The sequence below is a fragment of the Balaenoptera borealis genome (genome assembly GCF_965194805.1).
Source record: "Balaenoptera borealis genome assembly, chromosome: X".
Classification (NCBI taxonomy): Eukaryota; Metazoa; Chordata; class Mammalia; order Artiodactyla; family Balaenopteridae; genus Balaenoptera; species Balaenoptera borealis.
This window is the reverse complement of record NC_138881.1, coordinates 87,574,010-87,718,188: the sequence shown is the minus strand read 5'-3', so window position 1 is coordinate 87,718,188 and position 144,179 is coordinate 87,574,010. Positions and strand designations below refer to the sequence as shown.

The following is a 144,179-nucleotide window of genomic DNA, read 5'->3' as shown; positions in this document are numbered from 1 at the left end:
TCACAAGAGAGATTATTAAGGGAGATTTTGAGTGTAGAAGTGAAGACATTGCCTCTTTGTAGTTCAAAGACATTGCTGGCTCACCTCAATGGTGTGAGACATCAGCCAAGCCTGCAACTGTTCCAAATTTCCCCTAGATCCTCTTTGCTTTTCTGACTTCTGGGTCTGGCATGTGTATTTAGATATATGTTTAGGGGCCCCAGATTCTGCATGACACCCATGCCACTAAGTATAGAGGCCCTAAGAACATACTCAGTCTGTTCTCAAGGGCTCCAGCTTGTGCTTATGCATTATGGCTTGTGCTTGTTCTCCCCCAGGTTACACCTAGTTTCTCTTTATGACTGTTTGCACTTTGGTCTTCAAGCTTCAGCATCAGATGTGAAGAGACAGCCTTACAGAACCTGCCTAGCTCCCACAGTTGTGTGAGGTCAAATATCCGTAGTGATGAGCTGATTGCAAGGAATACCAGCCCCAAAGAGACACAAAGTAATTTCTCCAAGTCAGCACCCACACCCTCCTCCAGTTCCATGCCCATCTTCTCCTACAAGCAGCTAGAAATGGTGCAGGCTGTCTCCACTCAGTCTAAAATAAAATTTGTTTGGTGTTATAAGAGAGTGATGAGAATATACAGGGATAGGAGTGAGTTGAGAGGAGCAGGGGAGTAAATAATGGGATCTCATAGATTTTTTAAAAATCTCTATAAATACATCCAAATTAAATTATAATATATGTAAGCAAATTTTAAACCAAAAAGATGTTCCACTATTCATACTACTATAGTCATTCCCTTTTTTATCACTCAGTACCCAGAACATCTTTCTCTCTCAGTAAAAATTAAGCTACCTTTGTGCTTTGAACATGTGTACAGTAATGTTCTGAATTCCATGGACCCTGTTCCATGACTGACATTTAGATTTACACAAGTTTTTCCCCAACACACACTGTGCCACAGTGCCCATTCCAGGGCATATGTCACAGCAAATTTGAAGGGATGTTTTTGTCACATAGATTAGGAAATGGCACTGTGCAGTCAGTGTGTCTCCACTTTGGTCCTAATGGATGCTGTCTGTCTTTCATCCACTCCAGATGCCTTCATGACAACCACTGGACTACATCAGAGCCACAAAGTTTCTTGCTCTGCCCAAGGTGAGATCTGGGAATTGAGTTGAAGAAAGTAGAGGTTAGATGGCTTGGGGATGAAACTCAGGGCTCCTGGCACTGATGATCCCCCAACTCCCTCCTTTCGCTTCCTACAAACTGTAATCAAGGTCCAAGAAGAGGCTTTCGTGAAAAGATCCACGGTCCTGAAAACAAAAACTCTAAAAGAAGCACTGGACTTGTAATCATCATTCTAATCTTTCTCTTTTCTCTAGCCTGTGACTGAAGCGAGAGGTACAGATTGTCCAGAAAGCAAAAGCTTACCTTGGAGGACTGACACTCATCCACCCAAAAGGTCAGTTGTTCTGTCTATTTGTCCTACCCAGAATTCCTACTTCTTTTCAAAATAGTGATGTTGTTTGTTCTGTAAGTGATGTTAAATGTTGTATGTTGTATATCCTGGATTACTTTTTCCAACCATGAGCCAACAGGGCCAGGACCAAAAGGTTCTACCTCACCACTCAAATCTGGGCAATCCCTAGCACTCACATTACTTCAGTGTAGCCCCAGAGAGTTGTAAATAAAACCTGATGAATGAGGGCACACATTGTTCTGGGGAGGAGACTTGGAGACAAGGAGACTAAGCCAGATGCCATATCTGGAGACTGGCAGAAGCAGGGATGTTATCTGGCTAACAGGACTTTTGCAAGGGATGCCCACTATCTCAATGGAGTAAGTGGAAGTAAGGCAATTCCCACTGTTAATTCACACACTTTTTATTGTTTGAATTATTTCTCAAAGAGCATATAGCACATATTTTTAAGATTTACAAAAATAGGAATTGTATAGTGGCCTTATTAAACTTCTCACGTACCTTTCATCAGTCTTCATCCTAAATACCTACCAATAAAATACTGTACTCCTTATCCATGTACCCAAGAAATTTTGACACAAAACAATATGAATAGAAAACATCAGTCAAAGTAACTATATGGGTAAAAATAAAAGTCAGAATTTAATTATGTTTTTGGCTTGTAACTCCTCTTTTTTTCCCTACATTATTTAAAAGACAAATACATAAAATAATCATTATAAATCTATATTAATGGGCACAAAATGTATATAGATGTAATTTGTGACAATAATAACATAAAGGGAAAGGATAAAATTGTATAGAAGCAAAATTTATGTAAAGTATTGAAACTAAGTTGGTATTAATTCAAACTAGATTGCTATAAATTGAAGTTACTAATTGTAATCCCCACAGTAACCTCTATGAAAAAAGTATATAAATTACTTAAACACAAAAGAAAGCAATGGGAGAACTGAGAACAAAATAGGTATAAGATATACAGAAAACAAATAGTGAAATGACAGACAGAAGTCCTTTCATATTAGTAATTACTAATTAGTAATTAGTAAATGTGAATGGACCAAACTTTTCAATTAAAGTACAAACATTGAAAGAATGGATAAAATAACATGATCAAACTATATGCTGTCTACAAGAGACTCATTGTAGATCCAAAAACACAAATAGTGTGAAAGTAAAATGATAGAAAAGATATTTCATGAAAATTGTTATCAAAGAAGAGCTGGGTGGCTATATTAACATTAGACAAAATCAACATTAAGTAAAAAGAAAAATTATGAGATGAAGAAATATATAATATATTGATAAAAGGGTCAATACATCAAGAAGATAACAATTATAAACATATGTACACCTAACAAAAGAGCCCCAAAATATAAAAAGGAAGAACTGATAATTGAAGGGAGAAATAGTTCTAGAATAATAGTTGGAGAATTTAATACTCCATTTCCACTAATGGATGGCACAACTATACAGAAGATCAATAAGGATAATAGAGAACTTGAACAACACTCTAAAATCCAGTAGGCCAGATAAGTATATACAGAACACTCTACCCAACAGCACCAGAATACACATTCTTCTCAAGAACATATGAAACATTCTCCAGGATAGACCATATATTAGGCCAGAAAACAAGTCTCAAAACATTTAAAAAGATTAAAATCATACAAAATATCTTCTAAAACAACAATGGATGAAACTAGAAATCAGTAACAGAGGAAAACTGGAAAATTTACAAATATGAGGACATTTTAAAAAGCACTTATAAATAACCAATGGGTCAAAGAAGAAATCACAAGGGTAATTAGAAAATATTCTAAGAATGAAAACAAAAACACAATATACCAAACTTATGGGATGCAGCTAAAGCAGTGCTGAGGGAAATGTACAGCTGTAAACATGTACATTAAAAGGAGGGGCACACTAAACCCAAAACTAGCAGAAAGAAGGAAATAATAAAGATTTATTAGAAATAAATAGTGACTAGAAATCAGTCGACAAAATCTTCAACATGGAATTACCCTATGACCCAGCAATACCTTCCTAGATGTATACAGAAAAAAACTTGAAAACAGGTGTTCAAACAAGAATTTGTATACATATTTTCATAGCAGCACTATTCATGATAGCCATTAGATGGAAATAACCCAAATGTCCATCAGCTGCTGCATTAATGAAGACAATGTGGCATATCCATGCAATATAATATTACTCAGCCATAATAAGGAATGAAGTAGTAAAACTACATGGGTGAACTTTGAAAACGTCATGTTAAGTGAAAGAAACCAGAAACAAAAGGTGATATATTGCATGATTCCATTTATATGAAATATCAAGAATAGGAAAACCCACAGAGACAGAATGCAGATTTGTGGTTGCCAGAGGTTGTGGGGAGGGAGTAATAGGGAATGATTGCTTAATAGATATGGGATTTTCTTTTGGGGTGATGAAAAAATTTATGCAACTAGATAGGGGTGATGGTTGCAAAACACTGTCAATGTACTAAATGCCACTGAATTGTACACTTTCAAATGGTTAAAATGTTGAATTTTATGTTAGATATATTGTATCTCAATTTAAAAAGAAAAATGGTTTCGGTAGTGTGGTAGAGATAATTCTAAGATACCCCCCACAAGATTCCAGACCCCTGGTTATTCTATCACATGCTAATCAAGGCACTTCTGCAATTCAATTTTGCACATGTAATTAAAGTCCCAAATGAGTTGACTTTAAAAGGTTAAGATTATCTAGGTGGATTGGACTTAATCACATGAACCATTCAAAAGTAGACAATTTTCTCCAGCTCTAAGCAGAAGTGGAAGTCAGAGCAATTCTAAGTGTGAAAGGGATTTGAAGTAAGGGCAGTTCTCTCTTGCTGTGATTGAGAGAACCACATGGTAAGATGTGAGAGCAATCTGCAGTTGCTGAGAGCAGTCCCTGGTTGACAGCTAGTAAGAAAACTGAGACTTCAGTCCTACATCCCCCAGGAACCGAATTCTGACAATAACAAGAATGTGTTTAAAAGCAGATTTTTCCGTAGGTTTGTCACCAGATGAGGACACAGCAAGCCAACTTCAGCCTTGTGATTCTCTGAGCAGGGAACCCAGCCTTGTTGTGCCTGATTTCTGACCTATGGAAACTGTGAGATGAATTTTGTTGTATATGCCTCTAAGTTTATGGTGATTTGTTACACAGCAATAGAAGACATGGAAATATGTCCAAATATACTGTTAAGTTTTTTTTTTTAAAGTCTCAGAAAACTATACATGGTTCAACTAAAATATGTGCATGCATATTGTGTTATTTTAGTAACATATTTTAATAAAGAAAACAACTTTTGTAATGTGTTTAAGATTGGGAAAGCCATTAGAATCTCCTTTATTTCTACTACAGAAGGGAGATTTATTTTAAACCATTCTTATTAATATTATCAAGAAAAACTGAGTTTTAATAGCATTTGGGTACAAAGCTTTCTTTAACAAAATCTTACTAAGCTTAACAAAGGGATGTTTTATATTAGCCAATAGAATTTTTTAAACAGTAATTTTCCCACTAATCTTTGCTGTATGACTCATGCTGTATTACAATGTTTCAAAATTTTTTAAAGCTTTTGAAGTAACAAAAGAACAAATAATCTTTTATGACCATGAAATTTTTCCAACTTTTAGCATTAGAAAAAAAAATTGTAATCATTAAAAAAAAAACCTAGTTGAGCGGTGAACAATAGTTTCTTGTGCTGAGTAAATGGGGAAAAATGTAGTGACTTTAAAACTATTTTTCTTCAAACTTTCATCTTGCTGTTAAGCATAGTTCTGTACCTTTCTTAAAGGAGAAGCTCACATTTATATAATTCTTCCCTGATTTAATAACATTTTCCTTTATATAAGTATATGCATAGAAAACGATTTCCAATAATATACACCAAAGTGGATGGTTTTATTTTTGAAAAACAATTCAATCATTAAAATTAAACAATTTAAAAATAACAGAGACTGAAATAAAAGTAGAAGAAACGGGGCTTCCCTGGTGGCGCAGTGGTTGAGAATCTGCCTGCCAATTCAGGGGACATGGGTTCGAGCCCTGGTCTGGGAAGATCCCACATGCCACGGAGAGGCTAGGCCCATGAGCCACAATTGCCGAGCCTGCGCGTCCGGAGCTTGTGCTCCGCAACAAGAGAGGCCGCGATAATGAGAGGCCCGCGCACCGCGATGAAGAGCGGCCCCCACTTGCCGCAACTAGAGAAAGCCCTCGCACAGAAACGATGACCCAACACAGCCATAAATAAATAAATAAACCCAAAATTAAAAAAAAAAAAAGTAGAAGAAACGGAAATTACAGATCAATGAGGGACGTGTGTGTGTGTTTGTGTGTGTCTTAACCAATTTCAGGGTTTACCAAAATAGATTGTTTGCGTGTACAGAAATCTTAGGGAAATGTATTCAGTTTGAAACTTTTCCCTTCAACCTAAAAATCTGTTTTTAAGTGTTACTCTATTTAGAAGCTATGTAACATCCTAAATATTAAAGAACAATTTTAAGTAATATTTCATCCTTGCTTGAGCTAAGAAAGTATTCCTATACATAAATACATACAAAATAAAACTTCTGAAAGACTATATAGCAAACACATGCACTTTCTACATTATTCATATCTGTATTACTCTACTTTTAAAAACCCAACCATTAAGGATAATAAAGATATTTAAAAATAGAAGTTGAACTACACTAAGAATTAAAGAAAATAAATCAGCAAATTAATGGGATAATTTTTAAAACCCATCAAAGTGTTTCCCAGACTTGCCTGATCTTATAAATTACCTGGGGTACTTCGGAAAATACACTCTCATGTCCCATCCGAGACCTACTAAGTCAGAACCTCCAGAGGAAGAACCTGTGTATCTAGGTGTTATTTCCATATCTAGGATGACATCCCAAAAGGGGCAGATTTGGAAAATCCTGGCAGATGAGGCTTAACAACAACAACAACCCTAAAAACTAAAAACAAATAAATGCAACAAAAACAAAATTTTGCTGTTCAAATGAAGAAGTACAAAGGAGCCATACACAAGGATGTTCACTGAAACTATGGCTATATTAGAAAAAAATAGGGAAAAAATTTAAATGTGCATCAACAGGAGAACAAAAAATGAATTACAATACAATTATACAACGGAATACTATACTGCTGTAAAAATAAAGTACCTACATCTATATATATATCAACATAGATGAATCTCAAAAACATGATTTCTAAGAAAAAGTAGGTTGTGTAAGAAAAGTAGGTTGCGTTTGTATGCATATATATGTGTGTATGTATATATACACATATATGTATGCATATATATGTGTGTATGTATATATACACACACATTTAAAGTACATAAAATAACTATGTATGTGTTTATATATATCCACATGTATGTATTTATTATATATATTTTCAAACTATATATATTATAAAAGTATGGATGTATGCTATATTCTCTCAATCTAGTTTTATATGATTCCAATATTTCATAAATTAGTATGATTGGTTACAACCTGTGTTGGTGAGGGTGTGAACAATCTTTTTGGAGGGCAATCTGCATATACACATTTATTGAAACAATATTGATTACTGTAAATATATGGAAATAATACCCATATGAGTCAATTGGGGATTGGTTAAATAAATTATGATAATTTGAACAGTTTTGAGACATTAAAAACAGGGAGAGTAATAAAATTGTTACTAACCTGAAAATATTTTTAAGCAAATAAATAAGCAAGTAGCAGACCAGCTTATGGTACATTATTCCATTAAAATAGATGCATGAATAAATTATGTATAATACTGAGTAGAAAACATTTAGTAAGATTATACACTAAAATATTTATCTTTATACAAGTTTATGTGTGTATATATATATATATCTTATATAAGAAATCTCCAAAGACCAAAACATAGGCTCATCTTTAAGAAAATTTTATATGGAATGAACTGAAGTAAATATTTTTAAATGACCATTCGATCTTCAGCTGACTCAAATGGTTCAGAAAATAATATGTCCTTCTACATGAAGAGAGAATGATAACGCAAATGTAGCAAAATGTTAAAACTGGGGAATACGGTGAAGGACACGTGGGGGTTCTTTGTGCTATTTTCAAAACCATTCTGTAATTTTGAGGCTATTTCATAATGGTAACAATGGGAGCTTTTAGGTTTGTTTCATTTTGTTTTTTTTCCTATGACATGGATTCCCAACCCTACCTAATATTAAGAATTGTGTAAAAAACCTAAATGCAAGTTCTCAGGCCTGGCCCCAATCTACTGAACTAGAATCTTCAGAGAATAGTCTGGGAATCTTAATCTCAGGTGTCTGCTGTGATCTGGCAGGTTTAGAAAACATTACCTGATGACTATGACAACACTTTTTTAAAGAATAAATGAAATAAGACAAAATGAAACAAAATATAAAATAAAACAAAAATTAAACAATATAATAAACTAGTGTTGGTGAACACATAAGCAAACAGGAATGCTCATACATTATAGGTGCCAAATTGGGACAATATTTTTCAAGGCCAATTTCTATGCCAGTTAAAAGCATCCATAGTCATGTACAGCAATGACCATTCTAGGAATTTAATACCTTCATATTATTATCAAAAATTTACGTACAAAGAAGTTCAATCAACATTGTGTCTCACAATGAAAACTACAGACAGCCCAATATCCATAAACATGGGAATGGATGTGTGTGTATTATCTTTATTTTGAAGGTAAATATTTGGGCTGATTTAGAGTAAAATGTGACTAGTATAATTCTTGAGGCAGGGATAAAAACGATATTGTCCTTCCACTTTATCTTATTTCTAAATTTTACTGAGGGCTTTTTCTGGCACCTTGGGAGCTTGCTCAGCCCAGGCTTAGGACAACCTAGATGTGCCAGAGATTTTAACATTCCTAGGGTAACATCCACCAATAAAGGACCCACATCTGTAGATAAATGCTCCAGTTTCCCATCTTTTATTGGGATAATTCTGAGGAGCATTGTACATGGTTCCTTAGACTTAGAGGGTCCCCAGCAGGATTGGACCAATTGTCTTTTGGCTATGTCTGTCTCTGGTGCTATATTTTTAAAAAAGCATTTTCATCCTAAAATTATATACAAAATAACATTTCTTATATACTATTTCAATGATTTATGTCTTTTTATCTAAATATTTAGTGTCTGTATTTAAGTGTATAACAGGAATAACACACTTCGTTTTTTCCCAATAGTTAACCAATTATCCCAGCACCATTTCTTCAGTAAACTAAGCTTTCCCCACTGATTCAAAATATTTCAATCAGATTACTAGTATTTCTCCATATTTGGGTTTGAAAATTGGCTTTCTCTTCTGCTTCATTTGTCCTATATTTATTCTGGTATAATATTGTTTTAATATTGTAGCTTCACAATACTTTTTACCTGTCAGCATAACTTTCCCAAATTACTGTTCTGAATTGTTGGAAGACCTCAGTGTTGCTCTATTTTAGAAGCTATGCTAGAGTCTTTTTGTAAAGTGAAGTTGTACTAATATAATTTAAATACAATTTAGAGGAGATGATAAATTTGTCACAGGCTCTCAAAATCTGAAAATCCACCATCAAGACTCCATTAGACTCACTGCCTTATCTCATAAAAGGACTGCACAGAGGCCCTTCATAAGGGAAACCAGCAGCATAGGTTTATATTTCAAAGTCCTTAAAAGGGGGTGAGGGTGCAGTCTGGAGGGTCTATATTTATAGGATGATTCAACAGCAGAAACATGTTGCCAAGTTTTTGCAACTTGAATCGGTTTTCAACTGAAAATAATTGTATTGTCTAATTATAACAACCCAAAAATGAATGCATGCTGATGGGGAACAGAACAAACAATCACCCACCCCTTCAAAAAGTAAATAAACAGAAAGGGAAATAATTAGAGTGAAAGTGTTTTTAAAAATGTTACCTCTGGGGGCTTCCCTGGTGGCGCAGTGGTTGAGAATCTGCCTGCTAATGCAGGGGACACGGGTTCGAGCCCTGGTCTGGGAGGATCCCACATGCCACGGAGCAACTGGGCCCGTGAGCCACAATTACTGAGCCTGCGCGTCTGGAGCCTGTGCTCCGCAACAAGAGATGCCGCGATAGTGAAGAGACCCGCGCACATAGTGAAGAGACCTGCGCACCGCCATGAAGAGTGGCCCCCGCTTGCCGCAACTAAAGCCCTGGCACAGAAACGAAGACTCAACATAGCCAAAAATAAATATAAAAATAAATAAATAAATAAAATATTAAATATCCTGTGTCAGTAAGTTTACCATTAAAAAAAAAGAAATGTTACCTCCTACCTATTTTCCAGACTCCCTAGCCTTGCACCCCCCTCCCCCGTCCCGGTTCCAGCCTGGGACAAAACCAACAAGACTGATAGGGTCAATTCTAGGCTTTACTTGCTGGTGAGTGGAAGGGAAAGAAGTGGGCATTTAATATTATAGAAGAGGAAGACGCAATTCTTTAAAAGCTCCAGCAGAAATCAGGACAAAGGCAAATACAAACGACAAAATATTATGACCCGTTTGGTGTCGAGGACGCTAAATAGGAAAATAAATAAATAGATAAACAAACAAACAAATAAATAGATAAATAAATAACGGATGGGCAGTACCCAGTGGTATTGGTGGGGGGAAGGTGGGAATGAGGAGAAAGGTGGCCCCGCCCACAACCCTCTGCAGCACCGCAGGTACGAACCATAATTGGGGATCTGAGCTCACAGTGACGTAGCCCTTACGAGACCTAGAGCCCGCCCTTGGATTAGTCTCTCCTCCCAGTTGCAGTCCTTAGTCGCTTGTGGCTGTTTGCCGGCTCGCTATTGCCTTGAAGACGGGCGAACCTGTACCCAGGAAGGAGGAAGTCGTAGAAGCTGACCCAGATTCTTGGCAGGTTGGAGGGCGCTGACTGGGGAGGGGAGTCGGGGCCTCAGGGCAAAGACCAGAGCGGGTCCAGGACTGGATTCTCTCTATCCCTTCCCCGATGTCCACACGTTTGGTGCAAGAAATGGAGGGCTTGGTGGGAGGAGATCAAGAGGGGCCAAGGGTTAAGAATGGGTACCAGTTGGTATCTCCTAGGAGGTGGGCGATCGGGCGACGCCTGGACGGGAAGGACCAGAAAAGGAGACGGCGAGGAAACGGCCTGATTCCTGCAGGGCGACGGGAGGGGGTGCGCAACGGGTGACCCTGGGTTGGGGATGGCGGACTCTGCATCGGGTCTAGGCCACCGTTCCCGGTATTTCTTCTCCACCCTCCTTCCATTTTGGAGCCGGAAATGGTGGGCTGCGGGAACTCCGGGGAGGGGTAGGGGGCGGGGACCGGGGCGGCTGCTGCAGAGGATAGGGACAGGGATTAGGTCTGGGAAGCACGTCCCTTCTGTGGAGGAGGCAATCGATCGGGCGGGCTACCGACTTCGGGATATAGGCGGGGAACGAGAAACAGTTTCTGGTCCCTGCAGGTCGGTGTAAGCGTGGGCGCTGCCTGCGGACCCTGGGGTAAGCCTGACAAAGCGCTGACGCTGCAGCGGGGACAGGTTTGCAATGCCCACGTTACCTCTTCGCCCTTCATCCATCTTGATGCATAAAATGGTGGGCAGTGGCCCGAGGGTGAGCTCCAGAAAGTCCACGGGGTCCCAAAAGGTCCTGGCAGATACCCAGATTGAAATTCTTTATAAGTGAACCGCGTAGCCACCCAGCAAGCTCTTCGGACTCCCCCGCCCCGCAAGTTGTCCATTTGCGTTCAAGAAATGGTAATTAGATGACGGGAAGGACGAGACAGTGGAGATAAGGGGCCTAAAGAAGAGGTGAAACTGGTTTGGAAATAATCAGCTTTGATTTCTTCTGGAAGGCAGGGTAGCGCGTCACAGGGCGGGAAAAGAAGCTGTGAGACAGGATGGAGGAGAAAGAGAAGGCAGCAACATACTTCTAGCAGAGTCCTAAACCAACAACGGAGCTGGTGTCCCCCGATACTGGTCCTTTAATCGAGTGATCAGTCCTGGCCATTGTCGAATTTCTGTCTGCAGGTCTTTAGGTCCGTTGGTGCAGCAGATTTCAAGGCTACGAGAGGAAGACTGCTTCTGATTCCTGCAGGTATGGGAGGTGCCTGGGACCCTTTGGTGTAGGGGTATCAAGGATCAGAACAGAATTTGGGGGACTCCCAGCCCTCCCTGCCCCCCTTAGTGCAGGAGAAACCTGGCCGAGTCTTTAGAAACTGTGGGCCTGTGGCTGGTGAGGGAAGAAGGGAGTAAAGGGGCAAGCTCTGGGGTGCCCCTGGAGGGCATACCAAGATCCCTGGAGGCTAAGACCTGGTTTTTCAGCGACGGTCCAGCCCACTACCTGTCCTACGTTTTTGTGCCAGGAGTGGCCCTGGGAATGATTTTCAGGGAAAATCGTGGGCTTTGGGGCAGGGCTAGATCTGGGGCACCCCTTAGAGGGCACACGAAGTCTCTCAGGTGGGAAAACCTTTGCTCACAGAGCTCTGAATCCTGTTGTTACAAAACATTCAATCCTTTTATCTACTAGGAAGAAGAAACAGGAAAAAAAATCTCAAGATGGAAAATGTCCCCAAGGAAAGCAAAGGAGAGGAGCAGGTTCCAGTGCAGAATGAAGAAGCCCACCCTTTGGGAGGTGGTGAAGGCCAAGAACCTGGAGGAAACATTAGAGGGGAATGGGCTCCACCTGCCCAGGATTTTAGAGAGGATATGCCCAATAGGCTTGTCAATAACATTGACATCTTAGATGGAGATGCAGATGATATGGAAAGGTTCATGGAGGAGATGAGAGAGCTAAGGAGGAAAATTAGGGAGCTTCAGTTGAGGTACAGTCTGCGCATTCTTATTGGAGATCCTCCTCACCACGACCATCATGATGAATTTTGCCTTATGCCTTGAATGCTGAGGTTAATAATCGTAAACCCCCCTGCTTCCCAAACTTGCATTTTCTTGATGTACCCTTTACTGTGAACCTTTCGTGTTCTGTCATTTTTTTGATTAGAGATTTAATTTTCACTTTTGACTTAGTCTGTAAGTTTTTCTGTCAGCAGGGGAGATTTTATCAACTTGCATGGAAAGATGTCTATTACATATTGTAAAGCTAATAAAGCCGTTTAGAAAGCAGTCTGTAGATATACTATCTCATTTAAAAGCATGCATATTATTTATATATTTATATATATATATATATATATATACACATCAGAATGCGTCTTTTTCTTCTTTTCTTTATTTTTTTATCTGTTTTTTCCTCATTTTTCCAAAATGAATACACATGTGTCAGAAAAAAATGTAAGATGCAAATAACTTACCAATCAGCTTATAAAGGGAATGGAGACAATAAATACTTGAGGCACAATTTAAAGACATAAATCTTATATTACCTCTGGATCTCTTATTTAGAAGCACAAACCTGGCAATTATTACAGATATGTTTCTTTAAAATCAGCCTATTCGTCTCTAAAATGAAGATAGTACATGCTTTATAGAGCTACCGTGGGAATCAAATGAGGTAATGACCGAACTCTGTGGCTGGCTCAGTCGACACATGCAAGGCCCAGCCCTCTAGGTGTCCTTCATATTTAGGTAAGGACCAAAGGAGTAGGCCTACCAGCAAGTCCAATTGACTGCCAGGTAGGAGACGCCTTTCTACACCTATGCTGCTGTGTCTCCTTTCCCTGGATAATGCCATGACTGCTAGGCACTCCTTCCCCTTCTGCTAGGTTTTCCTCCCTCCACTGGTCCCCACCACTGCTGATGTGCTGGAGTCTTAAAGGTGACAAAGACCCACTGATTTTTTTGCAGCCCTCAGTGGTCTGAATCCCCGGTTTGTCCATTCAGAAATGTGGAGAATGCCCCTTCCTGCTTTAGAGTTATACTTAATTCGGGTGGGTACTTCCCCAGTGCTGCTTAGGGATCCAAACAGCCCTTTGCGGTTTTTCTCAGACTTTTGTCCTCACCCCCCTTCCCCAAGATAAATCTGAGTGACACTCATGATAGTGTGCTCAGAATTCAACTATCTCTTCTATCCTCCCATGAATATGGCCCAGTCTTCTTGGGAGTCCATTTTCTGCATAGACACTGCTACAGGTTTCACTCTTTGCATACACAGGTGTTGTGGGGGTGGCTTTATGTCCCCAAGACTGTTCTGGTCCACACCACCCTCACCGCAGGAGTCCCTGGTAGTCTCTACTCACACCAACCTACATGGATCCAGAGCAGTTTCCCTCTTCCTTTACTTTGATTTTTGCTCTGCTCAATAAACCTGTAATCACAGATCAGTGAAACAGGCTGAGACTGGGGGTCCGGGAGATGGACCCTTGTTTTAGGACATGTTCCACCACCCAGTCATCACTGCTCCCTAACTAGACTGCCCTTCTTACAGTAAATATATTGTCTCATTTGTCCTGGTACCCTCAGTGCCTAGCACAAGGTCTGGTAAGTTGTACGGCACTGCAGGTAATTATAACTGAGTTGAAAGTCCTGCAAGCTGGGCCCAGGTTTGCCTCTGATCATTTGTGAGCAAGTGACTTCTTTTCTCTGCAGACTGTAGCTTGCAATTGAAAAAGGAACACAACGGAGAAAGCATTATACATCAGTTTCAACGCATGGACGTTGTAATTTTAATATATGTCAGTGTTTATCAACGTGTGTTATAAAGACCAGCTGCATCAGAATCACCTGTGAACTGGTTAAAAATTCAGGAAACTAGGTTTTACTCCACACCCACTGCATCCTACAAGTTCATCAGACATCTCTGGATTTAAAGTGGAGGCCCCAACTTTAGTTCAAGTTTGGACACTCCCCTCCTCATTATACACACACACACACACACACACACACACACACACACACACACACACACACATCAGACTTTATTTTACCACTAGGCCATCCCCTTTTTAAAGAGACAACTGTTTTATTTTTATGCTGTTATCTTTAGTGCATAGGTTGTAACCTTGGCTGCAGGCTTGAATTACCTCAGATTTTAAAGTGGAGCTCAGGACCCAATTCCAACCTATTGAATCAGACTCATTAGAAGTGAGATCAAAGGATCATTACACTGTAAAAGCACCCACAATGATTCTGATGTACATGTAGAGTTCAGAACAACTGGGTATAATTTGTCACTAAAATATCTTTGGTTTATTTTCTCTGCACTATCCTTGATTGACTGTGTGAGCCTAAGGAAGTCATTTCATTTATCTAGAATGTTTTTCTTGTGAAAGACGCATCACAGAGGAGGAATTACACCCCAAAATCAACACATGAGATCCTTTTAAGATAGTAATGTCAGTGCTCCTCGAAGTTTGCTAGCCTATCAAATGCTTCAGAATCACATGTGGAGCTTGTTTAAAATACAGAATCTTAGCCCCACACCCAAGAACCACACTTTGATAATGGTGCCCAGGTAACTGCATTGTTAACAGGCTCCCAGGCAATTCTGATGCACACTGGAGTTTGAGAATTACCCATGCACATATTTTTATCCCAAGTATATTGAGGACAAACCAATAAAATAACTAAAAGAAAATATAGATATATGTTAATCTGAATCCAAGGAAAAGATCAGAGAAGAGAAGGCCTGCCTATCTGAACATTAGAAAAAGAAGAAAAGATGAAACTATAAGGGGAACAATTGGTATATATTATGTAAAAATATTAAATATTCTGTAAAGCAAGACTATAAATAAAAGTTCAAGGGGAGGGTCTGTATGTCGTAATAAGATACTGAACATGTAATGCCTTTCACTCTCTTTACAATATGGGGAAAATATAAACAATAAAATTAATAAAAATTACATTCCTTTTGCACATTTAAAACCTTGCTTGAGGGACTTCCCTGCTGGCACAGTGGTTAAGAATCCACCTGCCAATGCAGGGGACATGGGTTCGAGCTCTGGTCCGGGAAGATCCCACATGCCACGGAGCAGCTAAGCCCATGCACCACAACTACTGAGCCTGTGCTCTAGAGCCTGCGAGCCACAACTACTGAGCCTGCGTGCCACAACTACTGAAGCCCACGTGCCTAGAGCCCGTGCTCTGCAACAAGAGAAGGCACCGCAATGAGGAGCCTGTGCACTGCAACAAAGAGTAGCCCCCCGCTCACCATAACTAGAGAAAGCCCACGTGCAGCAACGAAAACTCAATGCAGCCAAAAATAAAATTAATTAATTAATAATTAAAAAAAAAACTTGCTTGTAAGAGTCTGTCCTAGCCATTTTGGGTTTATCCATTAACAAAGGGGAGTTTATCTTCTTGTCTCAGGGAAAAGGTGGTAAGGTGAAAATAGGGATAAATACTCATTTGCCACTGAGCCTGCCACTCACCATTGGTATTGGTTTCCTGTGGCTGCTGTTTAAAAAAAAAACACACAACAGAAATTTATCCTCTCACAGTTCTGGAGACTGGGAGTCAGAAATCAATGTCTGGGCAGGGCCAGGCTCCCACTGGAAGCTCTACTGGAGAATCCGTTCATTGCAATGTAACCCCTATCAAAGCTACAATAATCAAAATAGTGTGGTACTGGCATAAAGACAGACATATAGGCCAATGAAATAGAATAAACATCCAGAAAAAAGCTCGCACAGATATGGTCAGATGATTTTCAACAGGGTGCCAAGACCATAAAATGGGAAAAGGACAGTCTTTTCAACAAATGGTGTTGGGAAAACTGGATATCCACCTGCAAAAGAATGAGGTTGGACCCTTACATTACACCATATACAAAAATTATTTCAAAATGGATCATAAACCTAATGTAGGAGGTGAAACTGTAAAACTCTTAGAAGGAAACATAGGGGGAAATCTTCATGATTTCTCCCTTTGGAAAAAGAATGTCTATTTTATGCCTATTTCACCACTGAATTTGGAAACATGTAATTTCTTAATTTCACAGGCTCACAACTGGAGAGGAGTTTTGCCTAGGAATGAATTATACCTCAAGTCTCATCCAGACATGATTTAAATGATATTTAGATGAGACCGAACTTGGAGTTGATGCTAGAATGGGTTAATGCTTGGGGCCTGTTGGGACTGGATGAAGTTGTTTGTTTTTTTTTTTAATATGAGAAGGACATGAATATTGGGGAGACAGAGGGTTAAATGTTAGGTACTGAACTGTGTCCCATAAATTCATAAGTTAAATCTCTAACCTCCAGTGTAGCTATATTTGGAGATGGGGTCTTTAAGGAGGTAAGTAAGGTTAAATGAGGATATAGGGTGGGGCCACAATCAAATATGCCTAGTATGCTTGTAAGAAGAGGAGGAGAAAAAGGCCAGATGAGGGTATAATGAGATCTGGAGAAAGCAAACCCGCTGACAACTTGATCTTGGAGTTCCAACCGCCAGAACTGTGAGAAATTAAATTTCTGTTGTTAAAGTCACCTAATCTGTGTATTTTGTTATGGAAGACCTAGAAGAAGACCAATACAAGTTATAACACAGATTGATGGCTGCCAGGGACTGGGGGGAGAGGGTGAAGGAGGGAAACTGCTTAGTGAATAAGGAGTTTTACTTTGGGGTGATGGAAATGCTTTGGAACTAAACAGAGATGGTGGTTGCACAACACTGTGAATGTACTAAATACCACTTTATTGTTCTCTTTAAAACGGTCCAATTTTCTAGATTTTTTATTGTGGAAAAATATACATAATATAAAAATTACCTTTTAACCATTTATAAGTGTACAATTCAAGGGCATTAAAGTACATTCACACTTTTGTGGAAGCATCACCACTATTCATTTACAGAAATTTTTCATCATTCCAAACTGAAACTCTGTACCCATTAAACAATAACTTTCCATTATTCCCTTCCCCACAGCTCCTGGTAACCACTATTCTACTTTCTGTCTATATGAATATGACTATTCTAGGGAATTTACATAAGTGGAATCATACAGTATTTGTCTTTTTGTGTCTGGCTTATTTAACTTAGCATAATGTTTTCCAGCTTCACCCGTATTATAGCATGTAGCAGAATTTCATTCCTTTTTAAGGCTGAATCATGTTCTATTGAATGTATATACCACATATTATTTATCCATTCATTTCTCAATGAACAACTGTGTTGCTTCTCCCTTTTGACTATTGTGAATAATGCTGCTATGAACATGGGAGTACAGATATCTGTTTAAACCTCTGCCCTCAATTCTTTTTTGAGTATATACCCAGAAGTGGAATTGCTGGAATATATGGTAATTATATGGATTTTTTTAAAGGAAATGACAGTTTCCCACAATAGCTGCACCAATTTACATTTCCACCAGCAGTGTACAACTGTTCCAATTTCTCCAGATCCTCACCAACACATTATTTTCTGAGTTTCTTTTTATAGTAGCATCCTAATGGATGTGAAGTCATATCTCACTGTGGTCTGGGTTAACATTTCTCTAATGTTGAGCATCTTTTTACATACTTTGGCCACTCATATATCTTCTTTGAAGAAATGCCTATTCAAGTTCTTTGTCCAATTATTAGTTGGGTTCTTTTTGTTGTTGTTGAGTTGTATGAGTCCTTTATATAGTCTCGATATTAACCCTTTATCAGATATATGATTTGCAAATATTTCCCAATCCTGTGTGTTGCTTATTCACTCTCTTGATAGTGTTCCTTGATGCACAAATTATTTAATTTTGATTAATTCAAATTGTCTTAGTTCTGCTGCTATAACAAAATAATATAGACTGGGTAAATTAAACAATAAATACTTATTTCTCACGGCTCTGGAGGCTGGGATGTCCAAGATCAAGGTTTTGGCAGATTCAGTGTCTAGTGAGAGCTCTCTTCCTGGTTTGCAAATGGCTGATTTCTTGCTGTATCCTTACATGGTGGAGAGAGAGAGAGCTCTGGTCTCTTCCTCTTCTTATATGGACAATGATCCCATCATAAAGGCTTCACCTCTGTGATCTCATCTAAATCTAATTAGCTCCCAAAGGTCCCATCTCCAAATGCCATCATATTGGGGATTAGGGCTTCAATATATGAATTTGGGAAGGACACAAACATTCAGTCCATAGTATTCCACCCCTGGTTCCCAAAATCTCATCTAAATAGTATCTAAATGAGATATGGGTGGGATTCTAGGTGTGATTCATCCTGAGGCAAGATTACTCTCCATCTGTGAACCTGTGAAACTGAATAATTTATGTGCTTCCAAAATACAATGTGGAACAGGTATAGGATAGACATTCTCATTCCAAAGGGAGAAATAGGAGATTAGAAAGGGGTGATGGGGGACTTCCCTGGTGGCACAATGGTTAAGAATCTACCTGCAAATGCAGGGGACACGGGTTCGATCCCTGGTCCTGGAAGATCCCACATGCCGTGGAGCAACTAAGCCCGTGTGCCACAACTACTGAGCCTGCGCTCTAGAGCCCACGAGCCACAACTGCTGAAGCACGTGCGCCTAGAGCCTGTGCTCTGCAACAAGAGAAGTCACTGCAATGAGAAGCCCGTGCACCACAATGAAGAGTAGCCCCTGCTCGCGCAACTAGAGAAAGCCCATGTGCAGCAACGAAGACCCAACACAGCCAAAAATAAATAAATAAAATAAATAAATGTATAAATAAAAAAGAAACGTCACATGCAAGAAGCACCATTAAAAAAAAAAAAAAAAAAGAAAGAAAGGGGTGATGGGTCCCAAGCAGGTCAAAACCTAGCAAGGTAAATCCCATTACATCTTAAGGCATGAGAATAAACCTCTTTGGTTCCATGCTCTGTCCTTTGAAGTTTTGTTATTTTTCTGAAAAGTTCATCAGCCACTGCTTCATGTTTATTCCTGCACAGTGTCTTCTCAAAGCTCTTGTTTATTTTTTTTAGTTTTGAGTGTGCTATTGCTGTATTCACTGTTCTAAGATACATACTTTAAATGGGAAATGCCTGAGAGATCTCCTTCTAACCCCTCCTTGTTATTCGAATGTGACCTCAATAGGTTTCCAATATGTTCACTTTCCCTCTGACATGGGACACGACACCCAGAAAGGTCTTCCTGGCATTGAAGGACAAAAGGCCACTGAATCTAGTAAGACCTGACTCTTGATCAGTAATGCTTTCAGAGAAAAATTTTGATCAAAAGTGTGAAAATATGAAAACTAATAAACAAAAACCTCTTTTAAAATGGACTCAGGGAGCCAGAACGGAAAGCTCTCATGCCCTACCACTCAAAGTCAATTGCAGACCCAACAGAAAGAGAAGTAACTTTACATCCCCAATAGGAAGAAGGTTACTACTTTACTACCCAGCAGGAGGAAGGAAGAATATCTCCTTGCCTGGTACAGCTCAGCCAATGAGAGATTGTCACAGCTCAGCCAGTGAAAAGCCACTACACTTTGAACTCTCAATTTCCTCCAAAGGACTCTTTGTATATAACAGCTCCTCCCAACTCCCCCTTCTACTCTATTAAAGAGTATTCCTCTCCTCTGTTCTCCAGACTTTGCCTGTGGTTTGCCATAGCTTACATGTCCCGAATTGCAATTCTTTGCTATTCCTGAATAAATCTATTCTGTTGGTAAAATAACTGGCTGTTTTGGGACTTCTCTGGTGGTCCGGTGGGTAAGACTCCATGATCCCAATGCAGGGGACCAAGGTTCGATCCCTGGTCAGGGAACTAGATCCCGCATGCATGCTGCAACTAAGAGTTCACATGCCACAAGTAAGAAGCCCACACACCACAACTAAAGATCCCGCATGCCACAATGAAGATCCCACATGCTGCAACTAAGATCCGGTGCAACCTAAAAAATAAATAAATAAATATTTAAAAAGTTAAAAACTGGCTGTTTTATTGTTTTAGGTCAACAGCACCAATTATCTAACTATTTTGTTTGTGCTTTGGGTGCCATATTCAATAAATAATTGCCATTTTCAATGACATGAAGTTTTTCCCACCTTTTTCTTCCTTGGTGTTCAAAGTTTTAGTTCTCATGTTGAGATCGTTGATCCATTTTGAGTTAATTTTTATAAACGGTGTAAAGTAAGGGTCCAACTTCATTAATTTGCATGTGGATATCCAGTTTTCCCAGCACTATTTGTTGAAAAGGCAGTTTTCCCCCCATTGAATAGAAAGTAACTGGAATGAGAAATTCACTAGAGCACCTCATTGGTGGACTGGCTGATGAAACAGTCAGTGATATTGAAGATAGGCGAATAGAGATTTTTGAGTCTGAGAAACAAAAAATAAATAAAAAATGAAGAAAAGTATACAGACACAGAGAACCTTGAGACACCATCAAGCATACCAACATAGACATAATGAGAATACCAAAAAGAGATGAGAAAGAGAAAATGTCAGGAAAATACATTCAAAGATCAAATACGATGAAAAACACTAATCTATAACTGACTTCTAATCAGAAATCATGGTGATCAGAAGACAGTGACACATCATTTTCAGAATGTGGAAACAAAATGACTGTCAACCAAAATTCCTTAACCAGAAAACTCTCCTTTAAAATTAAGGATTAATTAAGACTTTCCCAGATAACAAATACTGAGAGAATTTTAAAATATTTAGTACTGTTCTATAAGAAATACTAAACAGAATCCTTCAGGTTGAAATGAAAGGACACTAGATGGTAACTTGAGTCCACATGAAGAAATGAAGAGCACTGGCAAGATAACTAACTAGGTAAATATAAAAGACAGAGTGGTAGGCCAAATAATGGCCTCCCAAAATATATGCATGTCCAAACTCTGTAACCTATGAATGTTACCCTATATGGCAAAAAGGGACTTTACATTTGTGATTAAGTTAAGGATCTTGAGATGCAGAGATTATTTGGATTATCTGGGTGGACCCTAAATGCAATCACAAGGGTTCTTATAAGAGAGAGACAGAAGGAAATTTTAAGCAGAAGAGGAAAAAAGTGATGTGATGATGGAAGCTGGGAGACATTTGAAGATGCTATGCTACTGGCTTTGGCGATGGAGGAAGGGGACACAGTCAAGGAATACAGCCCTAGAAGCTGGAAAAAGGCAAGAAAATGGATCCTCTCCTAAAGCCTCCAGAGGCAGTATAGCTCTGCTGATACCTTGGTTAAACCCCATGAAATTATTTCAAATTTATGAAGTCCAGAATTATAAGAGAATAAATTTCTGTTGTTTTAAGCCAGTAAATTTGTTGTACTTTGTTACAGCAGCAATAGAAAATTAATAGACAGTATATGTATATTTGTTTATAACTCTTTCCTCTCCTATTTGATTTAAATAGGATAATTATAAAACAGTGTTCATGGGCTTATGATGGCTAAAGATGTGGTTTCCATGACAATAATACCACAAAGGAGGAAGGAGGGAATGCAGGTATATCAGAACAAACATTTTTATACCATTGAAATTAAGTTAGAATTGACAAAAGTAGATTGTTTTAATCTAAGATATTAATTTTAATCCCTAGGGTAACCACTAAGAAAATATTTTTTTAAATATTGTTAAAGAAGCATCAAGATAATTAAAATGGCACAAAGATATTTTTCTATCTTTAAAAAAGAATCAATAGTGGAGAAACAGAGGAACAAAAAAGGCAGAAGACATATAAAAACAGATAATAAAATGGCAGATATAAATCCTACCTTATCCATGTTTATATTAAATGCAAATTGATTAAATGCTCCATTCGAAGGGAAAAATTTAGCAGAAAGGGAAAAAAAATCATTATCCAATTATACACTATCTAGAAGAAAAACATTTTAGGTTCAAAGAAAGAAATAGAATGAAAGTGAAAAGACAGAAAAATATATACCATGCAAAGGGTAACAAAAAAGGAGTGGCTATTTTTAATAGCAGATAAAATAGACTTTAATACAAAAAATGTTACTGGAGAACAAGAAAGGTGTTTATAATGATAACAAGATCAATCCATAAGGAATATAAAAAAATGAACATATATGAACATCAAAATACTTAAAGCAAAAACTGACAGAGTAAAAGGAAAAAACAGACACTTTGATGATAACAACTGCAGACTTAAAAAAGACAATATCAAAATTTGATGTAACAAGTAGAAAGAATATCAACAAAGAAATAGGACAGTTGAATAAAACTACAAACCAACTAGAATAACAGACACCTACAGAATACTCCAAGCAACATCAGAATATACATTCTTGTCAAGCACCCATGGAGCATTCTCCTGGATAGATCATATACTAGGCCATAATAAAATCCTATATAAACTTAAAAGGATTGAAATCATACAAAGAATATTCTCTGATCATAATGGAATTAAATTAGTAATCAACAACATAAGGAAATCTGGAAAAGCTACAAATACATAGAAATTAAACAGTATACCTCCATTTAATCAGAAGAAATCATAAGAGAAATTATAAAGTACTTTGAGATGAATAAAAACAAAAACACAACATACCAAAACATATGGGATGTAGTTAAACAGTGCTTAGAGGGAAATTTATAGTTTTAAATTCTTATATAAAGAGAGATGAAAATCTGAAATCAATCATTTAAATTTCTACCTTAAAACACTAGAAAAAGAAAAGCAGCTTAAACCCAAAGAAATCAGACAATTAGAGTGGATATAAATGAAATAGAGAATAGAAAAACAATGGAGAACATTATTAAAACGAAAAGCAGCTTCTTTAAAAATATTTTTTTTTAAAAAACCTACAAACCTATAAGTAGACTGCCAAGGGAAAAAGGATGAGGATTCAAATTAACGAAATCAGGAATGAAACAGTGGACATCACTCTCAATTCTATGGGTTTAAAAAGGATTATAGGATAATACTATGAACAACTGTATGACAACAAATAAGACCAGATAGATGAAATGGACAAATTCACATAAAGACACAAACTACCAAACTTGACAAATAGAAATAGAAAGAAAAGTAACATTACTGAAAGTGGCAGGGTATGGAACTCCAGGACTTCATCCCCTGGCCCCCAAAAGCAATTAATAAACTGGTAAAAACTATCAGAATCAACTTTTGCAGAACTCTGGAATCTAGTCAAAAAAATTACAACTGGGGGAAATTTGGTGCAGAAAGAAGCTCCTGCTTTGTGGCAAGAAATTTTAAACTGCCTGTTTACCATCATCCATGCCCCAAATTGGCAGTAGTTTGTGGATGGCAGCCCACTATCCTGGTTAAGATTGCTAGTGACAGGAGGAGGAATTTGGATCCTATTCTCATAGAATTGTGTTTGATCTTGATCTGTCTGGTGGCGGCCTCAAGGACAAGCACAAAATTTCCCTTTGTCACAGTAGACTGAGGGCATTCCCAGGACTGGAGCTGGAACAGTTGCTTCCTGGGTGGCATTTGCCAAAAGTATTTAAAGTCATAGGTATTGGCCACAGCAGCCTGGGGCAAGGAACAACATTTGGGATAAGCAACAGACAGACTGAGAAGCCTAGGTAGGAAGCGTTAGGGAAAAGAGATACATGGCGAAACAAGCACTTTTAAACACTCACATATACTGGGGAATCAAGAAGCTTATGTACATGCCCGAGATAGAACACATGCTGAGAAAAGGCCACAGAAGACCCTAAGCATTCACCTTAGTTGGCCTTCAGGCTCTGCACAAGCAGAAAGTAAAGCATTTAAAAAGTGCTCCAGCGCAGAGCTCATCTGTAAAGACTGGGAAAGTAGTTTCTTTTTTCTTTTGTTGGCTGTAGGCATTTAAAGTAACTCTGTCCGAACACCAGTTGACCACTGAGCTAATGAAACACAGACTTCAGTGGCCAAATATGACCAAAAATGCAGAATTTAAAAAAGTATTTTTTAAATGTCTCTAAACAAGGAAACAATAACCCACAACAGAGAGCAACAAATCCTGTGAAGTGGGGGAATCTGATTTCTAGAGTTGACACTTGCTAATATTCAAAACACTCAGATTCCAACACAAATTATGAGGTATATAAAGAAATGAGAAAGTATGCTCCATTCACAGGAAATTTAAAAAATTATTAGAAACTGACTGAGAAAGTTCATGTATTGGACTAACTAGGCAAAGATTTAGATGAATTGTCTTAAATATGCTCAAAGAGCTAGAGGAAACCCTGGACAATGGACTAAAGGAAATGAGAAGAATGCCTCAGAAGATATAGAATATCAGTAGAGAGATAGAATATAAAGAGAATGAAACTATGAAAAGAAACTAAACAGAACTTCTGGAGCTTAAAAGTACAATAACTACAATGAAGAGCTCAGTAGAGGGGTTCAACAGCATGTCTGAGCAGGGAGAAGAATGAATAAACTAACTTGAGGACAGGTCAATTGAGATCCTTCAGTCTGAGCAGCAGAAAGTGAAAAGAATGAACAAAAATGAACAAAACCTAAGAGACCCATGAGACACCATCAAGCATACTAACATATTCACGATGGGAATCCAAGAAGCAGAAGAGAGATAGAAAGGGGCGGAAAGAATTTTTGAACAAATAATGGATGAAAATTACTCAAATTAGAAGAGAGACAATAATCTGTGCATCCAAGAAGTTCATTAATTCCAATCAGGATAAACTTAAAGAGATCCAAACCAAGACACCGTATAGTCATATCATCAAAACCAAATATATGGCACTACACTGTAGCAACTATAATATTATCAATTTTCTAGTTTTTGAGTTGGGTCGTGGTTTCACAAGTGTGAAAGAGGAAAGGGAAGGGAAGGGATGGAAGGAAAGGAAAGAGGGTCAACACGGGTCAATGATAAGAGTAAGCTGTGAACCAAGGATTTTGATGAATCTGTTCATCTGTGGTCCATAATTTTAAATGTTTTAATGCATCCTTTTTTCTTTTTTAACATTTTAGCAGTCTGACATTCTCTGTAGATGAGAATAGGTTAAACGTTGGAGTGCAAGTTTCCAGTGTGGAGAGAAGTGAACAGAGAAGGTGAGAAGGAAGTTGGTAAAATCAGTTTGGGGTTATGGATTTTGAGGTCCCTCAGGGACATTCAGGCGGTGGTGTCCAATAGACAGTTGGCAAAGAAGGTCTGAGACTCAAGGGAGGGAATAACCTGGATATGTAGATTTGGGAATCATCTGTGTTTAGAGGGAAATGAACAGAGACCAGCCAGGAAGAGAGAACACGTGGGCCGAGAAGAGCAGAGGCTCAGGACATAGCTGCTACTAAAGGAGGCAGCGCAGCTTCCTGGCGGACACCACCACCAGCGCTCTGGAGTCAGGCGGAGCTGGTCTTGAAAGCGGGCTGTGGGGCTCCGTGTGGAGCGCTCTTGGAGAAGTAGGGTACCCTCCCTGTGATCAGCTGTCACAACTGGGGATAATGGGCATCTCAGAGGGATGCTGAGCGAGGACCTGAGAGGCGCCAGGTAAAGCACCTGCAGTCAGGAAGCCTCCCCTGACCTGCTCTGTCGGTAACTCCTCCTTCTCCAACCACCCCGCCCCCCCACAGTCCTCAGCTGTACGGTCCTTCTGGGATGGGGGTGACGGGCGGGGTGCAGGGGGAGACCGAGCTCCGGTGACGTGGCGCTCACGTGACTGGCCGGGCACCCTGCAATCGGGTCCCGGCGCCGTCCGCTCGCGTTGCCCGCGCGGAACCAGCTCCCGGAGCTGCCCAGGCGGCGGGCGAGGGGCGAGCGGGCTTAGGCGAGCCAGAGGAGGCGCAGGCCCGGCCCGGGCGCTGCAGGTCAGTGTGAAGGTGGGCGCTGCTGGCGGCCCGGGTTGGGGTGGAAGCGGATGGGACTAGGATCCGGGAGCAGCGGGGAGAGGGGAAGGGGTCCCGAGATGGGTGAGGAGGGGCACGGGGCGCGGCGTGGGCAGGTGGGGAGGGAGGACCCTGCAACTGGCCCCGCCGCCTCCTCGATGCCCCTCCTCTGCGCCCTCCATCCATTTTCGAGCCTGAAATGGGGGGGGGGGGACCGGGCGGAGGAGCAGTGCGACCGTGAAACGTAGACAAATTCTGCAAATAACCCCCCTCTCACACTCTGAGCCTATGAGGAAATACTGATCTCCGCGTAAAGGGGTGGGGGCGGGGCGGGTTGCCTGCCGGGGAGGGGTCCCAGCGACCCAAACATTTTGTAAAGCATCCTGGTCTGGTCCTGAGGCCTGACAAAAAGATATGGCGACTGAGGTGCGGGGTCAGGGGAGGTCAGGGGGAACCGTTGGATGAGGAGGGCCCGGATTCAGGAAAGGAACCTCAATCCACTGACCGTGCAGCCCCTCTCTGTCTCCTGTCTGCAGGTCTGCGTGTCTGTTCTCAGCACTCTGCAAGGCTAGAAAAGGAGGAACCTGTCCAGAAACCCTGCAGGTCAGTGAAAGGAGGGAGAAGCACTGGACAGGCACGGGGCTGGGGGCCGGGTGTGGAGGGCGCAGCTTGGGCAGAATTTGAGGGCCCCACTGCCCATCCCCCCACCATATGTAATATACACACTTCCTGCCACGCTGAAGGGTGGTACAAGGTGGCAGGGCCTGCCAGGGAAATGGTTGGCTCTCAGTGCAGGAGGAATGGTGGGGTAAAGGGTGGCCAGAAGGCACGCTAGGCTGGGCCAGGTCAGGGGAACGCTGACAAGGGTGAGATGCCAGTACTATCCGGACCTGCATTCCACCCCCAAGCCCTCAGTCTCCCTTGTTTCCTCTTGTCTCTCTCCCCCCACCCCACCCCATCCCATCCCCCAGGACAGGAAAACGAGGGGACATCTCAACATGGAAAAACCCTGCAATGGAAATGAAGGAAAGCTGGAAGGCAAGGGAAAGCCAGAAGATGAAGTAGAGCCTGAAAATGAAGGAAAGTCAGATGAGGAAGAAAAGCCAGAAGTGGAGGGGAAGACAGAACACGAGGGAGAGCTCCAGAATGAGGGACAGCCAGAAGATGAGGGACAACCAGAAGATGAGGGGAAGCGAGAAAAGCAGGGCAAGTCTGAAGCTGAGGGAAAACCACACGGTGAGGGCAAGCTGGAATCCCAGGCAAAGCCAGAGAGTCAGCCGCGGGCTGCCGAAAAGCGCCCCGCTGAAGACTATGTGCCCCGGAAAGCAAAAAGAAAAACGGACAGGGGGACGGACGATTCCCCCAAGGACTATCAGGACAACTTACAGGAAAGGCATCTGGGCAGTGAGGAGATGATGAGAGAATGTGCAGATATGTCAAGGGCTCAGGAAGAGCTAAGGAAAAGACAGAAAATGGGTGGTTTTCATTGGATGCAAACAGATGTACAGGATCCATTCACCCAAAGGGGCCAACGGGGTGTCAGGGGAATGAGGGACGGAGGTAGGGGCCAGAGGGGCTTACATGATATCCCATATCTTTAATGCCTTTGGCCTTCAATTCTGACTCCTCTGATGAGAATATCGCTGACCCTGCTTTCCCTGGCAGGCATTTGCCAGGCTATGTGCTTTAACCTTAAGCTGATACTTTGCTTTAGGTGTCACTCTCATTACCAGCAGCCTTTTGATCCAACTACAGTGCTCTCTGTGTTTCAGTAGGGGATTTTCACCCACGTGCATGGAAGAGATGTTCATGGTACACTGTAAAATAACATTAAAGAAAAAACAGTTTTCAGAATGGAATATATAGATAGCATCAAACCATTTTTGTAAAAGTATAAATGTTTGTGTAATGCATCTGTGCACAGAGAAAACTAAAAATTAAGTGATGTTTTTTTCTTGAATGGTAGCCAAAAATAGGTCTCACTTGCACTCAAAAATAAGTCCAGTCACCTGATGGTACCTCCATGCCATTCCTCTGCAGATGTGCCCATCCCCATGTCTTCTCCTAGTTGTAACCATGTCAATGGGCACTGCTATCCCTTCTCTGAGGCCTTTACCGTCCTATGGCTCCCACCATGTGTGATTCTTTATCTTTCTTTTCTTTGCTCACTCATCTCCACTTTTTCCTAAATGATATGCATTATGTTAGTCATTAAAAAACAACTAAGGGACTTCCCTGGTGGCACAGTGGTTAAGAATCCACCTGCCAACGCAGGGGACACAGGTTCGATCCCTGGTCCGGGAAGATCCCACATGCCGCGGAGCAACAAAGCCCATGCGCCACAACTACTGAGCCTGTGCTCTAGAACCTGCGAGCCACAACTACTGAAGCCCGCGTGTCTAGAGCCCATGCTCCACAACGAGAGAAGCCACTGCAATGAGAAGCCCACACGCCACAAAGAAGAGTAGCCCCTGCTCGCTGCAACTAGAGAAAGCCTGCGTGCAGCAACGAAGACCCAACGGAGCCAAAAATAAATAAATAAATAAATTTACTGGGAAAAAAAAACTAAGACCAGAAAACAATACATGATAAGTGATTGGACTGTTCAGTGAGTTTATGAGAGCAATGAAGACACAATATTCCTGTTGTTAGAATGTACAATAACAGGTAAAACTCATATTAACTCTGGTACCCAGAGCTAGAGGAATCAACTTGGCAGTTATAACAGACACACTGTTGTAAGGGTCAGTGTTGTCATCTGTAAAATGGGGATAATATTTGCCTCATGGGACTGCCAAGTGGATCAAATGAGGTACTGAGTATATGAGATGTGTTGTGACCTAGCCCCCACCAGATACCTGGGGGAGGAACGGCTCCTATACCACTCTCATGCAGTAGCAGGTACGTGGATGGAATCAGACTCTTAGAGGAGGCCTGAGGGAGGTCTCACTTGTGCCCAGGAACAAGTTCAGGCAGCTGAGAGATAGGTGCCACCCTCTCCGGGATACTGCCATGTCTGCTGGGCACTGTGCCTCTTCTCCTGGGTCCTGTACTCATTACTGATACTGTGTAATGAGTTGGAAGGTGTAAGGTGCCAAAGCCATATCAATTTCTCTGGAGTCAGTGCCCACCTACCCTTGACCTCTGTAGAAGTGTGGATAAAGCCCTCTCTTCACTTTAGAGTTACGGTTACCCTGTTACCTGTGAGTATCCCCCTAGTGCTACTTGAGACTAATACCTTTCAGACTCTTTTTAAGCAAAATGATCATTTATGTGTATTTTGTTGGTTTGCGTGTTTTTGCATACATAAGCATCCTTCTTACCAAATTCAGATGTTGCAGGTTAGACCAGGGGGGAAATATCTGCATGGTAGAAACTGTGCTATTCTCACAGGTTAATATCTCACCTGCAGTCTCTCTTTCCTAGGTTGAATTCTCTCCCAGGAAACTCTTCTCAGGCCCTGCATTAGCAGTTCAGCAGACTCATCAACATATTTGATTTTTAGATCCTTAATAGTGAATATGTGGTGCATACACCAGCTGCATCAGCATAACCTGTGAGCTAATTAGAAATGCAGAGTCCCAGGCCCTACTCAGACCTACTGAGTTGGAATCTTTATTTTAACAAGATCCCCAGATGATTCCTATGCACATTGAAGTTTGAGAAGCACCGGCTTAGAGGGAGACTCTTTTTAGGCTCCCCACTCCCACCTTCACATGAAGGATGTGCCTGAAAGGATAAATATATGCCCCATATAAGATACACATCATAGATAATTAAACAGACCCAGGTTTGTCAATCTGCAGTTACCCCTCCCCCCATGCATTAGTAGGTCTTGAAATTAATTCACTGGGTCAGGACTTGTAATTTTTTAATGAACTAGAATAAAGTTGATTAGAGTCAAATATAAAATATCAAATTGAAGGTAGTTAGGGTGAATATTGTTTTGTGAAATTTATGTTTCAGTTATGTATGTATGTATGTATGTATGTATGTATGTATGTGCATCATGAGTTGTGATGAAAAGTATATTTCTGACTGTGGGCTGTGGTTTTTAAAAAATTGAGAAACTTGGCACTGGACTCTTTGCATTGCAAAGAATATCCAGTCCATTTCGTACTTGTATCCCTAGTGGCCAGCACAGTACCTGACAAATAGTAGGTACTTATTAAAAGTGTAAATAATAATGACTAATTTAGGAACTCAAATTTTTCTCCAAGTTTAGCCTCTGTCTACACAAATAACCTTGGAAAAATAACTTCAGTTGTCGAACAGGGGTTACTTACAATTCCAAAATGATCCACAAGCCTTGGGCTTCACAGGCTGGATAGGAACTACTGCAATTCACAGCTAGAGCTGTCATTAGTAAAAGAAATATACACTCAGCAGCACCAAGGAGAGCTCCTGGGCTGGAGAAAGTGGAATTTCTTAAGCCCAGGAAGACGGGTTCTGCAAAGTGAACCTTCCACAGCTGTGGAATCTGTGCTGTAAAAGGGCCCAGTGAAGGGATCTGTGTTGCCACAGGAGCATAGCCTCACACAAGAACAGAAGCATGCCTGCCAGGGTGGGAGGCCAGGGGTGAGGGGCTGCCCTGGAGGGATAGCAGCTGAGCTACCAGCAGATGGTCTTTCTCCACTTAGCCTGGGGGAATCAAGGCCTCGGGTTTTAGAGACAACATATATCATGTTGGTTTTGTGCTTGAACTCCCTATGATTTCCAGTTCTGCGTGGTGCCCAGAGCAAGAAAAAGATCTACAGTAGGTCCAGGCTGTAGGGCAAGTTTCTCTGACACTTCAGCTTCATGACTCTGCAGACCTGATTGTATTGTATTCCTGCTAGACAGAGTCTATGAAGCCTTAGAAAGCCCCAGTAGTAGAATTACAATACACACCCTAGTGTTTTAGAGAAAACAACATGCCCTCTTCTGTTGGCAACTAGTCTCCATTTGAAAACTGCTTGTAGCTTGCTACCAGTCCTTGGTAAAGACTTAACATCTGATCATGAGGTTTTAATTTTCTGCACAAATGAGACATCCACTATGAACTTGTTTCTATATACTCTTTTGAGTAATAAAGTTTGGTGTGAGCACCAGCTTTCTACCATTAATTGCAAATGGATTTAAAAGACTGGGCCTGAGTAAGTAAAGAAGGCACAAGTAAATTACAGACCTACTCCTGTTATTTCATTGTCTGTCTCTCAAAACATATATTGTCTCATGGGGAGTTCCTCAAGACCAGTTAGAAAAAGAGGGATACAACAGTGGTCCAGTTCATGGATGTATTTTCTTGGTATGTTGACAGTAGGTGCAAATGGGTGTCTGCTGCACTATAGCCCCACTCAGGAATGACTCAGAAAATAGTGGGAAAGAGAAATGATACCAGTGGGTAGAATTTTTGTGTGAAGACATCATGGCGGTAGGTATGGATCTACTCTGGTTCATGTGCAATGATTAAAAGATTGGTCAGGGACTTGGAGAGAATTAAATTGGAAATTAATGATGAGGAAGTCTGAGGAATAGGTTTGTAGATGGCCACTCATAAAGGGCACAGATGGTACAGATATTTATGTCTCAAGATATAATCATTTACTATTGCACAACAAATTACCACACACTTAGCTGCTTAACAGATCACTCATTTATTAGCTCACCCATCTATAGGTCAGAAGTCTGGCACACCATGGTTGTGTTTTCTCTGCTCAGGGTGTCACAAGCTTAACATCAAGATGTCAGCCAAACCAAGTTCTCTTCTAGTAACTCTGGGGAAAAAATCTGCTTCCAAGTTCATTTATGTTGTTTTCAGAATTCAGCTCCTTGCAGCTGTAGGATTGTGGTCGTACACTATTTTGCTGGTGGTCAGGCTGTTTTCAGTTTGTAGAGGCTACCTGCATTCTCTACCATGAGACTCACTCTATTCTCAAGCCAGCAATAGCACATTGACTCTTTCTCATGCTTCTTATCTCTGACTTTTCTGTCTCTAACTCTAGACCCCTTATCTAAAGGGATGATATAATTAGGTAAGGCCCACCCAGATAATCTTCCTATGTTAAGGCCAACTGATTTGAGACCCTGATTACACCTACAAGGTGACTTCACAGAAGTATATGGATTAGTGTTTGACTGAATAACTGGAAGAAGGTATGTATACACTATCGGCTGGTAATTTGGTAGGCCATCTTAAAATTATGCCTACCACAGTCTGCCTTCTGGTCCCCAAAGATTCATGTCCTTTCCAAATGCAAAATACATTCACCTTCTCCCAAGGTTCCCAAGAATCTCATCCCATTACAGTGTTAGCTCAGAAGTCAAAATCTCATCATCTAAATTATCTAAACCAGATGTGGATGAGAATCTTGGGCATAATTCATTAAGTGCAGTTCCTAAAGATATTCCTCTCCTCTGTGGACCCATGAAACTAAAGACACAAATTTTCTGCCCACAAAACTCCCAACATATAATGATGGGAGAGGCACAGGATAACAGTTATAGATGAAAATGGGGAAAATGGAAGATAAAAAGGAGTCACTATCCCAAAAGAGCTGGACTTCCATTATTAGATTTCAAGGCCTGAGAATAATCCTCTGTGGCTCTTAGCTTCACCCTCTGTGCTCATGGCTCCAGATTCTTGACTCTTAGCTCTGTATTCTGAGCTCTTGATTCTGTCCTCTGATTCATCCTTCCTTTTTAATTAAAGGTAGCATGCATTCCCAGTTAAGTAGCTTTATCAGGCTGCTTCCCACCATAAAAATTTGGGGGTTCAGATATTCTGCTTTCATTTTGTGCTCTTCTATCTCTTTCATTCCAAGCTGACAATATTTCCATTGATATAACTTTCTTAAGAACCTTGTTAGTCTGGAATAAATTGCACTGGGTTTAACTCCACTGGACAAAATCCACACACACAATTATTTCTGAGATCATTTTTCTCTATCTTTGGCTCCTGCTGAGGTGGCTGAGTGTGCATGCATTCGGCTCCTAAAGGATGTGCATATTCCTTGCCACATGGTGCCTCCATCACCAAGCCAGTAGTGGTACTTTAAATCATTCTCATACTTCAAATTATTGACTTCTTTGTCTCTGACCTCTAGACCCCTTAAGCTTCCTAGAGGCTGTCGGGTTTTGCTGAAAAATGAGCTTTGTGTGACTGAGTACTCTGACTTTTTTAACTTTTGGAGGTTTCAGCAAAAGGTTATACTAGTTACACACTCAAGTTTTTCTCTATGCCATTCTTTCAGAAGGTATCTCTTAATTTGAGTGTATTTTGCCATTTGAATAGAATGGGAATTTCCCAAATCATCAAGTCCTATTTTCTTTTTGTTTAACAGATATTCCCTCATTGTCTCTCTCCTGCCACATTTTGATACAAATGGTAAGAAGAAACCAGGCCATACCTCAGCAATTTGCTTGGAAATCTCTTCAGCTAAATGTCCAAGTTTATCACTTACAAGTGCTGCTTTCCAGTGAACTGTAGGAGATAATCTCACTAATCATTCTGCTACTGCATATGAGGATCTCACGCCTCCAGTTTCCAATAACATGCTCCTCACATCCTTCTGGACCTGTGCTAGCAGGGTCTATGAGGTGTATATTTTTACTTACAGGTGGTTCAAAGCAATAGTGTTCCTCAAAGTTCTTCCAGCCTCCACCCACTGCCCAGTTACCAAGCCACTTCCACATTTTTAGGTATTTGGTACTTTCAATGCCAATATCTGTATTAGTTTTCTATTACTATGTAACAAATTACTTTAAATTTAGTGGCTTAAAATAAGACATTTATTACCTGACAGTGTCTCACACAGCTGGGATGTGGGGGAGAGGGAGCCCTGTGTTTTGGCTACGGCAGTCTGGAATGGAGTATCCACCTCACTGAACTTGGAAAGTGGGGAGGAAGCAGTCTTGGTTCAAATATTAGAGGCTTTTAGCTTTCTTACTGAATTTTTGTAGCTTTTCTTGAGCAAATATTTCTTCGTGTGCCGTTTGTCCTTAGGACCATTTCCAAAGGCCTTTAATGGCTGTTTTCGTTTTTTTTAAGTATGATTTTTACTACTTTCACTGGGGATCAGGTCAGTGGAGTTCCTCATGCTGCCATGCCAGAAGTCAATCTTCCATTATTTCTTCATAGTATTTCATCCCCTCTTCTTCTGAGACTTTGATTATACATTTGACCCTTGAACAATGCAGGCTTTAGTGGTGCTGACCCCCTACACAGTTGAAAATCCATGTACATCTTTTTGCTCCCTCAAAACTTAACTACTGATAGTCTACTGTTGAATGGCAGCCTTACTGATAACACAAAGAGTCGATTAACACATATTTTGTGTGTTATATGTTATATACTGTTACAACAAAGTAAGCTAGAGAAAAGAAAATGTTATTAAGAAAATCATAAGGAAGAGAAAATACATGTACAGTACTGTACTGTATTTATCAATACTGTAAGTTTACGTTGTTTGTTTACATAGCCTGTCAATGCCTACTTCAATAATGTCTTATGTGATGCAAAACACTGTAGCTGTTATAGGTATTACTAACACTAGACTTCAAAAATGAAAAGATCATGTGAAAAAGAACTTCATATTTATTTACAGGTATAAGGATTCATGCATTGATAACAAAGAAGCAGCAATATGATTGCTTTATAGTAGCATAGTATAATCAATACCATTGCTTCACGGTAGCCTAGCCTAGGCACTAATGAATGAACCATTATAAAATTCTTATGGCATATAGTATTACAGTCATATTCATAATACAGCACTGAAACATTATTACATTAAAGAAAAACACCTGTCTGTGATGATGATAGGCTGATACACAGTTTCTCCAATTGTGAGAGACAGAAAGAGGTATATTGTATGGTAATGTAATTCTTTGAAAGCAGAGTTATAAAACAGTAAGAAAACTAACACATTATTAATTTTATGTCAGTCACCTTATGCCTATGTAAGAATAGGCTATCCACTTCAATATAAATATTGCACACAATGTTCTACACACATATTTTTGTATATTTCTTGAAAAAAATCCACATATAAGTGGACCAAGCAGTTCAAACCCATGTTGTTCAAGGGTCGGTTGTATATACATTAGATTTTTTTCCCCACCATATCCCATTAGACTGTCACAATCTTTTCTGTATTGTCTATCCTTTTGCCTCTCTCTCTCCCTCAGTCTAGAGATTAGCACCAGTTCAGAGCCTTTAGCTAGTAACTCCCAGGAAGTCTTGGTATTTCTATGTCCCTAGGGCACAGTCACCCTGAAAAGTGTCTGCAGGTTTCACTGGAAAAGATTTCATGTAAGATTCATAGTATACACCAGTGGCTGCCGGGTCCTACCTTAGAGGTAACCTGCCTTCCCCTTAGTTGGATGAGAAGTTGAAAAACCCCACTACAGCAACTCAAATTAGGAAACAGCAGACCTAGAATTTTTTTCTGCCTCAATATGTCAGGCAGCATCCTATAGGCTGCCCAATTATTTCATTTTTAAGAATGCTCTGATTAGCCATCACCACAGATCCCTGTGGGTCAAACATCCTCTAATTACCATTTTATCCCTGTGGCTCATTGTAGTAGTTGCACTCACCTTGTCACATATGATTAAGCACTATCACCTGACCTCTAGCACTCTAAGATCCCTTCATTCACATTAAGATCAAGTAGCCCAATTCCACTGCAGCATTCTTCACCATCATCTCCAGCCTACAGAGCACAGGCCCACAGAAATCTTCAAGGATGTCCATGACCCTCTCACCAATGATTTTGAATGCCTTGGAGCATGTCTGCACAAATACCCTATCCCATATATCAGGGCTCCACTCTTTCCCTACTAGTGTCTTTACCTTACTGTAAAATCCATAGCAGGTAGGGCATTTAATTGGCAGTGGAACTCAGTGACAGTATGAGGACCTGAGCTTGGTCCTCAGCTTTTTTTCCATCCCTAAGATGAGGAACTTCTTCAAACATGCCATGCAGGCTTTCTGGCGCTCTACATGTGTTTTCTGTCGTATTATATAGCTTTCAATTTCCTTTTTCCTATGCATATTCTTTAGGACCATCAGATGAACATGGGAAACTCCACAACCTTTTGGATAATGCTTTTTGACACAGTGCTTAAATGACACAGCAGCTTGATTCCCCAAACTTTGGATTCCACCTGTACTTCATTCTATGCCACCTGTGGTGTTGAGTAAGTGTGATACTACTACATGCCATGTACCAAGGAACCTCTCCTAACACCTGCCCCCTACTCTCCCAACCCCCATTGCAAAGAGGTTATTTTTCCCTCCTCAAATTAGTAACCCAATTTCTGGGGTAACTTCTAGTATCTATTACTGTATCTGAGAAGTGCATGACAGGAAAGAGGGAGCCCATCTGCATTAGGAAATTTGAGACTTTTTTAAAAAGTACAATATACAAAGATGTGGGAAGGGTACTGGAGAACCACGGGGTAGTGCAATACTCCATGGCTAGTAAAGGTAGGATTATCTAGGCCTGAGGGACAAAGGGAAAGAGGGGTTACTGAAAGCTTGAGATACAGAGCCTATTTGGAGAGGGCAACCCCCCAGGAAACTTTAGAGAAGAGACTCAGTCAGCATCTGGTGACACTACAGGGAACAAGCTGGGAAGTAAAGTTCCTGACCACATTGTCCACCACTTACTCCCAAAGGACAAGGGAGCCCTTTGATGTAATCAATACAGGTCAGATTCCCTGGGATGTAGAGCAGGGTGGAGGAGGGTGGAGACTGAATCCCAATGGGAAGATGGAGAGATTTCTAGCAAATAAGCGAGGGCCATGTTAGCAGTACTCACTGGGAGTTGTGCCTGCAGTGAGAAAGGGTACCCCTATTCAGCTGTTATTACACTGTGAGGAGGAGGGTAAAAGGCATATTGTTTTTAGAGGGTTAATTCCAGCAAGACTGGGATTTGCCCAAGCTTGTCTACTAAAATAAGAAATGCACCTGTGAGTTACTGACTCATGGTAAAGGCATGAAACATATTAAGAGTGTTGTTTTAGAACCATTGGTCCAAGGAGTTTGGATGGTTTGTACCAGCTTGTCAGCTTTGCTTATTGGTAACAAAAAGGTTGATCGTTTGCACCTGGTCTTGGTGAACATCCCCACCAAGAGCTCTGCTGTTGAAGAGCTACAACATAGCAAGAATATGCCTACGTAACCATCACTGCAAGAGAATCCTGGGCTGAGACTCCATTTTGTGCTCTCTGGTTCTAAGGTACTCTGTGAACACATCAGCGGTTCCTATTCCAAAAGAAGTGCATATTTCCAGGGCTCTTATAGAGAGGGAAGGCAATTGGAGCTTGCATCTGGCCACTTGAGATCCCTGGGTATGAGACAGCTCTTGGCTGTGAGGCATATCCTCAATGCTGTTGCTACATTGCATCCTTTTTTCCCCCCTGTGCTAAACTACAGATTTGCAAGGTTTGACATTTGAGGTCCCATGAGTCTTCTTTAGCAATGGAACTGTTTAGCTGTCATAGTTATGGCATCTAAAGAAGGAAATACACCATCTTATGAGATGCCTTCCATTTGCCTTTGTTTATAGTCATGATTTGCTCTAAAAACAGTTTCAGGTTCTCTTCAGTAGATATATTAATCCTTGCCTTTATGGATTCTTACTCCCAAATTTTATACCTTACAAAGGCCTTCAGCTCTCCCCCACACCCACCAAGTAAACATTGCAACTCTTCTGCTCACCTTATGGTTTACACTTAATACAACTGCAATCATAATGAATATATAAGTCAGTGGACATTAGCCTTTAGTGTGAATCAGAATCACCTAGGAAGCTTGTTAAAAATGGAGATTCCAGCGCTCCACTCAGTGGCTCCGAAGTGGGGGTCAGGAGTTCACATTTTCAACAAAGTCCTCTGGTGATTTTATCGTGGCAAATTTGCACACTTTAAAAACATGCATGCATTAATGAAATGAGATAGGGTTAAATTTGTGGTACAAACCCTTCTACATGGCGTTTCATTTGGAACTGCAAGTAAACCCTGCTAGGGAAATAGAGTCCACAGTTATTTATCTAGACCTGGAATGATCTGAGGCAAAAATGCCTAACTCAGCTATCATCATTTATAAATTTATTAAGAACCTATTACTTGACAGGCACTGTGCTAGGCATTAGAGGTACCAGGATAAAAAGGACAAATTGTGCTTTGAGAAGCAGAGTCCAAAGCAGTGTTTCTCAATTTTTAAAAAATTTAGCCCACAATCAGATATTTTTCATCACAACTCAAGGTGTACAAACATACGTACATAAATAAGTGAAATACTATTTTCACAAAACAATACTCACCCTACCTACCTGGGATACAATCTGATATTTACTGTTTAGCTCTAACCAATGCTATTCTACCCTACTTCATTAAACAATTTCAGGTATTGACTCACTGAATTTGTTTCAGGTTCTACTACTGTTGGGGATGTGGAACTGCAGTTCAACAAACACAGGCCTACTTAATAATCTGCAGGATGTATCTTATAAATACATGTAGCACATGTATTTATCCTTTTAGGCACATATTTCACATGATGGTGGGAGTGGGAGGCTAAGGAGAGTCTCCTTATAAACCAGTGCTTTGCAAACTTTAAAGTGCACAGGAATCACCTGAAGATCTTGTTTAAATAAAGATTCTGAATCAGTAGGTCTAGGATGGGGACCTGAGATCCTGCATTTCTCTCTCTCAGATGATGCTGATGCAGCTGGTCCATGGACCACTATTTGAGTAGCAATGCTCTAAAAACCACAAGTATGGGTAGATGTGCTAACCTTGTAATGCAGGACCCGGCAGGAGTCTCCTAGGAGATAATTTCCTCTAAGGAAAAAGGAATGGAGCAGAGAAGGTACTGACAGATGAGAAAAGCACAGTGTGCGCCACTCAAATTTTATCCCAGCTTCCCATATCTGAATCTGATGGAAAGATGGCTGTATGTAAAATCTGAAATCCATTAGTGACCAAAGGAGCACTGAGGTATTACCACTTGGATAAGTATAACTCTAAAGTGAAGAAAAGGGCTTTATCCTCACTTCAATCGGTGTCATGGTGTGGGGCAGGTTTAGGGCTCACTGGGGACTCCAGGGAAATCAATTGAGCTTTGTCATCTTGAGGACATCAGTCCATCAGCAGCAGTGAGGACCTTAAGAAGATGGAGGACTCATGAGAAGTGGCACAGTGCCCAGCAGACATGGCAATACCCAGGGGAGGGTTGTACCCACCTTTTGGCTTCCTGGAACTTATTCCTGGGCATAGGTGAGATGTATATCAACCCTCTTCCAAGTGTCTGATGGGGTCCTGGTCCTGCTAGTATAGGGGAAAAGGTAGAAGCCAGCCTAACACAGCTTACATACTCAGTACCTCATCTAATCCATTCCACAATCCTGTGAGGCAATTATTATCCCCATTTCACAGATGACAAGACTGCTCTTTATAGCAATTGATCTGTTATAACTGCCAAGTTGATTCCTCCAGATACAAGTCCAGAAGTAATGTGAGTTTTACATAACATTTTAAGTTCTGACAACAAGAATTTACAGTGTCTCCACTGCCTTCATAAACTCAGTAAACAGTTCTTTGTATTGCTTTTTATGTATTGCTTTCCTTTTTTATATTTTAGCATTTCTTTATAAGAAAAGTAATCTGTGTTCCTTACGAAAAATTAAACAGATGAGTAGAAAGAAAACAAAGAAAATAAATCACCCACAATCTCACAACTCATAAAACCACTGTTAACCTTTTAGTGAACAAAGTTTTCTATTTTTCCTGTGCATAGATGTACTATATAAAATTCTGTTCTTTTACAAAAGTGGACCGATTCTGTAGATGATATTATAAGCTGCTTTATTTTTCCAAGAATCATAATGCCTTTGTAATGCACATGGGTAAAAATCCCCTACTGACAGAGTACTCTAGTTGGATCAAAAGGTTGTTGATAACAAGAGTGATGCCTAAAGCATAGTATTAGCATAAGGTTAAATAAAGCACAAGGCCTTGCAAATGCCTGCCAGGGGCACTACACAAAAGGAATGTCTTCAAAGCCCCTTTGTGGGGCCCTGCAGCCACCCCTGAGTTCCCTTGGGCCCCTCGGGTGGAAGGGGTCCTGTAAACTTTTTTGCATCCACATAAACCCCCCCAATTTCTGTCTGGTTTTCTTCACCTCATCCTCCACCCTGGCCATCTCGTCAAATTCTCTTATCATCTCTTCATTGCTCAAATGCATATCGTGTATGGCCTCCTTGTATTCCTTGAGACACTGAGCCAGCCCCTTGTTGGTTTTTCTTTTGGCCTTCCTGGGTACATCATCCCCAGCTGGGCGCTTTCCTGCAGCCCTTGGTTCGCTGGCTGGCTTTTCTTCTTTTGGCTTTCCCTTGCTCACTGGCTTTCCCTCACTCTCTGGTTTTCCTTCTTTTGGTTTTCCCTCACTCACTGGCTTTCCTTGGCTCTCTGGATTTCCTTCTTTTGGCTTTGCCTCACTCTCTGGCTTTTCCTTACCCTTTAGTACTTCCTCATCTTCTGTCTTTCCCTTGAGATCTGTGCTTCCCTTGTTTTCTAACTTTTCCTTGTCTTCCACAGTACAAGCTACTCCCAGCTTTCCCGCATCCAGTGGCTGTTCTTTGTTTTCCATCTTGCCTTGGTTCTCAGGCTTTCCTTCATTTTCACTGCAGAGTTTTTCCATGTTGAGCGTCCCCTCCTTTTCCTGTCCTGGGGATGGGGCAGGGGGAAGAGAAGACAAAGAGGAAACAAGGAAGACTGAGGGCTTGGGGATGGAATGCAGGTCCGGATAGTAGCAGTCGCTTCTCGCCCCTTGTCAGGGGTCCCCGGACCTGGCCCGGCCCTCCTAGTGTGCCTTCTTCCCACCCTTTACCCCACCATTCCTCGTGCACACGTGAGCCAACCATTTCCCAGACAGACCCTGCCATTTTTCCCTACGCTTGCTCAGCATGGCAGAGTGTGTGTAAATGTGTTGGGAAGTGGGCAGTGGGGCCCCCAATTCTGCCCGGGCCGTGCCCTCCACACTCCCCACCCCTCTGCGTCCCTGTCCAGTGCCCTCTCCTTCACTGACCTGCAGGGATCTGGACAAATTTCTCCTCTTATTGTAGCCTAGCAGAATTCTGGGAAAAACAGCCTCACAGACCTGCAGACAGACAGAAGGGGCTGGGAGCTCCGAGGACGCAATCGGGGCCCTCCTCATCCACCGTTGCCTCCCCCACCTCCCCTGACCCCGCACCTCAGTCGCCATATCTTTTTGTCAGGCCTCAGGACCAGACCAGGATGCTTTACAAACTGTTTGGGTCGCTGGGACCCCTCCCCGGCAGGCAACCCGCCCCGCCCCCACCCCTTTACGCGGAGATCAGTATTTCCTCATAGGCTCAGAGTGTGAGAGGGGGGTTATTTGCAGAATTTGTCTACGTTTCACGGTCGCACTGCTCCTCCGCCCGGTCCCCCCCCCCCCATTTCAGGCTCGAAAATGGATGGAGGGCGCAGAGGAGGGGCATCGAGGAGGCGGCGGGGCCAGTTGCAGGGTCCTCCCTCCCCACCTGCCCACGCCGCGCCCCGTGCCCCTCCTCACCCATCTCGGGACCCCTTCCCCTCTCCCCGCTGCTCCCGGATCCTAGTCCCATCCGCTTCCACCCCAACCCGGGCCGCCAGCAGCGCCCACCTTCACACTGACCTGCAGCGCCCGGGCCGGGCCTGCGCCTCCTCTGGCTCGCCTAAGCCCGCTCGCCCCTCGCCCGCCGCCTGGGCAGCTCCGGGAGCTGGTTCCGCGCGGGCAACGCGAGCGGACGGCGCCGGGACCCGATTGCAGGGTGCCCGGCCAGTCACGTGAGCGCCACGTCACCGGAGCTCGGTCTCCCCCTGCACCCCGCCCGTCACCCCCATCCCAGAAGGACCGTACAGCTGAGGACTGTGGGGGGGCGGGGTGGTTGGAGAAGGAGGAGTTACCGACAGAGCAGGTCAGGGGAGGCTTCCTGACTGCAGGTGCTTTACCTGGCGCCTCTCAGGTCCTCGCTCAGCATCCCTCTGAGATGCCCATTATCCCCAGTTGTGACAGCTGATCACAGGGAGGGTACCCTACTTCTCCAAGAGCGCTCCACACGGAGCCCCACAGCCCGCTTTCAAGACCAGCTCCGCCTGACTCCAGAGCGCTGGTGGTGGTGCCCGCCAGGAAGCTGCGCTGCCTCCTTTAGTAGCAGCTATGTCCTGAGCCTCTGCTCTTCTCGGTCCATGTGTTCTCGCTCCCTGGCTGATCTCTGTTCATTTCCCTCTAAACACAGATGATTCCCAAATCTACATATCCAGGTTATTCCCTCCCTTGAGTCTCAGACCTTCTTTGCCAACTGTCTATTGGACACCACCGCCTGAATGTCCCTGAGGGACCTCAAAATCCATAACCCCAAACTGATTTTACCAACTTCCTTCTCACCTTCTCTGTTCACTTCTCTCCACACTGGAAACTTGCACTCCAACGTTTAACCTATTCTCATCTACAGAGAATGTCAGACTGCTAAAAAGTGAAAAAAGAAAAAAAAGGATGCATTAAAACATTTAAAAATATGGACCACAGGTGCACAGATGCATTGTGTAACCCATGTTTGTCCCTCTTCCTTCTCTTCCATTCCCTTTTTTTTTCCTCTTTCACATTTGTGAAACCACCACCCAACCCAAGACTAGAAAACTGCCAATAGTGTAGCTTCTACAGTGTTGTCACAGACACACACACAAACACACACAGGGTATACGTGTGTCTGAGTGTTCATATGTGTAACTATGGGACACCACCGTTTCTATTTTGATTTGCAAAATACCACATCTTCTTTACACAATTATTAATTACATGTGTGACACAACCAATTCTGATTATATTTCTGATGCATGTGTTTCTTAATTTAGTAAAGCATTTATCTTCCTACAACATTTTGTTCCACCAAAATGTGTATTCTCATTAACACATTAACACCACATCACAAGTAATTTTATCCTCAAAGTTGAATTTATTAACTGAATTCACAATGCCATTAATAACAAGGCTACATGTTTCCCTTTCATCAATAATACAAAAAATGCATTATTATTGTATTATTATTCCATTAATTTGATGAAAGTAATATCAAATCACTGTTGCTAGTAACTGATTTTCTTTGTAATCATCTGATGATGCTGATTTTAACTATCATCAATAATTGTTTCCTAAGTTCTTTTGCTAACAGAGCCAACATATTAGGAGCTATCGCTCCTACCTTTGAATATGCACACAAAAACTTGGGATTCAAAATCTGAATAATTAAATTAGAAGAAAAATAATTTCTTCTAAATTAGAAGTTCTGTTCATAGAATGAGAAGTTAACACAACTTCTGCATCTGTATGTACTAAATTGACATATTGTTTTAAAAATAACTACTATCTTCTGAAGTAGATTCGAATGTTTCTTTAGCAGGTTTGTAGATTTGGGTTTTCTTGAGGTCAATAATATCACTACAGTCCCCTTGGTGCATAGTAAATGTCAGCAAACATTTTGTGGGAGTTAAATGTTTATCACCAAAGAAAACAGAATTCGTTACTTAATTTTTCATTCAATCTTATTCAGAGATTGAAGAATCATTTCCAACAATAAAATAAATATAGATGTAGATTTACACTGCATAATAAATGACAAAACCACTGTACCAAGGATGTTCAAGCTCCATGGCAGCACAGCTCAGCTTTTACTTCCCTCACATATTTCTCATACATTTTCATGCATTTTAAATGTCCTTGGCATGGTCATGGCCCAACTAGCTAATCACATATAACCAGCAGAGGTAGCAGCATCAAATGCTTTTGTCACTACCACTCAGGACAAAAAGGGGCTCGCTCTCTAGCTGCTCCTGTGTGAGTTTACTTCATTTTAACAGTGAATACCCTGCACGTTGTCCTTGAAAGGGATGTGTTAATTATGTTGAATTAGAAAAGGGACTTTGCAAATGTGATTAAGAATTTTGAGACAAGAAGAATATCCCGGATTATCCAGGTAGGCCTTAAATACGATTACAAGTGTCCTTATAAGAGGGAGATAGAGGGAGATTTTACTACAGAAGGCGGCAATGTGACAACTGAAGCAAGGTGCTAAATTGCTGGCTTCAAAGATGGAGTAAGGAGCCATGAGCTAAGGGATGCAAGGAATGCATCTCTATAAACTAGAAAAGGCAAGAAAATGGATTCTCCTCTAGAGCCTCCAGAGGGAACACAGCCCTGCCAATAAACTTGATCTTAGCCCAGTAAAACTGATTTTGAGCTTTTGACTTCCGCAGCTGTAAGATAATAAATGTGTATTGTTCTAAGTCTTCAAGTTTGTGGTTATTTTTTTATAGCAGCATTAGGAAACTAATACAAGTAAACAAGGTCTACTAAACCCATTCTGGCTTACTTTTGTAACAAGGAAGAACAACTCTTACTCTATCTTGAACCTATTTTAGTTCTTACCTTTGTATTCTGTTGTTAGTTGCCTTTGCTTAGTTATGCTGGCTCTGCACATAACCACATTAATCATTGAAGGAATTTTGCCTGCAGCTTGGGGTGTAGGTGATAGCCCCCTTTTGAAAAAACTCTACCACCCCCCGAGGTGATAAGGAAACAAGAACAAGAAAAATTAACGTTTGTCTTATCTAGTTCTGCAGGAACATCTTGACCAGACCTGATTAACTTCAATGGGAGTTTCATAACCTCCCTCAGACCACCACCCACGCACAGCTGCTTGAGGCTATTCCTCACCACCTGACCTCACCGCCTCCTGCTTCTCCTTTTGCTAGCATAAAAGAAGCTTGAACTCTACCCCAAATTAACATGGTTCTTTAGGACATTAGCCTGCCATCTTCTCAGTTTGCTGGCTTTCCGAACAAAGTCGATTTTCCTTGCCCCAACACCTTGTCTCTCGATTTATTGGCCTGTCTTGTGGCAAGTGGTGTGAGCTTGGACTCAGTAACACTTTAATGTAAATATCAGCAATAATAATACATTGCTTAACAATGAAGATTTTGGGACAAATGTTAAACTATATGGGATGCCAGGTCAACAGGCAACCCTTCTGTTCAGGGCAGATCAGGAAGTATTTTTATCCTAGAGGTAATTCATGTAAAGCCACATGCCTGGGCTTCCCTGGTGGCGCAGTGGTTGGGAGTCTGCCTGCCAATGCAGGGGACACGGGTTTGAGCCCTGGTCTGGGAAGATCCCACATGCTGCGGAGCAACTAGGCCCATGAGCCACAACTACTGAGCCTGCGCGTCTGGAGCCTGTGCTCCGCAACAAGAAAGGCCGCGACAGTGAAAGGCCCGCGCACTGTGATGAAGAGTGGCCCCTGCTTGCCGCAACTAGAGAAAGCCCTCGCACAGAAACGAAGACCCAACACAGCCAAAACTAAATAAATAAATAAATAAAAATTAAAAAAAAAAAAAGCCACATGCCCCACTGCCTAGCACATAGCAAGTGTTCAATTGGCGGTGGGTTTTCTTAGTTTCCTAAATGAGAAAAACCTATTTTTAGACAATTGTAGATTTACAGGTACTTGTAAGAAACAGTAGAGAGAGATGTCTTATGCCCCTTACCCATTTTCCCTCAATGGTAACTTGTGTAGCTACAATAAAATATCACAAACAGAAAATTGACATTGATATGATGAAATAAAATTCATAGTTTAAGGTAAGACAAGAAAAATTTAAACATAAAAATTTTTCTCCACTTCTTTGGTCCCTCTCCCTCTCCTCTAGTGTGCATTGTGCATCTGCATTATGCATTGACCAGACCTCCCCAACAGCAGAAATACCTGCTCAACCACAAAGGACAATTTTTCTTTTTCTGATGCCAGCCATGTAACTCCTTAGAAGATAACATTGCTTTCTTAATCATGTAAGGGGACACGATGACCCATCATTCACCTTGTACGTACAAACATCTTTGGTGAACTTTATGTACAATGCCAATATATCACTTCCCATAAAGATAGTGATTGGTGAAGAACAGGCTGGTCATATGACCTGGGGAGATACTGGGCGCCCCACCTAATGGAAGGTCTTAGCTTAAACACTTACTTATGACCTTACTAATGTTACTATGTATATTACTTGTATTCTGCCTATTTTATGATTGTTTTTTTTTTCTTGCATTACCAAATGTGTGACTGAGCCTCCAATAAAAATAATGAAGACTAGGAGACTTGAAACAATTGATCAAATATGTAATTCTATATGAGAATAATGATTGTAATAGTGTAACTCTAGATATGTGAAGAAGCAACAAGAGGGAATCTTTTCCTGGACCATAACAAACTAGTAAGACAGGTGGTCTAGAGAGTTTTAGCTACTGTTAATAGGGCTTAGTCCAGTAATAGCACATTGAGTGGCCTGTCAACGAAATCCTGACCTGACCTGGGAATGAGCATTTCTAACACCATGGGACAAAATGGTCATGAAATGTCTCCCAACCCTTGGTCATATTTATGACTATGAGGGAGCCGTGCCAACTAAAGAAGGTTGCTTACCATGAGACTCTACAAGTCTCTGACCTTCAACACACCCTGAAAGGAGTTCAGGGTGGAGATCAGGAATGAGGCACTCTGTGCTCCGGGAAAAGTGGCAGAACTGGCCTTCAGATAGCTAGATATTTTCAGGAGAAAAATTTTATGAATACAGTTTCTTGCATCTTCTCATACTTAGAAAAGCACTAAAACCATTAACTAAGATATCTGTCCCTTGCGAATAGCAGTAACCTTCTACCAAGATGTGTGCTTGATTGTACATACCTCTTCTCTAAAATCACATATATACTGATCTCCCCTTTTACCTCTTTGGAACAGTACCCAGTGCTTTCTGAAAGACTATCTCCTGGGTTGTAATCCTCAGGTTGGCTTGAATAAATTTTCCATTTCTTTCTTAGATTGACTGTTGATTAATTTTTTTGTCAACAGATATAACCCACCAACCTTATTCAGATTTCACCATTTTACATGCACTCATTTCTGTGTGAGTGTGTGTATTTAGTTATATGACATTTTATCATATGTGCTTTCCCAGATGGGATCTCATAAACCCCTACATCTATCTGGGATGTTATCCAAAAAACAACCAGCGCAGGGGAGATTACTTACCCAAGACCCTATGGTGTGCCTGGTCCCCAGTGTTCTATTGCAATGCTCCACTGCAAAGCCTCTTCCTTATGGGTCACGTTGCACAAATTATTCTTGAGAAAATAACATAGAATTAAAAAGTAGGATGGGGAAATATATGAAATAAAATGGGATGGGGTGATGGTTTTCTTTTGCAAACCCTATGGAACTGGCCCAGTGATTGTTTTTCTTTTTTCTAAATTATCAGAGAGATCACATCCATACATAGAAATGACACTGAAGTTAATACTTAATGGAAGCTTGTACATTTTCTTAATTAACATTTCCACGTGATTAACATGTAATCATGCTATTTGGATTATGTCAAAGGAGTCTTCTTTAAAGGAAGGATGGATGTGAGAAAGGAAGGGAACTCACGTCTGTTGAGTACGAAATAACCATATGCTGTGTATGACACTTGAAATATTTTGCTTTTTTGCTTCTCACATTAATTGTCTGATATAGATAAAATTATTCCCATTTTACAAATGAGAAGAAGAAAACTCAGAAACATCAGGTAATTTTTAAACATCTTCCCATAGGTATAGTTATCACAGAAAAACTAACTCTGAGCCAGTAGTTCTCCTCAAATAACACTGAATCCTTTTTATTTTGTGGTCATGCGGGACTTAGGGATAAGTGTTTTGAAATGTGTATGTTCTTTTTTTTTTTGTGGCTGTGTTAGGTCTTCGTTGCTGCACGCAGGCTTTGTCTAGTTGTGGCGAGTGGGGGCTACTCTTCTTTGCAGTGCATGCCCTTCTCATTGAGGTAGCTTCTCTTGTTGCAGAGCACAGGCTCTAGGCACACAGGCTTCAGTAGTTGTGGCTCACGGGCTCTAGAGCACACGCTCAGTAGTTGTGGTGCACGGGCTTAGTTGCTCCACAGCATGTGGGATCTTCCTGGATCAGGGATTGAACCCCTGTCCCCTGCATTGGCAGGCAGAATCTTATGCATTGCACCACCAGGGAAGCCCGAAATGTGTATGTTCTTGTTGATAATTCATGCATGTATGGATGGATACTAATACTTTTCTTTCTTCAAGTAGTCATTTCCAATAAATATAAGCATCTAGATCTCAGAAGAAAGATCTGGGACATGAATTTTGGCTGTAGTGTCTGGCAAATAATAAACACCCAATAAATATCTGTTGAAATAATAAATATATGTATCAATGAAAGATATTAGCCGTAATTCCTTAAGAGCCCCTATAACAAAATAGCAAAATGGACAAAATTTGTAAACAGTGCACAGATGATGAAATGTAGCTGGTCAATAGCTACAAGAAAAAGTTCAAACTTACTAATAATTTAAGGAATGTAAATAAAAGCATCTAAGTAAACTTTTATCACCTATCATTTGACAAAAATTAAGTATAGAAAGAAGCCCCAAAAATGGACCAAAATTTACACAAGAAGAATTTTAAAATTGGCTCTGTATGTGCGTGGAGAGAGAGAGAGAGAGAGAGAGACTCAATTTCAATACAAATCAAGGAAATAGAAGCACAGTTATCAATTAGACATGAGTTTAAATATTTTGGTGACACCAGGAATAGAAGTGAAGTGAAGAAATGAGAATTCTCATATACTTTTTGAGAGAGTTTAAATTATTGAAATAAAATCCCAGGGAATATATGTGTAAGCATGTAATATAGGGAAATTTTCTCACATGTACAAGAATAGGCTGGCAAAAGGATATTCGCTTCAGCATTGCCTGAAACAGAAAACAAAAAGGGGTGAAATAAGCAGTCCAAAAACCTTTGTCTGTCTGTCTATCTATCTATCTACCTATCTATCTATTCCTTACTTAATAGATAATTTCAGCTAGTTCATGATATCTATACAATTATGACTCGCCAAGTCCATACCTCACTCCTGATATCTGGGTAATATTATTTGACTTGCTCTGCAATTCATTCTTTTCCCTTTAAAATGCATTTCAGAGAACTTTCCATTAATGAACGCACTTCATAATTTATTTAAATACTCTACTTCTTTATGAAAACTTAGGTTGTTTCCAATTTTCTTTACCTCTACAGGACACAGCTATACTACATTGTTTAACTTCCCTTGTAATTAAGTGAAGGTCATGTGTAGCAAGAAGTTTTGGTGCCTCCTATCATGTCTCCTTAGCATGCATCCACAGCTATCGTGGACAGTTGCCTGTGAGCTCACACTGATAGCAGCAGTGTCCTACTCAAGCAGGCCACTTTCATTCACCTTCTTGTATCAGATTCTTCTTATTCGACTCAAGCAACCCTCATAACCCCCACAGAAGCTCATCCTTGAATTGCAGGGGAATTAATGCCCTCCCCCACTCCCGGAGCAATCCTTAACCAACAGAACATGGAGACATGGAGAGATAAATAAACCTTCCAGCCCTCCAACTTTTTAGCAGACAATTCTGGGAGACATATTGTATGCTTCTCAGAGGTCACAGCTAACCCTAGTCCCCATTACTTACCTACAGCAGTCATGTTGACAATGCACCGTTATATTGGCTTTAACTCTTTCTTGACTCAATTCTGGCTCTTACCTCTTTGTTGCTTCCTGGGATCACCTCCCAAATAAACTATCAGCACCCAAGTTCTGCTTTGGGGGGAACCCAAACTGAAACACGGAACAATGGAGTTCTATCCAATGGATGTGGACAGAAGTGATATTTGTCACTCCTACATCTGGCTTCTAAAAACCTCCCAAGCAATACTCCATGCCCTCACTCTCTGTCAGCAGAGAATTGGTCATAGAACTCTGAATATCAAGGGAGTGGCAAGGCTACAGGATGGAAGAACCTGGGTCCCTGTAACCCCCTTGCAGGAAAGGCATCCATGAAAAAAACCTGACAAGTAACACCAGAGTTGGACTGTTTTATGAGAGAAGAATAAACTTCTATTATATTAAGTCAAAGAAAAATTAGCACTGTATGCTGTACCATCTTGAAAAATACAGTTGGGTACCATCTTTTTTTTTTTCCATTGGTAACAGTTTAGAAGTTATAAATCATTTCTCATTGTTTTCTCATAATGAGAGTGCAGGCATCCAAATGATGGGAGCAAATATCTCTCTGGTTGGTCTTAAGTTCAAAGGTTTGGGGACAGAGGTTCTCTTCTTTCTAGGGTGATTCACAAACTCATAAGAACTGTTCCACACTGTGCCTCTGAGCAGATACTAATCCAGTTCCCCATGCTGGGAAGACAGACTTGCCTTTGACTCACCTGATGAGCTCAGTGAGAGATGGCACCAGGGCAGCAAGCTGTGGTGCTTGCCTAGCTGCTGCTCCTGGACTGTTCTGTATGTTAATACATTTATAGGAAAATTCTGGACCCATCCCACAGTCACCAGTGCAGACATCCTCAGAGCATGCATTACCTAGCAGCTACATCCACCAGGACTCCAGCTACCTGTTGTCTCCCTGAGAGGCAAAAATCCCAAAAGGACTAGCACTCCTTTGATACACGAGTACTCATTTTTCTATTCACTAATAACTAAATGCATATTGAGCTTAAGACCCATAGTGTTCCATTAGAGGTGTCATTAAATCTATAGAGGAAATAGGAGGGTAAGGAGGGAAATGAATATATGGGAAAATTCAAGGATTAAATCTGAGAAGAGATGGCTCTTTAACATTAACTTTTAAACTTACTCAAGTTTCAAGGCATTGAAGATTTAAAAAAAAAAAACTCTCTTTGGACCCCTCATCCCCACTCAGCCGCAAGATATCTCTCTCGCTTCACCCCCAATGTCCCTCTCTCTCTCTCTCTCTCTCCCTCTTCAAAGACATTTTCTGCATTCCCTGTTAACATTCTTCACTTCCAACTGACTCATTATCCCACTGCACTATGGATTCTGTCACATGCTCTCAAAATGGTCACAAAACACCTTTTTGTCACTAGGTCGAGATATTTTGCATAATATATTAACATACTTAGTGCTACTTTTAATGACCTCCTAAAATATGAATGTTTGTGCAGACTGCTCCTGTCACTTAACAAATCTTTGACAGTTTCCCAGGCTCTGGAGCATGAGGTTCTGGGTACAAATCCAAGCTGTCCTGCTCCCTAAATGTTCAGTCCTGGGTCAAGTCCTTATTTCCCCTGTCCCTCAGTTTTTCATCTATAAAATGAGGATTAACACCATATCTACCTTATAATGGTGCTGTGATCATTAAATGACTCAATACATGAAAAGCACTCAACACATAAAAATTTTACTCATTTTAATTTATTTTTCTCTATCTTTATCAGGCATTAGTATACCTACTATCCATATGGTATAGACTGATGTTTATTCACAGTCACTGACTGAGGAATGTTATTAGTGAGATAAGCAGGTTACAAAACTAAACGTAAATGTGATCTTATATTTGTACATAAATCTATAAATGCATGCACACATGCATAACTATATAAATTCTTGCATAAGAAAACTACTAGAAGAATACAATGCAGATGAAAACATTAGTGGTTTTTCTGGGTTGAATTGTATCCTCTGAAAAATGTATGCTGAAGTCCTAATCCCAACTATCTCAGAATGTGACCTTGTTTGGAAATAAGGTCTTTACAGAGGTAATCAAGTTAAAATGAGGTTATTAGGGTGGGCTCTAATCTGATATGACTGGTGTCTTCATAAAAAGGGGAAAGTTAGACACAGAGACACACACAGATAGAAGATAATATGAAGAGACAGAGGGAGAATGTCACATGGAGATGGAGGATTGGGAGCGATGCATCTACAAGCCAAGAAACACCAGAGATTGCCTTCAAACTGCAGGGAACTAGGAAGAGGCAAGGATGAAGTCCTATAGGTTTCAGAGAGAGCATGGCCCATTGATACCTTGATTTTGACTTTTAGCCTCCAGAACCATGAGACAATAAACTTCTGTTTTTAAGCCACCTACTTTGTGGTACTATTTTAAGGCAGCCCTAGGAAACAAATACAGTGGGTATGCTTTAGATGGTGTGTTTTGGGGTAATGTTATTTTAGTTCCTTTCTATGTTATATATTTTTACCTATAGTACACATTTATTGATCTTGCAGCAATACAAAATAATTAAATGGTATGGAAACAAATATTTTCAGTTCTACCAACAGGAAACTCACTCAGCTTTAGAATGGGGAATGCACCTGAGGCACAGGAAGGGAAACAAGATGGGGAGAACTTTTGCAATATACCAGGACACATTTCCCCAAAACTCCAAACCACACTAATTATTATCAATATTTTAAATTTCTGCCTAGTTAACTGGGGAAAAAAAAACATGGCACCTCAGGTTCTTTTATCTTACTTTGCCCTGAATAACAGTAAGGTTGAAGGCCTTGTCATAGGAGAGGCAATAGCATATCCTGGTTAGATGTATGGGCTCAGGAGCCATACAGTATATCTTACCCTTACCACCTGCTAGCCCTGCCCTTAGTTTCTTTTTTTAGAATTTATTTTATTTATTTATTTTTGGCTGGGTTGGGTCTTCATTGCTGCGCGTGGGCTTTCTCTAGTTGCGGCGAGTGGGGACTACTCTTCTTTGAGGTGCACGGGCTTCTCATTGCGGTGGCTTCTCTTGTTTTGAAGCATGGGCTCTAGGAATGTGGGCTTCAGTAGTTGTGGCACACGGGCTCAGTAGTTGTGGCTCACAGGCTCAGTAGTTGTGGCTTGCAGGCTCTAGAGTGCAGGCTCAGTAGTTGTGGTGCACAAGCTTAGTTGCTCCACGGCATGTGGGATCTTCCCGGACCAGGGCTCGAACCAGTGTCCCCTGAACTGGGAGGCGGATTCTTAACCACTGCACCACCAGGGAAGCCCCTGCTCTTAGTTTCTTATGTTTAAAGTTGGGCAACAATAGCTCCTCCTCATAGGTTGTGGTGAGGATTAAATGAGTATAGGTTTAGCACTTATAACAGTGTCAGGCACTGAGGAAGTCAGCAATAAATAGTAACCATTGCCATCATTATTTTCATACCTGAATTGACCATTAGTGCTTCTACTGTCATTTTAATTATGTGGATTTATATTGATCGGCATGGATTGACATTCATAATATGATGTTTTTCTATAAATAAATCAGTTTGCAAAACTGTAAGATAACATCTCATTGTTACTCTTAAATATGGTTATAATTAAATATGTGGCTATATTTGCATAGAATTCTGAAAACAATATGTATGTTCAAACGATAACAGTGCTTACTCAAGACTAGTAGAGTTTTAGGGTTTTTAATGATTTTTTTTCTTTCCTGCATTTTCCATCTTTATCTACAATGAAAGTGTCTTGGTTTTGGAAGTGAAAAGATAAATAAAAAACTTCCTAGCCCTTTCCATAGGAAAGTGCTTCAGTGTCATAATGGGGAACATCCCTAAGCCAAGGCTACCACCTGACAATCCCCATTTGGCAGCTCCAGAGAAATTAAAGATGCTTAGGGGAAGAACAAGCACAAGCATGTCTCTCAAATAAACCTATATTCCACAGTCAGACAATGTCTCCACTTCTCTGGATATTTGTGAAGGTCATGAGATGAAAATAGTTTCACAACATGCTTCTTTCTGTTCTCTCCCAAGTAAAGCCCCTTGAATTGAAACCATATTTAACCACCCAGTTAGCCAAGTAGTGAGTGCCTAAGGGGAGGGAAAGGGTCTGCATGAGATCACCCATCATTCGGCCCCACAGCTTCTAGAAAGGGAGAATTCTTAAACAGAGGCTTTCAGAGTAAAAGTTTAATCACAGTCTCTTTCAGCCTAGGACCCCAGGGCAATCGACACAGGCAGATTAAAACACCTTTGATATATTTTCCCTGTGCAACTAAAAATAATAAAAGGAGAGAAAAATACAGTTGTCCTTCGTTATTCACAAGGGATTGGTTCCAGGATGCCCCACAGACAGCAGAATCCATGGATGCTCAAGTCCCTTGTATAAAATATATAAAATGGTGTAGTATTTTCATATAACCAATGCACATCCTCCCTCCCATATGCTTAATTTTTTTAAATTAATTTTTATTGGAGTATAGTTGCTTTACAATGTTGTATTAGTTTCTACTGCACAGCAAAGTGAATCAGCTGTATGTATACATATATCCCCTCTTTTTTGGATTTCCTTCCAATTTAGGTGACCACAGAGCACTGAGTAGAGTTCCCTGAGCTATACAGTAGGTTCTTATTAGTTATCTATTTTATTCATAGTACCAATAGTGTACATAAGTCAATCCCAATCTCCCAATTCATCCCACCACCACCCCCCTTCCCCCCTTGGTGTCCATACGTTTGTTCTCTATGTCTGCATCTCTATTTCTGTTTTGCAAATAAGATCATCTATACCATTTTTTTTTAGATTCTACATGTATGCTTTAATAGACGATTTTTGTTTTTCTCTTTCTGACTTACTTCACACTGTATGACAGTCTCTAGGTCCATTCACATCTCTACAAATGACCCAGTTTTGTTCCTTTTTATGGCTCAGTAATAGTCCACTGTATATATGTATCACATCTTCTTTATCCATTTCTCTGTTGATGGACATTTAGGTTGCGTCCATGTCCTGGCTATTGTAAATAGTGCTGCAATAAACATTGGGGTTCATGTGCCTTTTTGAATTATGTTTTTCTCTGGGCATATGCCCAGTAGTGGGATTGCTGGTTCATATGGTAGTTCTATTTCTAGTTTTTAAAGGAACCACTATACTGTTCTCCATAGTGGCTGTATCAATTTACACTCCCACCAACAGTGCAAGAGGGTTCCCTTTTCTCCACACCCTCTCCAGCATTTATTGTTTGTAGATTTTAAAAAAAAATTTATTGGAGTATAGCTGCTTTACAACATTGTGTTAGTTTATACTGTACAGCAAAGTGAATCATCTGTATGTATACATATATCCCCTCTTTTTTGATTTCCTTCTCATTTAGGTCACCACAGAGCACTGAGTAGAGTTCCCTGTGCTATACAGTAGGTTCTCATTAGTTATCTATTCTATACATAGTATCAATAGTGTATATATGTCAATCCCAATCTCCCAATTCATCCTATCCCCCCTTTCTCTTGGTAGCCATACATTTGTTCTATGTGTCTCTATTTCTGCTTTGTAAATAAGATTGTCTATGTCAATTTTTTCAGATTCCACATATATGTGCTAATATACGATATTTGCTTTTCTCTTTCTGACTTACTTCACTCTGTATGACAATCTCTAGGTCCATCCATGTCTCTACAAATGACCCAATTTCATTCCTTTTTATGGCTGTATATATGTACCACATCTTCTTTATCCATTCTTCTCTTGATGGACATTTAGGTTGCTTCCATGTCCTGGCTATTGTAAATAGTGCTGCAATGAACATTGGGGTGCATGTGCCTTTCTGAATTATGGTTTTCTCTGGGTATATGCCCAGTAGTGAGATTGCTGGGTCGTATGGTAGTTCTATTTTTAGCTTTTTAAGGAATTTCCATACTGTTCTCCATAGTGGCTGTATCAATTTACATTCCCACTAACAATGCTTGAGGGTTCCCTTTTCTCCACACCCTCTCCAGCATTTATTGTTTGTAGATTTTTTGATGGCCATACTGACTGATGTGAGGCAATATCTCACTGTAGTTTTGATTTGCATTTCTCTCATAATTAGTGATGCTGAGCATCTTTTCATGTGTTTGTTGGAGATCTGTACATCTTCTTTGGAGAAATGTCTATTTAGGTCTTCCACCCATGTTTTGATTAGGTTGTTTGTTTTTTTTGGTATTGAGCTTCATGAGATGTTTGTATAATTTGGAGATTAATCCTTTGTCAGTGGCTTCATTTGCAAATAATTTCTCCCATTCTGAGGGTTGTCTTTTCGTCTTGTTTATGGTTTCCTTTGCTGTGCAAAAGCTTTTAATCAGGTCCCATTTGTTTATTTTTGTTTTTATTTTCATTACTCTAGGAGGTGGGTCAAAAAATATCCTGCTGCAATTTATGTCAAAGAGTGTTCTGCCTATGTTTTCCTCTAAGAGTTTTATTGTGTCTGGCCTTACATTCAGGTCTTTAATCCATTGTGAGTTTATTTTTTTGTGTATGGTGTTAGGGAGTGTTCTAATTTCATTCTTTTACATGTAGCTGTCCAGTTTTCTCAGCACCACTTACTGAAGAGGCTGTCTTTTCTCCATTGTATATTCTTGCCTCCTTTATCAAAAATAAGGTGACCATATGTGTGTGAGTTTGTCTCTGGGCTTTCTATCCTGTTCCATTGGTCTATATTTCTCTTTTTGTGCCAGTACCATATGTTCTTGTTTACTGTAGCTTTGTAGTATAGTCTGAAGTCAGGGAGCCTGATTCCTCCAGCTCCATTTTCTTTCTCAAGATTGATTTGGCTATTCATCTCCCGTATACTTTAAATCAAATCTAGATTGCTTATAATATCTAACTCAATGTAAATGCTATGTAAATAGTTGTCAGTTTGTGGCAAATTCAAGCTTTGCTTTTTGGAACTTTCTGGAATATTTTTTTTCAACTGTTTTCCACCCATAGTTGGTTGAATCTGCAGATGTGAAACCCGTGGAAACAAAGAGGCAACTATATACACATGACCAGCACTTGTAATACAAAATCAGCTAAAGTTCAAAATGGAATGCATCTTTATACCAACCTAAGGTTATGGGTGTTAGTCAGGACACCAGAAAACTAATCTTTTGTGTCTTTTTTCACCAGGATGGCCCAGATTAAGTTCTGGATATACAGGCCTAAAGGAGTAACAGCATGAATAAAAGACAGAAAATTAAGCCTAGACAAATATGAAGATGTTTCATGTTCAGAATACATTGAACATTGTTTTAGAATAGCTGGTACCAGGGAAACTCTTAGACTTTGAACACATCAGGAAAAAAGTGCTTGCAAATAGTATGTGCAGATTCTGTTAGTGCCTCCTTCAGCATATTAAACTGAAAAAATAATGGGTGTGTCCATTTTAGAAGTTCTGAAAAAGAATACACATTGCAAGGAAGGCACATATACAGGTCATACTGTCAAGCTGTTATATGTATTTGTTCTCCTTTTTTTTGTTCTTCCTCCTTTCTATCATTCATCCAGGCATCTACAGATAAACACACGCAACAAAACAGTACCATATTTCACTTAGGAATATATGCATATGTAATAAAACTATAAGTTCCTAAGAATGAAAACTCAAATTCTTTATAGTAGTTACCTCTGAGGAAGAAGGAGACTAAGGTAATCATAAAAGAATTCAAAGTGAGTTTCAACTGCATATGTAATGTTTTATTTCTTAAGTTGAGTACATAGAAGTCTGTTTTATTCTTTTCTGTAACTTTTTGAATATCTGAAATATTTAATAACAAATAATGTTTCTATGAGCTTTGATTTTGATTTTTAAAATGTTCCATACAAATTTAGAAAAAGTGGAAAACATAGTAAAGTACAGAGATAAATATGTAACTAATCAGTAACACTACCACTCATTAATTTTTAAAAAATGTATATTGTCTGGCATTTTCTCTCATTATTGTGTTTATGCATGCATATAACAATGAATATACATATATCATTTGCAAGATTAAGATCACATACATAATTTTCAGCATCATGCCTTTTTCACTTGTCATGATAGCCTAGGATATTAACTTGAATTTCTTTAGCTGTTGTAATTTGGTATATTTTAGAAAGTTTTATCAGTCTGTATATTGCTTTTTTATGTGAATTATCTGCTGATATCATTTGCCAATCTCTCTATTCATTATATATATACACAAATATATATCATTTCTATGTATGTATAATCAATATGACAAAACTGAGCCCAAATGACCAAACACATTGGTCATATCAAATACTTGTAAATGAGTTTAACTCATCTATTAAAAAGTTTCTCATATTGCCTATCGAAGCAAAACCCAGCACAATGCTTTTTCAAATGATATACCTAAAACAAAGATAGTCAGAGAGGTTAAAATTCTAAAATAAGCAAATATATACCAGGCAGTTATAAATAAAAAGAAAGAAAAGGTTATAATCTTGGTGTTTAAGGAGTAAGAATTGAGATCAAAATGGATTAAAAGAGATTTTTAAAAACACACTCGATAACTGTAAACACTACAATTCACAAGGAAGATGTGTTATTAATATTTATGTCCACAGACACATAACAAAAATATTCATAAAATAAACACCACAGGAGGTGTAAGGAGAAATAGAAAAAAACACCAATAATATATAATTCTACTATAACTTGCCTCAATCCAAGAATATTCAAGTGGACAAAAAATTTCAGTTAAGTATAGAGAAGCTCTAAAGAACATAATCCAAGGGTAGATCTAATGTATTGAACACTGATGCCTGCTAATAGAGAACAGAACTACAGTTCAGGGCTTCTCTGGTGGTGCAGTGGTTGAGAGTCTGCCTGCCAATGCAGGGGAGACGGGTTCGAGCCCTGGTCTGGGAGGATCCCACATGCCGCAGAGCAACTAGGCCCGTGAGCCACAACTACTGAGCCTGCGCATCTGGAGCCTGTGCTCCGCAACAAAAGAGGCCGTGATAATGAGAGGCCCGCCCACCGCGATGAAGAGTGGCCCCCACTTGCCACAACTAGAGAAAGCCCTCGCACAGAAATGAAGACCCAACACAGCCAGAAATGAATAAATAAATACACAAATTTATTTTAAAAAAAAACCAAAAAACTACAGTTCAGATAAACATGGAATATTTATGCAAAGTGACTGTATCTGAGGCTCCTAGACAAATTTGGGATAAAGTGGAAATAGATTAATTTTGCACAACTTGATTACAAAAATGATAATGAAAATACAACATATCAGAATCTACAGCTAGAGCAGTTGTCAGAGGGAATTTTTATGGTATTAAATAACTATAACAATAAAAATTAAAATTAATTAATATTCATTTCAAAAGCCTGATAAAGAACCACAATATAAGTTTAAAAATGCAGAAGGAAAGAATCATTAAAGGTAAAAGTAGAAATGAATGAGTTAGAAAAAACTACAGCAGAACTTAGGTCAACAAAATGAACAAATCCCTAGGTAAATTAATCAAGAAAACAGAGGGAAATGAACATATACAACATCTAAAATGTCAAAGGAGAAATAGTCATCCAGTTTTATCTATTTTTATTTTATTTATTTATTTATTTATTTATTTTGGCCACACCGAGTGGCTTGCAGGATCTTAGTTCTCAGACCAGGGACTGAACCCGGGTCCTCGGCAGTGAAAGCACCAAGTCCTAACCACTGGACCGTCAGGGAATTCCTGAGAAATAGTCATATAATCAAAGAAAAATTTCAAGATTCTTAAGTGAATAATTTACACAACTCTATTTAAATACATTTGAAAACACATATGAAATAGATGTTTCTAGAAAAATGCAACTTATAAAAATTTACCCCAGTAGAGACAAAAAGTTCAAACAGACCAATTACATTGAAGAAATAGAGAAATTGGTTAAATTTCTCCCCTGAAAATGTAGCAGGCTCAGATGCTTCAGTGGGAGAATTCTACCAAACCTTTTTGTTTGTTTATTTCTTTTTTTGGTTTGTTTTCTACCAAGCATTTAAAGGTAAGATAATCCCAATGCTACTCACACTATTCTGGGGGTATGGAAAAGAAGAAACACTTCTAAATTCTTATGATGAAGCAAGTATATAATTGATTCCAAACCTAATAAAGATTGCATCACAAGTGAGAATTATAGAACGGTTTCCTACATGAATATGAAGGAATATTCTTAAATAAAATATTAACAAACACAATCCAACAGCACATTAAAAAGTAGATCATAACATGTGGAGCTTATTCTAAGAACAGAAGGCTGTTTCAATATCAGGAAATCCATTAATATAATCTAGTGTAATAATAGAGTCAAGGAGAAAAATGCCCACGTCTATAGATGCTTTCAAAAGGTATTTGAAAGCGTTAACACCCAGTAGAAGTAGTGAAATGTTAACAACAACAGATAGTGATAATATATCTCTAGCAAAAAATTCTATACAGAGAGATATACTCAAGAAAACAATAAATAAATAAAATTGGAATTCTAAAATTTGTTCAAGTAACCTATAGGAAAGCAGGGAAAAGAAAACAGAGAAACAAAAAAGAGAGGGAACAAACAAAACAAAAAATAAAATTACAGACAATCCATTACATATCCATAATTACATTAAATGTAAATCATTTAAATATACCAATTACAAGACAGATATTGGCAGAGTGGATTAAAGAAAAGAATGTGATCCAAATCAATGCTGCCTATAAGAAACTCACTTCAAATACAATGATATAGGTTGCTTGAAAGTGAAAGGATGTAAAACGGTAACAACAGGCAAATTTTATTGATGGAAAGCAAGAGTGGATATATTTGCATCAGATAAGGTAGACTTCAGAGCAAAGAAAATTACCAGATACAGAGAGGGTTATTACATAATGATAAAGGGGTCAATCCACCAACAAGATATAGCAATCCTAAATGTGTATTCATTGAACAGCAGACCTGCAAATTATAGACATATAAACATATAACTACATTTCAGATAGGACTGAAGTAAAAAAAACCTACAATTTATTCAGACTTCAAAACTCCTTCCTCTAAAATTGATACAACATCTAGACAATCTCTGTCATTTAATTGGTGTGTTTAGACCATGTACAGTAATTGTTAAAATATTTGAATTTCGGTCTACCACTTTTTTTAAAAAATTATTATTTATTTATTTTTTTGGCTGTGTTGGGTCTTCGTTTCTGTGCGAGGGCTTCCTCTAGCTGCGGCAAGCAGGGGCCACTCCTCACCGCGGTGCGTGGGCCTCTCACTATCGTGGCCTCTCTTGTTGCAGAGCACAGGCTCCAGATGCGCAGGCTCAGTAGTTGTGGCTCACGGGCCTAGTTGCTCTGTGGCATGTGGGATCTTCCCAGACCAGGGCTCGAACCCATGTCCCCTGCATTAGCAGGCAGATTCTCAACCACTGTGCCACCAGGGAAGCCCGGTCTACCACTTTATTGTTCCTTTTCAGTCTGTTCCCTCTGGTTTTCATTCCTCTGCTTCCTCTTCTTTGCATTCTTTGCTTTCTTTTGGCTTATGTGAACATTACTTGATACTTCATTTTAATTTTTCTATTTTGATTTTGACAATGTCTCTTTGTATAACATTTTTGGTTTTGTATAACCATTTTTAGTGGTTGCTATAAAACTCCCTATTCAACTTTTCAAAGTCTGTTTAAAATCAATATTTTACCACTTCAAATGACATGTAGTAACCTTACCATGTTGTAGATCCCTTTGCCCTCTGCTCTTAAGGTTATGGTTCTCTAATGTATTTTACTTACATTCACTGACATGTCATCAGAAAATGTTATTATATTTTTTTGCTTTCAACGATTAAAAATTTTAATGAACTCAAGAGGAGATGAATAGTCTATTATATTTACCCAGACATTTACCATTTCTGTTGCTTTGCCTCTGCAAATACAGTCATGATACTTTTAAAATTTAAGATGTTTTCCTCCCTGTAATATTGTAACCTGCCTTTATTCACTACTAATATATACTGAATGTTGTTCAATGTCAATAATCTGCCATTTACATTATAGGTTTTAGTGCTTGCAAAAAGATTGATGCTCATAAAAAATGAAAGTATTAAAATTAGCTAACATTTGCTTTGGATCAAGTAATGACATTTAATTCTCACATCTACACTGTGAGGTTGTTCATCCTCATTTTACAGATGAAGAAACTGAGAGACAGGGAGGTTAAGTACTTTTCCTAAGCTTGCACACTTAGAAAGTGACACATTGTGGATTTGACCCAAATCATAATGGCTACAGCCCATGAATATTTAGGGTGATAGAGTTTGAGACATACAATCACACAGATAGTATCAAGTTTCAGGAATAGAAGCACGCTGATGTACACTCAAACATACCATATATTTCCAAAACAATAAAATCATTAGTAAATTATCTCTTAATCTCTTTAAATGTCACTTCTGTTTTTAAATTTTTATCTTCATACTATGTCCTGTTTATAGTATTTCAAGCAATATAGAATTATATTCTAAATATTAAATGTATATATTTGTTTACATATTATGTATAAATTTGCATATTTATATGTATAAATATATATTTTATATTCATAAAATGAAATCACCCTGAATCTCACTCTTGCCTAACTCTCACGCTCTGAGCCAAAGGTGTTCAATATCAATAGGTTGTTGCGTGTTCACCAGATGTGTTTCTTTGTAGGTGAATTATTATCATATAGTCACAGACACACAAAATACGCATACCTTTTCTTCAATATTAGAATCACATTATCCCTATTGTTCTGCAACATGCCTTTTTTCATCTAATTTAGTATATCTCTAGTTTTCATTTGTACTTCATTAGATAAACTGTTTTCAAATGTTTGTTGAACATGTATATTGCTCTTTACATGTATTCTGTGATTATATATGTATTAGTTATCTATTGATGCATAATAACATACTCCAAAATAAAAGCAGTTTGAAGTAACAAACATGTAGTAATTCACCATTTTGGGGGGTCAGGAATCTGGATGTGGCTTAGCTGGGTGCTTCTGGCCCAGAGTCTCTCGCAAGGATTCAATTAAAGTATAGGCTGGGGCTACAGTCATCTTAAGGGTCAATTGGGTGAGGACTCACTTCTGAGCTCACACTTTTGTCTTTTGGCAGGCCTCAGGGCCTCACCGGTTGCTGGCCAGAGACATCGGTTCCTTGACATGTGGGCAATACACAGCATGGTGGCTGGCTTTCCTCAGGGTGAGCATAAGAGCGTACTTCAAATGAAGCCACATCCTCTTTGTAACTAATCTCAGAAGTAACATCCCACCACTTCACAAGTATTCTATTCCCTAGAAGCAACTAACCTCAGCCCACATTCAAGGAAAAGTGATTACAAAAGAGCATGAATACAGAGGTGTGGATCATTGAGTGTCTTCTTGGAGGCTGCCTACCACTTCATTTGCCCATCTGTTATATATCACAAGAATTAGCCTATTATCACAACATTGTAATTCAACTATACTTCAATAAAAATAAATTTAAAAAAGAATTACCCTCATATAATTTGAAAATATTTACTCTAGCCTTTTCAGACAAGCTTCGCTGATTTTTTTTGCCATACAAAATGTTTTTAATTACAATACTATTTTAATTAAAAATATAATACAATTCACTATAAAAAAATAGCAGTATATGGGCTTCCCTGGTGGCACAGTGGTTGAGAATCTGCCTGCCAATGCAGGGGACACGGGTTCAAGCCCTGGTCTGGGAAGATCCCACATGCCGCGGAGCAACTAAGCCCGTGTGCCACAACTACTGAGCCTGCGCGTCTGGAGCCTGTGCTCCGCAACAAGAGAGGCCACGATAGTGAGAGGCCTGCGCACCGCGATGAAGAGTGGCCCCTGCTTGCCGCAACTAGAGAAAGCCCTAGCACAGAAACGAAGACCCAACATAGTAATCAATCAATCAATAAATCAATAAATCTTTTAAAAAAAATAGCAGTATATTGGATAGCATCAATTGCCCAGATACAATGGGAAAAGCTTTAGAATAATTCCAGCTTTAAATACTGAGCAGGCATTTGCAAAGAAATTTCCCTGATTTACTTAACCATCTCCAAACTTACTATGGTCTGATCTGAATTATGGATTTAATAACGTGTAACTTGAATAAATGTTAAAATTAAAGGAGACACAACTTAGAGTTCCACTTGCTTACGTTAGTTTTAAAAACATTAATATTCTACTTTCCAGATCATCTTTTCCAGAAGAGACACCTACTCTTCTGACTGAGCCCCTGTCTGCTATCTTAAAAACCAGTCAGTTCACACGGTCTCCATACCCAGGTCTTTTGACCCCAGGAACAGGATTTCATTTTCTTCATCATCATCATCATCACCACCACCACCACCACCATCAAGATTGGCTGTTAAAGAGTGAGCATTGATGAGGGAATGTAAAATGACCAGTCCTTAAACCCTGGTGGCCCATCATCTACATGTTAGATCACTGAATATACGAATGTTTCTCAACCTTTTTTCATTATCATCCACTTTATGGAGGTTTTTTAGACACTTTTTTCTCTAATCATTGCCCCATCCACAGAATGTGAAATTTTTAATACCAGAGATGTGGTGTATATCTGTTTATGTACCTTGATCTTTCTGGGGGCAACACAACATAGTACTATCTAAGATCTCTTCACCCCTAAGAATCAATTTTCAGTTCCTTGGAGGTGATGCTGCTTCTGTTATGAATGCAAGGTATATTGTGATGTGGGCAAAAGTTGAACCCCCATTTTTGCCCCTAACTTCATGTGTGATGCTGGAATACTTGCTTAGCCTCTGTAAGCCTGCCCTTGGTCATCTGTAAAGGAGACTCATGATGTCTTTCTTACAGAACTGTTGTGAGGTGCAAATGAAAAACCCTGTACAGAGTGTATAACATGCAGTAGGACTTCAACAAATGTTAATCTTGGCCCACCTTTCTCCTCTCTCCCAGAGAAAAAAATGACTTTTGCCTAAACCAAACAGCATAACTGCCATAAAGACCACCCGGAAATGTAGCATCAAGATGTAAAATGTGTAGAATGTGTAGAATGAAGTTTTGGGACCACTTCTGTTTTGCAGGATGACTTTTCTGAGGTATTTATGGTAAGGGAAGATCATCAAACCATCTTTTGGTGTTCCTACATCATCCAGTCACATAATTATAGACAGTCTGTTAGTTTTCTGCCACATTAACTCTCTGCTTAGCATGGCCTGTGATTTTACATGTTCACCCTCTGAAGGCTAGGTCATCTCCAAGAACCCTAGGATACCTCCCTGGATCTCTGTGTACTGATAATACTCCCTACTGTCTCTTTAGAGCAAACAAACTTCCTGACAGCAGGGACATGCTCTGTTCCACCAAACTAGGCAGAGTTCCGTCTGTATCCCAGTCTAATTCTTCTAATTATTACGCTTTCTCATGTGGTAGCCTGAAGAGCGAAGGTGTTTTGCTTTCAAGCGAGAAGCCTGGGGGTGGAGGAGTGTGCAGTGGCATTTCCAGTGTGGAGGACTAACCAGCGCATCGCAGTTGCCATAGAAACCTGACGTCAATATGGCGACCGTGACGACTTTTCTACAGAGACAGACGTGGTCTGACGAGAAGAGCAGGTCCCGCCTTCAGGTGTTTGAGACTCAGCTGAGGGTGTGGGTCCCGGCGGTGAGGGCTGAACAGCCCTGGGGTGTGGGGAGACAAAGGGATCCAAGTCGTGTCTTTCCTGCTTTGGGAATCGGTGTCCCGGCAGTCTGGTGAGGCAGAGAGATTTGCCCTTGGGGTCCCTCCCGGCCCCAGTGAGTGTGGTGTCTTGCTCCAGGGGTGTCCTGGAGCTATTTGCCTTTTAAAAACAGGGGCGAGGGAGGATAAGGCAAGGTCTTGGCTAGTGAGAGAGAGGGAGAGAGCACGTGCGTGTGTGTATGGGTGTGTGTGCGCGTGTGTCTGTCCTATTCAGTTCCTAGCACATATTAGGAACCAAATTGGGTTATTGTTTCGTTTTGGCAGCTTTCCTTGGCCAGCTTGGTTACCATGGTGGCTCAGTGACTGCTGTGGGATTTAGTGCAGACAGATCATCCATTTTTGATTCTTGGCTGAGTCATCTGTTACTATGATAGTTGTCAAGTGCTCCTTTTCTGATTCCTTCATTCCTTCCAGTTTTATTAGTTGGCACTTGAGTGCACGGTAGAGCTTTTCCCTCCCCCTTATTTATGTATTTATTCATGTATTTATATCTGTATAACTCACAGATTCCTACTTTGCTCAAAGGGTTACCTTTTTTACATTTGTTACTATCATTATATATTTTGATGCGCAAATTGTCACAGAATTGGCCAGTGTTAGCCCCTTCAGGTTGGCTTCTATGTCCGTTGACACCTCCCTAGAATTTTTTGATCATGTACTTTGCTCTCAGAGCCTGACGATCTCCCTGTCTGTAGAAAGGAAATAATGATGCCCACTTCAGAGAATTGCTTTGAGGATTTGAAGAGGAAAAGTCCAAAAATTACAACCAACAGTGTATGGCATCTAGTAGGCCCTCACCAAATTGTATTTCTCCATTCCAACATGACCTCCTTCATTCTGTCAATATGATGCCTCTGACATTACCATAATAGCATGACCTCCAGAGAGAATGGTTGGACATGTAACACAAGCAGGAATAAGCACACATGTCCATGATGTGAGAGCCTCAGTGTCACTGCTGTGTGTGGAGGGGGCTGTGTGATGGAGCTGGGGAAGAGGAAAAGTATCATTGCACAACTTGCAGTGAACTGAGTGGGGACAGGCAAGCACATCCTCAACCCCTTCCCCTGCATTTCACGTGTTTTCCCATCCTTTCACATTCCTCTCTATTCCATGTGCTGTCTTATCCTCTTACTCTTCCTTACAGTGGAACATCAGAGAAGGTATGGACTCTGAGCCACAGAAACAGGATCCAGTAGAGAAGAACCAAGTGTGATGTTGAATCTGCTAGAGAGGTTCCTGGAGCAAGAGTGAAGAGATCAGGCCCCATCCCTGGGACATTTCAGGTAAGTCACCACCCTTCCCTCCATTGTCTTGTATACAACAGGATAACAGTACCCAATGCTTCCGACCGCCCAGGAGTATTGTGGAGTTTAGGTATGAGCCCATGTGGGAAAGCAATCTGTGATTGTAGGTGGGAGGGAAGGACCAGTGCACTTTCAAGTAATAATATTAACAGACACACCCCAGATATCATAGAACTCTGGTGCATGGTTCCAGATGCATGGTAGGCATCAGATTAATGCTACACAAATGTCAGCTGTTTAGCTCAGGGTTTTTCCAACTGTGGTCCGTGGACCACCTCATCAAAATTGTCAGGTGGTGCTGGTTAAAATTGCAGATACCTGGGCTCACCCTAGGTTGCTGAGCCCAAACCAGGGAGGTGGGGTGGTAGGTATCTACTTTTGAATAATTTCTTCAGTTCATTATGGTACTCACCCAAGTTTGAAAAATACTGCTATAGATTTGCAACAATATCTTCTTAAAATTTTGAATCCTTTGATGTCTAATTTTGTTGTCATTTGTTCCTGACACTCAGCTTTAAATCTGTGCCTGCTCCTTTGTGTCAAATAGGTTAACAATTCCTTGATTTACATAATTTTTATTCAATGATGTGTATGAGAGGCACTGGGGACACAGCACAGAGAACAAGACAGGCAGGATTCCTGGAACTTTCATTCTAGTTTGGGAAAACTAGAGGTTAGGAGGTAAATCAATAAATGGGGCAATTTCATATGGGGATTTGCACTTTGAAGAAAATAAACACATAAATAGAATAGAAAATGACTGGGACAGGGATTATTATACAATAGATTATTATCCAATAGTTGTCAGTGAATCTCTTTATCAGGAAGTGACATTTGAGTTGAATCCTGAATGACAAGAGGAAACCAAGGCAGGCCTTTGGGTCATTCACCCTGTGATGTGAGTCACACCAGTTGTTCCAGGAGCAAAGGACAAGCTCAAGTGGCAGTTGCTTGGCAGACAAAGTGCAGATGGTAGGAGATGAGGTCAAGGGCAGACAGGAGCCACATGGTGTGGGCTGTGTAAGGAGTTTGGAGTTTATTCTGAGGATGGAGGGTTAGAGGGTGGGAGTGACATGCTCTGATTCACGTGCTCACAAGTTGACTCTGGCCGCTGTGTGGGGAATGGACTGGACAGGGACAGGATAGCTATGGGGATAACCATTAGGAGAATTTGCAGGGTCCAGGGGAGAGACGAGGGTGGATCAGCCCTGAGCTGCAGTGGTGTGCAGAGGATGGGTGGCCTGGACAGGGCATGTTGGAGGTAGGGCAGGAGGGACCTGCAGTGTGTGTGCACGGGAGGTATGTGAGGATAAGGCAGGATCCTGCATGGGGCCTCAGCTTTATGTTTGGCCATGTGCAGAAATGGTGGTGTATTTCCTGAAATCAGTTGTTCCAAGTACTTTGAGATGTTCTCATAATTAGTTAGGTATCCAACAGTGGTTAACAGTGAAAGTTAATGATATACAAAATCTAACATTTGATGAAGAGGATTCAGTTGTTAGATCATTAAGCTTTATTAAAGACACATGCAAACTCAGACTATCAAAATGATAAAAATCTCAACTTGTATTTCTAAAAATCATCTAGCATTTATTGAGTTGTTATTGTATGTCTAGTACTGTTCTAAGAGTTTTCATGTATTAATTCTCAGAACAACAACCCCTGAGGTACAGATGATTGTTTTTGCCATTTTACAGAAAAGGAAACAGAGACACTGAGATACTTTCACTCTCCCAAGATCACAGAGAGTACAGTATTCCAATGTCTCTGCAGTTGATTTTTTAAAATAATGTGATTCTTGAACATTTATCCTTGTAAAAACCAAAACACAAGGCAATATTTTTAAAAAGTTTTTTCTTCTATGATCAGTACAGTAAGTCCCCTACATACGAATGAGTTCTATTCCTAGAGCATGTTCATAAGTCCAATTTGTTTGTTAAGTCCAACAGAGTTAGCCTAGGTACCCAGCTAACACAATTGGCTATATAGTACTGTACTGTAATAGGTTTATAATACTTTTCACACAAATAATACATAAAAAACAAACACAAAAAATTTTAAAAATTTTAATCTTACAGTACCTTGAAAAGTACAGTAGTACAGTACAACAGCTGGCATACAGGGGCTGGCATAGAGTGAACAGGCAAGAAGAGTTACTGACTGGAGGAGGGAGAGGAGGTGGGAGATGGTAGAGCTGAAGGATCATCAGCAATAGGAGATGGAAGGCAACCTGCAATTTCACTCATGCCTGACGTTGATGGCACAGGTTCTGGTTCCTTGCTGGATTCAATTCTATCTACCCTCTTGAAAAAATAATCCAGTGATAGCTGGGTAGTAGCTCTTTTTTCTCGTTATAGATGACATTGTAGTACAGGATTGCATTCTGAATGGCTGCTGCAACCTTCGTGTACTATTCTGCATTTGGGTCCTGTTCCTCAAAAACTAGCAGTGCCTCCTCAAATAAAGAAAATCCTCTTGCCATTTCTTGCATCGTGAATCTCTTTAGTTCTTCAGTTACTTCTTCCTCTTGTCTCTCGTTGTCCTTTCTCTGGGACTCCAATTCCATCAGGTCATCATTAGTAAGCTCCTCATTTTGCACAGCAACAGTACTGTACAGTGAAGTACACAAAAGCACAACCACTTGTAGAGGATGCACACACGTGACAATGTACGCCAGACACGTGAACTAACTTACGTGACTGGACATGCGAACGCACATTTGCATTTTTGAAAGTTCGCAACTTGAAGGTTTGTATGTAGGGGACTTACTGTACCGTATAATCCTGGTTTTGCAGATGAGACAATTGAGTGACTGTAGGGTGAAATAAAATTATTCAAACTCACACAGTTTGTAAGTGGCAGAACTAGTGGCAGGACTGTGTATCTAGAACCCACACTCTGAACCAGTGCGCTTAGGAAGAAGAAAAAAGACCTTTTTTGAACTATCTCAGCCCACAGTGGTTAAGGTTAGGTGGGGTCGTATCTCTTTGTGTGGAAATTATGCTTCAGGAGTCATTTTGTCATATACTAGAGTTTTAAGAAAAACAGAAAGGGAATAATTATGAAAACAAATGCATTGTGTGGATATTTCACAATATCTTTGTTATGGAGATTTGGATATATTCCACTTTTTTGTCTTATTGAATAATGAGGCTATAAACTTTCTTGAATGGGCTTTTTTTTTTCATTTCTTGGGTATGTACCTAAGAGTAGCATTTCTGAGTCAAAGGGTATGTGTATGTTCAGTCAGTACTTCCAATGAGTTTTTCAAAGTAGTTGTTCCAATCTATATTCCCCCACAGCAGGATATAAGAGTTCCATTTGCTCCACATCCTTGCCAACACTTGGTATTTTCCACCTTTTTCATTCTTGTTCTTCTACTGTGTGTGCGGTAGTAGCTCATGTGATAGTAGCTCATGTGATTTTAATTTTAATTTCTCTGAAATCTCTTTTTATCTAAAGAATGTCTACCCTCTTTTTTTTTTAACCTTCCAGTTTATTTGCTTAAGAAACTATAACTTTTGTCCTGTGGAGTTTGCTTTCTGGATTTTGATGATTGTATCCCTATTGTGTTTTTATGTATTTATTATGTTCTACTGGCCCCCTCCTATTTCCTTTAAATTGGTAAGTAGATTTAGAGGCTTGATCAGATTCAGGTTTTTGGCAAGAGTACCTCAGATGTGGTGGTGCATTTCCTGTTGTGTTATACCTGGGGGCTCATCTTGTGTGGTTGTCTCTCCTTCTGTGTTGTTGAGATTGATCACTGGGTCTTAGGTGTTGTCAGCCTGATCCACCCATTTTCAAATTTTGCATCTGCTTTTCATCACACATTTTTTGCAGCCTCTGAAGTTCATTGCCTAGATCTGCTTTTAAAGGTTGCAGAAAGGTGATGTTTTAATTCTATACTTTCTTCTGCATTTATTAGCTGGAATTCTTCTATAAAGTAACTATGAGGTTACACTGAGGTGTGGTACATACAGGAAGGTAGGAGGAACGTATGTGTAATTCTTTTGCATTATTTCCACTTTTCAGAATAATGAGTTCTTTCCCTGGGATCCACCAAAGGTGAGCAGTGAGTTAGTTAGTTTGTTTGTTTTAAGTGCCATAGTGAGCTCACAGATGCTTACATATTTGATGTGGTTTAACCCATTGTAGTCATTAATCTTTTTGATGTTCAAATTGTTCTCTTTGTCTGGGGGGGTGCCCTTCAGGTTGGCTTGAGTCTTTTTGATATGCTTTCTGGTATGAGAGTTTGGTCTAGACTCACCTGGTACAGTCCCTGCCCAGACCTAAAAGGAAGCCTGATTCCTTTTAGTGGGACATGTTTTCAGACGACTCAATCTGGGGACTAGAATTGAGCATTGCTACTGGGTTGGTCATTGTTTCTTGAACTTTTCAGCGCATGAAGCAAGAGAATACACATCATTGCCTTGCATCATGGGCTGCTCCTCCATCTGCTTGTAGGTAATTTTGTCCGTTTTTGTTTTAACTTTCCATATTTTAAATATGCAAGCAAATGAAATATGTGTATTAGTTTCCTTCCCCATCCAGATTTAAAAGGTGGCACATTCTTCACCAGCACTGTCCAATAGAAATTTCTGCAGAAGTGAAAATGTCCTTTATCTGCACTAACACTATAGCCACTAGCAACAAGTGGCGGCTGAGCACCTAAAATGTGGCCAGTACAATCACTGAATTCTTAGTTTCATTTATTTTTTTAAAATTAAATTTATATAGCTGTTTCTGGCTAGTGGCTACCATATTAGCAGCAGCTCTATACATTTTTTCTGCACCTTGCTTTCTTCATGTAACATTATATCCTGGTGATCACTCCTTAACAGTCTAGAGAGGGAATCCTCATTGCTTTTTATGGCTGCAGAGTACTCTCTGATGTAGATGTACTTTAGATTACTCAACCAGCCCCCTGTTGGTGGACACTTGTCTTGTTGATAATCTTCTGTTGTTATGGACTGTTCTGTGAGGAATGGCCTTGTGCTTATTATGACTTTTTGTATTTTTGCATTGTTTTGGGGGGATAAATTCTCAAAAGAGAGATTACTGGTTCCAAGACTGAATACCTATGTAATTTTACTAGATAGTATCAAATCCCCTCTATAGGGCAGTATTATTTTACATTACCACCAGCAATATATGAGAATGTCTATTTCTTCACAGACTATCTAATTGGTAAGAAGAGGTATCTCATTATAGTTATTTTTCTTTGCATTGCTTATCATGAGTTAGGTTGAGCATTTTTCTTGTGTTTAAAGACTTTTTTTTACTCTTGCATCTACATCTTTTTTGGTGAAATACCTGCTTGTATCTATTGCCCCTTTTTTTCTCTTATGTTGTTTTTTGCATCCACTTTTTCATAAGACTTCTACATATTAGGGATATAACTGTTATCTAAATTGTAAGTATTTTTCCCAGTTTTTAATTTTTCATTTTACTTATGTTTTTCTTTAGCCATTCAATTTTTAATGAGAAAACAAATTATACATATCACTCTTTCCCCTTATTACTTCTGGAATTTACGTCATAGTTAAACAAGTTTTCTCCACTACCAGGTCATAGGAGAATTTCTCTGACAGTGTACTTTAACAGGCAGGAGATAGAGAAGAGAATTTGGATCATATTAGGGTGTTGGGTATAAGAGGAATGCTGAGGGGAGGTGTCCATCATGTGAGAAGTCTACAAAAACTGTTCCACTAAATCAGGAGAATTAGATGTTTAGACCAGTGTCCCAGTCCTGTGCTTGTATTTGAGAACTTGGTCTCTACTCTTTTCTGTCTCCTGTGGAACTTGGGCCAGGCCTGCTTACTGGTAGAGATCTTACTTGAAGCAGAAACTCCATGTCACCTCACATGAACCTCTCAGATGACTAAATGGAAGGGACCATCCCCTAGGGATAAGACAGACACAAAACCAGTTCTGAAATCTACCACCAGACCTAGACAAGGAGTAAAGAGAAAGTAAAACCCATGAGGAGAATCAACACTGAAATCACACAAGGGTCACTGCATCCTTCACTCTGTATCTGAGAGTGAGATCCTGTCAGAAGGTAGTAGCCCCTTAGTAGTATGCAAAATAACAGACATGAGGATTATAAAATGCCTCAGTTTCCCAAGGTGGCAAACTTTCCCCACTCAACGGCATCATTTCCTGTTTAGATGTTGGTTTTCCAGGACTCGGAGTGAAGCTTGGACTACACTGGCTTGGAATGGAGTCTGTTTTGGGTAGGCACTAACATCCATCTTGCTCCCTGTGAGCATTTCCAGTTATGCAGGTCTAGAGATCAAGAGAGGGAAGGCGTGGGATGCAAATGTGGAATTGGACTGACAGTGCCTGGTACACAGTAGACTATACACATTAATAAATAAAAGAGATGTAGATGCAGATGTAGATGTAGGAAACAAAACTAAGTATACGTCCTCTCAGTCTTTTAAATACATATGAATTTTACAAAGAGGGTTGGAACTACACTGTACTTTTTTTTTTTTTTTTTAATTTTGGCTGTGCTGGGTCTTCATTGTGGTGCATGGGCTCTTCGTTGTGGGCTTCTCTCTAGCGGCAGCACGCGGGTTTAGTTGCTCTGTGGCATGTGGGATCTTAGTTCCCCCGACCAGGGATCGAGCCTGTGTCCCTCGCATTGGAAGGCAGATTCTTAACCACTGGACTACCAGGAAAGTTCCTGTACTTATTTAGTTATCTACTTTTCAGAAACTATTTTGTTTCTATTTCTAAAAATTATGCCTTTTTTGGGGAAAAAATAATCCATAGAAAATGGAGAAAGATGCCACCTGGTGATATGCGTCAGAATCATCAGCCCCCTAAGGGGCTTGGCAAAAGGTGAGGTAATGGAAGGGGGATTGAGGGGTGGGGGGGTGAATGAATTCCATCGTATAGGCCAAAGCTTTCTGGAACTTTCCACATACTGGTGGTGATCCCTCTATATTTGTGCCCATTCTGGGATTTTGAAGCCCTAAAGCTAGAAGTCCCATCCCACGTGAGCTAAATGGAAAGCTGCATGAGTTGGTATATGAGTAATTGGTATGAAGTTTGAGACATAGAAATACACACATACAGAGAAACAGTGTCAAATAAATTGTTATGATCTGCTTCTTTTACTCATAAAACAGTATGCTATGAACATGTTTCCAAAGCAATGAATATATGAGCATGATATTTATAACCAGATCATAATTATTATGTTTTTAACATTTTATACAATAAATGCTCCATATTTAAAACACTATGGAAATGCAAATTTATAAAATGAAAGTATCCTCTCTCTTCCATCAACCCACACACATTGAATTATTATCAAAGAAATCTTTTTAATGTGTTATTTTCACACAACAGTATATGAACATGTTTCTAAATCAATAAATGGATCTTTGCACTATCATTTTGTGGCTTGGCTTGAAGGTTTTCCTATTTTACAAAACTTTATCTCAATAACTTTTTCAAATTACCAGTTAATACTTTTTGTTTTTTAACAAGCTTTAAACAATATTGAAATGTATATTAAGAAACTGAAATTATTCTATCTCTCCCTCTGCCTCCATCTTCTGCTCATCATAATACAGGTATCATCTTTTAATTTATTGGTGCCTACTCTCCAGATTTTTCTCTGTATGTAATGCACTAACATATTTAATGACACACACATACACACATTGATGTGTATTCTTTTGCAGAAATAGAATCACATTCTACATACTTTATGACTTCCTTATTTCATTTAATAAAATTCATTTTCATTTAATTTGTTTATTTGACATGGAATGTTTACAAGTATTTATTGGGAATTTATATTGCTTTTTATGCACATTATCACTTGATATCATTGACCTATCTTTATTGTTTGAGTATTTTGCACGTCAAGGTTATAAACCTTATGTCTGAATATAAGTGGTAAATAATTTTCCCAACTTTTCACACACATTTTGATTTTTAATTTTTGTTATTCACATGGTATTTTATATTTTATAGTGATTTTCATTATTTAAAGAGTGCTTCACTCCATTGTTTGAAAAAGTATAACTGAATAGTAATGCGTTGAGGTAATCTGAATGTTAGCTCACAGGACAGAGGGGGAAAAAAACTTAGTCTTTTTGTCATTTTGGGTTTTGAGTCCTGGAGCAGTAATTTATAAGGTTGTTTCCCTAGGTCAAGTTGCTTAATTTTTACTTCTGTTCCCTTATCTGAGTAATAGGGATAATTGTTCATCTTAAATAGAGTTAGCATTAAATGAGATAAAATGTAAAACCCCTTTCATAAAGTAGCTGTGTACATGTTAATATCCTGCCATTCAGGTTCTCTTTCCAAAGGGTGACAGCTTGTGCTGCTTTCTGGGTCCAGTTCAGCACCTCAAGAATCAGCTAGTCATTGTGGCCCCCACACCCAGTCCTCTTGGCCCATGGAGTAGGATTTCATTCCCTACCATCATCTTCATGTCCAATGGGGAGCATGACACAGCCCAGATTCCACATCAGGTGAGTTTTCCACTATCAGTCTTCAAGCTCTGGAATTCTATCATCTAAACAGGAGGCTGCTGGTTGATCTGTGTAGCGGGCAAAGTGTAGACATTTGACCCTGGAAAATTTACATACTCCGTGAGTCTGAGGTTGGCCATCTGTAAAATGGGACTAAGAGTGCATATTTCCAGACTTGTAAGAAGAAAAGGAAATAAAAACCTCAAAGAATGTCTGGCATGTAGCAGGATTTTGAGATATATTACTCCTGGCCCATCCTGCCTCCTCTGTCCCATAAGAAAGAAGATTTGAACCAGCATCTGGAATTGTATAAGTAAGAAGTGAACTTTGGTCCCATCTCATCATTTCTTTTTTTTCCACATGCTTTCCTATCTCCTTATTTTCCTTCTAGTTTGATATGAGTGAAGCAGTTTCTTATTGAGCCCCAGGAAGAAGAAATAGTGCAGAAGAGAAGGAATAATAATGGGTCAGCTAGACAGAAGATGAGAATCATCAAACATGTGTCCCAGTAGCCAGACCTATCAACAGAGCACAGGACCTTGGGTGAGTCCCTTCCCTCGTGCTAGCCTCGGGCCTAATATAGAAGGGCACTAAATATAGAAACAGTAGTTAGGGGCATGGGCTTTGGAGTCAGAAGGACTGGGATTTGACATTGGGATTCATTACTTGCTGGTTGCATGATCTTAAGAAAGCAGTTTATCTATTATGTGCTCTATGATCATTGGTGTCTTTTATTATTGCTTATTATTGTTATTATTATTATTATTATTATTATTATTATTCCTACCACCCATCCAAAGGGTGAATGATAGGAGTGAAGATTATACTGCCTGGCATTACAGTGTTCCACCGAACTATGATTTTATAACTGTTGGATAGAGTGATTGACACACAGATAAAAGGAGGTCTATAGACAGCTCACGAGCAGACCCAGACATGTAACATTATTTAATATGTTACAGGTATGGCATTTCCAATCATATATATTGTTCAAGAGTTGGGGCTGGGTTAACTGGTAAAGGCTTCATTACAAATCATAGTTATATCTCATCTTATACCTTGTCATTTAATCAGAAAACTTTCTCTACATGCTAGTACTCAAGGCAAGAATTAAGATAAAAGCAAAACCAAAATAACAACAATAAAAAAGGATACTGAATTGTATATAGACTAAGATAATAGTTATAGGAAATGTGTATGTAATGCATTTATATTACGTTTACATATTTACATGCAGAGGAAAATAATGGAACGAAATTGCATAGTGTGAATTTCAATGATGATGGGATTGCTGGGTATTGATATTTTTTAACACTGCATTTGACTCAAAATGTTAAACATTTGCTAAATGGAGTATGTATTACATTTATGATAAAAAAAACTGAATCCCCTAAAAGTGCTACTACTTATGAAGGATTTCAGATGAAGAGCATAGAACTATAAAATCAATCCAGATTAAGAAAAAACTTTACTCCTCCCTGATTGTATCCCCTTCCTCTCTCCTAGAGATAATTAGTATCCAGAAAGGGATGATTATTATTCCCATGCATCGCTATATCCTTTTATTCCATATGAGAACTTTCCTAAACAAATTATAATATTTTTCTGCATGTTGACACTACACACACACACACACACACACACACACACAGAGTAAGTGTTCTTATCCTCTAGCTTGCTAAGTTATTTAATATATAACGTGTGCACACACACACTCACATATACACACATATGTATATGTGTATATATATATTTATATGTGTGTATGTGTGTTTATGTGTCTATCTCCTGGTCCTTACACTCAAAGGAGTGATGTGAGGAGTTCAAGGGTAAAATTTCATCAAGATCCCAGCACAGTATTTGGCACATCGTCCACAACACCAATGTTTGCTTCCTTCCTATCCTAACTTCCAATCTTTAACAGGGTTGTTGTTTATTAACCTCAATAGCATTACTATATTTGAGTGAGCATTTGGGGATGTAAGAAAAGGAAGGGAACCACGCACCTAACTATATTACGTAGGAATTTCAGTGCCATCTCTGTGATGTGCAGTGTAATGGAGTTGGGCTGGGGAAAAATCCTCATTCTTTCCAGTGAATAATAGTGCTTTTCCCGTCCTCTGTTGGTGACCTGAGGGTTCGGGACCTACTTGGAGTTCTAGGAAGAGGTGACTGGGGGTTGGCAGGGAGGGTCACTGGAACAAGAATCAGGATCTCTTTCTGGGTCCCAGAGCCTGAGCCACCCAAGGTGAGTTCCTTCCCCTGCTGTGTGTTATGAAGCATGTGTCACTATTCATACCTCTACTGACTCAGGGGCTACAGAGGTCATGTTTATGATTTCACACATTCTTGTTCCTTGTGGTGTTCTGGTCACCTCTGTAGAACCCTCTTAATTTATAAAGAGGAGGAAGTTGTCAGAGACTCCTCAAAGAGGAGCTGGGCCTGGGACAGTGGGCCAGACTTATGGGGGCTGTATGGGAGAAAGTGGGGGGGAAGTCCACCCTGACTGGAGTGAAGAGTGGGGGCTCCCGGGTGAGGAGACAGAGCTCAGAGGTAACTGATGGGACACTCCAGGGTTCTGAGGCTGTCCAGGTGTAGGACTGATTGGGGAAGGAACACATTCGCTTCCATGGGACACTACATAGCCCCTTTATACACTGAAATGGGACAACGATGGTAAGGAGGAAAGTGCCCTGCTGGTGTGTTGCTGGTCCGTGGGGGCAGAGAAGAACCGGGAGCACAGACAGTAGGGAAGCTGAGTTGATGCTCAGTTCCCTAAACCTCCATTAAAGTAGGAAGCAGACATCAAGGGGAAGGATTCACGACTAATGGATCCCCCACACCATCTGGAAACCATACACCCTCTAGTTTCTCTCTGACCCCAGGTTCCATGGACTCCATCTGCCAGCGAGGTTCTACCTGCCTCCTGAAGTCACATTCTTAACCAGAACACTCTGTCCACCTGTTAGCTCTTCCCACACTCTCCTTTGTTTCGTCTCTGCGTCATCCCTGAGGTCACTCAGGCTTTTCTCCTCCTTTGTTGCTTTCCTCCTTTCATCCGTTCAGTGAGGTGTATCACAACACAGCACTGCTCTGACAAGTTTAGGCTTTTTTTTAAAAAAACACATATTTTTCTTGTGAACTTATCATTTCTGCAGAGTTAAGATCTGACCCTTGCCCCAAACAGATCTTTTTTGACAAAACCCCTCCTCCCTTCTGCTTGGGTAACTCTGTGCTGTTGTAGACGCATGGGCTCAGTATACTTAATTAAATGTGTTATCATCCATACTTCCTGACCTTTTTCAACCCTGTTCAGTAGAGTCTCTGCACAGGATTTCTCCTGGGATATAATAGTTTGTTTCTGGATTTCAGCCATGTCATCTGCACACGTTCTTTCATAGACAGTTGGCCCTATCACTGGATCTTTTTTGGAGGGCTTCAGTAGTTTACCATGTGGGCCCACAATGCCTCTTTCCTCGCCTCTAAATTCATCTCTCTGCCAACTTACTGAAGGTAGGGATTAATGAAGATGCAGGGTAAAATTCTTGGGCTTCCCTGAGTCCCTTGGCGTTGGAATAGAAGCATTTAATAACCAGGGAGTGGATATTACAGAATGCAGTTGGTGGTGTTAGAACAGATTTGAAACATCTGAAAAGCACTGCATTCTGATAGAGATATTTTCTAAGGGCAGAGGAAAGAGCATGATACCAAAGTAAGTGAGTGTTCATGGAGATGATGTAGAGATTTTAATTATCATTTAGAATCTGGGGAATATTTGTGCCCTTATCCTAGGATATCTTTCATTCATTCACTGATTCATATCTACATGGGTAATAGGTAGCTCAAACAGTGCTGAGTATCTGCATGCCCAACTCTTTCCATTGTGTGATCAACAAAGTTCCATTATTATCCACCTTTTGTAGTAGAATAGTCTTCAGTATTTTCTCTACATTCATTGAGAACCACATAACATAGTGTAATACTTTTTGATTCAACCATTCAACAGAATTTTAGAAATTTCAAGAGGAAAAGGAAAAGCTACTATGTTTATATTTTTGCTCTTTCCAATTTTCTTTCTTCCTTACTGACATGCTAAGAGCACCTCTATTATCAATTCCTTTCTGTCTTAAGAACTTCCTTTAGCCATTCGTTTACTTTACATTCTGCTGGTGATAAATTCTCTTCATTTTCCTTCATCCGACAATGTCTTTGCATACCCCACCTTTCCTGAAGGATAACATAACCACCGGATATAGAATTTTAGGTTAACAGTTTTCTTTCAGCCCTTGAAAAATGTTGTGCCACTTCCTTCTATACTCCATGGTTTCTGATGAAAAAATTGCTGTTATTTGAATTGTTTTTTTCCTTTAGATAACGCATCATTTCTCTCTCCCTGCTTTCAAATTTTTTCCGATTTTTTTGGGGGGTTTGTCTTTAATATTTTCCTAAGTTTGATCATGATGTGTGTTTCATGGATTTCTTTGGAACAATTCTTTTTGGGGTTCGCTCAGCTTCTTGAACCTCTAGGTTTATGTCTTTTGCTCAACTTGAAATTTGTTAGCCATAATTTCTTCAAACACTTTTTCTCCCATGCACTTTTTCTCCTCTCCTTCCAAGAAAAAATGACATGAATATCACATCTTTTGTTTATGGTCCCATAGGTAGGTCCCCGAGGCATTGTTCTATATTTTTTTAGTCTATTTTTCTCAGTCGTTAAAGTTGGGTTGTTGCTGTTGTTCTGCCTTCACGTTAACTTTCCTCTTTCCTCTCCATTCTGCAGTTACATCCATCCATTGAATTTCTATTTCAGTGTGTTTCAGTTCTAAAATTTCCATGCTTTGTGACCACCTAGAGGGGTGGGATAGGGAGGATGGGAGGGAGGGAGATGCAAGAGGGAAGAGATATGGGGATATATATATATGTATAACTGATTCACTTTGTTATAAAGCAGAAACTAACACACCATTGTAGAGCAATTATACTCCAATAAAGATGTTAAAAAATAAATTAATTAATTTAATTAAATAAAATTTCCATTTGGTTCTTCTGTGTATCTTCCATTTCTTTGCTGAGACTTTCTACTTTTTTCATTTGTTTCAAGCATGTTTGTATTTTCTCATTGCAATATTTTTTGAAACATTTTTATGATGACTACTTTAAAATTTACGTTAGAAAATTCCAGTATTATTATCTTGGTGGTGTTGTTTGTCGATTATATTTTTTCACTCAATTAAGATTTTTTGATTTTTTGGATAGAAGAGTTTTGATTATATCCAGGACATTTTGGGTATTATGTTATGAGACTGTGTCTTATTTAAGTCATCTGTTTTAGCAAGGCTTCAGTGACACCATGACAGTGGGGGAAAGGGATCACAGTCTCATAGCAGCCAGGTGAGGATGAAAGTCCAGGTTCACCACTCAGTCTTCTCTGACTCAGGAGTTGGAGGGTAGAGAGGGAGAGGAAGGGGTGCCTGCCTCATTAGTGCTTGGTAGAGGTGGAATTTCAGGCTCCCCACCAGGCCTCCACCTACACTACCCTGGCTGGGAGAGGGAGCACACCTCCTTACTGTTCCGTATGTGGCCTCCATTGACACCATCCCAGGGGGAGGGGGTGTTCATTACTGCCAGGTGGGGATAAAAGTCCAGGTTCCCCACTCAGGCTCTACTAACATGGGGGATGGGGCAGGCATGGGGGTGGAAGGGAAGTGGAGCCCTGTTACTACTGCTTGGTGGAAGAAGGATTTCACTCCCCACCAGGTCTCCACCGACACCACCCAGGTAGGAGTAGGAAGGCACTTCTTGCCTGCCTTCCTTGTGGCCTGCCCTGACACTGTGGAGGGGAGGAGGGCTCCTCATCGGATGGTTGTGAAAGTTCCACTGTTTCGCTTGGCTTCGGGTGGCACCAGCCCAGAGAGGGGAAGGGTGCCTTCCCTTCCATGAGAGAGGAGGGGAAGGGGAGCCTAATTTTCACTGGATGTGGGTGGAAGTCAGACTCCTTGCATGGTCTCCACTGACACCATGGGTGGGGTGTGTGCTCATTTCCACCAGGTGGGGATGAAAGCCCTTCCTTCCCATGGGGTCTTCTCTGATACCACCCCAAAGAGTGGGGAGGGGTATTTGTTTATAATCAAGTGAGCATGGAGTCCACATTTCCCACTCAGTCTTTGCTGCCATGGTGAGGGCGCAGCTGTGTTTCATTCTGTGATTTTAGGGCAGTTGTTGTCTAAAAGCTTTGTTTCTTGCTAGGTTCCTCCTTTTTCTGGTTCTGTGTCTAAATACAGCAGGCTTTTCTTAGAGCTCTTTTTGTCTTTTCCTTTTGGTGTTTTAGGGTCTCCTGCTTCTCCAGCACCCCATCTGGTGTGTATGAGGTAAAAATAAAGCCAAGGGAATTCACTGCCTTATTACTTGGATCTCAAAGTCCCCAGCCAGTCTGCCTTTTTTCTTTTCACTTTTCAGAGGCATCTTATATTTGTTTTACCTGTAATATCCAGGATTTTTAGCATACCTAGCCAAAGTAATAGGGAGAAGTGTGTCTATTAAATCTTGTCCCCCAAACAAAAGTCATTTCCTTTTATTTTTTAATATAACTACAAGTGTATATACAGTTGGCCCTTGAACAATACAGATTTGTCCACTTATACATGGATTTTTTTTTTCGGTAGTAAATACTGCAATACTATTTGATCCAAAGTTGGTTGAACCACAGATACGGAACCACAGATACAGAGGACCCATGGATATGGAGGAACTGAGTATATGGAGGGCCAACTATGAGTTATGTGCAGGTTTTCGACTGTGTGGAGGGTCAGTGCCCCTAGTCCCTGTGTTGTTCAAGGGTCAACTGTATTTGAATTCCCCCAATTCTTAGATTAAAAAAATACCATGCTATATACCTTTGTGTACATGGACTTTTTCTCTTAGCAGTATATCCTGGATGTCCCACCGTAGCTTTATGTGGAGCTATTCATAATTCTTCTTTGAGCTTACTTAGTATATACTGTGGGTTGTGTGATAGTTCATCCAGCACAGAACTGATGGATATTTAAGTTGCTTCCATTTTTTCTTATACAAATAGTGCCTCAGTGAATATCTGTATTTATATCTGTCATCTTTTTGTGTCATTACCCATATATCTTTAGTATATAGACATAATGTTTCTGGAAATGGGATTTCTTAGTCAAAGCATAAGAACATATATAATTTTGCTAGGTATAATCAAATTCCCTTTTATAGTGGTTGCATTACTTTCCTATAGCTACCGTAATAAATAACTACAAACCTGGTATCTATAAAAAACAGAAATTAATTCACTCACTGGTTTAGAGGTCAGAAGTCCAAAATTAGTTTCACTGGGCCAAACTCAAGGTGTCAGCAGCATGACGCTCCTTCTGGAGGCTCTAGAGGAGAATCTGTTCCTTGCCTTTTCAAGCTTCTCTTGGCTGCTGACATTCCTTGGCTTGTGCCTGTGTCACTCCAACCTTTGCATCCCTGGTCACATTGCCTTCTCCTTTTGTGTCTGTGTCAATTCTCCCTCTGCCTCTCTGTTGTAAAGACACTTATGATTGCCTCTAGGGCCTGGATAATCAGGATAATCTCTCCATTTCAAAATCCTTAACTTCATCACATTTGCAAAGACGCTTTTTCCAAATATAGTAAGATTTATAGGTTCCAGAGATGAGGATCTGATATCTTTTTTAAAAAAATTTATTTATTTTGTTTATTTTTGGCTATGTTAGGTCTTTGCTGCTGCGCACGGGCTTTCTCTAGTTGTGGCGAGCGAAGGCTACTCTTCGTTGCGGTGCGTGGGCTTCTCATTGCGGTGGCTTCTCTTGTTGTGGAGCACGGGCTCTAGGCACATGGGCTTCAGTAGTTGTGGCTCACGGGCTCAGTAGTTGTGGCTCGTGGGCTGTAGAGCGCAGGCTCAGTAGTTGTGGCACATGGGCTTAGTTGCTCCATGGCATGTGGGATCTTCCCGGACCAGGGCTCGAACCTGTGTCCTCTGTGTTGTCAGGTGGATTCTTAACTAGTGCACCACCAGGGAAGCCCTAGGATCTGATATCTTTGGAAACAAATATTAAACCTACTACGGTAATCATAACCTTTTGCATCGCCGTGAGCAGTATGTGAAAGGACATGTTTTTTTTTACATCCTCATCAAATGAGTGTGTTGATAATCTTTTGGATTTGCCAATCTAATAGTTTAGAAATGGTATCTTACTGTAGTTTTAATTGCATCTCCCTTACTAAAAGCAAGTTTGAGCATCTTTTACATATGTTTAAAGACAATTTGCATTTTTTCCATTAATTGTTTATTTCTTCCATGTCTCTGATAGGGTTGTTGTTTATTAATGACTGTTTTTTAATGACTCTGATAAGCTTCTATATAGAAGGAATATCAACAGTTTGTTAGATATTAGTTACACATATTTTTCTTGTGTCTTTTTAATTGTCTAGCATGTTTTATGGCATGCCAAATTGTTATTGTTATTTTTATGTAGTCAAATTTACTAATCTTTTTTCCTTAATGTGCTTGAATTTTGAGTCGTAGTTAGGAAAGTTCTCCTTCCCATAAAAGAGACTTTAACATGAATATCTCATAGAGATCAATTGAATTTGAAGCAGAAGGAAATGAAATATATGCATATTTATATGATGGATAAGCTTTGCTGACATTCTTATAGGATGAGATACCTGAGGATGTTGAGGAAGAGGAAGTAATCATCCTTTCAATACTTATTTTTAAACAATAAGGGGAGTTTTCTCATTTAACAAGAAATCTGGCAGAAAGCCAATTCCATGATTGGTTTAATTTAGCTGTTCCAACAGTGTCATCAAGGACACAGGTTCTTTCCATCGTCAGTGTGTTGGTTTGTCTGGCTCTCGTGATCTCAAGATGGCTGCCATAGTTCCAGGCTTCACACCCAATTAACAACATTCAGAGACAGAAAAAGAGTGTCAGCATGCTTCTCTTTCCCACCCTCCTCTTTTGTTATTTGTGGCAAAATATACGTAACAAATTTATCATTTTAACCATATTTAAATATACAGTTCAGTGGCATTTAGTGCATTCACATTGTTGTACAACCATTGCCACTTCCTATTTCCGGAACTTTTTTATCATCCCAAACTGAAACTCTGTACCCATTAAAAAATAACTCCCTGTTATCTGCTCCCCGAAGCCCTGGTAACCACTATTCTACTTTATGTCTCTATGACTTATTATTATATGTATTTCATATAAATGAAATAATACAATATCTGTCCTTTAGTGTATGGAATATTTCACTTAGCATAATGTCTTCAAGGTTCACTCATGTTGTAGCATGTATCAGAATTTCATTCCATTTTAAGGCTGAATAATATGCCATCGTATGCATATACCACAATTTGTTTCTCCATTCATCTGTCAATGGACATTTGAGTTGTTTCTGCCTTCTGACTATTGTAAATAGTCTGCTAAGAGCTTTGTTGTGCAAATATCTGTTTGAGTGCTGCTTTTAATTATTTGGGGTATATACCCAGAAGTGTAATTGCTGGATCATATGAAAATTCTTTGTTTAATTTTTTTGGGGAGCCATCATCCTGTTTTCTACAGCAGCTGCACCATTTTATATTCCCACCAGCAAGGCACAAAGTAATGATTTCTCGACATCCTCACCAACACTTGCTAATTTCTGGTTTTTGTTATTTATTAATTTTTAATTGAAGTGTAGTTGATTTAGGATATTTTAGTTTCAGGTGTACAACATAGTGATTCAATATTTTTGTAGACTATACTCCATTTAAATTTATTACAAAACAATGGCTATATTCCCTGTGCTGTACAATATTTATATCCTTGTTTGCTTATCTCTTTTATAACATAGCAGTTCATATCACTTAATCCCATACCTCTCTCTTGCTCCTCCCCTCTGCCCTCTCCCCATACTGGTAACCACCAGTTTGTTCTCTGTGAGTCTTTTTTGTTATATACATTTGTTTTACTTTTTAGATTCCACATATAAGTGATAACATAGGTTGTCTTTCTTGGTCTGACTTATTTCACCAAGTATAATACTCTCTAGGTCCATCACGTTGTTGCAAATGGCAGAATTTCATTCTTTTTTATGGCTGTGTAATATATATATATATATATATATATATATATATATCCCAAATATTCTTTGTCCATTTATCTGTTGATGGCCACTTAGGTTGTTTTCATATCTTGGCTATTGTATATAATGCTGCTATGAACATTGGGGTGCACGTATCTTTTCAGATTAGTGTTTTCATTTTCTTCAGATATAAAAAAAAAAAGAATTGCTGGATCATACAGTAGTTCTATTTTTAGTTTATTAGGAAACTCCATACTGTTTTCCAAGGTGGACGCACCAATTTACATTCACACCAACAGTGTACAAGGGTTCCCTTTTCTCCAAATCTATGCTAACATTTGCTATTTGTAGACTTTTTGATGATAGCCATTCTGATAGGTGTGAGGTGATACCTAATTGTGGTTTTGAGTTGCATTTCTCTCATGATTAGTGACGTTGAGCATCTTTTCATGTGCCTGTTAGCCATCTGTATGTCTTCTTTGCAAAAATGTCTATTCTGTTTGTTTTTTTTATTAATAGCCATCCTAATGGGTGTAAGGTTGTTCTCATTGTGGTTTGGATTTGCATTTTCCTAATGATTAGTAATGTTGAGCATCTTTTCAAGTACTCATTGGCTATTTGTACATATTTTTTGGAGAAATGTCTATTCAATTTCTTTGCCCAGTTTTTAATCAAATTGTTCATTTTGTTGTTGTTATAGGAATTCCTTGTATGTTCTGGATGTTAATCCCTTATCAGATATATTATTTGCAAATATTTTCTCCCGTTCTTTGTGTTGCCTTTTCACTCTGTTGATGGTGTCCTTTGAGGCATGAAAGTTATTGATGAAGTTCAATTTATTTATTTTATCTTTTGTTTCCTGTGCTTTTGGTGTCATTTCTGAGAAGTTGTTGCCAAATCCAACATTATGAAGCTTCTCCCCTATGTTTTCTTCTGAGTTTTATAGTTTTAGTTCTTACATTTGTCTTTGATTTATTTTGAGTTAATTTTTGTATATGGTGTAAGATAAATGCCCGACTTCATTCTTTTGCATGTGGATATCAGTTTTCTCAGTACCATTTATTGAAAACACTGTCCTTTCCCCATTGAATGGTCTTGCACCCTTGTTGAAAATCATTTGACCATAGGGGTGAGTGTATATTTCTGGGTTGTCTCTTACATTCCATTGATCTATGTGTCTGTCTGTATGATAATAGCACACTGTTTTGATTATTATATTTTTGAAATAAATTTGATATGAGGAATTTGTGTCCTCCAAATTTGTTCTTCTTTTTCAAGATTGTTTTGGCTATTCTGCATCCCTTAAGATTCTATATGAATTTTAGGATACGTTTTTAAAATTTCTCCAACAGCATAATTGAAATTTTGATAGAGATTACACTGAATCTGTAGATCACTTTGGGTAGTTTTGACAATTTAACAATACTAAATCTTCTAATCCATGAACACAGGATATCTTTCCATTTATTCATGTTCTCTTTAATTTCCTTCAACAATGTTCTGTAGTTTTCAGTTTGCAAGTCTTTTGCCTCCTTGGTTAAGGTTATTCCTAGAGTATTTTATTCTTCTTAGTGTAAATGTAATTGTAACTGTAATTTTTCATAAATTCCTTTTTGGATTATTTATTTTTAATGTATGGAAATATAATTTATTTTTGCAGGTTGATATTGTATCCAATTTTGCTGAATTAACTTATTAGTTCTAATAATTTTTTTGTGTGTGGAATCTTTAGGGTTTTCTACATGTCAGATCATATCATCTCTGAACAGAGATAGTTGAACTTCTTCCTTTCCAATTTGGATACTTATTATTTCTTTTGCTTGCCTAATTGCTCTGGCTAGAGCTTCCAAAACTATGTTGCACAGTAGTGGTGAAAATGGGCATCCTTCTCCTATTCCTGATCTTAGTGGAAAAGCTTTTGTTTTCACCATTGAGTGTGATGTTAGTTGTGGGTTTTCATATATGGCATTTATTATGTTAAGGTGGTTTCCTTCTATTCCTAGTTTGTTGAGTGTTTTTATCATGAAAAGGTACTGAATTCTATCAAATGCTTTTTAAACATGAATTGACTGTGTGTTTTTTACCTTCATTCTGTTAATGTGGTATATTACATTGTTTAGTTTTTGAATGGTGAACCACACTTGTATTCCATGAATAAATCCCACTTTGTCATTGTGTATAATCCTTCTATATGCTTCTGAATTTGGTTTGCTAACATTTTTTAGGATATCTGTATCAATATAAGGGATATTGGCCAAGTATTCTTTTCTTGTAGTGTATATGTCTGGTTTTGGTATCAGAATAATATTGGTCTTACAAAACGAGTTAAGAAGTGTTCCCTCTTCTTCAATACTTTGAGAATATTTGAAAATAGACCATTTTCTTATAGCAGTTTTAGGTTCCCAGAAAAATTGACAGAAAATTAAAGATTTCCCATATGACCCCTTCTCCAGCACACACACAGCCTCCCTCACTATCAAAAGTCCACACCAGTGTGGCACATCAATGAACCCACATTGACACATCATTATCACCCAAAGTCCATAGCTTACATTAGGGTTCACTCTTGGTGTTGTACAGTCTGTGGGTTTAGGCAAATATATGCTGAGATATGTCCACAATTGTAATATCATACAGAAAAATTTCACTGCCCTAAAGTTGTTCTATGCCCAACCTATTCATCCTTCCCTTCCCCCAACCACTGGCGATCACTGATCTTTTTACTGTCTCCATATTCATGCCATTGCCAGAATGTCATATAGTTGGAATCATACAATGTGTAGCCTTTTCTGATCGACTTCTTTAATTTAGTAATATGCATTTAAAGTTCATCTATGTCTTTTCAAGGCTTGATGGGTCATTTCTTTTTAGCAATGAATAATATTCCATTGTATAAATGTACCACAATTTATCCATTCACCTACTGAAGGACATCTTGATTGCTTCCAAGTTTAGGCAATTATGGATAAAACTGCTATAAACATCCTTGTGCAGGTTTCTGTGTGGACATAAGTTTTCAACATATTTGGGTAAATCCTAAGGAGTGCAGTTGCTAGATCATGAGGTAAGAGTATGTTTAGCTTTCTAAGAAACTGCCAAACTGTCTTCCAAAGTGGCCATACCATTTTGCACTTCCACCAGCAATGAATGAAAGATTTTCTGTTTATTCATGATTCGATTGGTAGGCTGTGTGTTTCTAGGAATTTGTTCATTTCATCCAGGTTATTTAGTTTGTTGTTGTATAATTGTCCATTGTATTCTCCTATAATCCTTTTCATTTCTGTAAAATCAGTAGTAATGTCCCCACTTTCATTTCTGATGTTAGTATTCGTGTATTCTCTTTTTATTCAGTCAGTGTAGCTAAAGATTTGTCAATTTTGTTGATATTTTCTAAGGACCATTTTGGTTTCATTGGTTTTTTCTTTTGTTTTTCTACTTTCTGTTTTTATTTATCTCCACTCTAAACCACACATATTATTTCCTTCCTTTTGCTAGCTTTGCGTTTAGTTTGTTCTTCTTTTCCTAGTTCCTTAAGCTGTAAAGTTAGGTTGTTAATTTGAGATCATCTCTTTCATGTAAGCATTGACAGTTATAAATTTCCATCTCAGCACTGCTTTGCTGTACCATAAGTTTTGGTTGTTGCATTTTCACTTATATTTGTCTCATGGTATTTTCTAAATTCCCTTGTGGTTTTCTCTTTGCCCCATTGGTTGTTTAAGAGTATGTTGTTTAATTTCCACACAGTTGTGAATTTTTCAGTTTTCCTTCTGTTATTGATTTCTAGTTTCATTCTATTGTGATTTAAAAAGATAATTTGTATGATTTCAATCTTTCAAAATTTATTAAGACTAGTTTTGTAACTAACATGGCCTATTCTGGACAATATTCCATGTGCAGTTGAGAACAATGTATATGTTGCTATTGTTTGTTGGAGTGTTCTGTATATGTCTGTTAAGGCCAGTTGGGTTATAGTGTTGTCCTCCTCCCACCCACTTTATGTTATTGATATCACCAATTGCATTTTTATACATTGTGCAACTATTAAAATAGATTTTTTTGATGTATTTGTCTTTTAAATCCTGTACAAAATTAAAAGTGGATTTAGAAACCAAAAATTTTTAAATACTGATTTTTATATTTGTCCATATATTTACCTTACCAGAGATCTTTATAGTTTTACATAGCCACAAGTTATTGTTTAGTGTCCTTTCATTTCAACTTGAAGGACTCCCATTAGTCTTTCTTGTAGGGCAGGTCTAGTGCTAATGAACTTCCTTAGCTTCTGTTTATCTGGGAATGCCTTGATTTCACCCTCATTTTTGAAGGATAGTTTTGACAGATATAGAATTCTCATTTGATAGATTCTTTCTTTAAGTACTTTAAATATATTATCCTACCACATCTGGCCTCTAAAGTTTCAGCTGACAAATCAGCTGGTAATATTATTGAGGATCCCTTGTATGTGGTAAGGTGATTTTCTCTTGCTACTTGCAAGATTCTCTCTGTCTTTTCCTATTGACAGTTTGATTTTAATGTTTGTTGGTGTGGGACTGTTTATGTTTGTCATAGCTGCGGTTTGTTGAGCCTCTTTTACTTGTACATTTACATATTATGTCAAAGCTGGGAAGTTTTTGGCCATTATTTTTTTCATGTAATCTTTCTGCCACTTTCTGGCTCTCTTATCCTTCTGGGACTCTCATGATGTGTATTTTGGTCCTCTTGATGGTATCCCATAAGACCCTTAGGCTCTGTTCTCTTTTCTTCATTATTTTTTTCTTTCTGCTCCTCAGACTCAATACTTACAAATGTCCTATCTTTGAGTTCGCTGATTCTTTCTTCTGCCTGATCAAATCTACAATTGAACCATTCTAATGAATTTTTCAATTACATTATAATATTATTCAGCTCCAGAATTTGTTTCGTTCCTTTTAAAAATTTCTGTCTCTGCTGATATTCTCATTTTATTCATACTTCTTTTTCCTGATTACCTTTAGTTCTTTGTCTGTTTTCCTTTGTCTCTTGAGCATATATAAGACAGTTGCTTTAAAATCTTTGTCTAGTAAGTCCTATGTCAGGGCTTCTTTGGGTGGAGATGGTTCTATCAATTTTTTCTGTGCCTTTGAATGGGCTATATTTTCCTGTTTCTTTGTATGCTTTGTCATTTTTGGTTGCAATATGAACATCTCAAATAACAACACCTCTACCAGTCTTTGCAGACTTGCTCTCTACAAGGGTAATCCTTTACCAATGAGCTGGACTTGCTCTGATCATAGGAATTAGCCTGAAGTGAAAGCTTAAGATCTTCTCAGGCCTTTTCTGCACATGCATGTTGTGTGGGCCTGTGTGTGAATATCTCAGTTCCCCTTTATACATGGCTACTTTTAAATGTCTTAATTTCCCAAAGAGTCTCACGCCAGATTCTTCTTGGCACCTTAGATAGTCTATTGTATGCCTCCACCTATAATCTCTTGTCTCAGCTTTCTGTAGACCTATAGTCTTCTTGCACCTTTCACAGGCACTGTCGCCTTTCCCGCCTGTCTTCAAAGTTAGGAAAAACAAAGAGGAGTCCTTCAGGCAGCACTCAGACAAGTTAGAATATTGGAAATTAGGTCTCTTCTACTTCTCTGGTTTGAAGGACGGACTGGGAACTGGGCTGCCACCTCCTCCAATTCAAAACTGCTGCCACACTGGGCAGGTGGTAAGGAAAGGGTAAGTAATGACTCAAAACTTTCCCTACCATTTTTAATTAGGTCTTTTCCTAACTGGGTGTTCCTTAGTTGCTGTAGACCTTTGACTAGTCTCAGATCTCTTATAAAGTTATTTTATCAAGTCTCTAGTTATTTTTTATAATGTTTTTTTGTGGGTGAATGAGGGCCTGGAGCTTCTTAGCCTGCCATTTTGCTGACATCACTTCTCTTATTAGTTTTTAATGTATTTTCTTCTCTCCCCCTTTTATCTTCCATTTTCACATTGGAATAGCATTAACCCATTGAGTGCCAGAAAGAAGAAAGTACAAAATAACAGAGTATTAAGAAGGGTCTGCCATATAACACACTGAAATCAGGATACCTGTGTCCTAAATACCAGATTTATTTTTTTATAAGACCAAGCATAGTCATTTCCCTTGTGTTGGCCTCATCCATAACAGAAAAAGTTTGTATATCCCAATGGTTAGCAACATGGGCTTTGGTGTTAGATAAAGTTAGATGTGAGCTGGGCAAATTTAATTACTGATTTCATGATCTTTATAGATAATATTGAGCCTCCAGAGATATGAGACCCATATGTAATATATAAGCATTATATGTACATACATGGAGAATATGATTAGAGTAAATGCACAAACATCATACATTATTTTTAAATCACTGAATGGTAGGTTTCTGGTTATTTATTTATTTATCTCTGGACTTGACAATATTTTCCACAATTTCTAAGTTAGTAATGGATCATTTTTCAGAGCAGAATTAAAGCTCATAGAAAGAATGCTTGTTTTGAAAATTTCAGACATAGATTTATAGAAAATAATATAACAGACTTCTGTATATTCAAATTGAGAAATAAAATATCACATATGCAGTTGAAACTCACTTTGAATCTTCTCTGATTATATTAGTCTCCTTCTTCCCCAGAGGTAATTTTTATCAAGACTTTGGGTTTTCCATACTTAAGACTTTTCTTTATAGTTTATTACCTATGTATATATATATTAATTTTATTACGTATGTATATATCCCTAAGTGAAATATGGTATTGTTTTCTTGCATGGTTGTATCTATAGGTGCTGGCTACCTGATGGAAAGGAGAAAGGAAGAAACATAAGGAGAACAAATACACATTCACATCTCAACATTGTGACCTGCCATATATGCCTTCCTTGCCGTGTGTATTCTCTTGCAGAGCTACTAAAATGGACACAATCATTATTTTTAGCTTATGTGCAGTAGGGAGCACTAACACATTCTGCAGATACTATTTTCAACCCTTTTTTCCCTGATGTCTTCAAAGGCTTAGTTTCCCAAGTGCCATCTAGCTCAAAGTTCAGGCCTAATTTACTGGCTTTCATTCAGTTACTCATGTAGGCCTGTGTATCTAGAATCTAATCTGTAGCATCCTGGTGAAATTTAGTTTTTCTGTTTCCAGACTACTACCCATATCCCTTGATTGGCTTAAGGATGCATCCCATTTTGAACTTGATCTGATTTTGTATTACAAGTGCTGGGCATGTGTATATTTTCCTTGCCTTTTATTATTCTTAATTGCACAAGGAAGGTGATTCAGTGGTGTTTTCATATGCATGTGTTGATTGCTCCTGAATAAGCCTGTGACTAAACTTTAACCCTGAATCCCACTGTTTAAGGGTTTTCCCCCTCTGGATGCTGTGGAGCTGAGCTCTGGGTGATCCCATGCAGACTGTCACCCTTTTACTCCCTTGTGGCATTCATTGTTTAGATTATTGGGAGGTTAAGCTGATGAGCCTTCTTTTAATTCAAGGAGCTTTATTTGGGAGAGTACATAAAGAATGTTGTGAAACTACTTTTATCTAAAATCCAGGGAAGTGGAGATGTCATCTGACTGTCAAATCTAAGGTTTATCTGAGAGACATGCTTGCCCTTCCCCTAGGCAATTATATTTTCCCTGAAGCTACCAAAATGGGACTGTCATGTGGATAGATTCATAAATTAGTTTTGTGGCCACCTCATTACCTAATTCCCTTGGTTTAGGCATGTTCTTTATCTGACACCGACCCACTGTGGAATGGCCGGGGATACTTATTTTTTCTCTTTATTCTTTTTGCTTCAGAACCCAAGTGCTTTTGTTGTAGATAAAAATGGGAAATGCAGGAAAGGTAAAAAAAAAATAGAAACCCTTTAGAAGTCTACTACTTGTGAGTAGGCACATTAAATAGTTGAATATAATATTTTTCAGAAAACAAGACCTACCCATATGTTGTCTACAAGAAACTCACTTTAAATACAAAGATTCATATAGAATAAAAGTAAATGGGTGGGGAATATGCTAACATCCTAACACTAACCAAAAGAAAGCAGAAGTAGCTATATTCATTTCAGACAGAGCAGACTTCAAATCAAGGTGAGTTATCAGGGATAAAGAAAGGCATTCTATAATGATTAAAGAAGTCAGTTCTCCAAGACATAACAGTCTTTAACATTTATGTGCTTAACAGCAAAGCATAAAAATATGTGATGCAAAAACTAGTAGAATTGCAAAGGGAAGTATAATAGATTGATCGCATGATCACATCAATGCATTTGACAGAAGCATTTGACAAAATGCGACACTCATTCATGATTGAAAAAAAAACCTTCTCAGTAAACTAGGAATAGAGGAGAAATTCCTCACATTGATAATGAATATCTACAAAAAACCTACAGCTAACATCATATTAATGGTGAGAAACTTAAAGGTTTCCCACTAAAATCAGGTACAAAGCAAGGATGTTCACTTTCACAACTCCTTTTCAGTATTATACTGGAAGTTCTAGCTAATGCAAAAAGGTAAGAAAAGGAAATAGAAGGTATACAGTTTGGGAAGGAAGAAATATAATTGTCTTTGTTCACAAATGACATTATCATCTATGTAGAAAATCCAAAAGAATCAACAACAAAAATACCCCTCTAGAACAAATAAGCAGTTATGGCAAGGTTGCGGTATACAAGGTTAAAATACAAAAGTCAGCCACTTTCCTATATACCAGCAAAGAACAAGTAGAATTTGAAATTGAAAATACAATGCATTTACATTATCACCTTCCAAAATGAAGTACTTATGTATAAATCTAACAAAATATGTACAAGATCTATATGAGGAAAACTACAAAACTCTGATGAATGAAATCAAAGAACTAAATAAATAGAGATATTCCATGTTCATGGACAGGAAGTCTCAGTATTGTTAAGATGTCAGTTCTTCCCAACTGGATCTGTAGGTTCAATGCAATAACCCCCTCCCCAAATCCCAGCCAGTTATTTTGTGGATATTGAAAAACTGATTCTAATGTTTATATGGAGAGATAAAAGACCCAGAATAGCCAACACGATACTGAAGGAGAAGAACAAAGTTGGAGGGCTGATGCTACCCAACTTCAAGGCTTATTATAAAGTTCACAACACTGTGGTATTGGCGAAAGAACAAATAGATCAATGGAACAATAAAGAGCCTGTAAATAGGCCCACATAAATATAGTCAACTGATCTTCAACAAAGGAGCAAAGGCAAAAGAATGGAGTAAAGATAGTTTTTACTACTAATGGTGCTGAAAGAACCAGACATACACATGGGAAAAAATGAATCTAGACACAGACCTTACACCCTTCACAACGATAACTCAAAATAGATCACAGACCTAAATTTAAAACATAAAACTATAAAATGGCTAGAAGATTTAGGAAAAAACCTAGTTACCCTTGTTTATGGCAATGTCATTTTAGATATAATACCAAAGGCACAATCTATGAAAGAAATAACTGATAAGCTGGAATTCATGAAAATTAGAAACGTTTGCTCTGCAAAGGACAGTGTCAAGAGAAAGAGAAGACAAGTCAAAGAATGGAAGAAAATATTTGCAAAAGACACATCTGATAAAGGACAGTCATCCCAAATATACAAAGAATTCTTAAAACTCAGCAATAAGAAAATGAACAAACTAATTTTCAAGTGGGACAAAAACCTTAACAGACAACTCATCAAAGAAGATATACAGATGGCAAATAAATGTAAGTAAAGATACTCCACATCATATATGATCAGAGAAGTGCAAATTAACAATGAGATACCACTACACATTTATTAGAATGGCCAAACTTCAGAACACTGGCAACTGGAGTTGGATTTGGAGAGGAATTGGAGCAACAGGATCTCTCATCTATTGCTGATGGGAATGCAAAATGGTTACAGCACTTTGGAAGACAGTTTGGTGGTTTCTTACCAAACAAACATACTCTTACCACACAGTCCAGTAATCACACTCCTAGGTGTTTACCCAAAGGAGTTCAAAACTTATGTCCACACAAAAACCTGCACACAGATGTTTATAGCAGCTTTATTTGTAATTGCCAAAACTTGGAAGCAACTAAGATGTCCTTAATTAGGTGAATGGATAAATAAACTGTGGTACATTTATACAGTGGGATATTATTATTCAGCATTAAAAGAAATTATCTATTAAGCCTTGAAAAGACATGGACAAACTTTAAGTGCATATTACTAAGTGAAAGAAGCCAATCAGAAGAAGACTATGTATCTTTTTTGAAGTAGTGTTTTCATATTTGGATAAATACCTAGAGGTGGGATAGCTGGATCATATGGTAGTTCTATTTGTAATTTATTGAGGCATCTCCATACTGTTTTCCATACTGATTTTACCAATTTACATTCCAACATACAACCTATATATAGGTTCCCTTTTCTCCACATCTTTGCCAACACTTGTTATTTCTTGCCTTTTTGATAATAGCCATTCTAATAGTGTTCATTGCAGCATTATTTACAATAGCCAAGATATGGAAATAACCTAAGTTCCCATCAATGGATGAATGGATAAAGAAGATGTTATACACATACACACACCACACACACACACAAACGCACACACACTCACTGGAATACTACACAGCCATAAAAAGATGAAATCTTGCCATTTACAACAATATGGATGGACCTTGAGGATATTATGCTAAGTGAAATAAGTCATATGAAATGAGACAAATACCATATGATTTCACCCATATGTGGAATAAAACAATGAAACAAAATAAATGAACAAGCCAAACAAAGGCAGAGAGGGGGAAGGTAAAATGTGTAAAGGGGATAAACTGTATGGTGACAGTTGGAAACTAAGTTTTTGGCAGTGAGTACCCTGTAGTGTACACAGCATTAGAAATATAATGTTGTACACATGAAACTTATATAATGTTATAAACCAATGTTACCTTAATAAAAAATAAGAAGGGACTTCCCTGGTGGCACAGTGGTTAAGAATCCGCCTGCCAATGCAGGGGACACAGTTTCGAGCCTTGGTCTGGGAAGATCCCACATGCTGTGGAGCAGATAGGCCCGTGCGCCACAACTACTGAGCCTGTGCTCTGGAGCCCGTGAGCCACAACTACTGAGCCCATGTGCCACAACTACTGAAGTCCACATGCCTAGAGCCCATGCTCTGCCACAAGAGAAGCCACTGCAATGAGAAGCCTGCCCACTGCAATGTAGAGTAGCCCGCACTCGTCGCAACTAGAGAAAGCCCACGCACAGCAATGAAGACCCAACGCAGCCAAAAATAAATACAAATAAATAAATAAATTTATTTAAAAAAAAACTTAAGAAAAAGCTACATATTGTATGATTCCAACTATATGACATTCTGGAAACAGTAAAAATATCAGTGATTGCTAGGATTTTCAAGGAGAAAGGAAGAGGATGAATAAGCAGAGCACAGAGCATTTTTAGGGCAATGAAACTACTCTGTGTGGTATCATAATGATATACATGTCATTATACATTTGTCCAAACCTATAGAATGTACGACACCAAGAATGAACCCTAAGGTAAACTGTGGACTTTGCGTGATTATGATGTGGCCACGTAGTTTCATCAGTTGTAACAAATGTACCACTCTGGTGGGGGATGTTGATAATGAGGGAGGCTATGCATGTATGGGGATGGGGGAGGGTATATGGGAAATCTCTATACCTCCCAGTCAATTTTGCTGTGATTGCACAACTGTCTAAAAAAATGTAGTCTTAATTTTTAAAAAAAGTTAATGTGAAGGAGCCATGTCATCTCAGATTTAACCTTTGAATTTGCCCATAATTCATTTCCCCTCTTACCCTCCTATTTCCAATATAGAGCCAATGAGATGCCTCCAATGGAACAGTATGGGATTTAACAATATATATTCAGTTATTAGTGAATGGTAAGATGGATACTTGTGTGTCAAAGAAATGGAAGTAATTTGTGGAATTTTGCCTCTCAGGGAGGCAGCAGATGGTTGAAACTGTGGTGTGACGTGGCTGGATGACGCATGAACTGAGGACCCCTGCACTGTTGAATGGGAGACAGGTCTAGAATTTTCCTATAAACGTATTAACATGCGGAGCAGTCCAGGAGCAGCAGTTAGGCAAACACCACAGCTTGCTGCCCTGGTGCCACCTCTCACTGAGCTCACCAGGTGAATCAAAGGCAAGCCTGTCTTCCCAGCGTGGGGAACTGGATTAGGGTCTGCTCAGAGGCACGATGTTGGGCAGCTCTTAGGAGCTTCTGAGTCTCCCAAGAAACTAGAGATCCTTCTGTCTTTAAAACTTTGAACTCAAGGCATACCAGAGAGAGATTTGCTTCCTTCATAAAGATATCTATATTCTCATTAGGAGAAACACCTTTCCATAATGCCTGCCTTAGCCCTAAGTCTCAGCCAGCCCCTGCTACTGAGTCTTGACTTTTAAAAAGCCTTTGAAGTCCCACCAGGTGCCATATACTCTGGGCAGTTTTCCTCATTCACCCCTCAGGACAACTCTGTGACATAGGTATCGTGAGTCCCACGTCACAGATGCCCAAGTTCAGACTGACAGAGTCTAGGTCACCTGGCCACATAAGTGGCAGGATGGGATGAGGTTCTATCCCTCGCCCTCCCTAGAGGACACAGAGCAGCCTCCCTTTTAGAAGATGGGCTTCCAGGGCTGGAGAAGTGGTCGATCAGACTCCCTGCTATTGTGGCCCATGGGTACTCACTCACCAGCCCCTCAGGGTGAGGAAGATGACAGAGGAGATGAAATTCTTTCCCTTCTGCCAAGAGACCTGGGTGTCTGGGCCACATCCATTGGCTGATCCCTGAAGCGGGGAGTAGGGCTCAGACAGAAGCTCAGGTGTTGCCCTTGAGACAGGTGATCTGGATGGAAGGAAAATGATATGTAAGGAAGTGCTTTAAGAAATTGTACTTTATATTTTGTCTTCTTTAATCCTAACAGCCATTCAAGTTACCCATCATTTTGGCCAACATCATACCAGGGTACTGATTTTAGGGGAGTTTATGTAAATCAGGTAGACACCTTTGTTATCTCCAGGTCAGCAGCCAACTGTGGAAATACTTTAAAGATTTTTTCCATTTTCTCCTGATGCCTCCAGGACTCTGAATGCTCTAACCTCCCTGGAGGCTGGCAGTACATGCTCCTCACATTTTTTTTTTCCTTTTTAAATAATACTTGCATTGTTTTTAAGTCTAATCATTGAAATTGAAAACTTTCTAAATTAAAAAAAAAAGAGTTATGTTAAAAGAGGGGAGAAAACATTTGTAAACTACGCCTCATAGTGGGTTAATATCCATGATTTGTGAAGCACACTCAGTAACAAATGATTGGCAACTAATTTCAACAAAGAACTCAAATAAATATATATATGAATAGCAAACATGTTAAAATATGCCTAAACCACTAGTGTGTTATTCAGGGTTCTACAGAGAAATGGAAACAGCAGGATATGTATTTATATATAAAAGGAGATTCATCACAAGGAATTGGCTTGTGCAATTATGGAGGCTGAGAGGTCCCACAGTCTGTCCTTTGCAAGCTGGAGACCCAGGAAAGCTGGTGGTGTAGTTCAGTCCGAGTCCAAAGGCCTGAGAACCCCGGAAGCTGATGGTTTAAATCCCGGAGTGAGGGCCAGAGAAGATGAGATGCGATGTCAGGCAGTGCAGCAGGAAGCAGAAGGGGGGGAATTCCTCCTCCCTCTGCCTTTTGTTCAATTCAGGCTTTGAACAGATTGGATGAGTCCCACCCACAGCGGGGAGGACAGTCTACTGAGTCCACCAGTTCAAATACTAATCTCATCCAGAAACACCCTCAGACACAACCAGAATCATGTTTAATCTGGGCATCCCATAGCCAGTTGAGTTAACACATAAAATTAACCATCACAACTACAACTAGTGAGATGAAAATATAAACCCTAAGAAGAATATTAAGTGGAAAAGACAAGATGCAAAAGATGAATAATGTGATTCCTCTTTAGGAAAAGACACCTGTGTGTGTGCAGTTGTCTATGATCATGTACCCTCACCTACAGGGACACGTCTGGAGGGGAGGCACTGTTCTATGACAACAGATCCTTTTGGGTCAAGGGGCGGGAGTCAGGCCTGTAAGAGAGTTGAGAAAATGTACTTTCACGTATTGTTTGGAATGTATTCAGGAAAACATTTTCATAAAAATTTGAAAACAAAGTACTGTGAACAGACTGACAAAGGTAATGTGAACATGTATTTATTACTTTGGAAAAGCATTCACTGTATTCAGTTTCCTGGGGAAATGAAGTAGATTTTAAAATGGAATTGACTGTGTGTGTGTCTGTGTCTGTGTGTGTGTGTTTCTAGGTCTCCTCTAGCTCTATAACCCCAAACACATGCTTACAAGTGCAGCTTTCTCTTTAGGTCGGGCCAGGGCTGGACACCCTATCTCAGGTTTAGAGATCCCAGAAAATGATGGACACAGAGGGATTGCTCACAGTAAGCGCAAGTTTCCAGAAAATACTGGCTGCAATCACTAAGCCAAGATCACAACCTCCATCCCTTCGTTCCTCTTGTTGACCAGTCCCCTGGTCTGAGACTCTCAGAGCTTGCAATCCTGGGTCTGGGCACCAGATGGCATCCATCCCTTTTTCCCCCCCCTGTTTTAAGGGAAAAAAGTACCTTTTCCAAAAGTAACAAACGATATATGATTTGTTTACTATGATACCAATTCTTTTTGGAAAATTCATATCTATATTAAAACAGTTCCACCTGCTTTTGACCACAAATCTACATCGCGTTCATTGATGTATCTCTTCCGTCAGTGTAGGCTGAAGTATCTAGGCTGCAGAAGGTCCCTCCCAGAGAACACAGCATTTCACTCTCCATTACCGCACCCTGTACAGGCTTCCCAGACCTTCCCCCACCCCCTGTCGGGCATCTCTTGTCCATGACCCTGGACACAGCTACCCAGACATCGCTCCTATGCCCCATCCTCTCTCAGTCACCTCTGCCTGCGGTGCCTTCCACCCGCCTGCCACCCACTGCCAAGGAGCTATTGCCACCTGGTGTTTCATTGTGTGCAGTCCCTGGAATATATATCTTTACAGTCTTCTTTTACGATGAGTTTTTTTTTCAGACAATATTAGAATTATTCAGTGCATAGGTTCAAAGGCTGGCATTTAAGGGAGAGTACTGTATTTTTTTGCTCCTTGAATAAATGTCTTTGTAGAGAAGTTTGACGATAGCGGTACGTTGGTGCCACCTCGTGACACAAGCCTGAACTGCAGCTTGAACTTCCCGGAACTGGAAGGTGGGAAGGAGGGGTGGCCAAAACTCACCGGACAGGTTTCTGAAAGTCTGGGTGGAAAGGGGGGCATTGCTAGTGTACAAGGATACTGAGAGGCACCAGACAGAAAATTCAGCCTCTTACCATGTTGAAGAGAAAGCTCTATGTGAGAACAAAACGATTTTTATTTTTATCCTTTGAGACCTAAGGCCAAATAGCTAGAGACCTGTATAAGCAACAATGCATCCATGTCATTAATGATCTTTTTTTTAACATCTTTATTGGAGTATAATTGCTTTACAATGTTGTGTTAGTATAACACAATGAATCAGCTATACGTACACATATATCCCCATAGCCCCTCCCTCTTGCATCTCCCTCCCACACTCCCTTTCCCACCCCTCTAGGTGGTCACAAAGCACTGAGCTGATCTCCCTGTGCTGTGCGGCTGCTTCCCACTAGCTATCTATTTTACATTTGGTAGTGTATATATGTCCATGCCACTCTCTCACCCTGTCACATCCTACCCCTCCCCTTCCCCATATCCTCAAGTCCATTCTCTAGTAGGTCTGTGTCTTTATTCCCGTCTTGCCACTAGGTTCTTCATGACCTTTTTTTTTTTTCTTAGATTCCATATATGTGTTTGTTTTTTTTAATTCATTCTTAGGAATCAACTGGGTCTTGAAGTTACCAATGCTAGAACAGAGACATGAGAATCTAGAATTTTAAACATTGTTTATAAATGTATAAAAGATGTATTGATGTTGTTTAGTTTTGATTTGTTATTTTCAAAATAAACTAGTTGTTATATGATTCATCCATGAGTAAGATTTTAGAGATGAGTCAGGGATTACACAGTTCTTAAGTGGAATATTTTGGGTAATTTTTAATCAAATAGGATAATTTCAGAGAAAATATATGCAAACTCCAGACTGTTTGACAGAATATGGGCAGATAGATTTCTTACCGTTATGGAAAATTGTCTGGTAGGCAAGACTCATATTAAAGTTAGAATATATAAAACTTCAAAGTGGAAATATTTGTTAAACTCTCAAAATATGAGAGAATAGTCATGAAAGTGATTCTAAAAATTAAGTTGGCTTTGAAAAAAAGACATTAGTATTTGATCTTTCCAAAAATTGTGTCATAATTATGTTATTCTCTTGTTAGAGAGTGTAAGTTGTTTGAAGAGGAATATTATATAACAGTCATTGCTAACATTTCAGAAAACTCATTACATTATGATAAGATTTACCTCATGAAATATCTATTTTTATTTATTGTTTTTGCAGATATATGATGCACAAAAGAGTTAATATACATGCCTTGCATAAGAAAGTGATAGTTCTTATCCTCTAGAACTTTACATTGATGATATAGCAAAGTTAGAAACTAAAATGGCTAATAAGAAAAATAAAAATTAGAACTCTAAGTCCTCTTAAGGCCCCTAAATAAATATTGCACAATTTTCACTAGATATTTTAAAGATTCAATTATATAAAAAATTAAAAATATGAAACTGGAAAAAAAATCTACTAGAGAAATGGGAGAATGATAGACAAAGTAGATTGATGAAAGTGGTAAAAGAGAATACTGAATCTGCAAAGAGTAATAAAAATACGAATATTTTAGCTGACACATAAGAGTTTAGAAGATAATGGCAACAATATTATCTATGTTATTACAGTGCTACAAGGCAGTGAGGGAAAGTGGATCAGGAACTACTTTTGCTGATAAGAGAAGCCTGAAACAGGTTAGAAGTTACATCGTGGAGGTTTTAATCACTCAGATATTGGCCGTAGTATCAGTTATATACAAGCTCATTTTACAAATAGAACAGATATTCCCTCTCTTAAAATATGTGAGATGAAAACTATTGCAATTTGTGTCTGGGAGAGAATGAAGCAGTTGTGATTAAAATGTTGAAATTTGTGTCATCTAATATGGAGAGCTATATGAACATAAAAGAAGCAAAGCAGTATCCTGTGATTTTAGAGGTGACTTTGAGGGGTTATTGGGCTGTCCTTTAAACTTTTGAATGTATTGCATAAGGATTTCTGTAACCTTATGCAAATAAATTTAAAATATTTAAAAAACTTAAAGATTTCAATAAAATAAAATTTAATTAAACCTAAAGATGGAAAAGGGCAAAACAGGCCTACATATTTAAGTAGAAATGCAAAGAGTTGTGTAAGCAATACACAGGTGGTTTTTAAAAATATATCTGTTAGAAAGGGAAATTGGAAGATCTATAAAAAGCAGAATTAAAATAGAGGGAAATGTATATGTATTACATTAAACTGCTGGAACAGCAGTTCATTAAACAATAAAACATTATCAAATATATATACAAGGTGAATATCTCTGTAAAACATAAAAATAAGAAAAACTACAGGATTAAGGAGGTGTCAACAATTCATAGAGAACACAATTCACTTTTTTTTGGCAATCTTTAACCCTATTTTAAAAATCTGGGGAGAGCAATTTAAAATTTATTTTTCATATATTTTAGTGCTTATAGTTTTAGGCTGAGTATAATATGCATATATGGCATAAGAACAAGAAAGGAGGCCTCTTCAATAGTGAAATATTTATTCTACTTGAATGTTTCTAGAGAAACAACAGCTCTTCAAAATATATGAAGCAAAAGCTGCCAGAACTAAAAGGAGAAATAAATCAATTCACAATTATGGTTGGAGACTTCAACAATCCTCTTTCAGTGATAGAACTAATAGGCAGAAAATCAGCAATGATATAGAAGCACTGTATAACACATTCAACCAACGGGATCTAATTGACTTCTATAGAGATCTCTACCAAAAAAAAAAAAAAGAATACACATTCTTCTTAAATGCACATGAAACATTAACAAAGGAAGATTATATTCTGGTTTATAAATTAAACCTTAACAAATTTAAAAGAATTGAAGTAATATGAAGTATGTTCTATAACAAAAATGAAATTAAGCATTACATCAATAACAAAAAGATAACAGCAAAATCTCAAAATACTTAGAAATTAAACAACAAATTTCAACCATTTAGCAACAAACAACTCTCAAGGGAAATTAGAAAATATCTTAAACTGAGCAAAATTTAAGCACAACATGTCAAGATTTGTGGGACATAGCTAAAGCATTGCTTAGAGATAAATGTATAAAACTAAATGGTCATATTAGAACAAGAAGAAAAGTCTAAACCTAAAAATCTAGCTTCTTACTTAAGAAGCTAGAAAAAGAGGAGAAAACAAACCCAAAGTGGGCAAAAAGAAGAAAGTGATAAATATAAGAACAAAAATCAATAAAATTGAAACCTGGAAAACAGGAGAAAACCAATGAAAACAAAGCCAATTCTTTGAGAAGATAAATAAAATTGATAAAACTTAGCAAAACTGAAAAAAGCAAGAAGACACAGATACAAGTTTGTAATATTAGGAATTAAAGAATGATATCAATGCATACACCTAAGGTGTTAAAAGAATAATAAGGGAACACTCTGAACAACTCTGAGCATAAATTCAACAATTTATATGAAATGAACCATTTCCTCAAAAACTGTAAACCACCTAAATTCATTCAAAATTAAATACATCACATAAATAGTAATATGACTATTAAACATATTGAACTGATAGTTAAAAACCTTCTCAAAAAATCACAAGTTCTAGACAGTTTCACTGACAAACAATATAAAATTTAAAAAGGAACTAACAATTTTCCATAATTTCTTCTAAATAATAGAAGAGGAGGAAACATTTCCCAAATCATTTTATGAGGTCGACATTTCCTTGATACTAAGACCAGACAGACAGACTACAAACAAAAGAAACTACAGACAAATAGCCCTCATGACCATAGATCTATAAACTTTTTTGCTAATATTTTATTTTGAGAACATAAACCTGGTTCAATATTCAAGGATCAATCAATGTAATTTATCTTAGTAACAGATGAAAAAAGAAAACAACATGATCATATCTCCTGATGCAGAAAAAGCACTTGACAATACATAATTATATATATATATATATATATATATATATATATATATATATATATATATATATATATATATATATATATATATAAAACATTCAGCAAACTAGAACCAGAAGGGGATTTCCTGAACCTGAACCTGACAAACTATGTCTAGAAGAAAATCTACAACATCACACTTAAAGTTGAAAGACTGGATGTTTCCTCCTAATATTGGAAATAAGAGAAGGATGACTGCTCTCTTCACTCCCATCATAATGGACATCCTAGGCAGGGTAATAAGGCAAGAAAAAGAAATAAAAGACATATAGATTAGAAGGAAAAACATAAAACTATCCCTATTTGCAGATGGCATGATTGTCTAGATAGAAAATCCCAATGAATCTATAAAAATAATCTAGAAATTATAAGTGAGTTTAACAAGGTTGCTGGATACATGGCCAACACACCAAAATCAATTGTATATTTATACACTAGTAATGTATAATTGGAAACTGAAATTTGAAAAAAAAATTCTTTTACAATGGATTGTAGCTTCATGGATAATTCTCTCTCTCTCAAAAAAAAAAGGAAAATATTTAGGCACAAATCTAGCAAACATATTCAAGATCTCTATGCTGAAAACTACAAATGATGATGAAGAAAATCAAAGTCATAAATAAATGAGAAGTATATCATGCTCATAGAGTTGAAGACTAAGCATGGTAAAGATATCTAGTCTCCCCAGATCATCTATAGAGTTAATGCAATTCCAATCAAAATCCCAGAAAGATAATTTGGAGATAGAAATAGCATGATTCTAAAACGTGTATGAAAAAATAAAGGAGCTAAGATATGTAAAACAATTCAATTGGAAAAGAAGAATTAAGTTGCAGGAGTTACACGTCTCAATTTTAAGACTCCAGATTATGTGGTTTTAGATAAAGGGAAAAACACATAGATCAATAAAACCAAAACAGAGATTTCATAAATACACCATATGATTTTTGATAAACATAGAAAGGCAAACAAAATTACAAGACTTTAGAACAAAATAGGGAAAAAAAAACCCTATATGACCTGGTGTGATTTATTTTTAATCTCACACTTAAACCAGAAAGAAAATATATAAGTATCAAGTAATTATAAGTGCACTGTTTTACAAGCATCAATAAATCAATTTTTGAATATAATGGAAATTAGTAACTTCAACACATTCTGGGAAATACTAGAGACAGGTTCTGGCACTGTAAAGAGCTTCTTGTTTTTCCTTGTCCAAAACCAAAAATACTTGAGCATCACAACTGAAACTTGAAAGAAAAATAAATGCTAAGCACAAGAACAGACTTTCAACTATCTTGCAAATAAATTCTTCTCTCTCTTCTTCTCTGCCTCATGAACAAAATGAAAGGTTAATATTGTCAAAATGTAGACATCTAAAACCAAATAAATCTAAGTGCTTAAATAGTTTTAAAATATTTTCTCTTCTTGCAATACACTTCTTTTTATTTTTTGTCAACATTGAGTTCAAAATTTCCTCAAGCCTTTTAGAGCAGATAATTTATAGAGCAGGATTCATGCAAAGTTCCCTTTCCATCTTCCTTTGAACTCCTATCTTTGATACTGTGTATTAGGAATAGTTCTATATGTGAGACTGCAACTCTGGCATTTACAAAATGTGACAAAGTTTATGGCCTTTGGAAGAAAATAGGGCAATTAGACAAATTCAGCTGTTCAACTTTATGACCTTATTAGCCAGATTTTCTCTACTCTTTTCCATTTTTACAAACAAGTTTTCATTCACTATCAATGTTATTCCAACTATTTTCAACTATTGAATTGACCTTTCATTTTATAAACATCAGTAAATCAACCATTAAAGTGCAATGAAAATTTGTAACTGCAATTCATCATGAAACTTACAGAAACAGTCTGGAGAGTATAACACATTATTAATCACAATCAATCAGAGTTCTCCATGGCATCATGTCTGCTGACAGCAGGAAGTCACTCCAAAACTTCTGTAGCCCAAAGGTTAAAGATTTCAGACTTCTAGGCTCTCAGGGGGAAAAGAAATCCATGGTTATCATAAGAAGGAAGTGCAGGTAAGTAAACGAGCTTTATATTTAGAAAACAATATAAAATTTTATTTCATGATGAGTATATAAGGTTTTTTAAAAAGCAGTAGATATTTCTGATTTATTAATATGTATCGCCTCTCCAAGGACTCAAATAAAGCACTCACTGCAAATAATAGTAATTTGATCTAATTTAAAGCAACTAGCTTTTCTCCATATTTTATTGTTTATCTCTTTCAGATCACTTCATTCAATGCCAGAAGTAATTTTTTTCCCAATTGTTCATCTGTCATATTTGGCTTAGACAAGTATACATATGAAGAACACCTTCATTAACTTACACTATCATCATATTATTAACCATTTCCTGTATGGGCAATAGTTGTAAGACCATATTTATTTATTATGTCCAGTATCTAGAGAAAGTATCTGATTATAAATAGTAAGCAAAAACTTGGCTTACAGTGCATTAATATATAAGCATTAAATATATTGCCAGTCTTCAGGAATAGCTCTTGGTACTGTCTTGATTCCTATTTGCAACTATCCTCCCAATTTCTGGAAATGACATTAGAAGAGCAATTGTCCTTTGGCATTGTTCCTAAATACCTTATTTACCTTGTTTTCTCTTTCACCCCACTCATATCCACTTGCAAAGATGACCTCAAAGCTACAATTTGTTTATGAGTTTTTTAAATAATTTACTATATGTAGTATGTGTCAGCCATTGAACTAGACCTTTCATTCACTGTCTCATTGGACATGCACCACATATATTTTATGATATCATTATTCTAATATTTACAGACAAAGTGAATTTCAGCACAGAGTTATTCAGTGGCTGAAGTTTCAAACTCTGATATGTCAGTTTTCAAAATCACTTTATTTTATTTTAGTGTTTGGCTTCTGAAACATCAGAAGGGCTCCCACTGGAAACGGGAGAGTATGAAACATATCTTTATATAAAAAACAAACACAATATCTCATTGTTCATTGAGCTATCATGACTGTATTATGTTCTTCTCTGCTTAAAATTGGTTTAGATAAATATTGCGAAGGTGTTCTGTCACGCAAGCGTAGTTTAATTTGTATTTTACATGGGGATAAGAGAGGAAATCGAGTTTTCATGGAAATGCCCATTAGTTAATGTGAATGACAGAAAAATATGAAAAGTGGTAATACTTAACAAAAGAGGGGCTTCCCTGGTGACGCAGTGGTTGAGAATCCGCCTGCCATTGCAGGGGACACGGGTTCGAGCCCTGGTCCCGGAAGATCACACATGCCACAGAGCAGCTAAGCCCATGTGCCACAACTACTGAGCCTGCAATCTAGAGCCCACGAGCCACAACTACTGAAGCCCACGTGCCTAGGGCCCGTGCTCCGCAATAAGAGAAGCAACAGCAATGAGAAGCTAGCGCACTGCAGGAAGAGTAGCCCCCGCTCGCCACAACTAGAGAAAAGTCTGCACGCAGCAATGAAGACCCAACGCAGCCAAAACTAAATTAATTAAAAAAAAAGAAACTTAACAAAAGATACTTAAAAAAAAGATACTTAAAGTATCTTTCATCACAGGGTTTCCAAACATGAAAAGAATAAAAAGCATTAAGACTCCCTAGACATTCCCATATGGCAGTACAGGAATTTTGAGTCTTACTCTGCATATTTAGAAGCTCTACTATAAAAAATGTAAATGGTCTGGTTGTGACTGATGGAAAATAAAATTAAAAATACACTGATTCCATGTGCACTTTTCTGACCAACAAACAAACAAGGGTCTTTCCCGTCTATTCCTTACCATTTCCAAAGTTGTCATCTCAGATCAAGCTCTGTGAAGACAGTCACAAAAGCCCTCTAACTACTCTCCCTATATTCTCAGTCTCCATAATTCAGTGCATCCTGCACATCAATAACAGATACAGCTTCCTAGAGTATTATGATGATTGTGTCTTTCTCGTGCTCACGGTCCTTACATGGAATTCTCTTGCCAACAAAATGAAATATTCTTTTCATACTTTTTGGACCCCAAAGGAACTTTAGATATCTCTCTCTCTCTCTTTTTTGACAGATAGAAAAACTGAAGATGAAGGAGGGAAAATTACCTATGTAAGGAATTGATTTTCTAAAGCTGTTTTCAGCATAGTACATGGCCTTTAGTGGTGTCTTGCCACTTAAAAATGAAATAAAAATTATACCTTCAAAGTCCTTTCTTAAATAAATCAAACCTACTTTCCCAGTTTTATCTATTACTCTGTTCCTCTGGATTACAACCCGTCATGAATGCACATGGAATTTTCTTGTATAAATTTCCTTGCTTACGTATTTCTTACTGTATTCTTAGTCATTGATTATAAAACTATTATCCACTTTTTCAAATTTCAGGTTAAACATTACGTTGGTCATCAGATTTGGAAAGCTATTTTATTTATTAATTCTGGTGACAATTTTTAGCCACTTAAAGCATAGACCTCATTCTTTCTTGTGTTCACATTCTATCCCTTCTATCTTAATTGTAAGCTTCTTGAACACAGATTCAGATCCTTGTACACCTATGTTTCCTTTGCAACACCGAACAGAGCACATTGCATATAATAAGTGCAAAATAAATATTTGTAGAATGACTAGATACGTAAATGATCTACGTAATTACCAAGAATTATCAGGGGTTCTTTCTACTTATTTTATGTGATGACAAAACACCCACATATTTAGAGCATCTGGATGTTTGGCATCAAATAGTAAAACATATGTATGATTAAGAGAATTTCTTTACATTTCCTCTCGATGCTTTGGCATTGGTAAAATAGCTAAACTCTCTCAAATCATACTATCACTTTGGTATGGGTTACAGTATTTTTTATTTGATTGAATAAAGAGCCCCATTTAAGAGAACTATTCAATAAAAAACCCAACAGGAGTTAATTTTCTGCAAACAACATCAGTCAAATCTAAGTAAAGAACATGGTTGTGTGTGCACGTGTGTATATTCTCTTCCTATCTATTGAAAGTTTGGGCACTCATTTCTATGAATCTCTATGCACATTTTGTGATATTTTCTTTTTATTGCAATGCTCAGATGGATTATGCATCAGCCATCAACCATCTGTTTATGAAAGAGGGAACACTCTGGGAATTGTCAGTAAGATTGTCTTCATATCAGTGCATGCTAATGAACATTTGCTGTTCGATAAAACGGTTGGGGTCGGCAAAAGTAGATACTTGATAATATATTTATTTTACTTTTTAAAGAGAATTTGTACTTATAGGAAATGGCAGAGGGACTAGGTAACCATATTTTATACTACTCTGGGTAAATATTTGTAGAGGAAAAAAAAGCACATAAAAGAAAAAGAAAGAAAGCACTTCAAAAAGGTACCCTAATAATACATAAAATATTATATGTATTATATATATAATATATAATTTACAATCTCATGTATGTTTGGGTTTTATTTTTTAAATTTTCTTTAACATCCTTATTGGAGTATAATTGCTTTACAATGGTGTGTTAGTTTCTGCTGTATCACAAAGTGAATCAGCTACACATATACATATATCCCCATATCTCCTCCCTCTTGCGTCTCCCTCCCACACTCCCTATCCCACCCCTCTAGGTGGACATAAAGCACCGAGCTCATCTCCCTGTGCTATGTGGCTGCTTCCCACTAGCTATTTTACATTTGATAGTGTATATATCTCCATATCACTCTCTCACTTCGTCCCAGCTTACCCTTCCCCCTCCCCGTGTCTTCAAGTCCATTCTCTACATCTGCGTCTTTATTCCTTTTTTTTTTTTTAGATTCCATGTATATGTGTTACCATATGGTATTTGCTGTTCTCTTTCTGACTTACTTCACTCTGTGTGACAGACTCCAGGTCCATCCACCTCACTACAAATAACTCAATTTGTTTCTTTTTATGGCTGAGTAATATTACATTGTATATATGTGCCACATCTTCTTAATCCATTCATCTGTCGATGGACACTTAGGTTGCTTCCATAATCTCTTCAAATATTTTCTCAATCCCTTTTCTTTTGTCTTCTTCTTCTGGGACCACTATAAGTTGAATGTTGGTGTGTTGAATTTTGTCCCAGAGGTCTCTGAGACTGTCCTCAATTCTTTTCATTCTTTTTTCTTTATTCTGCACTGTGGTAGTTATTTCCACTATTTTATCTTCCAGGTCACTTATCCATTCTTCTGCCTCAGTTATTTTGCTATTGAGTCCTTCTAGAGAAATTTTAATTTCATTTATTGTGTTGTTCCTCATTGTTTGTTTGCTCTTTAGTTCTTCTAGGTCCTTGCTAAATGTTTCTTGTATTTTCTCCATTCTGTTTCCAAGATTTTGGATCATGCTTACTATCATTATTCTGAATTGTTTTTCAGGTAGACTGCCTATTTCCTCTTTATTTGTTTAGTCTGGTGGGTTTTTACCTTGCTCCTTCATCTGCTGTGTGTTTTTCTGTCTTCTCATTTTGCTTATCTTACTGTGTTTGGGGTCTCCTTTTCGCAGGCTGCAAGTTCGTAGTTCCCGTTGTATTTGGTGTCTGTCCCCAGTGGCTAAGGTTGGTTCAGTGGGTTGTGTAGGCTTCTGGGTGGAGGGGACTAGTGCCTGTGTTCTGGTGGATGAGGCTGGATCTTGTCTTTCTGGTGGGCAGGTACATGTCTGGTGGTGTGTTTTGGGGTGTCTGTGGCTTTACTATGATTTTAGGCAGCCTCTCTGCTAATGGATGGGGCTGTGTTCCTGTCTTGCTAGTTGTTTGGCATAGGGTGTCCAACACTGTAGCTTGCTGGTCGTTGAGTGAAGCTGGGTCTTGGTGTTGAGATGGAGATCTCTGGGAGATTTTTGCCATTTGGTATTACGTGGAGCTGGGAGGTCTCTTGTGGACCAGTGTCCTGAAGTTGGCTCTCCCACCTCAGAGGCACAGCCCTGATGCCTGGCTGGAGCACCAAGAGCCTTTCATCCACACGGCTCATAATAAGAGGGAGAAAAAATAGAAAGAAAGAAAGAAAGAGGATAAAATAAAATAAAATAAAATAAAGTAAGATAAAATAAAATAAAGTTATTAAAATAACTTCCTAATGTGTGGAAACCTTTCCTCCTTCACAGCTCCCTCCCACTGGTGCAGGTCCGGTCCCTATTCTTTTGTCTCTATTTTTTCTTTTTTCTTTTGCCCTACCCAGGTACATAGGGAGTTTCTTGCCTTTTGGGAGGTCTGAGATCTTCTTCCGGTGTTCTATAGGAGCAGTTCCACGTGTAGATGTATTTCTGATGTATCTGTGGGGAGGAAGGTGATCTCCGCGTCTTACTCTTCCGCCATCTTCTCCTCTCCCTCGGCTTGACACATTTAAATGTACATTTTACTGCTCTCCACACTACCTGATTTACTTAACTGTGTTCAGTAGAATCTCTACACAGGATTTCCCCTGGGATGTGATGGACTGTTTCTGGATTTCAATTATGTTATCTGCACATGTTCCCTCATAGATAATTAGCTCTATCACTTTGGATTATTTTTGCAGAGCTTCAATGGCTTATCAGTTGGGCCCATAATGCCCCTTTCTTTTGCCTCTTAATTCATCTCATTGCCAGCTTACTGAAGGTAGGGATTAGTGAAAATGCAGGGGATGATTCCTGGGCTTCCCTGAGTCCTTTGACCTTGGAACAGAAGCATTTTAATACGTAGGGAGTGGATCTGACAAAATGTAACTGGAGGTGTTAGCACAGTTCGGAACATTTGGAAAGCTTGCATTATAATAGAGATTTTTAAAGGGAAGAATAAAGAGTATTGAGGCCAAAATACCTGAGTGTCCAAGGGGATTGTTAAGGGTTGAATTGTGTACCCCAAAATGATATGTTGAAATCCTAATGACAACATACCTCAGAATGTGAACTTGTTTGGAAATAGGGTCATTGCAGATGTAGTTAAATCAAGATGGAGCCATGCTGGAGTATGGTAGGCCCTAAGGTAAGGAAGCAATGTTAAGAAACTCTCCACCAGGTTTCACCTACAATAAATGCCTTTTTTAAATCATGTTTGGGAAGTTCACCTCTATTCCTAGTTTTTTGAGATTTTTTTTTACCATGTAAGGTTGTTGGTTGTTGTCAAATGCTTTTTCTGCAACTGTTGAGATGATCATGTGTTTCTTCTTTTATTCTATTAATAAAATGTATTATATCAATTAATTTTTAGATGTTAAGCAAATCTTGCCTTCCTGGGATATATTGCTGGATTCAATTTGCTAATATTTTATTAAGAAATTTAATGTCTATGTTCATGTGGGATATTAGTTTGTAGATTAATTTTCTTTCACCACCTTGGTTCAGCTTTTATGTCAAGATAATACTGCTATCATTTTCCAAAACAGTTTGTTAAGGATTTTTTTTTTCTTTAAATATTGGTGGAGTTCTCTGGTGAAGCCATCTAGGCCTGGACTTTCTTTTGTTGGAGTATTTGTAATTACTAATTAATTTTCACTACCTGTTGTTGGCCTATACAGATCTATTTCTTATTGAGCTAGTTTTAATAATTTGTGTCTTTTCTAGGAATTTGTCCATTTCACCTAGGTTATCAAATTTGTTGGCATAAAGTTGTTCATCGTATTCCTTTAAAATCGTTTTACTTTCTGTGGAGTTGGTAGTGATGTGCCCCTTTCATTACTTACTTTTGCCATTTTTGTCTTTTTTCCATGGCCAGTCTAGCTAATAGTTTGGCACTTTTACATACATTTTCAAAATACAAACTTTTGATTTTATTGATTTTTTTCTACTGTTTTTCTAATGTCCGTTTCATTGATTTCTGCTCTATTCTTTCTTGTGCTGCATTGGGCTTAGTTTGCTCTTCTTGTATATAGATTTTTAAGATGGAAGTTTAGGTTATTGGTTTGAGACTCTTCTTTTCTGATATAGGTGTTTGAAGGTATAAATTTATCTCAGAGCATTGCCTTAGTTGTATTCCAAAACTTTGATATGCTATGATTGAGCATTCATTTCAAAATATTTTCTAATTTCCTTTTTTGCCTTTACCCATGTGTTATTAAGAAGTGTGTTAATTTCTGAATGTTTTGGGATTTCACAAATTTGCTTCTCTCTTGATACTTAAATTAATTCTCTTGTGGTCAGAGAAAATATATGGCATGATTTTCATTATTTTAAAGTTATTGAGACTTGTCTTACTGCTTAGTATATTGTCGACCTTAGAGAATGTTCCATCTCCATTTGAAAAGATTGTGTATTCTGCCTATGTGGAGTGAAGCATTTTATATATATAGGCACATGCACACACACATGCACACCTGTAATACTTGTTGATAATTCTGTTCAAGTCTTCTATATCCTTGTTAATTTTCTATCTAGCTGCTCTACCAATTACGATAGAGTTTTGAAGTTTCCAACTATTCCTTCTTTCAATTGTCAGTTTTTGTTTCACGTATTTTGGGGCTCAGCTTTTAGTACACATACATTTATAATTGTTTTATGTTCCTGAGGTATCGGCCCTTTTATCATTATGAAATATTCCCTAATATCCTAATGATATTTCTTATTTTAAAGTCTATTTTTTCTAATATTAATGAATTCATTCCAATACTCTTGTAGTTACTGTTTGCAAGACACATCTTTTAAGAATCTTTTACTTTCAAACCATTTGTGTCTTTGAATCTAAGGTGTGTCTCTTTAAGACGGCATATAGTTGAGTCTTGCTTTGTTATTGAGTTTGTCATTTGTTTCCTTTTGATTAATGTAATTATTGATGTGCTTAGATTTTCATTTCTCATTTTTGTATTTGTTTTCTATATGTCTCTTACCTTTTCTGTTCATCTATTCTTACTGGACTCCTTTCTTTAGGTTAAAATTATTTTTGGTATCCATTTTAATTCTTTTGTTGGTTTTATGATTTTACAATAGTTTTTGAGATTTTTTTTGTTAGTGGTTGCTCTAGGGATTACAACATGCATCTTAATTTATCATAATCTATTTCAGAGTAATACTAATTCAATTCCAAACTAATAAAAATAATTTGCTCAAATGAAAGTGCATTCTATCCCTCCCTCCTCTGTGCTATTGTTACCAAGTCCAAGTTCATACTACTCACTGCACAACAGGCCAAAAATTGTGAGACAAGGTGTTGAGACAAGGAATCATGACTTTATTTGGAAAGCCAGCAGACCAAGAAGATGGCGGACTAATGGCCTAAAGAACCATATCAATTTGGGGTATAATTCATGCTTCTTTTATGCTAGTGAAGGGAGAAGCAGGAGGAGGTAAGGTCAGGCGGTGAGGAATAGCCTCAAGCAGCTAGGCACCAGTGGTGGTCTGAGGGAGGTTATGAAACTTCTTTGTTCTTGGTCAGTTGACTCTGATTGACATTAATCTGGTCTGATGTTCCTGCCGAACTAGATAAGACAAATGTTAGTTTTTCTTGCTCATGTTTCCTTATCACCATGGGGGAGGTAGACTTTCTTTGAAATGAGGCTATCATGTACACCCCAAGCTTTGGGCAAATTCCTTTAGTGACTAATATGTCTATGTGCAGGGCTAAGCAGAGGATTATGACTCAGAGGTTAAAGCAGCAGAAGAGATAGACACATTATGGTGTCAGAGTCCTTCCCTGTTATACTATTATTGTCATATATGTTACATCTATATATGTTATAAATTCAACAATACAGAGTTATAATTATTGCTTTGTACCATCTTATGCCTTTTAAAGAATTTAAGAGAATAAATGAGAAAATACATTGATAAGTTCTCTTAAATTAGCTGATATATTTACCATTTCTGTTGCTATTCATTTCTTCCTGAGGATTCAAGCTACAGTCTGGTGTCATTTCCTTTCAGCCTATAGGACTTCCTGTAGCATTTCTTGTAATATAGGTATGCACAACAAATTCTCTCATCTTTTTCTGAAAATGTCTTTATTTAACCTTAGCTTTTAAAGGATAATTTTCCTGGATATAGAAATCTTGGTTGACAGGATTTTGTTCTACCACCATTGCCTCTGACCACATTACTTCCAATAAGAAGTTGAGTACTAATCATATTGTTGATCCTCTGTATGTGCTGAGTTATTTTTCTTTTGCTGTTTTCAAAGTTTTCTCTGTCATTGGTTTTCAATAGTTTAACTATGATGTGTCTCATTGTAGATCTTTTAGTAATTATTCTACTTGGGGTTGGTTGAGCCTCTTGTTACTGTAATGTTTGTCATCAAAATTTGGGAAGTTTTCAGGCATTATTACTTCAAATATATTTCTTCCCCCCTCTGTCTCCTCCCCTACTGCAACTCCTATTGCTTGTTAAACTTCATGATGTTCTTCAGTTCTCTGAAACTATTAATTTTTTTATCATTCTTTTTCTCTCTGTTCTTTGGAGTGGATAATTTCTCGTGATGTCACCCCTTTTTGGTGTTATGATTATTGTTTTTGCTATTTCAAATATGCTATTGAGCTTCTAGTGAAATTTCATTTCATTTATTATACTTTACAACTTCAAAGAACCAAATGGAAATTTGGTTATTTTATTTCTTTCTCTTTATTGGGGATCTCTATTTGTTGATTGATTGTTGCCACACTTTTGTATAATTATTTTTAAGTGCTTTCTTTAGCTCTTTGAACATATATTTAATCACTGCTTTGAAGTGTTTATCTTCTAAATCCAGTATCTGGGGACCCTCAAAGAGTTTCTTTTGACTTTTTTTTTCCATGAAAATGTGTCACAAATTCTTGTTTCTTTGCATGTCTTGTAATATTTTGTTGAAAACTGGAAATTTTCGATAATATATTTTCAACTCTAGTAGTTGTTATTTTCATTGTTTGTTTAGTAACAAGCCCGGGCTAAAACTGTCTCAGCTGTGATATTTGGCAACTGATGTCTTTGTTCAATTGTGTATTTGTACGTGTGTGTGTGTGTGTGTGTGTGTGTGTGTGCATACACACATTTGTTTCTATTTATAAGGTGAGCTATGTAGGAGTAGCCCCTGGTCTCTGTAGCTTAATGGTCAAACAAGATTGGATACAGTTTGTGCTCAAATAACTCAAGCCAGTAAGGTTTCTGACCCCCGTCATTGTATCTATGTGTGAGTAGAGGAACACATTCAAAGTTCTGGCCATTTTCAAGTCTATTTGTCCCGGCTTTACTTTTTCTTTAAAGAATGTCTACAGAGTATTATTCATTACACCCCAGAGTAAAAACTCCCAAATGCCTCCCATATACCTCCTTCCTATACAAGGAAGGCCAGAGGTACAGTGGGCTTCTGGGTTGGTTGAATCAGCAGGTCAGTGATATAATCAAAGTCCCAGATTTTGTCCACTTCTTTGATCTGCTGTCTTGAGTGTTGACTCCACCTGCAGTCTGGAAACAAGAAAGAAGAGAAGTTCCAGCATCACCTCCAGACACCTGGGGGCGGCAGGTGAGAGGCGGCTGGGAATGTTGTGTTTCTTTAAGTGGATGCTGGTTACACAGTGTGTTCATTTTATGAAAATTCTTTAGGCTGTACACTTAAGATGTATGTACCTTTCTGTGTATATAATATACTCAGGAAAAAGTCCTATAAAGTGAAGCAATTTATGGAAAATATTAGCAAAGCAATACAACTGATGGTGTATGATTATGTGGTACTGGTGTATGATTATGTGGTACTGGTGTATGATTATGTGAAGGTGTTCAAGAATAACTGATACCTGGGAATCTGCCTTATACCATCAATAGTGTCATGCCTGTTTTTGGTGGATGGAATTGAATAAGCAGTAAACACCCATTGTTGATAATTCAGACTAAGAGAAGAGGCTTAGGAGAACAGACCCTTCATAAAGAGTACTATTTGCTTAGCTATTATTTCATTTAGCCTGAGATGGAAATAAGTCTATTTGCACTTGTTGGGGTGGCCTCTTGACTTCCCCTCTCTTTGGAATAAGACTTGGGAAAGACAGACCCAGTCTCAGCAAATATTAGGAATATGCACTATTCTCTCATCTTCTATACCCAAGGCAGGCATTGCTAATTGATCCCAGCACTCTTGCCCATCGTTTCCAGATAAAATCTTGAATTCTTTGCAATACAGTGTCAAAGGCAGTTGCTGCCAACAATTGAAGCTGGCACTTGAATGACATTTACTTGACATTCTAGACCTAAACCTCCATCCCTGTCTTAATCTGGAAGGTGCCAAGATATGGACCCCACCTTTGCCAGGGGCACACCCAGAAGACTTGCTATGCCCAGAAGAGAGCACAGAAGAGAAGAGGGTGACAGCTTCTGTCTAAAACTAGAGGTCAACACTCCATGTCTTCTAGACACCATGTCTGTGATCTCAATCCCACCTGCCCTGATTACAGCTGCCTTCTCTGAACCCCAACTCTTCCTCCCCTCAGCAATATCAAAGTCTCAGGAGCATGGCCTTTACTTCTAGATGGAAGGGGCTTGCCAGGATCCACCTGCATAGCCCAAGTGTAACAGCACATAAAAGCATATCCCACAAAAGCACCTTCTAATTTTTATGGCCCAAAGTACAGTTGACTCTTGAACAACACAGGTCCACCTATATGCAGTTGTTTTTCAATAAATACACTGGAAAATATTTAGGAGATTTGTGACAATTTGAAAACACTAGAAGATGAATTGTGTATCCTAGAAATATCAATAAATAAATTAAGAAAAAGTTTGATATGTCATGAATGCATAAAATATATGTAGATACTATTTTATATTAACTACCATAAATATACACAAATCTATTATAAAAAGTTAAAATTATTAGAGAAATGTAAATCAAAACTACAATGAGATATCACCTCACACCAGTCAGAATGGCCATAATTAAAAACTCTACAAATAACAAATGCTGGAGAAGGTGTGGAGAAAAGGGAACCCTCCTACACTGTTGGTGGGAATGTAAATTGGTGCAGCCACTATGGAAAACAGTATGGATGTTCCTTAAAAAACTAAAAATAGAGCTGCCATATGATCCAGCAATCCCACTCCTGGGCATATATTCAGAGAAAACTCTAATTTGAAAAGATACATGCACCCCAATGTTCTTAGCAGCACTGTTTACAATAGCCAAGACAAGGAATGTCCACCGACAGAGGAATAGATAAAGAAGATGTGGTATGCATATATATATATATATATATATATATATATATATATACACACACACACACAATGGAATATTACTCAGTCACACAAGGAATGAAATTCTGCCACTTGCAACAACATGGATGTACCTTGAAGGTATTATGCTTAGTGAAATAAGTCAGACAGAGAAAGACAAATACTCTGCTATCATTTACATATGGAATCTAAAAAATAAAACAATGAATGAATATAACACAACAGTAACAGACTCACAGATACTGAGAACAAACTAGTGGTTACCAGTGGGGAGAAGAATGAGGGAAGTGGAAAGATAAGGGAAGGGAATTAAGAGGTAAAAACTACTAGGTATATGATAAATAAGATACAAGTTTGTAATGTACAGTACAGGGAATATAGCCAATATTTTATAGTAGCATTAAATGGAATATAATCTATAAAAATATGGAATCACTATGTTGTACACCTAAAACTAATATAATATTGTAAATCAACTGTATTTCAATAAAATTTTTTAAATAAAATGTCTATGCAGCTTATAAATAGACAAAAAATTACTAGAGTAAATTGCTTAAAAACACATGAGTTAAGAATAAGCATTCTGGCTTTACTTTTTGATGGGCTTTTTCACATCTCCTCTGTCCTTTCACACAATCTCAGTATTGGACAGGAGTGTGTGACTAGCTTGGCCCTTCCTATTTTCTCCTTTGAATTCACATATATACAAACATGATAGCAATGTTGGTAGAGTTCAGGTAGATTTTGTTTTCCTTTCCTGTATTTCATAGTTTTCCTACAAAATAATTCACATTATTCGTGCAGTTAGAAATAATGATAACTTGATGGAAATAAAAATACCCATTCACTGTGATAGAAAGGTAACTCAGTCCATAAAGAAGAAGACCTCTAAGTCCACAGACAAATTGAGGAACAGTATATTGACAGAGAAGTGCTTGTTTACTCATCTCATTGACTTCTACCAACAAAACTGTCCCAAGTGTGCAAATTAAAATATCATACAAACTTCTGTCTCTGGAGAGATGGAGTACAAGTACTGTTCTTTATTCCTCTCCCTAAATTCAACTAAAAATTAAGGACATTATATAGAATACAAACTTAAGAAGACTCTGAAAGGTGGAAAGGAGAAGAGAGACTGACTAAGACCTCAGAACCCAAGGAATGACATCATGGTGAGTTCCTTGGGTTCTCTTTTTATCTCATGAAGGAAATATAAAAATAAGACAAGAAATTATTTAAGCTGAAAACAAAAACAATAGAGAAAATCAAACAAATAGCTGGTTCTTTGAAAAGTTGGATAATATTGACAAACCTCTAGCAAGAATGACAAAACAGAAAGAAAGAAGACATTTATCAAGAGTGAAACAGGAGACAGAGTTTCAGAACCTGCAGACATCAAAATGATAATAAGAGAATAATTTGAACTGTACACACAGGAATTTCACAACTTAGATGAAAGTGACAAATTCCTCCAAAAGCACCAACTACCACAACTCACCCAATATGAAATAAATAATTTGAACAGCCATATAACTGCTAAGAAAATGGAATTTTTAATTTAACAACTCCCCCGAAACAAAATCCGCAGGCCAAGAGATTTCCCTGGAAGATTCTCACAAATATTTAAAGAATAATTAACACCAATTCTACACAATCTCTTCCAGAAAGAAAAGGATGGAACACTTTCAATTCATTTTATGAAGCTAGAATGACTCTGATGCCAAAACCAGGCAAAGAGCACAAAAAAACAAAAGAAAATACAGAGTGATAGGAAGTCCAGAGATAAATCCACACACCTATGGTCACCTAATCTACGACAAAGGAGGCAAGAATATACAATGGAGAAAAGACAGTCTCTTCAATAAGTGGTGCTGGGAAAACTGGACAACTACATGTAAAAGAATGAAATCAGAACACTCCTTAACACCATACACAAAAATAAACTCAAAGTGGATTAAAGACCTAAATGTAAGGCTGGATACTATAAACCTCTTAGAGGAAAATATAGGCAGAACACTCTTTGACATAAATCACTGCAAGATCTTTTCCAATCCATTGCCTAGAGTAATGAAAATAAAACCAAAGATAAACAAATGGGACCTAATTAAACGTAAATGCTTCTGCACAGCAAAGGAAACCATAAACAAAATGAAAAGACAACCCTCAGAATGGGAGAAAATATTTGCAAATGAAGCAACTGACAAGGGATTAATCTCCAAAATATACAAACAGCTCATGAAGCTCAATATCTAAAAAACAAACAACCCAATCAAAAAATGGGTGGAAGACCTAAATAAACATTTCTCCAAAGAAGACATACAGATGGCCAACAAACACGTGAAAAGATGCTCAACATCACTAATTATTAGAGAAATGTAAATCAAAACTATAATGAGATATCCCCTCACACCAGTCAGAATGGCCATCATCAAAAATTCTACAAAAAATAAATGCTGGAGAGGGTGTGGAGAAAAGGGAATGCTTGTACACTGTTGGTGGGAATGTAAATTGGTACAGCCACTATGGAGAATAGTATGGTGGTTCCTTAAAAAACTAAAAATGGAGCTACCTTACGACCCAGCAATCCCACTCCTAGGCATATATCTGGAGAAAACCATAATTCGAAAGGATGCATGCACCCCGATGTTCATTGCAGCACTATTTACAATAGACAGGACATGGAAGCAACCTAAATGTCCATCGACAGAGGAATGAATAAAGAAGATATGGTACATATACATACAATGGAATATTAGCCATAAAAAGGAATGAAATAGTAAATACCATTTGCAGAGATGTGGATGGACCTAGAGACTGTCATACAGAGTGAAGTAAATCAGAAAGAGAAAAACAAATATCATATATTAATACATATATGTGGAATCTAGAAAAGTAGTACAGATGAACTTATTTGCAAAGCAGAAATAGAGACACAGATGTAGAGAACAAACTTATGGATACCAAGGGGAGAAGTGGGGGTGGGACAGATGGAGAGATTGGGATTGACATACATATATATATATATATATATATATATATATATATATACACACTACTATGTATAAAGTAGGTAACTAATGAGAACCTACTGTATAGCACAGGGAACTCAATGCTCTGTGGTGACCTAAATGGGAAGGAAATCAAAAAAAGAGTGGATATATGTATACGTATGACTGATTCACTTTGCTGTACAGCAAGAAAATAACACAACATTGTAAAGCAACTATACTCAAATAAAAATTAATTTAAAAAACAGAAAAAAAGAAAATATAGAGCAATACCTCTCATGAATATAGATTCAAAAATGCTTAACAAAATATTAGCAAATGGAATTCAGCAATATATAAAAAGAATTATACATCATGACCAAGTGGAGTTTATTCCAAGGATGCAAGACTAATTCAACATTTGAAAATCAATAATTAGTAGTCTACAGAAGAAAAATCATGTGATCAATCAGTGTAGAAATAGTATTTCATAAAGTTCAACACCCACTCATGATAAAAACTCTCAGAAAACTAGGAATAGAGGGAACTTCCTCAACTTGGCAAAAGGCATCTACAGATAACCTACAGCTAACATTATGCTTAATGCAAAACAGAATGCCTTTCTCCTAAGATCAGGAATAAGACAAGGATGTCTGCTCTTGCCATTCTTATTCAATGTACTACTGAAATTGCCCCTAATTGCACAAGACATAGTTTTTACATAGAAAATCCCAAGGAATATAAAATTTTAAATGTCTAGAACTAACAGGGGAAGTCAACAAGACTGTAGGATATAAGCTAAGCATACAAAAGTCAATTTTATTTCTCTATGCTAACAATGAACACATGGACACCAAAATTAAAAACGCAATACCATTTACAATTACTCAAAAAATTAAATACTTAGGTATAAATCTAACAAAACCAGTGTATGACTTATATGCTAAAAACTGGAAATGCTGAAAAAAAATGAAAGAAAAATCCAAATAAATTAGGAGATATTTTGTGTTCATTGATTAGAAGTTTACATGTGGTAAAGGTGTCAATTTCACTCATATTGATCTACAGATTTATGCAATTTCTATCAAAATAAAAATCAATAAATTGGACCTCATGAAACAAACACTTTTGCTCTGCAAAGGATCCTCTGAAAGGATGAAATGACAAGCTACAGACTCGGAGAAGATATTTGCAAGTCACACATGAGACAAAAGACTAGTATATAGAATATAAGAAGTAGTCTCAAAACTCAACAATAAACAATGAAATAATCCAATTAGAAAATGGCCAAAAGACACTAAGAGATATTTCACCAAAGATGGCAAATAAGCACGTGAAAAGATGTTCAGAATTGTTAGCTATTAGGTAAATGCAAGTGAAGACCATAATGAGCTATTACTATGTCATTAAGGAATTTCATATCATATATCACCAAGGAATTTCAAATTAAAGCAATAAGATACCACTGCACACCTATTAGAACAGCTAAAATGAAAACAGTAAGAACGCCAAATACTGGTGAGAATGTGGAGAAACTGGATCACTCCTACATTACTCGTAGGTATTTATAATGATACAGCCATTTGGGAAAATAGTTTGGCAGTTTCTTTTTTTTTTGGCAGTTTCTTTTTTATAAAATAAATGTACACTTACCATACTATCTAGCAATGGCTCTCGTGGGTATTTATCTCAGAGAAATTAAAACTTATATCCACACATACACAAAAATCTGTAATAGCCCCAAACTGGAAATAACCCAGATATCCTTCAATGGGTAAATGGTTAAAGAGTCTGGGGTACATCCATACCACCAGCTACTATTCAGCAGTTGAAAGGAATTAGCTTTTTTTAAAGCAGATATATGTTTCTCTTTTCCCCTATTTTCTTATATTAAAAGAAACACATACATTTTTAAACTTTGATTTTTTTTCACTAAAAGTTATCCTGGAAATATCTGCATATCATTATATACATATCTTTATCATTGTTTTTTAATAGCTGCATAGTGTGTTTACTATAGTTTGTTCAACTAATATCCTTTATTTGGGCATTTAGATAGTATTCTGGTGTTTTGTAACTGTAAATAATGCTACAATGAATAACCTTTTGTATATGTGTTTTCATATTGCTAGAATTTTATCTTTAGGATAAAAATCCAATAAATGGAATTGCTGGGTCTAAGGGTAAATTCAAGGAATGAACTACTGATACATGTAACAACTATGATGGTTTTCCAGGGAATTATTCTGAGTGAAAAAAGCTGATTTCAAAAGTTTCCACACTGTATGATTCCATTTATGTAACATTCTTGAAATGACAAAACTTTAGAAATGGAGGACAGTTTAGTGGTAGCCAGAGGTGAACGAAGTGGGGATAGGAGTACAAGGTTAAGAAGTTGTAGCCAAAAACAAAAAAAAACACCCTAAACAACAAAAAAAGCAACAGGTAAGATCCTTGTGTAGTGGAATTGTTCGGTATCTTGGCTATATCTGTTTCCTGTTTGTAAGAGGTTACCATTGGGGGAAACTTGGTAAGTGGTACATGGATTTCTCTGTATTATTTCGTACAACTGCTTGTGAATTTGTAATCATCTCAAAAGAAAGTTTAATTTTAAAAGTTTAATCTTTAAAAAAAGGATTTTGCAGGTGCCTGGGAGAAGGAAAAGTATGTGACTCAAATAGGTCTTTTATTCTATAGGCAAATAAGTACTTTCCTGCTTCCTGGATGTTTGAAGAGTATCATGAGAGGTGTTTCATAATGAGTCTCCAAACAGATGCAAATCGATGCCCTTGAAAGGAAATCAGACTTATATCTAATGATCCATTTTGTTATTCAAGCTGTCGTTGTATTAGTCAGTTAAGGCTGCCAAAACAAAATACCACGGACTAGGTGGCTTAAACAATACGAATTTATTTCCCACAGTTTTGGAGGCTGAGAAGTCCAAGATCAAGGTGCCAGTGATTCAGTTTCCCAGTGAGCACTCACTTTTTTTTCAGATGTCATCTTATTGCTGTGTCCTCACATGGTGGAGAGAGAGAGAGAGAGAGAGAGAGAGAGAGAAAGCAAATTCTCTGGTATCTCTTCTTAAAAGGGCACTAATCCCATTATATGGACCCCACTCTTATGACTTCATCTCAACTGCACAAAGGCCCCATTTCCAAATACCATCATATTGAAAGTTAGGGCTTCAACATATGAATTGGGGGTGGGGGAGCGGGGACACAATTCAGTTCACAGCAGTCATCAATGCAGTTTCAGAACAAACAAAAGAATTCAGGTAATTGTTTGTACAAAGGACAACTCACTCACTGCCCTCTCTCAGTCTCTCCTACCTCAAGATGGTTGAGCTTAGGTCCCAGGTGCACAAGTGTTACATAGTAACAATGTGAATAAAAGATATTTTTAACAAACCCTGATTCAAAACAACATGGATGACTCTCACAAGAATAATGTTGGTCAAAAGAAGCAAGGCACAAAAGATGCACACATTATAAGATGCCAATTATATAAAGTTCAAAATCAGGCAAAACTAATGTATGGTGTTAGATGGCATGACAGTGGTTACCTGTTTAGGATGGGCCAGTAGTGATGGGGGAGGGAGAGCTCATAAGTGGCTTCTGGATTTGAATATAGTGTTCTGTTTTGTGATCTGGTTGCTGATTACACAGGTGTGTTCACTTTATGAAAATTCATTGAACTGTACTCCTATGATTTGCGTACTTTTCTATATGCATGTGACATATCAATAAAAATTTCTAAAAGAACCCTATAAAAAGAAGGTCTGAATGAATGGAAATCTATACCACATTCAGGATACATTGTTGAGGCATCATTTTACACTGGAAAACTTTAGAAACTTGAGCTCAAATAGCTAAAATATTGAGTAAAATTCTTAATTTAGGTTCCTAATACTTAATATAAGTTCCTGTGATACTCACAGCATATGCGCTAAGAGAATGGATGTTTGTGAATTTTAGAAATATCTAAGAAGGAAAACCATACGTAGCAGTACATTCTTGTGAGGTATTGTTTACTTCCTTTCCTTTTGTTTTTCTCATTTCCTACCCCTTTTTCAGTAGGAAGCTTCAGTGTGGCATTGTGGCAGGGATGGAAGCAGAAGTGCTTACAGTCAGTGAGTCATCCTATTATCTGTAACTCATTGAATAAATTTTGTGTCCCTGGATTGCAAGGGAAAACCTTGGAGGATACTCTTCCATCTCAAGACCAGTGGTGGCTCTAGGTGTGTCTAGGGAGGCTGGGAAGCCAGTCTTGCCAATGATTCACCAACCTGGAGTGTGGAACTGAAAGAATAAGGTCACATGACCCAAAGACATGCCAGCCAGGTTAAGGTTTATCTCTAAACTATTTGGCAAGACAGTTGATAACAGCAGGGAAAGGTACAGGATTCAATGCTAGATAAACCCAACAGTATTGACTCAGATCAGATAGCCTATCAGCTTAGCAGGAATGAGTTTCAGATTATTTTCAGTTCATTTGAAAGCCTTCTCTGATCACTTTGACCCGTACAATTTGGAATCAATTGTATTTCCCTTTGTTTTTCCACATGATTTCACTTGTTGCTACAGAGGATAGGGCATATTTCCTACTGTGTGGCTAAGGACCCATTCCCATGGCTTGTGACTATGTATGTGCACCAGAGTGTGCTTGAGTCTGGTGTGTGTGTGTGTGTGTGTGTGTGTGTGTGTGTGTGTGAGAGAGAGAGAGAGAGAGAGAGAGAGAGAGAGAAAGAGACGTGAATGAATAAGTGTTTTAGACTATATCCTTTGAGCGTTTAAGTGGAAATATAAACCAAGACAATCAGGTTGAAAATATTTATGCAGATAAGATTTTGGTAAATTTATATTAATAAACATTTATATTCTTATATATGAAAATTCTTATTTTATCAATACACTGATGGTAATGCACATAAAATTTGTCATTCAGCTCTGTTTTATTCCTATAGAATGCAAGGTGTCAGAGAGGGATTTGGCACAACGTATTCTGATGATTGAGAGAAAGACATGGTGTTTCCCTGTTTTATAGATGAGGACAGCAATGGGGGAGAGACTTACCCAAATTCCCAGAGCTAGTGATGATTCAGGCACCAGCACCCAGATCTCTTGATTCCCTTTCAATGCTTTGACCAGAAGCTCAATTATTATGCTAAGATTTTTTTCACAGGAACTTCTCATCAAGGGTACATTTGTCTTCCAGGGGCTCAAAATTATTTATAGATATGCAGTTCATAAACTTTCTGATGTCAACCTAAAGCACGAAACAAATCAGACAAGAAAGCACAATGATTAAATGGCAGGATTATTAAGCAGAGTATCAGGAAAAATCACAAAAGTGTTTTCTGCTTTGGGTCCTGCCACTCTTTTGGCTAATAACTAATCTAGCCTCTCGGAGCTTCAGATTATCTTAAACTGAAGTTGGTGGATCAGATAACCTCTAAGACCATTACATTTCTTACAATCATAAGCAGATGAAAGACTTGGCTACTAAGAAGCTTTTGTCATCTATAAGATGAGCGAAAATTTCCTGGTGCTAACACAGAGGGAACTTTCTTCACTACATGTTGGAGGAGGTTTGAGGCTGACCCTGTAAACTCTGTCACATATGGCTTCAGCATTAGCCACAGGCATTTAATCATCTAGATACTATAAATATAGTTGGGTACTAATCACCCATCTAGTCCTAGTGTTATGTCGATGAAAATTCAATTAACTATCAAGTTAAGAAGAAAAATAAAGGAATTTTATTTGAGCCAAACTGAAGATTATAACCCAGGAAGCAGAATCTCAGAAAGCTCTGAGAACTGTTCCTCCCATTAGAAGTTGAAGGCACAGTCATATACATTTTCAATACAAAGGATTGTACATCAAAATGACATACTGATATTTTACGTAAAGTTCACCAAGGATACACAGTCCAGGTAAGCATATACAAAGCAAGCAGCAAGTCACTATGACCCCCTACAGAGTTGGGAAAGAAAGCTATTCTTTTAAGAAGTTACATTACTAGCGTCAGAAGAAAGAAAAACAAACAATCACGCAGAGAGAGTATTTTATGTTTAATTTTTCTTGTCTTGCCTTAAAATATAAATTTTATTTCATCAGTTAGAAGCAGAGTATGAAGTGAAGGGGAAAATGACATCAGTTGAATGCAAATGCTGTATTGGGCACCTTATATTGATTGTTTCTTTAGCTACTCACAATACTTCACTTATATAAGAATCATTGCTCACATTTTACAAATAAGTAAATAGGTACAGAGAGGTTAAGGGCATTTTTAAAGTAACAGTATTAATAAGAGGTATAATATGAATATTAACTCACATTTGACACTGAAGCCTAGACTGTCCCTCTACCACACTGACTCTTAGAGTGCATGCTACTGAAATAATTACATAACTGCTTTTCCTCTAGACATTCATTCTACTTTGAAATACAGCAAAAGCACTTTGTGTATACTTACCTCATCACGCAGAATATTAAACGTACATATCCTCAATGGTTCAGCTCTGATAAAATTAATTTTAACTGCTTCATGTAGGATATTCTTCAGTGAAGTATTTTTGTTTTCTTTTTTTTTCTTTTACTATGAATATGTGCAGTTGAAGAATTAATGAATGCTAATACAGTGTGGTGCCACAGCTTTGATTCTTGCTCAGGTGTCTTTTCCACTGTTTGGATATTTGCATTGATGATGCAAAAGAATGGTTGGTAAAACTGGAAATCAGGTTGCCAATAAATTTAGCAGTTTATATAAAATCGGAAAAATTCCTTGAAAAACAAAACTGTCTACATGGATCCAAGAGGAAACAGAAAATCTGAATAGTCTCATACGTATTAAAGAAATTGAATCTGTAAATAAGAACCTATCCAAAAAGAAATCTCCAGAACCATATAGCTTCACTGGTGAATTCTTCCAAACACTTCAAAAACAAATGATACAGATCATACATAAATTCTTTAAGATAACAGAAAAGAGAAAATGCATCTCAATTTGTTTTGTAAGTCAAGCATATTCTTGATACCAAAACTTGGAAAGGAGCTTATAAGAAAGGAAGATCATAGGTCAATGCCTTTCATGAACACAGACACAAAAATAAAAAACAAAATAGAAGAAAAAGATGTTATATAAATGGAACCACCTTTTTGAGAGTGACTTTTTCACTCTGTGTAATTTCCTTGAGGTTCATCCAAGTTATTTAATATATCAGTAGTTCTTTGTTTGTTTTTATTTTTGTTTTTTGCGGAGTAGTATTCCATGATATGGATGTACCACAATTTGTTTAATAATTCTCCTGTTAAATGACAGCTGGGTTGTTTCCACCTTTTGGGTTTTATGAACAAAACTGCTATGAACATCTGTGTACAGGTTTGTGTGTTAGCATAAATTTCCATTTCTCAGGGATAAATAACCAAGAGTTCAATTGCCAGGTCATATGATAGTTGCATATTCAGTTTTTAAAGAAACTTACAAAGTGTTTTCCAGAGTGGCTTTTTACATTCCTGCCAGCTATGTATTAGAGATCCAGTTTCTCTACATCCTTACCACCATTTGGTGGTGCTCCTATTTTCTATGTAAGCCATTCTGATTAAGTGTGTAGTGATATCTCACTGTGGTTTTAATTTGCATTTCCCTAATGATTAATGATATTGAACATGTTTTCATGTGCTTATTTGCCATCTCTATATCCTCTTCAGTGAAATGTCTCTTTATGTATTTTGCCAATTTTCTAATTGGATTTTTTTTTACTGTTGAGTTTTGAGGGTTCTTTATATACTCTAGAAACAAGTCCTTTGATGAATATGTGATTTGCGAATATTTTTCTCCCAGTCTGTAGCCTGCCTTTTCATCCTCTTAACATGGCCTTTCATAGAGCAAATGTTTTGATTTTCATGCGGTCCAATTTATCAGTTTTTGCTTTTTAAAGATTTATTGAGGTATAATTGATACACAAAAATGCACATATTTAATGTATACATTTTGATGAGTTTGGACATATGCATACACCCATGATACCATCTCCACAATCAAGGAAATAAACATACCCATCAACTCCACAATTTTTCTTGTTTCTTTAATGGTTATTTTTGTGGTAATAACACATAACATGAAATCTATCCTCTTAACATATTTTAAAGTTCACAATAACATATCGTTAACTATAGGCACTATGTTGTGCAGCAGGTCTCTAGAACTTATGCATCTTGCATAACTGAAACTTTATACCTATTGAGCAACAACTTCCCATTTCCTCTCCCCCGCCAGACCCTGGCAACCACCATTCTATTTTCTATATACTTCTAAGAGTTTGACTATTTTAGATGCCTCATTTATAGTATTTGCCCTTCTGTGACTGGCTTATTTACAATGTCCTCTAGTTTCATCAATGTTGTCACAATGGAAGGATTTCCTTCTTTTTAAAGGCTGAATAATATTCCATTACATGTATATATCACATTTTCTTTATCCACTCATTTGTAAGTTGTACATTTGGGTTGTTTCCATATCTTGGCTATTGTGAATAATGCTGCAGTGAACCTGGAAGTACAGATATCTCTTCAAGTTCATGATTTCAATTCTGTATACCCAGAAGTGGGATTGCTGGATCATATGGTAGTTCTATTTTTAGATCTTGCTTTTGATATCCTGTCTGAAAAGACGTGTACACTGAAAAGTATAAGACACTGATGAAAGAGATTGAAGAAGAGACAAGCAGATGGAAAGACATCATATGTTCTTGGGTTGGAACAATTCATATTGTGAAAATGTCCATACTACCTATAGTGATCTACAGATTCAGTGCAATCCCAGTCAAACTTCCAATGGCATTTTTCACAGAAATAGAAAAAAATATCCTAAATTTTGTTTGGAACCATAAAAGCCCCAAATAGCCAAAAACAATCCTGAGAAAGAAGAACAAAGATGGAAGCATCACACTACCTGATTTTAAGCTGTATTACAAAGCTATAGTAATCAAAGCAGTATGATACTGGCATAAAAACAGGTATATAGACCAATGGAACAGAACTGAGAGCCCAGAAATAAACCCACACATATACAGCCAACTAATTTTTGACCCAGATGCAAAGAACACACAATGGGGAAAGGACAGACTCTTCAATAAATGGTGCTAAGAAAACTGGATATCCACATACAAAAGAAGGAAACTGCACCCCTATCTTACATCACTCAGAAAAACTACTGTATGATCTAGCAATCCTGTACCTGGGTATATATCTGAAGGAACTGAAATTAGTATTTTGAAGAGGTATCTGCACACCTATGTTCATTTCAGCATTATTCACAATAGCCAAGATATGGAAACAACTTAAATGTCCTTCAACAAATGAATGGATAGAAAAATGGGAATATTCTATATGTATATATTACACACACACACAAAATGGAATATAATCCAGCTATAAAAAAGGAAGAAAAAATAAATAAAAAAAAAAGAAGGAAGTCCTGCCATTTGCAACAACATGGATGAATCTGGATGGCATTACGCTAAGTGAAACCATGCAAAGACAAATATTGTATGGTATCACTTACATGTGGAATCTTTTTTTAAAAAGCTGGTTTCATAGAAACAGAATAGGGTGGTGATTGCCAGTGGCTGGGGAGAGGGGGGAATGGAGAGATTTAGGTCAAAGGGTACAAAAGTTTAATTATAAGAAAAATAAGTTCTGAGGATCTAATGTACAGTATGGTGACTACAGTTAATGCTATGGTATTATATACTTGAAATTTGCTGGGTATAGATCTTAAACATTCTCATCACAAAAAAAGAGTTACCTATATTAACTATGTGAGGTGGTAGATATGTTAATTATCTTGATCTTGGTAATTATTCTACAATGTATATATATATCAAATAATCACATATATATATATATACAATTTTATTTCTTAATTATTCCTCAAAAAAGTAAAAAAAAAAAGTAAAAATACATCCCCCAGACTAAGGAAAATATTTTCAAATCTTATATATAAGAAAGTAGTATCTACAATATATGAAAATCTCTTACTGCTCAATAACAAAAAGATGACTCAACTGAAAAATGAGCAAATGTTTGAATAGACATTAATCCATGGAAGATATACAAATGGTCAATAAGTACCTGAAAAGATGCCTCACATCATTAGTCATTAGGGAAATGCAAATCAAAACTACAATGAAATACCACTGCACACTCCCTAAAATGGCTAGAATCAAAAAAACAGGTATTAACAAGTGCTGGTGAGGATGTGAAGAAATTAGAACCCTTTTAAACTCTTGGTGGTAATTTAAAATGGTGCTGCCACTTTGGAAAATAGTCTGGCAGTTCCTCAAAGTTTGAAAACGTTGTTACTATATGACTCAGCAATTTAATTCCTAGGTATATACTTAAAAGAGAAATGAAAACATATGTCCATGCAAGCACTTGTATACAAGGTTCATAGCAGCATTGCTCACAAGACCAAAAAGTAGAAACAACTCGAATGTCTATCAATTGATGAATGAATAAATCAATGTGGTATATCCACGCAGTGGAATATTATTTGGCAATGAAAAGAAATGAAGTACTGATGCATGCTACAACATGAATGAACCTTGAATACATTATGCTACATGAAAGTCATCAGAAACAAAAGTTCAAATGGACTGTTTGATTCCATTTATATGAAATGTACATAATAAGCAAATCCATATAGACAGAAAGTAGATTAGTGTTTGCCTAGGGATGAAGTGAGTGTTGGAGGGAAAGGGGGAGTGATTGCTCAGGAATACATGGGTATGGGGGTAATGAAAATGTTCCAAAATTGATTGTGGTGATGGTTGCACAACTCTGTGAATATAGTAAAAATCAATTATTTTAAATTGTTGAATTATATATGTGAATTATAGCTCAATAAAGCTGTTCTAACAACAACAAAAAATATGAAAATATATGAAACAGAAAATTAATGTTTTTTTTAAATTCCCACTTTCAGAAATTACCACTGTTAACAGTTCTGAGTATATCCCTTAAATTTGTCTAGGTACATTTTAATATGATTTATGCAATAATTATTCTTTTAATAACATATCATAATAGCTATACTGTTCTTCAACTTACATTTTTCAGTTAGCATTAATACCCACTGCTTTATCATCTGATCTTTTTTCTTCCTAACTCCCATAACAAAAGAAAATAAAACCCCAAACAAAAATCAAGGCATAAAAGGGGAAAAAGAACCTAACCCTAAGCAAAAACCTATTAACACAACACAAAAACATTCTGAGGTATGTAATATATTGTTTGTTTGTCCCTCTTGGGATGTCCAACTTTATCTTCCTAACAATATAATTGTAAATATGCTATAGCAGATATTCTGTTTCTCAATTTCTCTCCCTACAATTTTTGCCTTAATCCTAATCTACTGACTGCCTGAGATACAACCTAACACATTTCTATTCCTTTAGCATTAATTTCGATGAGAATGCTCTGGTCTTCAGTGCCCTCAAAAATGAAGTGGCAAACTTGTTAAATAATATTGTATATTGCCTCATGGAGGAAGGGTATTATGCACTTATAAAAACTTGAACACACAGATTTATGGCCATTTTGTGTTTTTCTGGGAGAGATCACAGGCATGGTGAATGGACAGATGAACTTTAACTGCAAATGAGAAGCTAATATTCCTCTTCTTCTTCTTCATTATTTAGAAAATAAAAACATTTGTAGTTTACAATATCAATTGGAAATGCTATTTAAAAATTTATTAAGAAAAGGATGCTTATATTTCTTGAACAACTTTCCATACCAATAAAATGCAGTTCATTGCTTTTGCCTGCTGTACAGAACTTATGTAAGTCTATATTATAAGTCTATATTATATAAGTCTATATTATAAGTCTGTAAGTCTATATTATAACTCACTGAGCAAATTTCTTAATAATGGACAAGTTTTCTGTTTCCTGGTGTTAGCTCTTACAAACAATGCTACAATAAGCATCTCCATGCATGTATTTCTGTGGGCAAGATTCTTAGAAGAGGATATACTTGATAAAAAGGCATGAACATTATAAACTTTGATGGATGTAAGGTGTCTAAAATAATAACAATTATTTTAATATGAATATATAATCATTTAAAAATTTTGGAAAAAAGAGAGGAAAATAATGTTAAGCATTAGCACACATTCCCAAAGGTAAAGATTTATCTTCTCACTGATTTGAGATGACATGGTGGAGCCATGCCTTGAGGAACCCAGAGTTGTCTGACTCCAAAGATTATGTTGCTAACTATTAATATAAAGGTTTATTCTCTTTTACACCAGTAGAAGGGACCTGATTTATCTGAGTTCTTCTATTCAGCTAATCAGTGGGACCTCAAACTTTTGACATTTATTCCAGTGTCCTGTTCAGCAGAGCCAGCATTAAGCTATGCTTTCCTTTAGTTACTTTGGATCTCCTGGCATTAAAGAAAAGGTGCTTCTGTGATATGAATCTGGAAGATTAATTAAAGGGACAAAAGACTATATGAAATGTCTAAAAGTGAGGTGATAAATTTCTACCACTGCCCAAATCTCCACTGTGTAGTACTTAAGTCACACAGAAAAGGAGTGATCATGTCCTTTCTTTTCCCCAGTCCCATAAGATGAGATGATAGTGACTGACTCCTGAGCCAAGGGCTGCCTCTACCCTCCTCCATCCCTGCCTCTTTCCTATCACCTTTTCTCCCAGCTTTGATGATTATAAGTGTGTGTGTGTTGGGGTGTCTAGGGAGGGATATAGGCAGATACAAGGTAGAGGTGGTTATTAGATGAGCTCTCAGAGGGAAAAATGTGAGGGCAGAAATATGACAAACCCACAGCATTAAATTATGAAGAAAAAAAATTGGGACTCAATGTATGAAAGTGCCTGTTCCTTCCACACACTTGCCAAAATGATCACCACCAATTTCTTAAAATTCATATTTGCCAGTCTTAAAGGTCAAAAAATAATTTCTCTTTGCTCAACATAATTAATTTTAATGGTTGCCTAAAATTCCATCATTTGTTTAGACTTGCTTTAATTAAAGACATTTCCTGTTTTGGATATTTAGTTTCTTTCTATAATTTCCCTGCTTTAACAATGCTCTGCTAAACATTTTTACAGTCAAGTTCTATTGAAAAAGGATATGGTTTTAAGGGTAGGTTGAATAGGCTCAGCTAAACTTTTTCCCCTCTCTACCCCCAACAAAATCACAAAACCTAATATGAAAATCCATGAACACCTTAATAGCAAAAAGCTGAGCAATGGGCACATGAGTCTGGTGCTTCTCTATTCGTGTTACTGTCAGTTATAGGTACCAGGATGTGTATGTGTGTGTGACCTCTGGGAGCTCCTAATGAGAGTAGGGGTGCCTGGAAAAGGGTTTCTCAACCTCAGCACTATTACACTCTGGGCTATATAATGTTTTTATTGTGGAGGCTCTCCTGTGCATTGTAGAAAGTTAACCAGCATCTCTGGCCTCTATCCATTAACTGCTCATAATACAACTTCCAACCTGATCTGTGATGACCAAAAATGTCTCCAGACAGTGTCAAATATCTTCTGGGAGGGGATGAGGATCAGCACCTGTTTGGCAGGCTTCAGTAGCATAACCCTGATTTAGAAATGGGGCCAGTGGAGGGGAGGAGACTTACTCAAGTCCTCAGAATCAGCGATGGGTCAGGAACTAGAAGAAACAGCTCTTAACTCTCCTTCCATTGTCCTTCCCAGCAGACCTGTTATCACAGTTTGTTCTTCTGCTGTAACTTATGATCCAGTGGTTCAAAAGATATTACAGATATCCAGTTCAGATGTTTCTCTGACCTAACCTAAAAGGCAAAAAATAAAATTAAAATAAAACAGGAAAGCATACCAATTAATTGGAAGGAATACATTTAATCGTGAAATCTCATCAAAGTTTTTCCAGTCCTTTTTAGGTCTTAATTTCTTCTTTTATAGATTGTGGCTGATAATCTCTACCACACAGGAGCATTGTGAGAAATGCATATGATGACAAATGCAAAGTGGCAGACACTCAGGAAAGGTGAGTTCCCATGGTTCCTTGAGGCCAGTAATCCTCCAGTTAGCCACAAATTGTCATTCAATTAAAAATAACAAAAATACTTAGCATATTATTGAGTTCATCCAATGCAGAACTTGATGATATCTGCCGTGTAAGTTGGAAAGTAATTAGTTGGCAGTCACTGCTTTTTTTTTTCCTATCTAAGAACCCAAAATGCTTTTCCAGAGGGGATCTCATGAAGCTCCATGAACTCCTTAGGTGACAAGGAGGCCAGTTGAGGCCAGTAGAGGAGAAGTGATATATTTGACAATAACAGCACAAAAAAAGGCAGGTGGGAATAAAACTGCATTAGAGTAAGAAAATAACACAAGATGGTAATTCAATCTATAGGAAGAAATGAGGAGAATCAGAAATGAAAATTTAGATGGCTAATATACTAAACTCATAAATATATACATGTTATTTCTCCTCTCTTCTTTAAAGACAGAAAATTATATAAAGTGAAGGAATCATCATAACAATATATCACTGGGTTTATTTTATATATATATACAGGCAATAAGTATAACAATAATAACAAAAAGTAGAGGAGCAAATGCAGCCATACGGGAGTAATCTTTCTATATTTCACTGAAATTAGTCTAAATCTAAAGTAAATTCTGATAAGTTAAGATATATTTTGTAGGTCCTAAATCACTATTTTAAAAAAATAGTGAAAAAAAAAAATAGTGAGAGACTTCCCTGGTGGCGCAGTGGTTAAGAATCCGCCTGCCAATGCAGGGTACATGGGTTCGAGCCCTGGTCCGGGAAGATCCCACATGCCACGGAGCAACTAAGGGCTACAACTACTGAGCCCATGTGCCACAACTACTGACGCCCATAGGCCTAGAGCCCATGCTCCGCAGCAAGAGAAGCCACCGCAATGAGAAGCCTGCACACTGCAATGAAGAGTAGCCCCCACTCACTACAACTAGAGAAAGCCCACACCCAGCAAAGAAAACCCAATGCAGCCAAAAAATAAAGAAAGAAAGAAATTATTTTTAAAAATAGTGACAAAATTATTAGAGGAATCAAAATATTCCTCTAGTGAAATATTTGAATATTAAAAGTATTTGGAAATTGAAATACTTGAATATTGAGAACATTCACTTAATACAAAAGAAAAAATAAAAGAGGAAAAAGAGGAACAGAAGAATAAGAAAGACCTGATATGTTAATAAATCAAAAGTAAATTGGCAGACATAAATCCTACCATATTAATAATAACATTAAACATAAATGGATTAAACAATCCAATGAAAATAAGAGACTGTCAAACTGGATTAATAAAAGGCAATCCAATAATATGCTGCCTGTAGGAGACACAATTCAGATTTTAAAATACAAATAGGTTTGTGTGAATGGGTAGAAAAAGATATACCATACAAACAGCAACCATAAGAGAGCTGGAGTGGCTATACAAGTATCAGATAAAATAGAATCAAAATACACACAAAAATGTTACTAGAGATAAAAGGTACATTTTGTAATGATAAAAGGGTCAGTCCAAGATATAACAATTATAAACATATGCACACATAACAACAGTCTCAAAATACATTGTCATAGGTAGAATAATGTCTCCCCAAAGATACCCTCATCCTAATATCTAAAATCTGTGAATATGTAACCTTACGCGTCAAAAGGGACTTTTTAGATGTGATTAGTCAAGGGTTCTGAGATGTGAATATTATCCTGGATTATCCAGATGGGTGCAATGTAATCACGAAGGTCCTTATAAAGCAAAGGAGGAGAGTCAAAAAAGGAAATGTGACAACAGAAGTAGAAGTCAGAGTGATGTGGCCACAAGCCAAGGAATAGGGGCAGCCACTAGAAGCTGGAAAAGGCAAGAAATGATCCTCTCCTACAGTCTTCAGAAGGAAAAAAGCCCTGCCAAAACCTTGATTTTAGTCCAGTGAAACTGATTTCAATTGTCTACCTCCAAATCTATAAAATAATAAGCATTTGTTGCTGTGAGCCACTAAAATTGTGGTAATATGTTACAGCAGTAGTAGGAAACTAAAACATATATGAAATAAAAATTGGCCAAAATGGGGAAGAAATAGATAATTCTACAATAATTATTGGAGACTTGAATCCCATACTTTCCATAATGAAAGCAAAGCTAGGCATAAGATCAACAAGGAAATGGAGGTCTTAAACACAATCATCCAAACATATCAAAGGACATATATGTGAACCTACTGGGCCCAAATAGGCCACAATTCGATAGGAAAGAGTAAGCACTTTCCCCCACCCCAATTCCATCAGATACCTCATTCTGTAACACTCTATATAACAGAAATGCACCTGAATCTGTTACATAACATACACGAATATGTTTGTTTTCCTTTCTCTTATAACATTCGCAAATGTTTTCTAAGACACAGTAATAATATTGAGGTTAAAATAATATCTGTCTTAAATAAAGGAAAGATGGAATGGGAAGGAAACATACATTTGCTGCCAGTCTATGTTCCAGATATTCTGTTTGGTATCAGAATGTCCTTTTACATATTATAAGAGTGAGGCTCAGAGAGGTTAAGTCCATGTTCCAGGGTCACACAGCTACTAAGAGAAAGAGCTGTTATCATAATCCCCATGTGCTTGACTCAAAGGTCTGTGTTTGGAATCAGGCACTCAGACTCCGCTTTAGATGATGGACAATGTAGAGCAATGGGAACTCCCATACACAACTGGTTGGATTGTGACCTGGTACCTCGACTCTGCAGAGCAATTTGGTCATGTTTAGCAGATTGTATCTATCTGATGACACCTTAAATGGACCCACAAACACATACCCAGAATCCCTGGCAGGTGTGCCCAAGGAAACCTATACAAGAAAGGGCAACCATCAATTAATAGTGCCTTGGTTCAAACTCCAGTTTATCAGACTCCAAAGCCCACAACCCTGACCACAAGGTGAGAGTCAGTATGACTCTGTGTTAGGACTGAGGCCAGCATAGGAGAAGTGACTCATCCAAGGTTCAGTGATGGGTCTGCTTGGGGATCTTGGGACCCAAGTATCCTGGCTCCAATCTTCTGTCCAGCAGACCCTTTATTAGGTGTTGTTCCCCTCAAATGTCTCTTTTATCTAGAGTTCAAAGGGAATCTGCTTTTCTCACATTCAGCCTACAAGGTACAGAGACAAGGAAAGGACACTTAACATGAGATTTACCCTCTTAATACACCTAAAAGAAGATTTTTTTTAAGAAACAAGGAAAGGATTACACATAAGATTAAAAAAAAAAGGCGTGATGATCTTCCTCCATTATCTCAATTCAATCAGAGAATATATCCTAAAATACAGAAATGGTACCGAAGCTCATATATCATATAAAAGTGTGTGTGTGTGTGTGTGTGTGTGTGTGTGTGACTTCCTGATGCTACATTCTAGATGCTATCTATGATAGCTATGCCCTTTGTTTTGGGTCAAAGTCATCTCTTTCAGGAGAGAGAGGAGGCAGGGTGGGGAAAGAACAAGCATTTGTTGAAATCCTATTATATAGCACCCATGTTTCCTCGATTTTAACATTTTATCTTCACAAATGAGAAGGTAACCTCATTTCCAATGTACAGATGATGAAGCTCAAGCTCTGAAAGGGTCATACTCTCCAGGGTTAAACATCTATGGGTGACTGGATTGGGTCTCCATCTCTTGCCCACTCCACAGGACACTCAGGATCCACAGTTTTAGACAATGAGCTTTCTGGCTTAATTTTAAATACCACCCGGGTGACGAAGGTGGCACTGGAGATGGGATCTTGCTCTTTGGGCCAAGAGGCCAAGATATGGGGTTAAGGGATTGATTAGTTTGTTCCTGAGGGACTCTGTGGGCCTCAGGCACAAACAGAGGTGTTGTTCTTTCCTGAAAGAAAACCAGGAAAGAAAGAAAAAAAAAAAGGTCACAGTACTTCTTTAAGCAAGAGATATTTTACATTTTATCTGCCTTAATCTTAGCAGCTATTCACACTACCAGTGATTATTCCCATTTTCCAGATCAGATTATAGCAGTTAGGAGAAGGTTAAATAAATCAGGAAAACAGCCTTGTAAATGTGCAGTAGTTAAAACTGGAATTACTCTAATGCTTTTCCATTGTGTTCTGAAGGCTCCAGGGCTTTGAATGCTCTAATGTGGGTAATCAATGATGGCTAGGGTATTGTTCAGTTTCTATTACAATGATCTGTATTGCTTTAAAATCAACAAATTAATGAAAAATTTTGAACACTTTCTGTTTGGAAAAATAAGTAACAGTTGACTGAAAATCCAAGAGAAAACATCTGCAAACAATGTAGGGTTTATATCAATAGTTTATAAAGCATGCTTACTATTAAACAGGAAGAGATCGGCAGATGATAAGAACAGGATATCCATTTAAAGAATAATCAATATTCATGCCCAATAAATATCTGAAGGTATTCCGAAACACATTAGTTAATGAAATGCAAATTAAAATCCTGAGAATAAAAATCCTGGATGAGATTGCAATATAGAAAAAGAATACGTGAATGTGAATACATATTTGTGTATACATAAATACAAATTAATATATCATTTTCAGAGAACCACAAATACATCTGGAGAGCATGCACCAATCTACTGACAATGGACAACTTTAGGTCAGGGATGGAAATTAGGCAAGTGAAGGATACAGGATAATTTTATTTTATAAATATACATTTCTACATTGCTTGAAATGTTGTAATTAAGAAAATTATTGAGATAAAAATTCAAAACAAAAAAGAAAATACTTTAAAGAAATGTACTCGATGTTATTGCTTTGGAAATATATTGAAAGTAAATTTTATGGGGAAAAGAAGCAAATTTAACAAATTTATTTGAAAACAGGTATTTATGTGTGATTATTTAGCTGTGTCTGTTTCTATGGTGGAGATGTATCAGTGAATCTGTGTGCGTGTGCCTGTGTGCGCATTTGTGTGTTTATGTTTCTATGTCTTAAACTCTTTCACCTCAAATATTGACTTGCTGATATATGCAGCTTTCTCATCAGTGCTGTATTTCGTGTCTGGAGTTTAAACATCAAACATCTTAGAAAGTCATGGATTTAGAAGGATTGTTGCCAACGGGTGGAAAATTCCAAAAAACTCTGCTGATGTAATCAAGCAAGACGGTTCTCTCACTCCCACACCCCTTGCTGGACTCCTGGTCTGAGACTTTCAGAGCTGCAATTCTGATGCTGACTGGTGTATGGGCTCAATTTTATACATGTTTTCTCCTCCACTTTCTACATGTTTTTCCCCCAATGAAAAGGCATATTTGGAAAGAAAAACAAAATGATAACTCTGAACCCAAAATTTCAAATAGTACTTACAGCAGAGTTCCCAGTTCTTTTTGAACAAGTGCTGACATGTTAATTTCTCTGAAGGGATATCACTCCCAGACAGAGCTGGATGCAGAATGAAGGATAAGGCAACTTTTGGAGTGCTTTGATTCTCGCTGATCTTCAAGGGCAGGAACAAGAAGTTTCAGATACTGTTGTTTAGATCTTTGCTGGGTCATGGGTCATAGTGGGAGATTTCCGGACTGGTTTTGTGTGTGTGTTATCTCTAGAAGAGTGACTCCTCCCATTTAGGCTTCCTATTATATTCTATGTCTGAACAATCACCCTTGAAATGGCATGAAGTTTCTTCTTAATATATCACCTCTTCTTCTAGTTTTGGAGCTCTGGGTATAGAAAGACACATAGATGAGCATATGTGAGAATAGAGATGAGAAAGTTCATATTGGAGGAAGTACTCACGTGGGTACTTACTTACCAACCCCTCTGGGTGAGGAAGATGACAGAGGAGAAGAAATCCTGCCCCTTGTGCCAAGAGACCTGGGTGTTGGGCCGCATCCCTTGGCTCCCCACTGAACATTCACAAACTCACAAGTGCAGCTTTCTCTTCAGTTTGGGGCAGGGCCGGGCATCCAGTCTCAGGTTCAGACATCTCAGAAAATGGTGGACACAGAAAGACTTCTCATAGTAGGTGCAAAATTCCAGAAAATACTGGCTGATACCACTAAGCCAAGATCCCACCTCCTCCTCTCCCTCTCCCTTGCTGGTCTGAGCCTCTCAGAACTGCAATCCTGGATCTGGCCACCAGATGGCATCCCCATACCCATTTTACCTTTTAATGAAAAGGAGCACCTATTGCAAAGAATAACGTATGTCTTGGAATGGTTTGTTTACTATGATATCAATCCTGTTTAGAAAATTCATATATATATGAAAGCTGTTATATTTGCTGTTGACCCCAAGTCTACTTCTCGTTCATTGATGTATCTCTTCCTTCATCAGTGTAGGTTAACTTGTCCACACTGTAGAGGGGTCCCTCCCAGAGAGCAGGATGTTCACCCTCCATTAGCCGACCCCGTGTACAGGCTTCTCATCTGTCTGTTCCCCATCCTCTGGCATCCAGAGGAGACAGCTGCCCAGACCCGCTCTAGCGCCCCGTCACCTCCCGCCTACTCTGCACTGCCCTTCTCTTGTCTGCTGCCGGCTACCAAGGCGCTCCCGTTACCTGATGTTTCATTGTATGCAGGTCCCAGAGTATATGTTTTTACAGTCTTCTTTTACACCCATCAGGGTTTTTTTCAGACAGAATTAGAATCATTCTGTACATTGGTTCAAAGGCTGAGTTTTGAGGGAAGGTATTGTATATTTCTGCTCGAACTTTGCAGAGAAATTTTAAAATAGAGGTGTGTTGGTGCCACCTCGTGACAGAAGCCTAAACTGCAGCTTGAACTGGAAGGTGGGAGGGAGGGGCTGTGACCAAAACCTGCCAGTCAGAGCTTTCTGGAAGTCTGAGTGGAAAGGGGGGGGGGGGGCGCGGGGCCAGCGTGCAGGGATACTGACTGCCTCCAGGCAGAAAGTGCAGCCTCTGATTATGCTGAAGAAAAAGCTTTATGTAGGAAGAACAAAAAGATTTTTCTTTTGAGACCTATGGATAGAGACCTATATAAGAAAAAAATGGATCTCTGCCACTTACAATCTTTGTAAACTGCACTTGCACTTATTATCACCATCTTTCCATGTAAATACATTTAAAAATACATTTCTGTGGTAGCATTTCGAATTACTTTACAATAAAATTAAAATTTTTTTACATCGATATAGTGGTTCATCATTATGGATGCCCCCCAATTTTTTCATTGTTACCATAGTGATGAAAATTTATTTCATATTTCTAATACAAAGATACATGTCTTCTCGCTATGTCCTCACATGGTGGAAGGAGCAAGGGAGCTCCCTAGGGTCCCTTTTGTAAGTCCACTAATCCCACTCATGAGGGCTATACCTTCATGAGCTAATCACCTCTCAAAGGGCCTGCCTCTTAATACCATCACATTCAGGGTTAGGATTTCAACATATGAATTTTGAGGGGGCACAGACATTCAGTCCATAGCTGAAGGATTAATATATTATCTATGTTTTGCCATCACAATTGTCCAAATTGCTCAGCTTCAAAGAAGTTGCGGAGAAGCAGGGAAGCCACAAGGTGAGCTTGGAATATCTTATTGTGTTCTAAATATATGTATGATTTGAATTAAAACAAAGTTTGTTCTTTGGCTAAGGGTAGATTCCGATATTTGTGATAGAATGATTGAATGAACAGTGGTGTAACTGCACAAGCTAATAATCTTACATAAAAGAAATCTAGAAGTAGGCAATTGGTTCCATTGTTTCCGTGAAGTGGCTAGTGATCCAGGCTCCCTGCATTCACTATTGGGAGGCAATTCTTCATGGCATTTCTACATGTCTTATGACAACTTTTGTCTAAAAATATCTTCTCAAGGTTGTTTTCAGAGCAAACAGCCTTGGAAGATGAGATAGTATCTACCTCTGGGTCAGAGAACAGATTTGATTCCTGAACAGGATAGTAAAGATAATGCCTCTATGCTGGGCAAAGTTTGCCAGCAGTCTCCTTATAAAATCGGGGTGTTCCTAAGCTCAATATTCCTTAGCTGTGATGCAGATCCACTGGATATACAGTATCAACCTGGCTGCTTCACATCATCCCCATAGGACTTAGAGGGCAAGGGAAAACAATGCTAACATGAAGCTCATGCTACCTGCTGTGCCAGAAGTAAATAATGGTCTAAATCCATTTAGACAGTTGTCTCCTTGTCTTCTTACCTAATCTATGAAAGTGTACCCAGCCAACGTAGCAGCTGCAGTAGCTTCTGCTATATAGGAATCGATTGATCA

The 144,179-nt window shown here is 38.2% G+C and overlaps 3 protein-coding genes and 1 long non-coding RNA gene across 8 annotated transcripts; 3 read left to right on the top strand and 1 right to left on the bottom strand.

The window, feature by feature from the left end:
• The first annotated feature begins 10,283 nt into the window (after positions 1-10,283).
• On the top strand, positions 10,284-12,641 carry BEX5 (brain expressed X-linked 5). 3 transcript variants are annotated; one of them, XM_082376259.1, is made up of 3 exons: positions 10,284-10,418; positions 11,547-11,613; positions 12,046-12,641. In XM_082376259.1, the coding sequence occupies exon 3, from the start codon at positions 12,075-12,077 to the stop codon at positions 12,411-12,413; it is 339 nt and encodes a 112-aa protein (XP_082232385.1). In that variant the 5' UTR covers positions 10,284-10,418; positions 11,547-11,613; positions 12,046-12,074; the 3' UTR covers positions 12,414-12,641. The 3 variants fall into 3 exon arrangements, with proteins under 3 accessions (XP_082232385.1, XP_082232384.1, XP_082232383.1); XM_082376258.1 differs by lacking the exon at positions 10,284-10,418 and adding an exon at positions 10,600-10,694; XM_082376257.1 differs by lacking the exon at positions 10,284-10,418 and adding an exon at positions 11,035-11,057.
• Positions 12,642-25,974: 13,333 nt separating this feature from the next.
• On the top strand, positions 25,975-28,700 carry TCEAL6 (transcription elongation factor A like 6). 2 transcript variants are annotated; one of them, XM_082376260.1, is made up of 3 exons: positions 25,975-26,117; positions 26,672-26,738; positions 27,107-28,700. In XM_082376260.1, the coding sequence occupies exon 3, from the start codon at positions 27,134-27,136 to the stop codon at positions 27,734-27,736; it is 603 nt and encodes a 200-aa protein (XP_082232386.1). In that variant the 5' UTR covers positions 25,975-26,117; positions 26,672-26,738; positions 27,107-27,133; the 3' UTR covers positions 27,737-28,700. The 2 variants fall into 2 exon arrangements, with proteins under 2 accessions (XP_082232386.1, XP_082232387.1); XM_082376261.1 differs by lacking the exon at positions 25,975-26,117 and adding an exon at positions 26,538-26,561.
• An 11,272-nt stretch (positions 28,701-39,972) lies between these two features.
• On the bottom strand, positions 39,973-41,910 carry TCEAL2 (transcription elongation factor A like 2). Its single transcript, XM_082376256.1, has 3 exons — positions 41,821-41,910; positions 41,212-41,283; positions 39,973-40,850 (listed from the first exon to the last, which is right to left on the bottom strand). The coding sequence occupies exon 3, from the start codon at positions 40,822-40,824 to the stop codon at positions 40,162-40,164; it is 663 nt and encodes a 220-aa protein (XP_082232382.1). The 5' UTR covers positions 40,825-40,850; positions 41,212-41,283; positions 41,821-41,910; the 3' UTR covers positions 39,973-40,161.
• A 13,511-nt stretch (positions 41,911-55,421) lies between these two features.
• LOC309621230 lies at positions 55,422-100,087 on the top strand. Of its 2 annotated transcripts, XR_014239839.1 has the most exons (5): positions 55,423-65,562; positions 66,696-66,834; positions 75,174-75,353; positions 75,745-75,896; positions 92,232-100,087. It is a non-coding gene; the product is annotated as an uncharacterized lncRNA (long non-coding RNA). The 2 variants fall into 2 exon arrangements; XR_014239838.1 differs by having other exon boundaries at positions 55,422-65,562; positions 75,745-100,087.
• Positions 100,088-144,179: the final 44,092 nt, after the last annotated feature.

What these genes read in the sequence shown, in the direction of transcription:
- TCEAL2 (XM_082376256.1), bottom strand. Translation starts at nt 40,824, where the DNA reads ATGGAAAAACTCTGCAGTGAAAATGAAGGAAAGCCTGAGAACCAAGGC.
- TCEAL6 (XM_082376260.1), top strand. Translation starts at nt 27,134, where the DNA reads ATGGAAAAACCCTGCAATGGAAATGAAGGAAAGCTGGAAGGCAAGGGA.
- BEX5 (XM_082376259.1), top strand. Translation starts at nt 12,075, where the DNA reads ATGGAAAATGTCCCCAAGGAAAGCAAAGGAGAGGAGCAGGTTCCAGTG.